The 144,179-nt window shown below is 33.3% G+C and overlaps 9 protein-coding genes, 1 long non-coding RNA gene and 1 pseudogene across 27 annotated transcripts; 6 read left to right on the top strand and 5 right to left on the bottom strand.

Moving 5' to 3' along the window:
• Positions 1–9,603: 9,603 nt before the first annotated feature.
• Positions 9,604–16,403, top strand: LOC112755565 (uncharacterized). Its single transcript, XM_025803736.3, has 10 exons — positions 9,604–9,906; positions 10,285–10,367; positions 10,466–10,543; positions 11,173–11,285; positions 11,392–11,457; positions 12,411–12,512; positions 12,628–13,204; positions 14,845–15,050; positions 15,179–15,342; positions 16,034–16,403. The coding sequence occupies exons 1-10, from the start codon at positions 9,767–9,769 to the stop codon at positions 16,167–16,169; spliced, it is 1,665 nt and encodes a 554-aa protein (XP_025659521.1). The 5' UTR covers positions 9,604–9,766; the 3' UTR covers positions 16,170–16,403.
• Positions 16,404–16,687: 284 nt separating this feature from the next.
• On the bottom strand, positions 16,688–17,526 carry LOC140173757 (protein SCARECROW-like). Its single transcript, XM_072198330.1, has 2 exons — positions 17,084–17,526; positions 16,688–17,033 (listed from the first exon to the last, which is right to left on the bottom strand). Exons 1-2 carry the CDS (start codon positions 17,524–17,526, stop codon positions 16,688–16,690), a joined length of 789 nt encoding a protein of 262 aa, XP_072054431.1.
• An 8,211-nt stretch (positions 17,527–25,737) lies between these two features.
• LOC112757764 (uncharacterized mitochondrial protein AtMg00310-like) lies at positions 25,738–26,334 on the top strand. Its single transcript, XM_025806322.1, has one exon. The coding sequence runs from the start codon at positions 25,738–25,740 to the stop codon at positions 26,332–26,334; it is 597 nt and encodes a 198-aa protein (XP_025662107.1).
• Positions 26,335–33,346: 7,012 nt separating this feature from the next.
• Positions 33,347–33,991, top strand: LOC112755566 (lachrymatory-factor synthase). Its single transcript, XM_025803737.2, has one exon. It carries the CDS (start codon positions 33,384–33,386, stop codon positions 33,870–33,872), a length of 489 nt encoding a protein of 162 aa, XP_025659522.1. The 5' UTR covers positions 33,347–33,383; the 3' UTR covers positions 33,873–33,991.
• A 3,299-nt stretch (positions 33,992–37,290) lies between these two features.
• Positions 37,291–44,983, bottom strand: LOC112755567 (uncharacterized). 2 transcript variants are annotated; one of them, XM_025803740.3, is made up of 15 exons: positions 44,799–44,983; positions 44,629–44,714; positions 44,452–44,492; positions 43,800–43,869; positions 43,539–43,687; positions 43,241–43,336; positions 42,538–42,608; positions 40,745–40,806; positions 40,580–40,643; positions 40,406–40,490; positions 39,984–40,110; positions 39,165–39,241; positions 38,985–39,042; positions 37,899–38,008; positions 37,291–37,575 (listed from the first exon to the last, which is right to left on the bottom strand). In XM_025803740.3, exons 2-15 carry the CDS (start codon positions 44,702–44,704, stop codon positions 37,396–37,398), a joined length of 1,266 nt encoding a protein of 421 aa, XP_025659525.1. In that variant the 5' UTR covers positions 44,705–44,714; positions 44,799–44,983; the 3' UTR covers positions 37,291–37,395. The 2 variants fall into 2 exon arrangements, with proteins under 2 accessions (XP_025659525.1, XP_025659523.1); XM_025803738.3 differs by having other exon boundaries at positions 37,355–37,575; positions 37,881–38,008; positions 44,799–44,982.
• A 7,066-nt stretch (positions 44,984–52,049) lies between these two features.
• Positions 52,050–58,916, bottom strand: LOC112755568 (uncharacterized). Of its 17 annotated transcripts, none has more exons than XM_072197581.1 (14): positions 58,760–58,916; positions 58,571–58,686; positions 57,244–57,313; positions 56,874–56,972; positions 55,522–55,729; positions 55,363–55,407; positions 54,649–54,705; positions 54,328–54,397; positions 53,989–54,030; positions 53,756–53,829; positions 53,140–53,210; positions 52,964–53,049; positions 52,716–52,825; positions 52,050–52,413 (listed from the first exon to the last, which is right to left on the bottom strand). In XM_072197581.1, the coding sequence occupies exons 5-14, from the start codon at positions 55,681–55,683 to the stop codon at positions 52,351–52,353; spliced, it is 780 nt and encodes a 259-aa protein (XP_072053682.1). In that variant the 5' UTR covers positions 55,684–55,729; positions 56,874–56,972; positions 57,244–57,313; positions 58,571–58,686; positions 58,760–58,916; the 3' UTR covers positions 52,050–52,350. The 17 variants fall into 17 exon arrangements, with proteins under 17 accessions (XP_072053682.1, XP_072053681.1, XP_072053689.1 ...); XM_072197580.1 differs by having other exon boundaries at positions 55,522–55,733; XM_072197588.1 differs by having other exon boundaries at positions 53,140–53,206; positions 53,752–53,829; positions 57,244–57,315.
• Positions 58,917–59,876: 960 nt separating this feature from the next.
• Positions 59,877–62,302, top strand: LOC112755570 (uncharacterized). Its single transcript, XR_003179039.3, has 2 exons — positions 59,877–60,013; positions 61,540–62,302. It is a non-coding gene; the product is annotated as an uncharacterized lncRNA (long non-coding RNA).
• Positions 62,303–88,413: 26,111 nt separating this feature from the next.
• On the top strand, positions 88,414–89,802 carry LOC112757765 (uncharacterized). The gene is made up of 2 exons (XM_025806323.1): positions 88,414–88,901; positions 89,022–89,802. The coding sequence occupies exons 1-2, from the start codon at positions 88,414–88,416 to the stop codon at positions 89,800–89,802; spliced, it is 1,269 nt and encodes a 422-aa protein (XP_025662108.1).
• Positions 89,803–109,219: 19,417 nt separating this feature from the next.
• LOC112755572 (ethylene-responsive transcription factor TINY) lies at positions 109,220–110,174 on the top strand. The gene has a single exon (XM_025803752.3). The coding sequence runs from the start codon at positions 109,373–109,375 to the stop codon at positions 110,018–110,020; it is 648 nt and encodes a 215-aa protein (XP_025659537.1). The 5' UTR covers positions 109,220–109,372; the 3' UTR covers positions 110,021–110,174.
• Positions 110,175–112,840: 2,666 nt separating this feature from the next.
• On the bottom strand, positions 112,841–113,872 carry LOC112755571 (allene oxide cyclase, chloroplastic-like; annotated as a pseudogene).
• Positions 113,873–120,417: 6,545 nt separating this feature from the next.
• LOC112754150 (GATA transcription factor 9-like) lies at positions 120,418–123,072 on the bottom strand. Its single transcript, XM_025801731.2, has 2 exons — positions 122,719–123,072; positions 120,418–121,200 (listed from the first exon to the last, which is right to left on the bottom strand). Exons 1-2 carry the CDS (start codon positions 123,070–123,072, stop codon positions 120,418–120,420), a joined length of 1,137 nt encoding a protein of 378 aa, XP_025657516.1.
• Between the last annotated feature and the right edge of the window lie 21,107 nt (positions 123,073–144,179).

The raw sequence follows: 144,179 nt of genomic DNA on the forward strand, positions 1-144,179 counted from the left end.
TTTTGCGATTTTTATTTTCTCTATTCTTCAAGGCTCCTAGGATATTATAATTCTTCTGCTATTATGTGTACTCGTTTTATTTTTGAGGTCGTAATACCATACCACCTCTGTTTTACGACTTAAGCGTAAAACTTAATGTGGTAGGGTATTACATTATGGTATCAGAGCAGTTCGTTCCTATAGAGCCTGAAAGACGGACTGATTCTACTTCTGTGCATTCTCTGTATATGTGTTTATGTGCTATTAGGATATCTGACTGATATATATGGCATAAACGTTTGTGAGCATGCATTTGGAACTTAAAGTATTAGACCTGCGATATTGAGACTGATCAACTTAATATCACTTGTTTGGTGTGTATAGGGACCAGATGTCAACTCGCGGACGCGATCGCGGGCGAGGTAGAGGTAGGACAGGCACCGTTACTCCTGCCCCTATAGGGACTGATCCAATAGACTTTATGGCTGCCCTGGGAAATATGGATGCAGCTATGCAGGCGACAGCCGAGGCACTGGGTAATCAAATAAACCAGGGTAATCATGGGAACAATAATGATGAGGACGGTCCTATGACACTTGCAACGTTTCTGAAAGTTTGCCCTCCAACTTTTAGGGGATCCTCAAATCCCACTGATGCAAATAATTGGATTCAGGCTATGGAACAGGCATTACAGGCCCAACAGGTTCCTGAGGAGCAATTGGTTGAATTTGAAACTTATCAGCTGCAAGGTGAGGCTCAGTATTGGTGGCAGAGAACACGACGTATCCTACAGCCTGATGGTGTTGCGATTCCTTTGGAGGTTTTCCGGGCAGAGTTCTATAAGAAATACTTTCCTAATTCAGCCAGAAATGCCAAGGAACTTGAATTAATGTAGTTAAAACAAGGATAGATGATTGTTGCTGAGTATACTAGTAAGTTTGAGGAGTTGTGTCGTTTTTCTCTTATCTGTCAAGGTGCGCCTGAAGATTTTGCTGAATGGAAGTGTATTAAATATGAAGGAGGTCTTCGGAGTGATATTCTGAGCTTTGTTGCCCCAATGGAGATCAGGGTGTTTTCTGAATTAGTGAATAAGAGTAGGGTGGCTGAAGATTGTGTGAGAAAGGCGGCAGTAGAGAAAGGGAGTTTGAGGGTGTCTTTTCAGAGGCCTTCAAGGAGGAGCTTTGCTCTGAGAGGTAAGAATTTCAAGCGTGGAGGTTTTGTTCCACAGCAGACTCAGGGCCAGGGTAATTACAGAAGGCCGAATACTAATGTTAATCAGGGAAGAAGGTTTGGGAAGCAGCCACAGCAGGATCTGAATTGTCAGAGGTGCGGAAGGTATCATCCTGGAGTTTCATGCAGAGTAGGACTTGGAGTATGCTATTCCTGTGGACAGCCCGGACATATGGCCACTAATTGCCCTGAGAAGAAGAAGTATGAGACTGGTAGGGTGCAGCAGCCAAGGAGAGTATACACCACTTCTACCATAGGTGCTGAGGGATCTGAGACACTGATTAGAGGTAATTATGAAATGGCTGGTAAAATCTTAAATGCTTTATTTGATTCAAGAGCAAGTCATTCATTTATTGCATTTGAAAAGGCCCATGAGTTAGGATTGAGAATGGTGGTTTTAGGTTATGATTTGAAAGTATATAATGCTACTCATGAAGCTATGGTGACTAGGATAGGATGTCCACAAGTTCCCTTTCGAGTACAACAGCGTGAATTTGTGCATGATTTGATTTGTTTGCCTATGACTGGTCTTGATCTCATTTTGGGATTGGATTGGTTATCCAAGAATCATGTTTTGCTTGATTGTACTGAGAAGTCAATACAGTTTATGCCGGAAGGGTCAGAAGCAACGGTTGTGGTGAATAGTTACTATTTGAATTCTATGATAGTAAACTGTTTAGGAACTGAATGTCATGGTATTATGTTATTAACTGCAGGAGTATCAGGTGATGATTAGAGTTTAGAGCAGATTCCGGTTGTATGTGAATTTCCAGATGTGTTTCCGGATGGTATTAATGAATTCTCACCTAACCGAGAGGTTGAATTTGCAATCGAGTTGGTACCTGGATCCGGTCCAATTTCAATTACTCCTTATAGGATGTCACCTTTAGAAATGGCTAAACTGAAGGCTCAGCTGGAAGATCTGTTAGGTAAGCATTTTATCCGACCAAGTGTTTCTCCTTGGGGAGCGCCAGTGTTACTGGTAAAGAAGAAGGATGGGAGTATGCGGCTGTGTATCAATTATCGGCAATTGAATAAGATCACTGTGAAGAATAAATATCCGTTGCCTAGAATCAATGATCTAATGGATCAGTTACAGGGTGCCGGTGTATTTTCTAAGATTGATTTGCGATCCGGGTATCATCAGATAAGTGTTAGAGACGAGGATATTCCGAAAATTGCTTTCAGAACCCGTTATGGTCATTATGAGTATACAGTGATGTCTTTCGGGTTAACTAATGCCCTGACAGTATTTATGGATTATATGAACAGGATTTTCCGACCGTATCTGGACAAGTTTGTTATTGTCTTCATTGATGACATTCTTGTTTATTCCAAGTCTGAAGAGGAACATGCTGAACACTTGAGAACTGTGTTGCAAATTCTGAGAGAAAGGAAGTTATATGCTAAGTTATCTAAATGTGAGTTCTGGAAGAGTGAAGTGAAGTTTCTCGGCCATGTGGTGAGTAAGCTGGGAATAGCTATGGATCCTGCTAAGGTGGAAGCAGTGATAAATTGGGAGCGACCAACTTCAGTGACAGAGATCAGAAGTTTCTTAGGTTTGGCAGGGTATTATCGCAGATTCATTAAGGGATTTTCACAGCTTGCCTTACCTTTAACTAAGTTGACTAGGAAGGATACGCCTTTTGTTTGGTCTCCAGAATGTGAAGAGAGCTTCCAAGCATTGAAGCACAGATTGACTACTACACCCGTGTTGGTATTACCTGAACCGAGTGAACCCTTTGAAGTGTACTGTGATGCATCTCTTAAGGGTTTGGGGTGCGTTCTGATGCAGCACCAAAATGTTGTAGCATACGCCTCACGGCAGTTAAGGCCGCATGAAATAAATTACCCGACACATGATTTGGAACTTGCTGCTGTTGTGTTTGCTTTAAAGATTTGGAGGCACTATCTCTATGGCATTAGGTTTCATGTTTTCTCAGATCATAAGAGTTTGAAGTATCTTTTTGAGCAGAAAGAGTTGAATATGCGTCAGAGGAGGTGGATGGAGCTTCTGAAAGATTATGATTTTGAATTGAATTATCATCTAGGAAAAGCGAACGTTGTGGCAGACGCTTTGAGTCGGAAGTCTTCATATGCAGCTTGGATGATGCTACAGGAGGAAGAGTTACTGAAGGCATTTCAAGGTTTGAATCTGGGAATTAGAGAAGAATTTAGAATTTTGTGTTTGAGTCAGTTGCAGATTTCAAGTGATTTTAAATCAGAACTTCTGAAGGCTCATCGAGACAGTGAAGCGTTACGTAAGGTATTACCAGCAGTTGAACAGGGAAAACAATGGAGAGTATCAGAAGGACAGGATGGTTTATGGAAGTTCAAGAACCAGATTATTGTGCCAGATATCGGAGACCTACGACAGAGTATTTTGAAGGAAGCTCATAAGAGTGGATTCTCAATTCACCCGGGGAGTACTAAAATGTATCAGGATCTGAAAATGATGTTCTGGTGGCCAGGTATAAAGAATGATGTGGCATTGTATGTATCAAAATGTTTAACGTGTCAGAAGGTTAAGGTTAAGCATCAGAGACCGTCAGGGACCCTTCAGCCTTTGGAAATTCCACAATGGAAATGGGAGAGTATCGCAATAGATTTTGTGATAGTTTGCCTAGAACCCGATCTGGTTGTGATGCTATTTGGGTGGTTGTGGATCGACTGACAAAATCAACTCACTTACTTCCTATCCGAATAAGTTGCACAATGGAAGAATTAGCTCGAATGTATATCAAAGAGATTGTCAGGTTGCATGGCGTGCCTTCTACCATTATATCTGATAGGGATCCTCGCTTTACATCAAGGTTCTGGGGAGATTTTCAGCGTGCATTTGGAACTCAGCTAAGTTTAAGTACTGCGTATCACCCTCAGACAGATGGTCAGTCAGAGAGAACTATTCAGACCTTGGAGGATATGCTAAGGGCTTGTGTTTTGGATCAGCTAGCGAGCTGGGATTTGTATGTGCCATTAATAGAATTCGCTTATAATAATAGCTATCATGCGAGCATCGGAATGGCTCCATATGAGGCTCTGTATGGAAGAAAATGTCAATCTCCGTTGTGTTGGTATGAAACTGGAGAGAGGAGTTTGTTAGGGCCTGAGATGATAGCTGAAATGACTGAGCAGATAAAGAAGATTCGTAGTCGAATGCTTATAGCCCAAAGCCGCCAAAAGAGCTATGCTGACCAGAGGCGAAAGCCTTTGGAACTCGAAGAAGGAGAACATGTCTTTCTGAAAGTTACACCAACCACTGGAGTGGGAAGAGCTATTAAGACTAAAAAATTGAATCCCCGTTATATTGGACTGTTTGAGATCCTGAAGAGGATTGGGCTAGTGGCTTATAGAATTGCCTTACCGCCATATCTTTCGAATTTGGACGACGTGTTTCATGTGTCACAGCTTCGGAAGTATACTCCTGATGCAAGTCATGTTCTAGAACCAGAACAATCCAAGTGAGAGAAGATTTAACACTTCTAGTAGTTCCAGTAAGAATTGATGATACTAGTATTAAACGATTACGCGGGAATGAAGTATCATTGGTAAAAGTAGCTTGGAGTCAAGCTGGTATCAAGAAACATACTTGGGAGCTTGAATCAGATATGCAAAAGGATTATCCACATCTCTTTTCAGGTAATTAGATTTGAATTTTGAGGGCAAAATTCTTTATTAGGTGGGTAGAATGTAAACCCCGATTAAATTAGTAAATAATTAGTCAATAAATTAATTTTTAATAAGGAGGATTATAAATATGAATATTATATCAAATTAGGATAGAGCTAATTGAAACAAGAATTTTGATATTAATTTCAAAGAATTCTGTCCAAGATTAGACCGAACGGACCGAACCAGTTAAATCGGGCCCAAACTGGGCCCATGGGCCCAACTGGTCCCACCTTTAAAAGAGCCGAAGCTCATTTTTTCCCCTAAAATGCAATAGAAGCTGCATCGAACAGCAAGGGGAAAGGAGGAACGAAAGCTTCCCCAACCCTCACGTTAATTTCAAACCCACGTATCTCCTCCGTCTGAGCTCCAATCGCCGCACCATTTGCGGCCACGCGTTCACCGCGTCGAGCTCTACGTTTCTATCAAAACAATTTCATAGGTAACTTGTTTAATCACTCTCAGCCTTCTCCTCCTCCAATTTTCGAATTTTAAGTGGGAATGTTGAATTTCTTTGATTTCTGATGTTTTAGGATCCAATTAGCTTGAGAAAAACGTTTACTCTTGCTTATGTGAAGCTTGGGTAAGGTTAGGATATGATAATTTTATTTTAATTTTATTGAATTTGAGCTTTGAGTATTAAATTGGATATATATGTGTTATGAATGTGTATTAGGTTGTGAATAAATGATTGGAGCTTGAAATTGTGAATATTGGAACTCGGAGGAAGCTGATTAGTTAAATTTTGAAGGGGCTGCCTTGGTTTTAAATAATTTGCTTTGGTCGTTACGTGGAAATCGGCCAAGGTATGGTTTAGGTTTCTTGCATTTAATATATAATGTTCTATGAAAATTTAGGCTAGATGACCATAGGATAAGTTGGATTGCATGTGTATATTTAATACTTAGTATCCTGTTGATGAACATGGTTGGTTTGGTGCTTGTTAATTAACTGGTGATTTAGTGAATTATTGAAATGAGGTATTTTGTGTTAAGAGCCTAGGATTTGTGAACTATGATTCTTGATTAAATTTTGGTTGTTGGATTTGAATACTATGTAAGTATAATTGTTGATCTGAGGTAGATTTGTTGTGGTGATTGTTATGATGATGAGGAAGGGTATGTTGAGTTGAAAAGAATGCAGGTTTGGACCCGAAAAGGGTGGCAAAGTCCGAGTTTTAGAGGAGATGCTACTGAAATTTTATAAAAGTTAGAGATTTTGTTTATATGATTATTTAAAAGAGATTTAGATTTAAAGGTTATATGGTTTGATTTTAAGTTATTAAGAAAATGAGTATGTTTTAAGTTTGAAGTTTGATTCTTAGAAAAGAATGAATTATATTTTGAATTGGAACTATTGATGGACGGAATGGGAGGTGTGATAATGAAGGATAAGGATTGAATATGTTTAATGTATGATGATGAATGAGATGCAATTGAGAATGATGTGGATATTGATGAATTATAATTGAATTATTTATATGGCTTATGAATTTGAATGATCTGAGATACGAGATTCCCTGAATTAAGTGTCGTGACTTGCTACCACGTGTACTAGGTTGAAAATTTGATACTCTGTTGACCCTATAACGTAAGTGTGACCGGGCACTATATAAATTCCCGAGAATGTTATCCCCATTGAGCAATATTGATTATTTGAGATAAAGCTATGCATAGACTCTTGGGGATGCACGTCGGAGGACAGTCTAAGTACAATTCAGACTTGTCGGGTTAGCTGGATAACCGACAGATGAGCCTCATCAGCCATAGGACAGGCATGCATCATATGCATATTACTTGAATTACTTGCTTGTGTTTTAATTGGGTGTGTCTAAATGTAATTGCCATGTTAAATGTGTATTTGTTACCTGCAGTATTTGTAACCTTCTTGTGCTTGCCTTTATCTGTTTAAATGTCTGTGAAATGCAAGATGGAGTTGGAGGTATGGAGGAATGACAGCATGAAATTTAGATGTAAAATTAAGCTAGTTAGGCATAGATACTCTTAGAAAACCACCTTTTATGGCTTTTGTTTAATACTTTAAGCTCTGTAATCTGAGTGTCGGCGTTCTAGGATTGCCTCTGGCATTCCCAGGACCTTATATCTTATATGTGTGGCACCTTTATCATACTGAGAACCTCCGGTTCTCATTCCATACTATGTTGTTATTTTTCAGATGCAGGTCAAGAGGCATCTCGTTAGGCGTCTGGACTCTTGAAGCGGAGTGGTTAGTGGGTTATTTTGTTATGCTATGATGTATATATATGTACTTAGCTTTCTCTCTACATAACTTACCCTTTTTGATCCTCCTAGAGGTGTATGGAGAGGCAGAATTTTGTTTATGTACATCTGGGTTTTGGATATGTATATATATATATATATATATATATATATGTGTGTGTGTGTGTGTGTGTGTGTGTGTGTGTGTGTGTGTGTGTGTGTGTGTGTGTGTGTGTGTGTGTGTGTGTGTGTGTGTGTGTGTGTGTGTGTGTGTATATATATGTGTGTGTGTGTGTGTGTGTGTGTGTGTGTGTGTGTGTGTGTGTGTATTCTCCAGCCAGCTTGTTATTTTGTACCTTTGGAACTCTATTCCTACTTCTGTTATCTTATATTTAATAGTTATGATTTTCTTAGCACGCAAGTTAACTCGTTCCTTGAGCGTTGCGCTTTTATTTTGCGATTTTTATTTCCTCTATTCTTCAAGGCTCCTAGCATATTATAATTCTTCTGTTATTATGTGTACTCATTTTATTTTAGAGGTCGTAATACCATACCACCTCTGTTTTACGACTTAAGCATAAAGCTTAATGTGGTAGGGTGTTACAGCTGTTGTCATCCATGCAAGGTTCGGCCGAGGGAGCTCCGGAGGTGGAGTAGCCGATTTCGACGTTTTCTTCTTCAATTTCTCATTCAAAAACCTTTCCTGAAGCTTCGATTATTGTGATTTTGTACGGAGGTAGGTTTTGTAACTTTTAATAATTAAATAAAGATAGTATAAACTTAAAAGGTTTAGAGATAAGTAACACCTAAGCTTTTAGTACGATAATGAGGTGTTAAAAGTTAAGGTGTTACAATGGTACTGCACAAAAAAATTGCGGCAGTAGGGTGTCATAGAGGCGGCGACAAAGGACAACACAGAGGTGTGGGCAGGGTTGGGAGGAAAGGCACGAGCGGTGATGCTAGAAACGTGAGGAGAGTCACTGGTGGTGTGACAAGAGAGAATAGGGAGGGCCAAACCGTGTCACCGGTGGTGTGACAAGGGAGAAGATGAAGAGTCAAATCGTGTTGTTGGTGGTGTGACGAGAGAGAAGACAAAGAGGTAAACTACGTGGAAGAAGCTGACTGAAGACAAGGGAAAAAAAACTGTGGTATGGTATTTCCGACGATAAAAGATGGTGACTTGGAAGCGGTGAAAATGAGAGAAGAAGGGAGAAGGAGGATGATGAGGAAAGGAGGGAAAGGATAAAGAGAAAAATATTGTTTATTTTAATTATTAAATGTATAAAAGATAAATTTGTCAAAAAGATGATTTTATTACTAAATGTGATGTTGGGGACTATTTTAAACAAACGAAAAAAAGGTTAAGAACGATTTTCATTTTGATCCTAAAGTTTAAGGACTAAAACAACACTTATCTCGCCCTTAAAACACAAGATAGATAAATCCAAATTAATTTATCATTTATATTTTTTGAAGGCAAAATCCTAATTTTTCTATTTATGGTTGTTTTTTTACTCTATCTTCTTAAATAACACTTATGATGAATGTGGTGATGTTTGAGAAGTTGAATGGGTGGACTAAATCTCTAAAGTAGTTTTTTATATTCACAACTTTTATTATTTTAGTCTCTCAAATTCAAAATTCATTATAATATTTTTTGAAATTCAGCTTTGGACACTATATTAATTTCTGGACCCTTTCTAGTACTAAGTCGGCAAACAAAATGTTGAACTAGTTCTGACTTACCACTCTATATACAAGATTAAACAGTGTCGTTTTGTTTTAGCGCTTAAACAAGGCAAAATAAGAAGACGAAGAAGAGTTTATATAATGTGCAAACCATTTTATCTCACCTCATTCTTCAAAAAGATCTCATTTTTGCCTTGTTTAAGCGACAAAATGAACAAACATCATTTAGCCTTCTGTCTAGTGTGACAAGTCTGAACTAACTCGGTATTTCGCTCGTTAACTCAATGTCGGAAAGGATCCAAGGACCAATGGGGATAAGTATAGTGAATTTTGAATTTAAGTGATTAAAATAATAAAAGTCGTAAATATTAGGAATCACTATGGGATTTAATCTGAATGAGTGATTAGTCGTTGATAATAAAAATTAGGATAAAATATATTTTTTTCTTTTGTCAAAAATTTTAAAAATATCTCTTAATTTTATTTTATTTTAATTTTGTTCTAAAAAATTTCGAATTATATTAGATATATCTCTGACAATTAAATTTTAAAAATTTTAAAATTATTTCAATAATAATGTATGAAAACTATGTGTGACTTAATTTGTCCAAAAAATTGTTTTTGTATAATTGTTATCGAATTAGTCATCAATTTTTTAAAAAATGAGCTTTTAAAAATATACTTGATTTAAATAAATTTTTTTTTTAAACAAAATAAAACTTAAAAATAATTTTAAAAATTTTAACAAATAGTATGTTTTACTGTAAAAATTAAAATCACAAGGCTATGCACACATGTAATAACTAAATAACATGCAATATTAGGTGGTGGTCAGTCATCAACTTAGAAAATGTTCTTTAAAATTACCGTAAGCATTTGCAAATAAAGAACACTAAGCGGCAACAATTAGTGTTGATCGTTTCTACGTTTCTTCCTATTTTCACCTTCATTTGCAATTCACACAAACCCTGAAGAACAAAATGGATGAAGAAGAGAGAAGAATCCTCCTCGACAGGGAAAGGTATCAGATCGAACAGATTCGCCAGCTCGATCTTGAGGAGTTGCAGATCGAGGAGGTTGATGATATTCTCGAATCTTCCGATGAAGACACTGACCCTACGTAATTGGCCTTATTCTTGTTTTTTCCTATGATTTTTCTCGATTCTATGGCGTTTAATTCGATTTAGCTATTTTTATTTGCGATTCTTGAGAGCTACAGCTGAAAATTCCATTTGGATGTGCTATATTAAACTGAAACAGAATGCTAAAATGCCTTATATACTTGGTTTCTTTCGTTTTTATTTGTTTTTGGTTCAATTGTTATTGAAATATGAAAAAGGAACATTTGGTGTTATAGGATTTGATGTAGTAGAGGCACAGTTAGCTGATTTTAATGCTTGGGAAATTGCAATTTGCACATGGATTCGGTATAATGGATCAAATTGAACTTTTTCTTAGTGTTACTGAGAGTCTATCGTTCATGCTGTGTGGTTTACAGTGGTCGCGGATTTGGCGGCGCAACCTTCGATGGCGAGTTCACTTACAATACCTGTGTAGTATCCTTACATTCATATTTGGGTGGTAGGTATTTGTCTATTGGACTTGGTTGTATGTATGTTCCCTTTTCTACTGTTACATGTTATTGTTTCATGTGAAGTGTGATAACTTGCATGTCACAGAGGTTGAAGACGCACGCCATAGGACAGCTTTCTATGATGGTGGTGCTGTATTGAACACTCCGCTTTTCTGTCTAGAAGGTATCTATGTCATCCTTCACAGATTTCAGTTTCATGGTCTTTTATCTTATAACATGGTTTTTTGTCAAAACTGACAGCTCTGTGGTTCTGCATTGTTGTCCTACTTTTATATACAACAAGTAGCTGAATATTCGTGTAAAATATTGATAAAATCTTGTTAAAAAGGCATAATGTCTTTGCAGTGTGCTTATGGATCATGTTTGAACATTTGAATCATCATTCGTTCTCTGAATATGAGTTACTGTCCTCTAAAACTATTCAATTTATAAATTAAAAAAGAGGTTTTGCTTTCACCATGGTAGTCCTTGTCAATCTTTTGCTTTTTCACTTGCCTTATTTTAAGGTTCTTTCTTTTGTTATATGTCTATTGGCGTCTGGATGGAATTTCAGGTGTCCTAACCTTTTCATTGTGCAGCACTGTCTTATGGTGCTTTTGCTCATTTTTATTTTGGGTCTCTATTCTACTAATGATGGTTGAATATATTCTTTCAAATGGTCAATTTATTGCTTCTGGAGTAAAATTGGTGCAAAGTTGTCATCTCGCTTGACTTATCATCTTGTCATCCTCATTTGCTTTGTGTAAATTCTTACTCACAGAAAGAACTGATGTTAATCCTAGCAATATTCAGGTGTTGTACTCTTTCCTGGGGCTTCCCTTCCCCTGAGAGTGACTGAAGCAAATCTTGTGGCTGCTATTGGGAGAGCTTTGCGTCAGGTTGATGTTCCTTACACTATTGGTGTGGTAGGTGAACTTATTACCATGTCTGCTCATTCTTTAGTCATGCTTTGGATTCTTTCAGCTGTTCTTGAAAACATGAATTACATATACTTGTGGGTGCCTCTTCCAGATTCGAGTTCACAGGGATACTGCAAATTATAGGATGAAAGCCGCAAGTGTTGGAACGACTGCAGAGGTATTTCCTGCCAACTATTGTGCTGTTTGTGACGTATTCCTACTGAGGAAACCTTCTTTAGTTGTTATTCTAGAGTTTCACATCACAATATGTCCTGATTTGTTAACCAATAATCAGTGGTTATCTTGTTCATGATGGATCAGTCTTTCTGGACTACGGTTAGAAGATATGCCAATGCTATTTCTTGCCCTCTATCCATGCTGGTTGATTGAAATCATATTTTGGGTGACAAATATCTGACCAAAGTCTTCATCAATATTGGTTGGTAACCTTTTGGATTGTGCCAGCTCCACTTTTGGCATGCATTAAAGCATTTCCTTGTCGTTGAGCAATCACAATAGCCATTAGCCTTTCTCAGCATCATACTGATTAACCAACCATAAGTATGATTATCTCCTTCAAAAGATAGGATCCCTTTTCTCTTCTGATGACCTCCCCCCCCCCCCCCCCTCTCTTCCTCTTGTCTTACTGCTCCCTCTTATGTTTCATATTTGGTGATATCTATCCAGGGCTCTAAGGATTGAAAACTCTGATACTTATAGATAGGAACCTCATAATGGAATAGGAAGAACGTAGAAAAAATGTTTGTATATGAATAATGATGGAACCTAATCAGATTAGAACAGCCTGTGTACTGAATATTTAGAAAAATGATTTTGTATGAGCAACATGAAGGCCTCAACACTTCCCAAACCTGTCATGTCACATCACATGCAACCCCCCCCTCTCTCTCTCTCTCTCTCTCTCTATCTCTCTCTCTCTCTCTCTCTCTCTCTCTCTCTCTCGGACAAATCAGTTTATACATGTGCATATTTATACTCTGTACAATATTGAATGCTGAAGGTTTAGTAAGATGAGAAGCACTGTATTGGTGATCCACGACTTAATAATTGCTAAGCTACACTTTTTACATGTGTGTTAGTTCTAACAACTTGTGAAACCCATCCCGATAGATTCGACAATATGGGCGCCTGGAGGATGGTTCATTGAATTTGGTCACCCGTGGACAGCAACGCTTTCATCTGAAAAGACATTGGATTGATGCAGAAGGAGTGGTGAGAATACTATCATGTTTACTTCCTTTTATCCGCATTGGTTGTTAAAGGTTCATGACTCTCTATCCATTTGTCTTTTTCCTTCCCTTCGTTTGGTTGGGGTGGTGGTTCTTAGCCTAATGGAGAGATACAGATTATTGAGGAAGACATGCCATCGAGAATGCCACGGGATGCTTTTGGGAAGTTAGCACCTTTGAGTAATATACCACATAGTTGTGTCGTCTCACGTCTTCTACCCTCAAAGTATTCTCACCTAGGAGTGTGTGGATCTAAAGTTGGGGTAAATGATTCAGAAACAAATTCAGAAGATAGCTTTGAGAGTGAGCTTTCGCCAATGGATAGGAGAATGCACCATTCAATCGTTGGCTCTGGCTATGACCATGACTTGATGGATGAATCAGCAAGCAGTGGTGATGATAAATTCTTGTATGAGTCTGATCAGGAAATTAGGTCTAACCAAAATGATTCTGACTCCTTGAGATTGTTGCTCTCTAACTATGGAAAAGATGCTGAAATTCAAGATTCAAGAATTGGGCATTGTTCTACTTCGGGAAAGCAGTCTTCCATAAGGGAACAGCTTAGGTGCCGTAAAACTATCGATGCCTGCTCATCACATAAAATGTCAAGAGCATTCTGGCCTCATTGGGTATATCGTATGTTTGACTCATATTGGCTTGCACAAAGAGCTTCAGGTAGTTTGGCTTTGCCTTCTCCAACTCTTTATCTGTCATTTCTTCAATGTTTATTTTTTGTAACATCGTTATAATATAAGTTGCTTAATTATGTTTTGCTTTTGTTACTACATACTGATCGGTCCTAATGATTCTAATTCAAACATGAATGTGTTAGAAATCTTAGAATCTCCAGGAACAGTCTTCTGGATTGGCAAGTGTATAATACTAACTAATGTATGCTTTTGTCCATTTACCATTTTAGCTCAGATTTTTCTATCCCAATGTGATTGAGATATCGAATTTGTCATTTATAAGTTAACAAGACTAATATGCTAGTGTAATATTTAGTCTAATAAGAGTGTAGAAAGGTAATCAAGCTGCAAAACTTGAAAGTAGTTTGGGTATTCAGTCTAATAGTACTGTGCAAAATGTATTTACAACAGTAGAGATGAATAAGAATGAGAAAGGTAAACAAACTGGAAACTTAAAATGTTAGGAGCCTTCATCGTCCCCAAGAATCTCCTGACTTCTGCTCAAGTGATTCAGCAAGAGTTCCCTCCCATATAGAGCTAACTGCAGAAGGCACTCCTTCTCGGTCCTAGTCAGCATAACCTACTTCCTTACCAAACTCACATGCCCCACTTGGATCCAGGTCACCCTTGATCGTGTGTTTGTGTCAGTGCAACTCTCTCTTTGTAGAGTAACCCTTAGTTTAATATTCTGGGCCTTGATGCTGGGGTTCCTACTTCTTTTTTTTTTTTTTTTTTTGACAGAAGAAAACATTTCATTCATAAACATAGCCAAGCGGCAGTTACAGATAGGAGAGATAACTTAGATCTAAATGTAAAGAACAAGATCAGATATGTTCTATGTTGAACTCTAAATGGAGAGTGGGCCCAATATTCAATAACGAGGGTTTCTTTAACATGCAAAAACAGAGACATATCTGAGTCTCTATAGTTTTTTCAGCTACACACAAAGTGCTGCAACAATCTGAAATATCCATTCTTCTTCTCCACTTAAATCTAAAATCTCTTATGGTCTGAAAGTAGTTCCATGAACACAAAGCCAACTTCACTATATTCTTCTCCCAGATCTGTATCAACATATTCAAACCAACCACAAAGGGGAAAAAACACCACAAAAGGGAGAGAAAACACCACAAAGGGATATTGAAAGGGAAACATCAGAAACAAAAACAAATAAACAAAAACCAACTAAAAGCTCAGTAAGTCAGAGGGGGAGTGGGGAGTGGGGAAAGAAACAGAGGAAACATATATATATATATATATATAGAGAGAGAGAGAGAGAGAGAGAGGGAGAGGGAGGGGGTGCGGAAAGGAGGGAAAGGGGAAGTGTGTTAAATGACTGAAAGATGAATATGCATTTTCTAAATGATGAAATAGTAGCTTTAAAAGGTATTTTTTACTTTAACCTTAGTGATTTGGGTATAACCATATGTGGTATCGGAAATTCTACATTCATTCTATAACATTTTATTATATTTCTTACTTAATTGATTCTTCTTTGTTGATTAATAATATGGTAAATTGGTATTGTATTAAAAAATGGATCTAACAAATTAATTTTGGTTCTTCTATGTTGGCTGTCAGTAATCACTTAGGATAAAATCTAATAATTGTAATTGTAATATGTAGATATGTGGAAGCAAATAGTTGGGGCGCCAAGCGTGGATGGTCTTGTCAAAACGCCTGATATTTTATCATTTTATATTGCCAGTAAAATACCTGTTTCTGAATCTACAAGACAGGAGCTTTTGGATATTGATGGCATTCCATACCGACTGCGCAGGGAAATTGAATTACTAGAGAGTATTGATCTTGTTCGGTGTAAGATCTGTCAGGTAATAATTATGTCTCGAAGATCCCTGATGTTTTCAATGCAGATAGATATAAACAGTTTGGGATTGTGTTATTCCTTTTAAGTGCACAGGACTAAAGTGAGGCTTGTTTCAACATTCTGAATTTGCAGGCTCTAATTGCAAAGCGAAGTGATATGTTAGTGATGTCTAATGAGGGTCCTCTTGGTGCGTATGTAAATTCAAATGGTTTTGTGCACGAGATAATGACTCTATCGAAGTCAAAAGGCTTAGCCCTCATGGGGCCACCAGTTACAGAATATAGTTGGTTTCCCGGGTAAGTTTCAGTGCAATTTCATTTCCTCCGATTCTTTGATTGCCATAAGCATATCAGTTTATTTATATATTGAAAATGATATTTGTATACCCAAAAGGGTGGTATACCGATATTCATTTAGACGTCAACTTAATCACCATTAGATTAACTTTGGACTAAGAAGTGTCTAGAGTGGACATCAAATTAGATGTACAAATAACTGCCATTTATAAATAGGGTGTTTTAAGAACCTATATTTTTTATTTTAGATTAATTTATTTTATTTTAACTAATCAAATCAAATGTGGTAACAATATGACTGCAATCACTAAGGCTAGATGCACAAAATAGATACAACAGGAGAACGGAAAAATAAAAACCTTGTGAAGCATCTTCTCCCACTCATCCCAAAAGGCCCCTAATTTACGTGGTCGACCCTCTTTCCCAGCCAAATTCCTCATCCATGCTCATTTTCCGCTGCCACATTAGCAATTTGTTATTTTCTGGCCACATTATGAAACTTGAGTTTGTTTGAAATGAGACGGATAAATTGAAACCAAGCTGCTATTCTTCTGGGTAGTTTTCAAATAACAAAGCTGGGGATGTAAATCAATATTATTCTTTGATTAAAGGCTCCATGATGTTGGAGTACATTCTATTGGAATGTTTGAAAAGAAGATAACATGTTGGTCAAATTTCTGCACTTTGGCAGGTATGCATGGACAATCGCAAACTGTGGTACATGTGAAATTCATATGGGGTGGCTTTTTACGGCCACCAACAGAAAACTGAAGCCCAGGTCATTTTGGGGGATACGTAGCTGTCAAGTTGCAGAAGAAATGCGCTAAACCTCCAATTCTGGTTTAGTGGCCAAGTAGTTGAGTTTGATCTTTATACATTCACAACTAACTCAATGGAAATTCATAGTAGGATGCTGAAAATTGTATCATTGTGTGTATGCCTTTCTTTTTTACATTCGTTGAATAAAAGAAAAAGGATCATGCATACACAGACAGGTCATTCATGATGCTGAGTTCTTTATGTAGTTAGAGTAGAATAAATTTCCATAATAGTTCATGAGATTTACGGGATTACCCAATTTGATCTTCGAGGTTTCGAGGTTCCAATTTTACCATGGTGGTCCCCAGATTGAGCTTCGGACACCATAGTGGTCTCTGAGTGTTTTTCTGGTGATGACTCGCCATTTCAGTGAAGACGTGGCTACAATGTGCCACGTTGGTTCCTCCGCCACCCCACACCCTACACCTCTGCCACCCTCTTCTCCTTCCCCTCCCACTACACGGCACTCTCATCCTCAACTCTCTCCATCCCTCTCCCCCTCTCTCCATCCTATCCCTCTCTCTCCTCACCAGAATATGGAAGAGCCCAGGCCACTGAGGCCTTGCATTATATCTAGATCTATGATGTGAACCCTTTTTTCTCTCTCAAACGCTTCTTGAATTGCTTGGTTGGCGGTGAAGTGGGAGAACTTGACGAAGGGGCTGATTCCGTTGAAGACTTGGAAAGCAGAAGCAACTTTCTGGCTGTGAGAAACGATTGGCAGCGTTGCGTAGATTCCGAGGCAAGAGCTTACCATTTCTGTGGCATTGCTCGTGGTGGTTGCCGGTGTTGTAACAAGATCTTCTTCAGGTTGCTGAGGTGGCTTTCCTTGCGGTGGCAGCGGCAGTGATGGTAAAGTATGGCCAATGAAACTGAATTGTTGTTAGAATCTAACGGTGTTGGCGGTACTACAGGCTAGTACTGATTCAAAGATGAATCTTGAAAATGCATAGTGCTGTAAGCATGCATGTTTGAAGTATTTGTTTGCTTCATAACCGAAGCTTTGTTTTGTGGAGGTGGTGGTGGTGGTGGTGCTGCAGCCCCAGCACCGGCGGAGGAGTCAGAAGTGAGGAGGCAGAGCCTGTACTCAAGAAGCATGGCCACGTTTGGGTTGCAAGGGTATATAATCTCCCTGACGTTGATGAGCTGAGGGATTGAGACACTATTAGAGCTGTGAGTTAGATCCTTCAATATTCCATCGATCCAATTAGAAGCGGCTGAAGTTTCATCCATGGAAGAAGAAGGTGAAGAAGTAACAGCCTCAACAATATTTGCAGTGTTGTTCCTTATACTTGTGGTGTTGTTTCTTTGGGTTTGTGAAGATGAAAAGAGTGGCAAACTGGGGAATCCGCAAATAACAAGCATGGTGAGATATATTAACCTTAGATTCTAGTGAGCATTCTTATCTACCAAAATTGTTTTGTAACGGAAGACAATGGAGAAGAAAAATGAGTCATCTATGTCCGAATACTGGGAACAACACTCAAGGTATAAATTCATCAAAGATATAGACAAGAACTTGAAGTACTTTCATAAGGTGGCAACAATTAAACACAGAAGAAAACTGATCTTGGAATTACAAGGAAGAAGAAAGCTAAAGAACGAGAATTAAGTACTGAGAAGATTTTTCAACAACTTGTATTCTTAGAGGGATATACCAAGAATCTGGTTTGGTGGTGACTTGGTAAAGAAGATCAAAGAGAGAAGGCAGAAGAAACTGAAGCTATTCCCTCGGATGAAGAAATTAGAATGGCAGTGTGGCCACGTGGATTGTCGAGAGTTTCATAAAGAAGACATAAACATTGGGCTTGGACTTCCGTCATACTGTGAAAGTTCTTTAGCGATAGCTTTAGATGGAATCGTCATAATGATTTTTCTCCTCACGGAGCTCTTCTTTTCTCAATAGAAGAGTCTTCTAAAGAATTTTGGGTTCTTCTCTAAAAAAGAGTTACTTTCAACCTTGTTTCAATAACCAAATCTATATTCTCACATAATTCTCGCTCAACTTGAACCTCCAAAATCACTGGAAACCTGAAATACACAACAACTTATTTTTAGCAACCTACAACATGAACAATATCGAAGAAAAAGTCATCAAACTCAACAAGCCAGGAGAACTGGAATATAAGAAAGGCTGCTTAAATGTGGTGGGCAAGTTAATAAGTGACAAGGAAATAAATTTTAAAACATGTAAAAATGCTTTGCTGGGAATGTGGGGAACCCTCAAGGTGTTGCAATTACAGACATTGGATGGAAGAAGATGTTATTCAACTTCCAAGACAGGAAAAAAGGGCTGCAGATTATTCAGAATTGTCCATGGAATGTCAAAGGAAATTTGGTCAATCTTAAATTATGTGTAAGAACCGCAATTAATCAAACCGGTTAATTATGTGGTTATATTGCCCAATTTTGATTCTAAAAAGTTAGAGTGAGAATTTGAGGTTTTAAACATCATTTTTGGACTCAGTGGGTCTTTTTGAGTCAGAAAATGTGTTTTCTGCGAAAAACCGTGAAAAGTCGCAAACCGACAGTTGAACTGGTTGAACCGGTTCAAGTCTGCCCGGTGCTGCGCGAGAAAAAGTAGAAACAGTCAAAAACCTTAGAAAAACAGTAGAAATGGAAAACCGGACGTTAATTTTAAAGATTTGGACCGAAGTTAGGCCAAACGAGCTAAAAACGCTAACGAATTGAATTGGGCCCAAATTGGGCCCAAGTCCAACATATATAAAGGTTCATTTAATGAACCCTAGCCTCATAAACACACACACTTCAGAAATTGAAAGAGGGAGAGAAGAAGAGGCTGAACCCTAATCACCTCATTCTTCTCAAGCTCATATCTTAAGTTCTAGAGCTCCGATTTGCGTCTCGTCAGCGGTTACGCGTTCCTTGTGAAGAGCTCTACAAAATTCATCCAAGAAACTCTAGAGGTAAGCTTAAAATTCTCCTAGTTCTTCTCTCCGAAATTTCGGGTACCTAGGATTTTTTGATTAAGTGAGTTTTTGTGATTTTTGATGTTTAGGTTCACTCTAATCCTTGCTTAGCTTTGAGTTTTTCCATCCAAATCTGTTGGAAAAGGTAAGAGGCTTTGATCTTTTGTGAACTTTTGATTTATGTTGAGTCCTAAGTTGATTTTGTAGTAATTTATATGTATATAGCTTGATTATTGTGACTTTGGGGCTTGTTGGTGCTTGCTGGAGCTATATTGGTGGTTGAATTTTGGTTGAAAGCTCATTTGGTTCATATTGGGGGATCGATCAAGGTATGATTTCGGTTTTCTCTATGTAGTATATAATATTCATGGACACTTAGGCTAGTGACCCATAAGATAGGATTGGATTTGAATGGTTGATGAGTGGTTGAATGATATTGTATGATGATGTTTGATGAAATGATGATTTTGAGTTTGATATTGATGATTAATAGTGTTATGATGAGGATAAATGATTTGGGAAGTTGAGGAGTGAATTATGTTGATAAGTGTGATATTGGTGTTGATTGATTGGTGATGTAGTTGAAAAATTGTTAGTGAAGTGTGATATATGAGATATATTGATATTGATGTTGTGGATAAAGAAAAGTGAAGGAAAAATGTGGTAAGTTTGGTGTAATATGATATAGGGGATTGATTTTGATGAAAAGTGGAGTTTGGAATGGTTTGGTTTGGTTTTGGTTGTGTTTTGCAAAGCAATTGTGAAAATTGTGATTTTGGGTAAAAGCGGAATTTTGGTGAACTTTGTCTGATCGTAACTTTTGCCTCGATTTCCAAAATTGGTTGAAATTTATTTAGAATTAAAGATCTTTGAAAACCCTTTAAATTGGTATAAAGTTTGGGAAATTTGGAATTTTGTAGAGGAAGTTATGATCATTCAAAGTTGGTGTTGAAAAATTGGAAATTTTGCAAAGGTACCGAATTATGAGTTTTTCTGGTATGTGCGCACTTACACTCTGCAAAAACTGTGACTTGTGCGTACGCACAGACCTGTGTGTTCGCACACGCAGAGGCAGGCAATCTGCCTGCAGCGTTGGCACAGCTTGTGCGCGCGCACACCAACGGAAAAATTGTAACCTGTGCGTACGCACAAACCTGTGCACACGCACACGTTGGGGAGGCCAGTCTATTGGGGGCGCTAGCACAGGTTGTGCGAGTGAACAAACTCTTTTATGTTTTGACACCTGTGCATACGCACACTTTTAAAAATTTCCTGGGCGTGCGCACGTACACCCCTGTGCGGACGCACACGCCCTGTTTCTCAAATTTTGCTTTGTTTTCAATTATTTCACCTTCCCGACGAAGTTGTAAGCTTTTATAACACCTTTTTAAGACTTTTGAACATATTTTTGGGTGCTCAAACATGGGAAATGATTTAAGGGTTTTAGACACTATTATTTGGAAAATGTTAGCAAATGGAGTACTAGGTTTTTGTTGTTTTGAGGAAGGCTTGATGATGCGTGATGAATGGGTGATGGATGAGATGCGAAATCAAGGAACTGAGATGTAAATGAACAGCGGTTGAAAAAAGTCAAGGACTCTGAATGAAGTGATGGATCCACTGTGTACTAAAAATATTTTTGAAAACCATTGTACTACTGTTTTATTCTGAGGTTATGAGACGCTATGCGCCTGGTAGGGACGGTGGTTAATCCCGCCTGTCGAGGTAGCGGCGGCAGCGTAAGGACAGTGGTTAATCCCACTTGCGCTTAGATGTGAGGACGGAGGCAAGAGGTCCCACCCACATCCCTTCGGATCATCAAAGCGTACAGGCGCAAAACCCTGGATAGTGATCCGAGCACTATATCTCGGGGGTTTCCACACCATGATTCCGAAGGGCAACATCTCCATGGGAATGTGTCGGGTTGGCAGTTGAACCGACAATGTGATATCACAGCCAGTAGGGCAAACATTCATCATATGCATTTTCTACCTGCTTGTATTCTTTGCCGACTTGACATTATTTTCCCTATCTGTTAAACATGTCTAATTGCTACTTGTATTAATTGTTGTATATGTCTCTACTTGTATTTTACTTGTATTGTATATACTTGTGCTTTACTAGGGTTGAGGAGGTTCAGAAGGCGGCGACGATGGGATCGCATGGCGGATCGGTTGGTGAAGGCTGGGGGACAGCGGTGATTGATTAGAGTAGAAATTTCCTAAGGTAGATTACCCTGTCATGGTGCTACGGCTTAAGTTGTATTGAGGAATTACATATTATGCTGTTTTGTTTTAGAATGCTTTAAGCTTGAATCTTGTGATGGATATGGAGTCTAAGATTGCCTTTGACGTCCCGGGGTCTTATATCCTACATCACTGGGAACTGTTACCATATTGAGAACCTCTGGTTCTCATACCATATTTCTGTTGTATTTTTCAGATGCAAGTCGCAACCCACCTCGGTGAGTTGTATAGTTGGTGACAGGAGCGGAGGATCTGGATATCTTTTGGAGTTCTTTGAGTTATTATATGTATATGTCTCTCATTTTTGTATTTTGTTTCGCCTAGAGGCTTGTATTTGAGAGAACAAAACTTGCATAAGCTGTTTTTACTATCTGGTTTCATATATGGTCTGTACATGGCTAGCCGGCTAAAACTCCGTGAGTCGTGGCTAGCGTCTTATGATATTATACTATTATACTATGATACTTTGTTATTCTATATCTGTTCTTATGCGTTAAGTCAGTAGCTTCGTTAGTACGTTTTGCGCTTTCGAAATCCTATTTTTGAGCTGTATTCTTCATCGGGCTTCTAGATATTATTAATTCCTTCTATATAATATATGTAAAATCTTAGAACTGTCGTAACCTTTGATTAACCTTTGCTTTATAACGTGAGGTAAGACCTAGGCTAGTTTGGGTGTTACATTATGGAGGGAGGGCGAATCAGTTTTTGATTTTGATCATGACTTCATGGAATTTTGGATTCAAGTACATGGAATTCCACATGACTTCATGGACAAAGAGACAGGTATCCTTATCGGCGAAATGTTAGGAGTCTGGCCGAAGCTGAAGATCCAAAAGTAGATGGCATCCTCAAGCGACCATATCTGAGAATCAGGATTAGCATCAATATCACCAAGGCGCTGCCTATAGGATTCTGGTTAGATAGAGAGAAGATGCCACCATTGTGGGTCTTTTTCAAGTATGAGAGGTTGCCGGACAGCTATTATTTCAACTGTGGTATACTAGGCATGAAAAAAAAAAACATGTAAGAATCCAACAGCCATGGCATGCTGGGATCCAACAAAGAAGAAATACTCATTGGGACTGGGAGTAAGTCAAGGACGACCAGGTCCAACCATGGGAGGAGGCATCTTAAAACAACAAGGTTGGAGAGAGAAAGGGGAGGAGCAAGCGCGTGAACATCTGAGCCCTAATAGAGATAGTGGTGAAGAACAAAGCTCTGAGGAGAGTAGGATTAGGATTGAGCGAGTACTACAGCAGAAAATTCGGGAGGAAAGTGTTTGGGAAAACCAAATAAGGAGAGAAGAAGAGATGACAGATGCAGAAGAGCAGTTAGAAGAAGTACCAAAAATTCCTAATTTTCAGGAAGAGAGGGATACACATTGTGACCTAGGAGCAGCCTATAAACTCAGCAGTCTCATTAAGGAGATAAGAGAGAGGAACAACGAATAGGCCAATAACAAAAAGGCCCAGAAGGGAGAAAGGAGGTATAAGGAGCAGAAATCAGGTGGAAACGGACAAACAAGGGATATTGGGCCTAACATAGGGGCATTACATCTCAAGCATGGAATATTGAAGAAAGTGGGCTTAATCATTATATAACTAAAGAAGGAGAAGTGAACAGTTATAAAATGGAAGATTGGAAGTTGGGCCCAAAAAAAAGAAAAAGAAACCATAGACCAAGAATTAAAAAGACTTATGTTAGCAAGAACGAGGGAGAAACAAGCGTGTGAAGTCGGAATAGAGGGGAAGGAAAATCAAGAACCATTGAAGGGTGGAACGGAGGAGAATGCTTTAAGGAAGCCATCCAAGGAAGCTCAGAATGAAGAAATGAATTTCGGGGTCAGCATGTCAAGCCTGGAGAGAACACTTATTATGTAGGGTTAGCAAGTGATGAAGATGAAGATAAAGGAACGGAAGCACAGACAGATTGGGAAACGCAATTAGCTAAGAAGTTTGAATTAAAGCTAAACTTGAAAAGGAAACGAGAAAACAAACAAGTTCCATTGCTAACATATAAGGAATGGAAGGAGGAGCAAGAGAACAGAGAACCCAAGAAATTAAAGAATAGCATCACCGCTCTGGACACAGGGGAGTATCAGTTAGTCGTGCATGTCTCTGGTCAGATTAAGGGGATACAAATGGCTGAGGAGGCGGGCCTTAACATGCCCCAACCTCAGCCATGAGTATCATTAGCTGGAATTATCGGGGAATAGCGGTTGCCCTGACAATTTCTGAATTGTATAATCTATGTAAAAAAGTTAAGCTGCTTATAGTATTTTTAATGGAAACTAGGACCAGTCAAGAAAAAATGAATAAGATAAGAAGAAGGCTAAATTTTGACAAGATATTTTGCGTAGAACCCCGGGACTTGTCCGGCGGACTATGATTATTATGGAAATCAAATACTAATATCGATGTTTATGAGTGGTGTGATAATTATATTAAAGCTAGCATTAACATTAATAATGTTTTGAAATGGCAGGGAGTATTTGTGTATGGTAACCCAGTTTTCCAAAAGCGAAGGAAACTATGGCAGGAGCTTACGGTAAGTAATATGAGCAGGGAAGAACCTTAGCTTATTTGGGGGACTTCAACGATATTCTAAGTCAAGACGAAAAGGTAGGCATTCATCCACAATCAAGAATTTATTTAGATACTTTTAGAAGGTTTGTAGATGATAATGGTTTAATGGATATTGACCTTAAAGGAAGTAAGTACCATGGTACAGCAATCCAAGAAACAACTTTATTACTAGGGAAAGACTAGATAGGGTGTTAGTGAATTGGAAATGGCTGCATATGTACCAGAATGTTATTCTAAAAACTGCTCCGATAATAAGTTCAGACCATTGTGCCTTAATTTTGGAAACACAACCGTGAGATCGGATAAAAAAAGAATTCATGTTTGAGGCTTTTTGGACAGAGCATGAAGAGTGCGAAGAGGTAATTAGGAGGAGTTGGCAGCAGGATGATGGAAACAGAAATTGTTGGAATCAATTTACTAGAAAGAAAAGCAGATGCAAGAGAGAGTTGATAGAGTGGAGCAAAAGAAAGTTTAAAAGAGCAGATAAAGAAATAGAAAAAAAGAAAAGTGAGCTACATCAAGTATAACAGGGCAATATGACGGATAGAGATCAAAGAAGAGAGAGAGAACTGAAGAACCAGATATCATATCTTTGGAAACAAGAAGAAAAGTATTGGGGACAAAGATCAAGGTTGAATGGTTAAAATGGGACGACAAAAACACAACCTTCTTTCATGCAACAACAATACAGAGAAGAATGAGGAATATAATTGACAAATTGAAAGATGAGGCAGGACATTGGATATAAGGAGAAGTAGACATAATGAGGTTAGCTAAGCTGTTTACTTCTGAAAGGGATAGGAACCTGAAATAGTGCATAAGAGATATACCAACAAGAGTCACTAGAGAGATGAATGATGAGCTAATGGCAATGATCAAAGACGAGGAAATTAAGGAGGCAGTCTTTAGTATGGAAAGCTTAAAAGCTCTGAGGCCAGATGGTTTAAACGGGCTATTCTTCCAATAGCATTGCGATATTCTGAGTAAAAAAGTGTGTGGTGTGGTGAGACAGATTTTTGAAGACGGTAACTTACCAGAGGACTTAGGAGAAACAACTGTTGTTTTGATTCTCAAAGTGAGTCAACCGGAAAGCCTGAATCACCTCAGACCCATTAGTTGCTGTAATTTCATATATAAGATTGTAACAAGGGTCTTGGTTGGAAGGTAAAGGAAAGTGCTAGATGTCATCATATCTCCAGTTCAGAGCGCTTTTATAAAATGAAGACTCATACAAGATAATATAGTAGTAGTACAGGAAGTGTTTCACAAATTAAATAGAAAAGGAATCATGCAAGCAATGACATAGCCATTAAATTGGATATGAATAAGGCATACGATAGATTGAAGTGGAATTTTCCGCAAAGGGTCATGGAAAAGTTCGATTTTAGTAAAGAATGGGTGAAGTTGATGATGAGCTGCGTGAAAAGTGCTACTTATAAATTTAAAATAAATGGAAGATTGTCAACCAAGATCTACCCTCAAAGAGGTTTCAGACAGGGAGATCCTCTATCGCCCTATCTCTTTATCTTAGCAGCAGAAAGTTTTTCTGTTCTCATGGAAAAGGCGTTGAGGGATAACCTTATTTCAAGAATAAGGTTAGCTCCAACTGCGCCGGTCATCACTCATCTATTATTCGCTGATGATTGTATTATTTTTGCAGGTGCGTAAGAAAAGGAAATTTATCAACTAATTCATATCATAAATAAATATACAGAGGTATCAGGACAAAGAATTAATACTGAGAAATCTATACTGATTTTTGGAAGTCAAGTATCTATCCAAAAGAGGGTAAATATTGAAGAGATCACCAGAATGGCGTCGTGGGAAGATCCTGGAAGATACCTAGGGTTACTGGCGAGATGGGGAAGATCAAAGAATAAGGCGCTGGAGTGGATACAAGAGAAGATTCTAGACAAAATGCAAGGATGGAAAGAGAAATTATTAAATCAAGTTGGAAAGGAGGTTTTGATAAAGGCAGTTATACAGGCGATTCCAGTCTATGCCATGAACATCATCAAATTCCCTAAATCTTTTTCCAAGAAAATCGAATCAGCAATTGCGAGATTTTGGTGGACAAACAACAGAAAGAAAAGAAGCATTTATTGGAAGAGTTGGACAAAAATGACCAAGAGCAAATCAAACGGAGGCTTGGAGTTTAAGGATTTAGAATGCCAAAACATAGCAGACTTGGCTAAGCAAGCTTGGAGACTTCTAAAGGAGGAGGATGCAATATGGGCTCGGATACTAAAGGTTATTTACTACCCTAATTGTAGCTTATGGGAAGCGGGAAAAGGAGGAAATGCATCATGGATATGGAAGAGTATATTGGAAGGAAGAGATTTCCTCAGAAGGAAGGGAAGATGGAGTGTAGGAAATGGAGCAGAGATCGATATTTGGGAAGATAATTAGGTGGTAGGAATAGACAAGTTGGGGAGAGGCGGAGAAAATCGATTTAGAAGAGTGAGCGAGTTGGTAAGAGAGGGCGAGGGCTGGGACTTAAACAAAAATTCATGACATATTCCATGGTAATGTGGATGAACTGATAACCAGAACGCCCATTAGTTTGATTAATAAAAAGGATCACTTTATTTGGCCGTATAGAAATGACAGACAGTACTCAGTCAGAACCGGATACCATGCTGCGAAGGAGGAGAAAGACTCAAAGGAAGAGACAAAACTCAGCAAAGCATCGACGATTAGAATTTGAGGGAGGTATGGGAGACTATTTAGAGATTACCAGTGCCAGGAAAGGTTAGAATATTTTTATGGAAAGCATTGCACAGAATTCTGTCAGTGAACACGAATTTATATCAGCACAAAATTGCAGCTATACCCATGTGTAGCATATGCCAAGAAGAGGATGAGACAATAGAACATGTACTACTTTTGTACCAGTTGACTAGAGCGGTGTGATTTGGATCTAGCATTCAAATTGTGCCTACGACCTATAATGTGAAATCTTTTGAAAAATAGATAATGAACACAATTGAAAAAATCAAGAGTGAGACAGGAAATGACCAGGAAAAATTTTGTGCAATTTGGGATGTGTTTGTTGGTGCATTTGGAAAGCGAGGAATCATCACATATTCCAACAAACAAAAATCAATCCAGAACAGGCAGTAATCTATTCTGAGCATCTTGCAGCAAAATACCATAATACAACAAAGGCACTCAATAGAGATAACAAACCTATGATAGGCCGGAATGGTGAGAGTTGGAGAATTACCTAGAGGCCTCCACCACACAATAGGGTGAAAGTGAACACAGACGCGACATTTCACAGGGGAACAGGCATGGCAGCATCAACAACGGTGGTCAGAGACTGGCAAGAAAAAATAATCACTGGGACAACATCAACATTTAGGACAACATCAACTTTAGCAGCAGAAGCTCAAGCATATACAGAAGCTCTCATTCTCATTAAAAATCTACAGATAAGGAATTGCATATTAAAACAGATTGCTTACCTCTGATTCAAGCGATTAAGGCAAGAGCGCCCTTAGCTGAAGCAGACGTAATTATCAGAGACATTCTCCAACTGCTGGAAAAGGCTCCGGATGTGGGAGCTACTTGGACTCCACGAGAAGGCAACAATTTAGCTCACCAACTGGCAGCGATGACAGCAGGCAATTAACTACAGAGGCATTGGGCAGTTAATCCACCAGTACAGCTCAGGAATATAATTAGAACAGAAGCAGAATTCGCAATTCTTCAGCATAATCAATACAATCGAAATCAAGATAATCAGGTTTCAGTTTCAACCAGCCTTCAAGGATGCCTAAGAGATGAGGGGTTACCTGGGAGGGTAGAAACGGGAACCTGTGACATGCACGAAGCTGAAGGGGAAGAGCGGTTTCAACCCATGACTTTGCAACGGCCTATTAATGATACCAGCAACGAACTTATTACTGGGCAGGAGGTTATGCGGCAGAGGAGCAGCAGCAGCCATATGATAACTGTGAGACCAGGAACCTCACGGTAGACCCAGGTGTACCACCAGGAGCGTCAGCGACGCAGGTCTTCGGCGCCGGGTGACTATGGCAGAACCTAAGTGGAAAAGCTGCGAATCTAGGCTGGTGACATCGCTGAGGAGGACCGACTATGAGATCACCTCCATGCATCAAGTCGTCGAGCTGCTGATGGAAGGTTCGATGACAACGCTAGAGCGCCGAGACATTCGCTTTGAGGAAGAAGAGAAGAGCTTCGATTAGGGTCGGGCATTAAGGGGTTGGGTTGCTGGGCGAATTCGGATTCTGGCCCAAAACCAAATCCAAAAAAAAAGATGGAATGTTAAATTTGGTCTTTGAAATTTTTATCATTAATTAAAATAATTTTTTATTTTCAAAATTAATTGAATTAATTTTTGAATTTACAAATTGTGAATAACTATTCGTCTTTAATTCAAATATTGTTAGAACTTTAACATGATCAAATAGTTGTTTCAAATTAATTAATTAAACTTATTTTAATATTTATACTAATATAAAACTAATTAACCAAAATGAGTCAAATTAAAAATAATTTTAAAGATATGTCTAGAAATTTTTTTTAAATTTTTTATATTTTGAAAATTTCAACAAAAAGTTAGATTAAATACATAAGATCTTTACTCTTTAAAAAAAGTTTAATTATTCTGTGAATCTTAAAGTTTTATCAAATTTTTAATTAAATTTTTATATATTTCTTTAATTAGATATTTATATTATTTTTTATTTTTTAATTATGTCTTTTTCGTATAAAAGATATTAAACTTAATAGAATATTTCTCTCAAAAAACATGTAGTTAAAGATCTAGTTAAGTTCTTAATTATGGATATTTTCAATTTATAGAGAAATATTTGGTTAAACATTTTTTACATTTAGAAGGACCTGATTATAAAATTAAAAATAGTCTAAAGACTTAATTAAAAAAAAAGTATAAAAACCTAATTAAAAATTTGATAAAATGATAAAGACTAATAGAGTAATTAAACCAAAAAAATATTAAATCTAGGTGTTCAAACTTTTTAAAATCAAGTTATAGCAAACTTCCTCTTCGAACGTACATATGTACGTGGTGCCACTACTACTGTATCTTTTTTGTCTTCCTCTTCTTTAAAGTTTTACTCTCTCATACCTATATTTATCCTTAAAGTTGCACTCTAGATCTGGAATCGTCCTTTAAGCAATTTAAGTTACCTAGGCGCCATCGAAAAGCTGATACGGACTCGTTTTTGACACGTTGGCAATGTAATAACTAACTGATGTGAAGAATATAATACCCTAACTTTTAGCATGTCATGATCGTACCAAAAGTGAGGCATTATTGACCTGTTTTCCGTATTTACCATTTAATACTGAGTCTTTAGTTCGATTTTGCGTTTCAATTTTTAGGAAAAAGCCGACAAATTTTGTTTCTATTATATCAAATCATATATCAAAGATCTCCAAGCAATACTAGTCACATAGTTATTAATAATAATAAATATCATACAAAAAAATTCAAATGAAACTCAGATACAACTCATATCCCTCTGTATAAAATAAAATCTTAATTAACAAAGGCGAGGGAATTCTAGGAAAGCGACTCAACGCATAAACTTAACTCAAATAAGACTAATAATCGCCCGCAGCTTCCAACTGAGTCTTCGAACCTATGTCACTGAAAGGGTGAAAGATTTTGGGGTGAGAACAAACCACACGTTCTCAGTAGGGAATGGGAATGCCGTAAGAGTAATGAAATAAAATGCAAATAATTAACTTTACTTAATAAAACTATATTTTTATCAAACCTTTTGAAAATACTTTTTACTATTACTTTATATAATTAATTACCTTCTTTAAATTTTTCGAACTTAAGACAAATCTCAATCGCAACCTCAGTTCTCAGTCACCTCAGTACACAAACTAATAGCACAGAAAATAGATCAACACACAAACAAATAGCAATAAGACAAACAACACAATCACAGAGAGACAAGATAAGCAAACACAATCAAATGCAAATGTGCAAACAATGATGATGCATGTCTAGTCCTATCGCATGTAATGAGCTCATTTGTCGGTTTCGACCCGCACCCGACGCAATCCGACTTGTAAGTCAGATAAGGCATTTCAGCGGCAGAACCTCTGCAAGTTTCTACTTCTTGCAGGCGCTGATTCTCCAGCTGAAGTATGTCGAACATGACCTCTGCAAGTACTTGCAGGTGCTGATTCTTCAGCTGAAGCATGTGCCACTTTCTCCTGAAAGCCATTCCATACATACGGGCATCCCCGCACAATCATTTACACATAAATCCCACGACTTAACATTCTCACATCGGCACCCTAACTAGTTACTTTTTGTCACCCTCTCGTGACCTTTTCATTTTATAATCACATGTGTCGTGTTCTCTTTCCTCTTTCCTTCTTTCTCTTAACAAACCGAACTCAAAAATAACTTGAAACAAAATCTATTCTAAAAAAAATTGAATGTAAAATCTTATATTTTTTTAATAAATCAAGCTGAAAATAAGACTTTCTGTAATAAATCAAAATCAAATAGTTTTCAATAATTAAAATGTTTTCTTTGAAGTTAAGTCACTTTCTATTTTAATAAAATTTAGACCTTTCAAATCTTATGTTATTAAGTCAAGCCAATAATGATTAATAAATCAAATTTCAATAATTTCTCAAAATAAGGTTATAAATCAGATTTTAAAAATAAAATCACTTTTCGAATATTTTTACAAAAATTGGACAGCATTTTCCTTTAAAATTGGACTTCACCACCCTTTTCGCGTCCCAACCGAACCATTCTCAACTTTTTTTCAACTGTTTCCAATAACTCAAACTAATTCCAATATTAGAAATTATTTTCAAATCTCAATTCAATGCCAACAAATCAAACCGAAATCAATCTCATCAGTTAATCACTCACAACAATGAAACCAATCATAATCACAGCCATAACCCAAACTCAGTTCATCAATTACTCATACAACAGGTTTTCAATAATCAATTCAACATATTCAAATTAATAAATAATCTCAACCAATTTCATCACATTCCATTATATTCACAATCACCAACAATTTCAATCTCATCAATTTTTATCAGTTAATTAAATGAGACATTTATGAATTATGTGTAATTATTCACTAAACTTTAATGGCATTCGTAAATTAAAAAATTAATTTTGAAATAAATCCCTTACTTTTGTACGAAATTTTAGAAAAACTTTTTGATCGAAATGCTGAAAAAGAAGACATCAGAAGTCGTTTGTGCCTCCTAAAACTTTAATTGGCCAAATTCAAAAAAAAAAAATTACGTCACTGTCAACTTCTATTAAACAAAAATAACATCAATATATAAAAAAAATACAAATATTTTTATCAAATTAGATTTTTTATTAGAATTACAAATTCCAAGAAATCGGAAGAAAAAGGTTCAAGGCTTCCATGGAATCTCTCTTCGCTCACTCACGGTCTCTCCCTCTCTTTTCTTTCGTAAATGGCTATGTGATGAAAAGAAAGAATAGATTAATGTTAAAGTTTTCAAAAGAAAAGGGCTAGGTGTCATGGAAAGGATATGTCATTGGTTTTATGTATACTTTCTCGAAAAAGTATAGGAAGCCAATGACCTAAGCGTACAATGTGTACAATGAAAGTTTAGAAAGTATTAAAAATATGATTATTAGTGTTACATTATTCTATTAGGTTACGCTTTTGGGATGAGTGGTTTCAAAACATGGCATTAGAGTTCCAGATCTAGAAAGTCTAGAGTTCGAATCTTAGTGAACCCAAAATTAGTTTTTCATAAACCAAAGATTTAGACTATTGTACACATTGTACGTTTAGGCCATTAACTCTCTAGCACTACTCTACTTTCTCTATATATACATGCATGGATAAGCCACGTTTGGCTTTTCTTGCTTTTTGTTTCCTTAATTAAAGTCTAGAGTTCGAATCTTAGTGAACCCAAAATTAGTTTTTCATAAACCAAAGATTTAGACTATTGTACACATTGTACGTTTAGGCCATTAACTCTCTAGCACTACTCTACTTTCTCTATATATACATGCATGGATAAGCCACGTTTGGCTTTTCTTGCTTTTTGTTTCCTTAATTAAACCGCCAAATGAATGTAACTAATAATAATAATAATAATAATAATATTTATAGAAATTAATTTAAACTTTAACTAACAAAATAGTTTTTAATAGATAATTTAAAATAATAAAATAAATTATAATTAAATTAAATTTAAATAATTATAAAATTATATTTAATTATTTTTATTTAAAAATAATTTTTTTAAATAAATTTTTAATATAATATAATAATTTATAAATAACTAATTATTTAATTTTTAAATATTCTAAATTTTACAGAAGAAAAAATTTGTTTAATGACAAATTAGTTTCAACAGGCCAAAACCAATTTTAAAAACTTTAATCTTCAAATTTCTTTCGAATTCTGCATCTTCATCCATTGATGGAAGAGGAGGTGGCAACAAACAAACAATAAATTGCTGCTTGTGCTGCTGCGGCGCATTCCAATCCAAACATTCTCAAAACATTCTCAAGACCAACTGCAAGTCTAAGTACGATTATTCTCTCTACCTATGATTCCGACCACGATGGTAATTGGTTCTCTGATATGAGTTTCTTTTATTCCTCTTTAGCTTAATTCATAATTTTCATATTTTTATTGAATTTTTATTGTTCATTATAAAAATGTTAATGTGCTATTAGTCATTGGTGGAAATTAAGTGCAGTTAACTTCACGTGAAGTTGATATCTCAGAGCCGTTAGATGATTTGACTAAATTTTTATCTAATGACTCTGAGATATCAACTTCACATGAAGTCGACTTCACCTGAGTTTTCACCTTAGTTATTATCTACCGAGCAAAGTCACATGAAAAAACTGTTAAGGAAGAATTTGCTGAACGTGCTCGCAGATACTAATGGAAAAAGATCTAAGTTGCTTGCAATTAAAGGTATATTTGAAAGATTTTTACCGATTAGTTTCAAGAGATAATAAAATAAAAATACTAAAAATTATTTTTTGTATATTTTGTTTAAATATAGTATATAAAATATTAATATTATGTCTAATATTATATTTAGATACATATGGATAAAATTAAAATATTATATAAAATAATTAAAATAATTTAATTTTAAATTTTTTGTATTAAATACAAATTAATTTAATAAAGAATAAGAATACTTAGGAGTACAAGAAATTACAAAAAAAATTGGTTTATAAACCAACAAAACAAAAATAATATTTGTAAAAAGTTCTAAAAAAAGTATGTAGAATAGAAAAAGAAACTCAAATTAAGAAAAATAAAAAGGGAGAATAATAAAAAAAATATTTTGGACAAAAAAGACAAGACTTATCTTTTGAGGATAAGACTTAAAGTTAAAGGATAAGATTTGTCTTCAAAGTGTGTATATTTGGATGTGGTTGCTTTTTATTTTGAGAAAAATCAATGGAAGTAGAGAGTGTTAAAAACTGGAAAGGAAAAACCTCAGCGAAACTAGAAAAAGCAAAAGCAGAAGAAGCGTGGGCAATAGTGAAGGACTTCTTCAACCTGCATAAATGGTATCCCACACTCCCCACGTGCTATGGTGTCCACGGAACTAACGGTGAGCCCGGCTGCATACGATACTGCGCGGGTTTCGGCATCCCATCATCAGACAGTTGTGGATCTGAGAGCGTGAGCTGGTCAAAGGAGAGGCTGGTGGCTGTTGATGATGCTGACCGGAGTATCAAGTACGAGATGGTAGAAAGCAACATCGGATTCAAGTCGTACGAGGCCACCGTGAGGGTCATTAAAGAAAGTGATGGTGGTTGTGTCATTCAATGGTGTTTTAGTGTCGAACCTGTTCAAGGTTGGGTGTTTCAGGATTTGCTCATCAAGTACCATGACGGCCTCAAGCTTATGGCTGCAAAAATCGACGCTGAGATTGCTAACTAGGTCATCCCTCAATCGTAGAATTGTTTTTTTTTTTTTCAAGAAATACCACTTTTTATATGATATTAGCCAAAATTCGATATAATACTTTGTTTTTATATTATTAAAATTTAGATTTAGAATTGATCCAGAGTTGGTTAATTAACTATTAAAAATGATAAATTTTAAAATAAATGTCTTTTTTTGGTTGCTTTTTACATTTTAAAATTCTAACCATTTAAATAACTTAGTTTAAAGAATTTTTTATTTAAATAAATTAAAAAAAAATTATTTATTAAAATAAATAATTTTAAAATTATTATAAAAATACGTCATTTATTCTTATTTTGATAACGAGATATAATAATTTTTAATATATTTTTTACGCGATAAGTATATTTTTTTAATTTTTATATATCTTGTTTACAATAACAAAATACATTAAAAATTATTTAAAAATTTATCGTGTAAATAAGATATATGTATTTGTAAATATAAAAATATATTTTTAAAAATAATAAAAATATTAATAATTTAAATTAAATAAAAAATAAAACATTTTAAACAATAGAAAAGATAGATGATTTTATATAATAGAAAAAATAAGTAATTTTAAAAATGGAACACTATTAAGTTGAAATAAGTAAAGAGGAATGCTAGGGGATCATTAATTTTGGTGTTTTGTAACTATTAATTAGCCATCAATAATATTTTTAATGATAAGAGATTATATCTAATGGTGAAAAATCACTCACTTTTATTTTGATGGTTAAGTGCTGGTCAGAAAACAAAAAAGTTGCTAGCCCTCATACTTTTCCATAAGTAAAAGTACTAGCACCGTTCAACTGTCTTGTTATCTTTTCTAACTATCCATTATTAACACTATTTTCTCTACTTCTATTCATTGTCCATTATTATATACTTTTAAATGTTTTATGTACTCTCTTTAGTATTAATTTTTGAATTTAAATTATATATTTAAAATTTTATTTATTATATGAGAATATGTAAAAAATTATTTATATTTTAAATTATATATATTAATATTCATGAGAGTACATAAAAGTTTTGTCAATTAAAAATTATATTTCAATTAAAAATTTAATAAACAAATTATATCTCAACTTAAAATTTGAAGTATTATTTAAATTAATTTAGTGTAAATTTTAATAAAAAATCGTTAGTGGATGGAAGTAGTAGAAGAAGCAATAATATTAGAGTATATACTTATTTTGGTCTTTAAAGAATTTTTGACTGGACATTTTAGTCGCCAACTAAAATTAATTACTCGATTGGTCTATAACAATTAATTCCGTCAGTCATTTAGGTTCTTTATTCCGTTAATTCTAACAGAGGACAAAATAGTCCCTGACAACTCTAACAGGGGACAAAATGGTTCGGAAATGACATTGTTCTCTCCCAATTTCCATTATATCTCGCATAACATTAGCAGTCTAACACTATAACTTCAAACTACACAATGCACACGCTATAAATTTAATGTTCACAAAAAAATCATCAACTTCATCTCAACCAATTCATACTCGGAAAACTAATGCCTATGTCTCTCAACTAGTTATCATCTTCGATAGATCCCATGAATCTAGACAGCATGTCTAATTTGTTAAGACCGTTGTCGTCGTTGTCATCTCCCTCCTCCTCTGCCCTATCATCTCCATGACCACATTGTTCACCACTCCAATCGCTTCCTTCAACTTCTTCTCTGAACCAATGTTCAGTAATCGCTTCAGTTTCCATGAGCGACAACGGCGACATTGCTCGTTGTACTGATAGCTTGGATGCGAGGTCGAAACTGTCTGCCAACTTGAACTCTGGAAAAGAATGAATGAAGCACTCTGTGTCTATTTTAAATGAGAATTTGCATATGATGTCGAAGGAGAATCTTCTCATGATGTCTTAATGTCCAACAATCTATATTACTTGCCAGAGAGTAAAGAAAGGCGTGCCCTTAGAATAGTTGTGGAATTTGTCTTGAGAATGTCGTGGACGTGTCGGGGTTGGAGGTGATGTTATGGAAGATGTGGAAGTGGATGTTTTTGGTGGGTGAAGTGCAGAGGAGGTGGATGTACCAATCACAAAGATTTAGGAAGTGTGTGGTCTATGACATGTTAAGGTAGGTACGACACGTGTGACAATTACACCATGGCTTAATCTTGGAGCTAAAGAGGAGGAAGGAAAAGATGGAAAAGAAGACTGTGAAGGTAAAGAAGGAGAGTATGAATGTTAGGGTTATGCGAGATATGATAAAAATTAGGGAAGAACAGTATCGTTTTCGAATAAAGGGGCCAGTGATCATTTTGTCCTTTGTTAGAATTGTCAGGGACTATTTTGTCCTCCGTTAGAATTAACGGAATAAAGGACCTAAGTGACTGACGAAATTAATTTTTAGGGACCAATCGAGTAATTAATTTTAGTTGGGGACTAAAGTGTCCAATATGAAATTTTTTGAGGACCAAAATGGCTATATACTCATAATATTAATAGTTGATAGTTAGAAAAAAGTAACCGTATTAATAGTAGGCAATTTAACGGTGTTATTTTTGACTTATGTAGATTCACTTATTCAACGGTCGAGAAAAATAAATGTGTTAATAATATTTCTTTTTTAAAATCGTGCATTTTCTCTATTATACAAAAGTAGATGATATATTTTTGTAATAAATTTTAAAATTATTTATTTAAGTAAATAAAATATTTATTTAAATAAAAAAAGTCAGTGATCTTTGTAATGAGTTTTTTTTTTTAATTAGAAATGATATTCAAACTCCCAACCTCTAAATAAATATAAAGAGGCTACATCATTTAAATTATAATTAGTTGGCATATGTTAAATGTTAAACCAATAAAACATTTTGTTTAAATCAATTATATGGATAGTTTGAAATGGAATTTTCGAACTATAAAAGAGATGTTTCTTATTTGGAACAACAGGGACAGAAATGACATATATTCTAAATTTTATTGTAGTATTATTGTTTTTTTTATTTTTAATTGCGATTTGTGATGGACCATGTGTTGAATTGAAATAAGACAAAATTATAAATTGTTTATTATGTATTGATTGTCCAATTATTCTGAAACTAATGCGAGTGAATTTCTCAATTTTTTTTGCAATTGTTTAATAAAATATAATTTTTTATTATTTAATATTTTTTTACATTATTTGTCTTAAAAAATATAAGACAAAAATTATATTTTATTAAATAATTGAGAAAAAAATTTAAAATGTCGATATCAGATTACCAAATATATGTGAAGAAGCAATGTGTATAAATATAGTTGATTTTGTATGTTTATAGAAGATATGAAAAATCAATATAAAAATAGGAGTATTTTTATCAAATATTAATAATAAACATTCTAAAGTTCTAAATCCAATAATTAGCCAATTTATTTTTTTAAATTTTTTCTCAATCATTACTTAATAGTTAATTGTTAGTTAATAAAATTAATCCCTTTTTCCCTATATAAAATGACACAGTTCATCAGGTTGAAATTATAGTTTTTTTTTTTTTGACACACTAATTTAATTTGTTGAAAAAGTTCTACGTAACGTAGGTACAGAAGTTCTTGGGTTACCATAGTTATTATTGGCAGATACACAACCCTGATTTGAGGCTTCTGCTGGAATTCTAAGTTTTGAAACATTTTCTATCAACACTCTGGGCATACTGCTGGAAATAGATAAATCATTATTCTTCTCTGTCTGCAAAAATTAAAAATCATCAAACTCATCAAATTAATAATTTCAGTTCACTACAAATTGATTCAAAATATCTTTTTAAAAAAGATAAAAAAATTAATCGAAATTAATTCTCTGTCTTGTGATAAATTAATTCTCTGGCTTAATAATTTCTACTGTATTGTAAGCTTAAGTTGTTATACAGAAATAATTCTATGTACAAGAAATAAATTTGTAGAAAAAAAAATGAGTATTCAATTCGTTTATATTTGAAAGAGGAATAGATGGAAGAAAACAGTGGATAAATTTGAAACATATAGGAGTTGTACATGTTTTTCGATGGGAACCTTGGCGTTAAATTTCTGAACATTAGATTTCTTGCTGTTTATGATAACATGAGGATGATCAGTATTAACCGATGGTTTTGCCACAATATCTTCAGTAACATCACTAACTCCTGAAAAAGAAACTTAAAACTATCACCATGTGTTTAGCACAGTACCATGAACCTTTGAAATATTAGGTAAATAAATTATTTTTGTAAATAAGTTTAATTATATTTTTTTCTTATGTGCTATCTCTTTTTTTAGTTAATTTTTATTGTACTAATAAATTACTAAATTAATTTATTTGATTAAACTTAATTAAAAAATAACTTAGTCACGTAACATCACTGAAATTTTAATTTGTATATTTTATATTTTCACACAAGTTTTTTTGGTAAAGATTAGTAGATTACGTTTTAAAAAGTTTTAACTATTAAATACATTTCTAAAGATTATTAACATTGGATATGTTAGATTTTAACTTCGATTTGTCTTCCAATTAATTATGTGATAGGCTGATAGCTATATACATGTGTTAAATCACGAATTAAACACGTCATGCACGTTAACAACAGACACGTATATAACCGTGACAACATTAATTAAAAGACTATTTAGGTAGCGTTTGTTTTGAGATATTGATATTTTTAAAAAAATGAGGACATAAGAGATTGAAATTTTTAGAAATAGAGACTGAAACTTTAATAACATTTTATACCTAAAATATCGTCATTTCAATTAATTAATTTCAATTTATCTTTTGTACAAATTAAATTAGAATTTTATTCTTATTTTAATTTTTATCTTTCACTTTACACCAAATAAAATACTAAAATTTATTTCTATTTCTGTTTCTTAATCTCTGTCTTTTAGTCTCTATCTCTTAACCAAAGCTACCAAAGGCTCAACATGTCCAATATTAATCATCTTTGATTAAGAATCGTTGATTATTAAAATTTGTAGGACGTTAATCCTTCACGAAAATTCTGGTGAACCTATTTGGGATATTAGTCTGAAAAGTTATAATCCACAGAATTCAAGCTAAGGTGAGAATTGGGATATTTTGATGATGTGAAAATTTGTGAATAATAACACTTGATTACATACCTTGTTGGTTGTCACCATCCTTTGGTTGTAGATTGCTACGAACAGCAATTATTGGAGGCTACAAATTGCCAGAAACAAACCATGATATATACAACACGTAACAAGCAATATTATTCATCTAAAGTTGCTATTAAAATAAAATAAATTAAATTAAAGTAGGCCAAGCTAAGCATAACTAACGTTTGATTCAATTAACGTCTTTGTCTGCCGCATTTGCTGATATTTTAGAATGGTCCAGTCAAATAAATCATCATATCCTGCCAGAAAACAAAATTTAAAGATTTTATTACAATGCTAAGTGCTAACAAAGAAAACTGTGATATTACAATATTACATGGATATATATATATATATTAACCGATAAACAATAAACTAACATTAAAAATAGAGAAAATGGCGGTTTGGGCTGAAGTACTTACAAGTTACTAGCAAGAAAGCTCTTTTTTTTTTTAATTTAAATGATGTCTCAATATAAACATAATATATAAAAGAACACAATGATATCAATTTTAAAAAATATTCAATTACTAATAAAATTTATTATTTTAAACTAATATTTTTAGTTATTAATTTAATTTTTTTAATCTATTAATATAATAATATATTTTAGTTTAATTTTTTAAATAATAATAATTAATTATTAATTAAAAATAATAAATTCTGTGATCATTGATATTTTTTATTTTTTTATTAATTAATTCATGTAAGCGTCCCATTTAATAGGATAAAAATTTGTTGTCATTATTTATATTTGAATTAAAAATTTCATAGGCTTTTCAAGGGAAAAAACGCTTTTAGTAGTGAACAAGCTAAAAAGTAGCTATAAAAATAAAAGAGGGGGGAGGGAAATAACATCTACCACACACAAAGCTATGAATTAAATTCAAATTAAATGAGAGTAATTAAAATAACTAATAAAATGCAAGGTAATAATTTTAACATTGATAAAAGAAAAAGCAATAATGAGCCACAGATATGATAAGCAACAAAATTAAATACCTTGAGCATTGAATAAATCACGAAACATGCGCTTCAAGAATCCATAATCTGGTCGTTGATCAAATGTCAAAGCATGGCAATACCGAAAGTATGATGCGAACTGCACAGGACATGACTTGCAAAGTATCTAATAACAAAATTTAAAAAAGAAAAATAATTTAAAAAATATCTCAATGATAGGTACTCCTTCAAACGCAAACTTTAGTCTAAGATATATAGTAAGCTTCAATAATATTATTAACATCATAACATGTTAGGGTGGAAGAAGTAAAAAAAAAAGTTTTTTTTTTAAACAAAGAAAGCTCAACACATTAGAGTAGAACAACAAAAAAATTATTAACTCGCATTTTTAACTTTATTAAACCTAAAAGTATATATATTAAAACGTTAAAGCAAAATAGAATGGGAAGAAATGCACCTACATCAATTGGAATTGATTTCTTCATTTCACAAATTTTGTCGTATTTTTGTTTATTTGTTGGAGCTTGTAGACCTTGCCAAGGAAGGCTAATAAAATGCAAATAAAAAATTGAAATAGTTAATTAAAATTACATTTAATTTTTTATGAAATCAATATGTTAATAAAAGATATATACCTTCCTCTTATAAAGTACATAAGAACATAACCAAGAGACTCCAAATCATCCCGGCGACTTTGTTCTGAAGAAACAAATTACTTAAATTGAAGTAAAAATCATATATGAATTAATTTATAGACAATAAATAAAGAAGATAAAATTGGTTTTGATATTTCTACTTACCAAATCCCGAATGAGTATTGCGACTAGCATAACGGGGAGTCCCTATTAAAAGTTTGTTTTCCCTTGATGATTTTTTTGTCATGTGTGGTAAAAGATAAAAGTATTATTAAGTAATAATTCTAACATGGAAAATGAATTTAAACAGGTAAAGTACAAAAAATACGGAGAATTAATCAACCAACAATTTCTTTGGAATATTATACTTCATTCCATTAAAAGCTCTAGAGTGTAAGCTAATAAAGAAACAAAAATACTTCTTTTATTTATTAATATTAAGAAAACTAACTTGGAGCCCAAATTAAGTACTTCTTATAAATTGATGGAAATTATAAGTTAAATTAAACGAAGTTTCTTATTTTTTTTATAAAAAATAAGAAGATTCGAATCCATAACTTCTTAGATGAATATAAAGAGATTATGTCATTTAAGTTAAGTTATAACTCATTGGGAACGAAATTTCTTATTTAAGATGGAGAAAGTGTCAAATTTGATTTGAGTAATTGGAAACTTTACAATACATACATATATGAATAGAGAACGCATAATAAAATAATGGGTTAAGTATGATTTTAGTCTCTAACATAGAGGTTAAAAATCGATTTCGTCCCCAATTTTTTTTTTTTTTTGCTATAAAATAGTTCTCAAAGTTTCGGTTTGTTTTAAAATCGTCGTTCGAACGAAAATACCCTTCTCCCTTCAGCCCAAAATCAACCACCACCACTACCACCAAAACAGAAGCCTACGCCCAACTAGAACCACCACCACCACTACCATTATCATCGTGGTCATCATCATCTTCATTAGAACTTTTTCCAAAATCAACCAAATCAACCATAAGGCCAAGCTAAACAAGAACCCACCACCACCACCACCATTATCATCATGGTCATCATCATCATCATCAGAAAATTCAAACAACATGCACTTTGAACAATAATCAACAAATTCAGCAACAACAATATTCCAAATTCAAATTTCAGCAACAACAATATTCCACAACAAATTTCACAAAAAATTCAAAAATTTCACAAAAAATCCAATTTACAGAAGAAAAAGAAGAAGAAGCTGGTGGTGGTGCGATGGTGCAGCGATATGGCGATCCCCCTTCTCTCCTCCCTCCTCCCTCCTCCCCCCTTTCTTGCGCCCCCTTTTTCTCTCTCTCCACCCCTCCTTCTGTTTCCCTTTCTTTCTTTTTTTATATTTATTTTATTTTATAATTTTTTAATGAGGAGATAATTTAGTAACAAAAAAAATAAAATTGATAAAAAGGATGATTTTAAAACAAACTAAAATTTTGGGATCATTTTGTGGCAAAAAAAAGTTGGAGACGAAATCGATTTTCGACCTCTACGTTAGGGACCAAAATCATACTTAATCCTAAAATAATATAGGGTTAATGATTCTGTGACCCTTATAGTTTTATTAAATTATTAATTAGATTTTTATATTATTTTTAATTTTATAATTAAGTTATTTGATATAAAAAATATTAAAAATAATAGAATATTATTTTCAAAATACATATTAAATTTTTAATTATAAATATTTTTAATTTACAAAGAAATATTCAATTAATTTTAATATTTTTTACACTAAAAATTATTTAATTATAAAATTAAAAATAATATAAAAATTTAATTAAAAAATTATAAAAATTTAATTACAAATTTAATAAAATTATAGAGTTGAACGGAATAACTAAACTTAAAATATACTATATATAAAATCCAATTCAAATTATGTATCTAATAAAGTAATAAAACTCAATAAAAAATAATAATAAAGAAGCATACCTACAAGGTATATGCTTATTTGTGATAGGGTCTCTGTATCTCTTTGCAAGTCCAAAATCAATCATATAAACCTGTATGCTTAACTAATCACTAATATGTATGCCATGGAAAGCATGACAAAAGTTACTCTTTTTACTTTAGGTGCAATTTTGAAGTATGTTGTTGGAGTAAATTTTTTTGGTTTAATTACTTTAATTTGTTAATTCCTATAATTTTATTAAATTTGTAATTAAATTTATATATATATATATATATATATATATTTTAATTGATTTTTTATATTATTTTTAATTTTATAATTAAGTCTTTTTTATGTCAAAAATATTAAAATGAATAGAATATTTTTTTCAAAAAATATGTGATACAAAATTTAATTAGGTTCTTAATTGTATATATCTTTAATTTATCAAAAAATATTCAATTAACTCTAATATTTTTTACACTAAAAAAAATCTAATTACAAAATTAAAAATAATATAGAGACTCACTTAAAAAAAACATAAAAATCTAATTAAAAATTTAATAAAATTACAAAATCAATAGAATAATTAAACTATTTTTTTAATATACATCCTACACAAACAGTATGAAGACACACAAAAAGAAAAAAGACGTGCGAAATCATATGGTCTGTGTAAAATATATATTTTTTTTTAAAAAAAAAAGCAAATTATTTTATCCCATAATTTATACAAAATTATACCTGTTTTGCTTTTCTGCCAAGACCCATAAGGAAGTTATCTGGCTTAATGTCTCTATGCAAAAAGCCCTTGGAATGCAAATACTCTATCCTTGTAAGCTGAATGAAAAATAAATTAAATTAAATTAGATCAATTGAATTGATTATTAGAAGCAGGAAATGTTTAGAGACAAAATTAAATTTCCACAATTATATATGCAAGAAAATTTATTTTCAATTAATTACGAGAAAAGGCTTCCTTTGTGGAAACCTTAAACCTCACTAAGACACTAACCAATATAAATGAATTTTAATTAATTACCATTTGATCAGCCAACATCAAAACGGTTTTTAATGAAAATTTCTTTCCACAATAGTAAAAAAGGTCTTCAAGACTTGGTCCTAAAAGGTCAAGAACTAGAACATTGTTGTCTTTATCAGTGCCACTCCATTTCACTCTTGGAATACCACCTAAATTAAAATATATACATACATATCATATAGAATAAAAAGGCAATAAAAAATTCATGGAAAATATTGTGATATCATAATAATTAATTAATATTTTTTATGGTTAACTCACTTCCTCCTTTTAGAAGATTATATAGCTCAGCTTCATAAAGTAGCTGTGGTTGTTTGGTTTTCCTATTCTCCTACAAAACAAGAAATAGCTAATAATAATAAAGACTAAAATAGAGATATTTTAAATTAAAAAAAAATCAGAACCAAACTATAAATTTTATACGGTTCAAAATAAAAAATAGATATTTTATAGGAACCAAAAGCTTATTTAAACTTATAACTTTCGTGTTATTCTAAAAAATTTTATGTGATGAAAAAAAAAAGAGAAAATGAAATATTATTAAAAAAATTACTTATTCATCCAACATTTGCAACTTACTCAAAATTTTTACAAGGATAACATTATTGAACCATATACCAAAAACTATATCCTAATTATATTAGGACTTTGCTTCTTTAATCATCATATAATAATATAATAACTCAGATTTTTTTTTTCCTAAAATTAGGAGTGAGACAAATTCGAGAGTCGAGACCTCTAGGTGAAGAATGAGAGATTATACTATTTGAATTATAACTCGTTGACACAATAACTCGAATTTGAAAACACAAAAGATAGTGAGTTTATATATATTCATGATCTTTGAACAATGAAATTTACTCGGTTATTTCCATTTTCATTGATGTAACATGGGAAGTAAAATAAGACTCACCATCTTAATTGCAACAGTTTCAGCATTCTCAATATGTGACCCTACATAAATACAATGAAACAATTAAACAAACAAACTATAATGTAAGCAAGTATATTGAAAAAACTAAATAAATTAAATAAATAAAACAAATGGCAATGAGAAAATAGAAAATAGAAAATGAACATAACAGAAGACCTATATGAATTTCACCAAATGAGCCACTTGCAATTTTCTGACCAATTTTGTACTTCCCTCCGATAACTCTCTCCATGAAAATATAACTAAAAAAAAGAAGAGGCATGCAATTGAAGAATTAAATATGTTAAAGAATGAAAGAAATAGACGATTTTTTCAACAAAACATACCCTGGCCAAGGCTCAAAAATTATCTCCAAAAGAATTAAAAATTGCTATGAAAACTAGCTTGAACAAGTTCTGCTCCTCAGTATATTTGTTATTGTCTTTATCTACATTTATTTAATTTGTACCTGCCTTTTTAATTTATGTAAGTTTAACGATTGAATGGAATCAATTTTAAATTATTTGATTGATGCTAATTGAAAATTTTGATTTTTTTTTTTGGTGACTAAAAAAACCTATTGTGAAAGAACACAGTTTGCAACATTTAAAAGCTGATAATGAACCTTTTATACGTTTCTGGCAGCCATTTCCTAAAAAAGAATGAATATATTGCTTATCTAAGGAGATATAATAATATTCAAATAATGTGACAAATGATCGGGAAATTTTTCCATCTATTTTGTCAATTTTATTTTATTTTCTGGCCCCCTGATATCATGTTCTACATTGATCTGTGTCCTTTTTTTTAATCACCTCTCATTTTTCATCATTAAGTACGAAATATCTAGTTGCTAAAAATATCATAACACTTGAATAAATAGATCATTCTATTGCAGATAATTAATAGCCAATATTTATATTACTATGAGCAATATTAGGAAGAGAATAACACAAAATTATCTTATTTAACTTAATATTTATAATTATATATATAACATCTATAATTATATATTTTAATAATAATTAAAAAATACAAAATAAAAAAATACATTAAAAAAAAGTTATAACTTTCTCTGGCTCCCAACTATGTCCTCAAACATTATACTTATTTTTTTCATCAATTGATCCATGCAAATATGCATTTGCTCTATGTATCTTACGAGCGGAAATAGATACTGATGGTAGTAAATTATTATCATAGCCACTGTTCCGAAGCTTACCTAGAACCGGACGGTGATTGGACTTGTTTGAGGCCCAAGCGCTGGAGGAGTGTGGTCTCCGACTTGATTTACGTCTGGGAGCCGCCTCCGAGTTGTGTGTTCCAAGAGATGGGAGGTGGTACCTGCAAAGACACTCCGATGCCTAAGTCAGCATGGGGTTAAGCAGGTTTAGAATGTATTGGAACTTAGAGATACCTGAGGGGTGTCAGGGTATTTATAGTGGTGATTCAATAACCACCGTTGGAGTAGTGCCACCTTTTTAGGTGGATAACTGTCCCTTTATCTAGGGATTGTTGGGATATGGCTTCTGGAAATGGGTTGAGAGATTTTAGGGGCAGTTACTTATTTGAATAAGTGTTATCTGCCAGCTATCTCTTGAGCCCGACTTCTTTGGAAAGAAGTCTGTGTTGAGTCCGACCTCTTCTAAAGAGGTCGGTGAATAACGAAGGCCAATCTTTGGATTGGGCCTTTTGGTGTATTTGGACCTGAGCCTTAGTGTTGGACCAGTGTATGAACAGTGCCCCTACTCGAGTTCAATCTCTTTTTCTTAAGAGTTGGATTCGAGTATTTAAACTCGGGCTTGTAGACTCTGTATAATTGGTTTTAGCACATCTTACTTAACCAAAGAATATTTCTTGTCCTAGTTTCGTACAACTCGTTCAATTCGAGTTGTTTTGAGGATACATGACTTGTTTTAATACAAATCACCTTTCTGAAACTTATTCTGATTTCTTACGACTTGTTTTGATACAAATCGTTTATTTCAAAACCCGTAATTATTTTTTAGTATAACCTCATCTAGCTCGTTCGATGCGAGTAGTTTTAAGGTCTTACGATTTGTTTCATTTCAAATCGTTTAATTAAAACGTGGCTATTTCTTGATCTAATTTCATACAACTCATTTAAATTCGAGCTGTTTTTTAGGACTTCACAACTTATTTCAAGTACAAATTGTTTATTTTGAGTCCTTTTAAACTATCAGATCATCTTTATAACCATCGGACTTTGTTGCTTTATCCATTATGCCCCTGCTTGAGGTCGAGTTTTATGAAGTCGGACTCAAGCAATCAAGCAGAAAGGATTTTCGAATGAAGCCTTTTTTTGTTGAACTCATTCATTCTGAGTTTTCTAGATGACTTGTTTTTTATACAAGTCACTTTTTTGAAGCACAACTCGTTATATATCAAGTTGTTTTGTGCAATTTATTTTAATACAAATTACTTAGATCATATGGTTATTTTTTACTCGATTTTGTTCAACTCATGGGCTTGAGTTGTTTTAAATCATCAAGTCGTATTATAACCATTGGACACCAATTTATACCTCGTCGCTTTATCCGAGCGACCATTGAAAAAGCCAGCTCGTGATTTTTGCGCTCTGTCGAGTATAAATTGGCGCCTTAGGTGAAGGGATTATATGCTTATTCTCTCCCCTTTCTAGTTTTTACAAGGTTGTCGTCCTTGTGTATGATACAACTTGTTTTATCCAAGTTGTTTTGGAGGATAGTTTTTATGTTTTGATTTTGTTCAAAAACGTTTACAATCCTTCCTTTTTAACTCGTTTCTATACGAGTCGTTTGGTTGAAATGATTCATTTTGATACAAATCACTTTTAAAGCTTTGCTTTTAGATAGACACGACTTGTGCTTAACACAATTTCGTTGAAAATATGGTTGACTGGCATAACTCGTTTAATCCAAGTTATCCTTATGTTGTTGTGAATGCTAGAACGAGTTTTCTTGGAACAACTTGTTTTTGTGAAAGTGTTCCATTTTATACGATTAGGTCGTTTATTTTTAGAACTTGTAGAGATGAAATTGTGGGCTTGAGATTTTGTACGATCCATTTGTTATCCGTGTGGATCGAGTTGTTAGATCGTATTTATGCCTCAAGGGGCATATTTAGTTAAGTTACTTTTGCGACTTGTTCTAAACACAACTTTTTCAACCCGTTTGGCCCGAGCTGTTTCGAGGTGTTTTCTTTCCAATTCGCATATGTAACTTCTTTCCACCAATTGGTTCCTCGTCGCTTCATCCAGGCGATTTCTATATGATCGGCCCGTGATTTTCGTGGTTTATCGAGCTTCAATTGGTGTGTGTTAATTGTAGAAAATCAATCTTCATAAGGAATTGTTTTATCTCCTTATGTTGGAGGTGTGTTGCGACCTGGGTAGTTTTTCACCCTCGAAGTTAGACACTTTGTAGTAGCCCTTTTCTAAGATTTCAGTAATCTTAGAAAAAACCTTTTTGATCTTTGTTTTGAAAAACCTTTTTCTTGACTGACTGTCCCTTTCTTTAAGTTAAGTTTTCCTTAACAACTCGGGACAGCCTTTTGCCTTAGTGCTTTCAATAGGTTTCTTGATCTCTTTTTGGTATTCCTTATACTCAATTTTTGATTTATTGAGCTCTTATGATTTAGGTTATTTCTGCGATGCGTTTCCTTTTTTCTCGGTTTTTCCGACTTGTAAGTCAGATAATTTCCGAGTTTATTACGATCGGCTTTTATAACCTCTTTACACCGACTTGTACCTCGTCATTTTATCCTGACGACTATCTAGGTCGGTTCATGGGATTTTCACGCTTTGTCGAGCTTAAGTCGGCGCGTTTCGTAGAAAGAAAGAAAAACGAGAAGGAATTTATAAGAGATAAAAGATCTTTATTTATTTGCGAAGGTACTTTTACTGCTACTAAGGGTTTTTCACTATCTATGATCCCTTAGTCTCTACTATGATGCCTCGTTAAAAACCCTTCTTCAGAAAAAATCCTTTAATTTTTGGGAAAAATCATGAAGTTGGAAAAAGAGTACATCAGGGAGTAGAGTTCGCTTTTAGCTATAGTACATTTTCATGTTACAAGCATGCCACGACCTTGGTAGCTCGGTGCTGTTTAAGTCGGTCACCTTGTAATAACCTTTTCCTAAGATCTCAGTAATCTTGTAGGGTCCTATCCTTTTTGTTGTCAGCTTTCATTCGCCCGAACTCAGTAGCCTGATATTTTTTCTTATCAAGATGAGGTCTTTTGCGGCGAATCTCGTAGCCATCCTTTGTCTCAAGAGCTCTTTCCTTATCTGAGTTTGCTCTCAGGTTTCTGGAAGGGGGTCACGTTCTTCTTTCGTGCTCTAGTATCATTGTAGAATGTTGTCTTTAGTTTTTAATAATTTTAGACTTAGCTTTCATGATAAGCCAGTGCTCCTATTCGAGGTCGAGCTTCATAAAGTCGGACTCGAGTATTCATTCATGCCATTCTTGAATCTTACTATTTGTTGCTATGTGACTTTTACAAGTTATTTTGGACTCTCTTTTTGGGAGGTCGGATAACTTGTTTTATACTTGTTGTGTCAACTTAGTAAGGTCGGATACTTATCTCTTGGCTTGAGGAGGCATTCTTATAAATCGCCATCCTTTCTCAATTTGTTTTAAACAAATTGTTGTAACGTCGAGTTTACATCCTCTTCGTGTTGATGTTTGATTATGATCACGTTGTCCTTAAGTTATTTGTGCAATTCGTTTTAGGCTTTGCCCCTTGCCAGTTTGATTTAGTACAAGTGGCTTAATGAGGTCGGACCACGATTTGCATTTATAACTTCTTACGCCACTTTGGATCTCATCACTTCAAGTCAGAAAAAGTGTGCATTAAGGAGTAAGGTGCGCTTTCTAGCTGTAGTATCCCTTTTGTTGTAAACATGGCACAATCTAGGTAGATTGTTTTCGAGTAAGTTGAGTATGTTGTAGTAGTTCTTTTTCAAGTCTTAAGTGACTTTGTTGGATCTTTTTGGTCCGATGTCATTTTGGATCAAGACGAGGTTGTCAGTTGAGAAATTTCTTCGTATGACCTTCTCATGGCCATTTATGCTTGGGATCTGGTTCTCGAAGTTGTACCTCAAGAAAGAAGTCGGACTTTTCTTTGTAAGCTCTTAAAGGAAGTCGGATTTTTATTTGTAGACTTGAATCCTCAGAGGAGGTCAAATTATCTTCATAAGCTTGGATCTTTAGAAGAGGTCGGATTTTTCTTTCTAAGCTTGGAAAGAGGTCGGACTTTCTTTCTAAGCTTGGAGGTTTTCGACCTCATTGTAGACTCTGATCTTTAAAAGAAGTCGGAATCTCTTTCTGATATTCTTCGAGGTTTTTGACCTTATTGTAGAGTTGATCGTGAAAGAGGTCGGATTTTTTACAGACTCCAAAACGAGGTCGGACTTTTTTCGTGGGATCTAAAAGAGGTCGGATTTTCTTTGTGAGCTCCCAGCTCATCCGACCTTGTTGTAAAGTCTAACCTTTAAAAGAGGTCAGACTTTTCTTCATGAGCTATCTAAAAGAGGTCGAATTTTCTTTGGTGAGCTCCCAACTCATCCGACCTTATTGTAAAGTCTGACCTTTAAAAGAGGTCGGACTTTTATTCGTGAGCTCTCTAAAAGAGGTCGGATTTTCTTTGTGAGCTCCCGGCTCATCCGACCTTTGAAGAAAAGTCTGACTATCATTCCCTCCAATGAAGACTGGGCCTTTGTCACCCCGACTTTCTTTTTTCTTTGGATCGGATTCCAGTTTTCTTCCTGGAAGACATCCATCTTTATTGGTGTGCAAACAACATCAAATTCTACCACAGGAATATTTCTTTCCATATTCATTGGCAGTGATGTAATTTGTGAGCAACCAACGAAAGATGTACCATGAGAATTCTTTGTGTTATTCACTGTTGTAATTGACAGGTGAATCCACTGAAGAAAAAACTGGATTCATCACTCCGTTGTCGGATTGGGTTGCGTTCAAATTGGCTGATGCTGTGTATTTGGAACATGCAACTGTTCCATTTCATGAGTGGGTATCATGGATTTTTCCGAGATTGTGAGTTGGCACAGATGTCATTGTCCATCCTATTTCACGAAGAGGTTGGGATTAGTCACGTTCCCTTTTCCTCTTTTTTTTTTCACGTAACTTCTTTTGCCAATTGAATTTTCTGAATTGAAAATTCTTTTATTCAATTGGCTTTTGAGTTCATTTTTTTTCAAGTAACTTCTTTTGCCAATCGAATTTTCTGAATTGAAAATTCTTTTATTCAATTGGCTTTCGAGTTCGTCTTTTTTTTTCACGTAACTTCTTTTGCCAATTGAATTTTCTGAATTGAAAATTCTTTTATTCAATTGGCTTTCGAGTTCATCTTGGTTTGCTTTCTACAATGGCCTTGGGACGGTGCTTTCTTCTATTTTAATTCAATTTAACTGTAGAAGTAGAATCATCATCCCTATTTGATATCCTCTGCCCATTGTGAAAAATTTTTACGGGATTTCTGGTATCCATAGAAACTGTATTCCAGCTTCTTTTTAACATGCTTGCATCTTATTCATGTCGAGTGGTTGTCTGACTATGTTATTGATCATCCGCCATTATCAAGAGTTGAGCTCCAGGTCTCCGGCAACGGCGCCAATGTTCCGGAGCTTACCTAGAACCAGACGGTGGTTGGACTTGTTTGAGGCCCAAGCGCTGGAGGAGTGTGGTCTTCGACTTGGTTTACGTCTGGGAGCCGCCTCCGAGTTGTGTGTTCCAAGAGATGGGTGGTGGTACCTGCAAAGACACTCCGATGCCTAAGTCAGCATGGGGTTAAGCAGGTTTAGAATGTATTGGAACTTAGAGATACCTGAGGGGTGTCAGGGTATTTATAGTGGTGATCCAATAACCACCGTTGGAGTAGTGCCACCTTTTTAGGTGGATAACTGTCCCTTTATCTAGGGATTGTTGGGATATGGCTTCTGGAAGTGGGTTGAGAGATTTTAGGGGCAGTTACTTATTTGAATAAGTGTTATCTGCCAGCTATCTCTTGAGCCCAACTTCTTTGGAAAGAAGTCTGTGTTAAGTCTGACCTCTTCTAAAGAGGTCGGTGAATAACGAAGGCCAATCTTTGGATTGGGCCTTTTGGTGTATTTGGACCTGAGCCTTAGTGTTGGGCCAGTGTATAAACAGCCACTAATCCTCCCATATCTCCTTTTGGGTTATAAACATATTAAGGTTTATGTAATGGAAAAAAGAGAATCGATAGATTCTTATAAACATATTTGTTAGTATTCAATTAAACATACTAGATATCATGTATGTTATTTAGAATTCAATTAACATTGAAGTGATAGAAGGACAAACATGATAATATGTAATTTTTAAAGGATTAATTTGATTAATTTTAGAAATAAATTCAAAAAAAAAAACTCATCTTTTAGAAACTAATTTAACCATTAACCCAACAAATATCAATAGGAGACAAAACAGAGCACATAGCAACCAATGGCAAGATAGTAATAGTCGTTATTAATTTGTGTCGCATTGGATTTGAAATGCTTGAGTAGCAAGTGATATCAGACAATTCTATAAAAAAGCCAATTTTAACATTCTAAAATCAACAAATCCCAATGACTGGGATATTTGGATTTGAACCTTAATTAAAAAGTCAAATTACAAAGCCTAAAAAATTGGCATTCAATGTAGCCTTAGGTTGTGTTTGGTTAGTGTCCTAATACAAAATATATAAATATCTTATAACGCAAATATCTTCTATTGCATTGAGGCGAAGACAGATAGATCTGTGATACTAGAATTCACTGTCTCAATGTGCATCTCAAAAAGATACTAATGTCTTAAAATTTTAGTTGTCTATCTCAACCTTCCCTTCATTCCAAACGCAGCCTTAGTGCAGTTGCCTATTTACCATTTACATAATCGAGAAGGTGCCGATCAAGCTCGAAATGCCGAGAAAGAAAGCCCTGTATATGATAACCCATATGGTATGATCAAATTCTTTAGTAATGATAATCAATGATCACAGGGCATTAGGAACTACCAAAATGACTCTCATTCTACCCAAAATCAAAGGATGAATATTCAAATACTCACTCACCAAGTGATATGACATAATGAAATTAAGGAAAACAGTTTTAAAGTAAAAGGATAGATGGATCAGTTGACCTTTATCTTACAATTACATTATGTTCTAGTGATTATTCAAAATAGCAATTCAAGTCTCACAAAATCTGAGTATAAGTGTGTGTGAGAGAGAGAAATATACCTTAGTAATTGTAGGGTTAAAGAATGTTGCTTCAAAATCCAACTCTGGAAAGCGTGCAACTTCAGCAGCATTCTCAAATAAGATATACGTCGGTAGCTGGCCCATGAATCCTGACAATCAGAAGACTTCATAAAATGCCATATTTCTGATAAAATAACTGAAGATCGATCCGATAACAGTAAGCAGAACGCAATTTGATGTTTAAATTGAGAGAGAAAAAATAGATGTCATATATCAATATTATTTACCACCAAGAGATATTCCAAATTTTTCAGCAGCATTTGGAAAGAGTCCGAGATCAACTATCCCAAATGATAAATTTTTGTTTGAATATCTGTCAGAGAGAGTGTGAAGGCATAAAAACAGCTCATATCAGGCCAGTCTACACAGTGTCGATTTAAGTCAAAAGGCAATAGAAGCATACGTAATTGAGAGCTCAGGAAAATGCCGACTTGAGCGAATGCAAGAAGATGAATATGAAGCACAAAATTCTACCTGCCAGTTCATGGAAGTAAGAAATGGATAATTTTTGGGACAATGAAAGAGATTCTAAAATATAAGAATGGCATGGAAACATTCCTAACAGTTCTGATGTAATCCTTTCAAGTTTCAACAACAGTGGGTGGTGTTTCATGCATTAAGAATTTAAACATAAACAACTAGTAAATGACAAGGTACAAAAACATAATTCCTTTTCACTCACATAATTTATTTAACACCACAACAATGTGATAAAGAGGAGAATTTTTTTCTTAATGGTATTAGATTGTATAATCATAGTTCTTTTTCCCCAACAAGCTTCCTAAGTTTGTTCAAGATTGCCATCAATGTCATCTATACCAAGAACAAAGTTAGCACATGTTTGGAAGTAAATTGTTAAGAGAGAATTTTTTTTGCTTTATGTACATATGGTTATCATTCCCAAACAAGCTTTATTTGTATACATGAGGTTATCATCAATGTGCATATAACTAACCCGTCACAGATCTTTAACAGTTAAGAGTTTCATAAAGAATTTTCATTCAATTGGCGGTACTTACTAGCCATAATCTTGATGTGCTCCCCTCTGTCAACAGGCCTTCTAACTGCAACGGTGTTAGCTTGGTAGAGGCACCTGGATGAATCGATTATAGAGAAACAGAATAACATTAGCCACTACATTAAACGAGAACGATTTCTTGTATATATTTGATACTTTCATCTACTATGAAGTTTGTAAAATAATGAAAGCTAAAACATATAAGGAAAATCACCCAACCCCTTTTAACAGTACCTAGTCCTTCAGATGGAGGTTGCTGTGTTAGCATATGTATCACTGCAATACAACATGGTAGTGTGAATCACAAAATCGATAATTAACTTTCAATAATCATCCAACGAACTACTTGGACTTATAATCAATTTTAAACAGATGAAAACTGTATTATTGGTTAATATATTTGAAGGGAAAGTATATAAGTTGTTGCATTCTACAAAAAGAAAAGGGAAAATAAGCAGCTGCCATACTTGAGCTTACTTGAATTCCAGGAAGAAATGTGGAGTGAACAAAATTTCAATTACAAGGCCAGAAGTATATACTTAAAAAGCTCAGCGTAACACGAAAACTACCCACCTAGAAATACAAGAATATACCAAAGAGCTATGCGGCGATCCAGTGTAAAGGCAAGGGCAAAAAGACAAATCTGGAAAATGAAAATGATAGAAGCTGAGAAGTAGAAAAGATGAAGCCACAGATATTGTGCAGCAAACAATATGCATGGTCTACAGTACAATAAGCACCTTAATTGCTGACAAATATTATATCATGACCTATCTAAAAGTCAAATAGATCCTCCACCCCCTAAAAATAATAAAATAAAATAAATGGGAAGTGAAATGATTGGATCAAAGAAGAAAGGTAAAAAGCTTTTGCAAATGCATCAATCCTCATCACCTTGGCAAGAAAAAGAATATCAGCTATAAATGCTTCCCATGTTTCTTCTCTCACTGCCTGCAACGGGATAAAGAGATATACTTGAATATACACAAGTCAAATGTCATACCAGTGGTATGTGAGACACCAGTTGATGTACCATATTCGTTCAAATAAAAAAATTACATTGCCCCTCAGAAACAAAGCCAATTTAGAGAGTTACTTAAAAAGGTAATAGAAAGTGAGATCGTGATCTGTAAATAGCAGCATTAAGTTTTTTACTTTCCTATAAAAACAGGGAATTTTTCACTTATGGCATTCTCAAGGGTTAGAACAGCTGGTACTCTTAGTACCAACAAATCACATACTTGTTTGATGAGCCTTTTAATGGTTTGCATTTTGCGCATAAATTTAGATGTTAATGGAGTCATTTACACCTTTTCAAACTATTTGGTACAATTGCACAAGACAGTTGATGTTTAGATCCTGCAATTCACAATCTGATGTTTTTCTGCGAAGAATTCATACGAAAGCAATTTGTTTCCTTCAATAATTGTTTCATTTGGATCATTCTAGTTCTTTCATCTTGTAAACTTAGGTAGCTCTGGATATTGATGTTGAATGAATCATTGCATTCAATTTATGTTCGAGTAATATGACAAATTGACAATATACTTTCGATGCAATAATTTTGAAAATAGATAACAAATTCTATCTGATTTCAGTAGCAGGTACCTTCAAGGCAACCAGCACGGCAAACACTAACACTGTTAATATTTCCTGCAAGTAAATGTGAGAGATGCAAGAATTAAGCAATTTGTAAAGAACCAAACGAGAGAGAGAGAGAGAAACAGAGAGAGAGAGAGAGAGAGAGAGAGAGAGAGAGAGAGATACGCGACGAAGAAGACTTAGGGTGAGCTGAGGTGTTAACACTTGAACAGCAGAGCTACGAACAACCAAATAGGAGAAGAAACATAAGAAATGAAACAGGTAGTACGGTTCTGAAGCCATCTTATTCAGCCACTGTTCCATATTACCACTGCTTTCCTTTCCCATCTAAGCTTGAGTACGGATCAACCTTACTATGTTCCTTTTTGTACTTCTGACTACGCAATGCATTGAAATATTAGAAAAAAGAACCCCCCCCCCCCCAACAAAAAAAAAAACAAAAAAACAAAACAAAACTCTTAGAGCAAAGTGATTATGCAACTTTGGTTGAAACCAACAATTCGAAAGAGTATTCATCAAACACATGAAGCATTATTTCTGCAAAGGAGGAATCATATTCTTTCTACTTATGTTAATATAATGGGGGGTGGGGGATATTGTTACGAGCAAAGTCTACTCAGTATATAAAATGAGATTTTGTTGTCACTGCATACTATTAAAAGTAGAGGCGGTAGATCCATTAGCCATTCAAGTTGTGAATTGTGATTATGGACTGTGCTAAAAAAAGCACATCAAGTTGATGGTTCACGGGTCACAACTATAAATAGCTCCTGCACAACTATAGTCTATAAAAAGCTCAATCCACTTACCAATTAGAAATCATAATATGTTTGACTACCCGAAACTCCTATATGAATTAGCACAACAACATAACATAACTAGATCGAGGTATATTAGCCTTGGAAATAACCAATCAGGGATAAACAATGTAGTTCTTGCCAAGACAGTATAAATAGATCAACCGAGGTAACCAATCAAGGTTCACTAATTACAAAACTGAACTCTTTAGCTCAAGACAGTACCAATGATTTGCCGGGAGATACAAAATGAACACAGGAAGCACACACATTTCCCCATTACAAAGTTCATCCATTTCTTATAATGCCCCCCAAATCAAATACACTGTCAAAAGTTATCCTCTTAAACAAACCAAAATATTCATTTATGACAACATCTATATAAAAAAAGAGGAACTTTAGCATGAAAATTGAATTAGTTAGTTAACACAGAAACCATCTTTGTTTGGCCAAATAACATGAACACCTTGAAAGAAGAACTCCCCAAGATACCGAAGATCAGAACACGGACATTAAAGAAAGAAAAATAGATTTGTATCAGCTTATGTGAATACAGTCATTTCTCTGCATCCCATATATCAACCTTTAAAAAATAATAATAAAATAAACAAAAAAACCCAAGATTTTACATCGAAACTACAGAAAACAATGAACGAACAAAAAGAAAGAGACATTTCATTTCAATTTTTTTAAATAATAATTGAAAAAAAAAAGCATTACCCTAGTAAAAACCTGCAAAAAACTTTCCCAAGATTCCTGTACTACATTTCTTGAATCTACAGCTTCACTAAAATATGCTGTTGCTTTTCATCTATTAAACTGCAACGAGATTTAATCATAGGAGTATATGAAAAGCTTCAGAACTAATTAATATCAAAGTCATTATTAGAACATCGTTGAAACTATCAACCATGGCGATTCAATAGCAATGAAACACAGAATTCAAACATCGATGCAGAAAACAAAATGAGAAAAGTGGAGAAAGGAGTTCATGCGCAACCAAATCACTCAAGAGTTCCAAACCTAGCATCAGATAAATGTAATTGCATCAATAAAATCAAATCAGGAAAGAAGCGTTAATGAAGCTAACCAGAATCTGGTGATTAAACAGTTGAGGAGTTTGGTTCCCTCTTTTTACCCGTGATTTGATTTCTCTTTGTCTCTAAAATTAAAATCAATCATGAGTCATGAACCGAGCATAAGCCACAAATTTGAACTCATTTTAATTTTCTTTTCTATAAAATAACATGTTGAGAGATTAAATTATCTAAAAATGTAAATAATAAAAAATTAATTTAATTATTTATTTTAATAAAAAAATTGATTTGTAAAAGTTTTAGATAGCGTTTGGTAGCAAGACAGAGACTGATAGACTGTGACAGAGAGATAGAAATTAAAATAAGTCTCAGTATTGTGTTTGGTGTATAAAGTGTATAGAATTGAATTATGTCTCAGTATCTTGTTTGGTTCGAATTAAAACTAGAGACTGACATGTTTAAATCTACAAAATTACCCTTAACCTTACAATGTAAATATAATAGAAGGAGAAAAAGTGTGACAAAAAAAATATTCTATTTATAAGTTGAATTTGTTTGTGTATGATTTCTATGATGCTTTTTTGGGTGTTGTCATGGATAAGAGGGGAAGAATGATTTACTAACATGAACACATAATCTAAAGTAATATAATGACTTAGTTAATTAGGACAAATTTGACAAAAGTTTGTTTCTCATTCTCAGAGAGACACATATAGCTAGGCATTATAACCATGCTATATCAATATTATTTAATCCTTTGTGAGAGAGAGAGAGAGAGTGAGTGATAGACCAATATGGTTTATAACAAGAGCAAGAAGATAAAATTAATGCCGTTAAATCTTAATAAAGATTGGAACAAACCATCATATAAATTTTCAAAAGGATCATGCATGTATCTAGCTATGTAACTTCTTATATGATGACTTTCAATCATGATCATCCATGTGTATATAGAATTATTCAGACCATAAATCTCTTACTCCTGTTAACTATAAACTACAATTAACTCCCATGTAACAGATGGCATTAATAATTCCCAAAAACAGATGGCAAATCCCTGAATATAGGACAAAGTCACAAAGACAAAGGATTTCTTCAACATCAGTGCTACTACTTCACACCATTAAGAAAATAACGAACCAAGCAAAATAGTAACTTGTCTCTTTTCAAACTTTAATTTCTCCAAATCAAAGCACCCAAACAAAACAAAAGCTTAAGAGGTTCTGAGTACAAATACACCTTTCAAAGATACAAATTTGATTTAAGCATTATACAACAGTAATTGAACATCAGGAGAAGGGAAAAGTCCTATTGCTAGGTCACGACCAAATCCACAGATTAGGGCACGACCAAAAAAAATGAACAGAATCAGTAAAGTACCAGCAACAGGGGAGAAAACAGGGGAGAGGCGAGTTGGTGGTTGACGTCGACAGCAACAGGTAGAGGCGGCAGCTTGGTTCTTCGATTGTTGTAACGGGAGGGAGGCAGCAGCAGTCCTGTGAAGGAGAAAACGAGGAGATGAGAACATGGGGGCTACGAAGATGAACTTGAAAACGACCCCTCACTTACTTAGCGATGGCTACGCCAGCGGCGGTGGCTGTTCTTCGACTGGTGATAGAGAGGCTGCATGCAGTGATGTCCTTGAAGAAGAATGAGAAGATAAAGGAGTCAACAGGGTTAAAGCCCTTATTTACATTTGGGTAATGTTGAAAATTGAAATTATTGTAGGAAAAGTCTAGGAGGAGCAAATTTATTGAATTAAAATGGCGGTAATTTATGTATAAATGTTTTTGTCTTTAAAATTTTTAGTTTTTAGTGTTTTTATTTTTTAGAGATGTTAAAATATTAAAATTTTAAAATTAAAAATAAAAATTTAAATATTAATTTTTAATTCAACAAACATAATATTAATTTTTTGTCTTTCAATTTCAATTTAAATCTCTACAAATAAATTTTATCCTAAAAATTTATTTGTCGATTTTTTTTGGTTAAGAATTAATTTCTCTAATATAAAGTTATTAGAAAAAATTTTAAAAGTTACTCATAAACTAAGAATAATATTAAAAATATAATAACACAAAATTATTTTATTTAAATTAATATCTATAATTTTATATATATAACAAGTTATAATTAATATTTATTATTATATTTAAAATTATTTATTTATTTTAATAATAATTAAAAATAAAAAATAAAAAAATGAATGTTAACCATCATTGGCCAATATAAATAAAATTTAATTTTAATAATAAATATATATTAAAATTAAATTTTTATTATATTAATTAATAATTGTTAACATTGATTTTCTTATTTTATATTTTTTAATTATTATTAAAATAAATAAATAATTTTAAATATAATAATAAATATTAATTATGACTTGTTATATATATATATATATATATATATATATAAAATTATAGATGTTAATTTAAATAAAATAATTTTATGTTATTATATTTTTAATATTATTCTTAGTTTATGAGTAACTTTTTAAATTTTTTCTAATAATTTTATATTAGATAAATTAATTCTTAACAAAAAAATTGACAAATAAATCTCTATCCTCTAAAAATTTTACAAATTAGTTTTTTTTTATTAAAATAAATAATTAAATTAATTTTTTATTATTTACATTTTTAGATAATTTAATCTCTCAGCATGTTATATAGAAAAAAACAATTAAATGAGTTCAAATTTGTGGCATATGCTCGGTTCATGACTCGATTGATTTTAATTTTAGAGACATAAAGAGAAATCAAATCACGGGTAAAAAGAGGGAACCAAACTCCTCAACTGTTTAATCACCAGATTCTGGTTAGCTTCATTAACGCTTCTTTCCTGATTTGATTTTATTGATGCAATTACATTTATCTGATGCTAGGTTTGGAACTCTTGAGTGATTTGGTTGCGCATGAACTCCTTTCTCCACTTTTCTCATTTTGTTTTCTGCATCGATGTTTGAATTCTGTGTTTCATTGCTATTGAATCGCCATGGTTGATAGTTTCAACGATGTTCTAATAATGACTTTGATATTAATTAGTTCTGAAGCTTTTCATATACTCCTATGATTAAATCTCGTTGCAGTTTAATAGATGAAAAGCAACAGCATATTTTAGTGAAGCTGTAGATTCAAGAAATGTAGTACAGGAATCTTGGGAAAGTTTTTTGCAGGTTTTTACTAGGGTAATGCTTTTTTTTTTCAATTATTATTTAAAAAAATTGAAATGAAATGTCTCTTTCTTTTTGTTCGTTCATTGTTTTCTGTAGTTTCGATGTAAAATCTTGGGTTTTTTTGTTTATTTTATTATTATTTTTTAAAGGTTGATATATGGGATGCAGAGAAATGACTGTATTCACATAAGCTGATACAAATCTATTTTTCTTTCTTTAATGTCCGTGTTCTGATCTTCGGTATCTTGGGGAGTTCTTCTTTCAAGGTGTTCATGTTATTTGGCCAAACAAAGATGGTTTCTGTGTTAACTAACTAATTCAATTTTCATGCTAAAGTTCCTCTTTTTTTATATAGATGTTGTCATAAATGAATATTTTGGTTTGTTTAAGAGGATAACTTTTGACAGTGTATTTGATTTGGGGGGCATTATAAGAAATGGATGAACTTTGTATATGAACTTTGTAATGGGGAAATGTGTGTGCTTCCCGTGTTCATTTTGCATCGCCCGACAAATCATTGGTAGTTTGGTACTGTCTTGAGCTAAAGAGTTCAGTTTTGTAATTAGTGAACTTTGATTGGTTACCTCGTTGATCTATTTATACCGTCTCGGCAAGAACTATATTGTTTATCCCTGATTGGTTATTTCCAAGGCTAATATACCTCGATCTAGTTATGTTATGTTGTGCTAGTTCATATAGGAGTTTCAGGTAGTCAAACATATTATGATTTCTAATTGGGAAGTGGATTGAGCTTTTTATAGACTATAGTTGTGCAGGAGCTATTTATAGTTGTGACCGGTGAACCATCAACTTGATGCTTTTTTAGCACAGTCCAGAATCACAATTCACAACTTGAATGGCTAATGGATCTACCGCCTCTAGTTTTAATAGTATGCAGTGACAACAAAATCTCATTTTATATACTGAGTAGACTTTGCTCGTAACAATATCCCCCACCCGACATTATATTAACATAAGTAGAAAGAATATGATTCCTCCTTGGCAGAAATAATGCTTCATGTGTTTGATGAATACTCTTTCGAATTGTTGGTTTCAACCAAAGTTGCATAATCACTCTGCTCTAGGAGTTTTGTTTTATTTATTTATTTATTTTTTGGGAAAAGGGGGGGGGGTTTCTTTTTTCCTAATATTTCATTACATTGCGTAGTAAGAAGGACAATAAGACACATAGTAAGGTTGATCCATCTCAAGCTTAGATGGGAAGGGAAAGCAATGGTAATATAGAACAGAGGTTGAATCAGATGGCTTCAGAAGAAGAAGGACAAGCCGAAGAAGAAGCACAACAAGCTCCTCCACCACCTCTCGTGTGCCTCAAGGGCATTATTTTCCGCCACAAGAGTATTGGCAACAATTGACTGCGTCCCTTGAGCAAATAAGGGTGAACCAAAATAGCCATGATGTCCTTTTCCGTCAGATAATGGTGAACCAAGATAACCTTCTCCGTGAGATAAGGGTGAACCAAGATAACCATAGTGTCCTTCTCCGTCAGATTGTGAATGTGCAAGAAAGAATGCACCTCGAGCTTCTCCAATTGAGACAGGAGATAGGGAGGCTGCAAGGACCACAAGGAGCACAACCGGATAACGGGGATGGCCACCACGATCATTGAGGTGGTTGAGTTCTTTTCATGCTTGCCTTCTACTTTTCTTCCTTTATGATTATGATTATGTTTCTGTTTTCAGTTTATTTCGGTTTATTTGCATGAGTCCTATTTTTCTATGTTTTTTTAGTTTTTAGTTTAATGTTTCTATGTTTTTTTAGTTTTTAGTTTAATGTTTTTATTTTAATGATGTCTCATGTCATGTCTTCAAGCAGTATTAAAAAAAAAAGAATAGAAAAGTGGTGTTATCATATTAGAAATTGAATTTATTTTACAATTGTCTTGTTATATTACATGTGGTGGTATATAATTGTGACTGAGTGCATAGAGAGAATGATGTATGAATGATTTTGGAGAAGAGGGATGTTGATTCTTGATGAACACCAACTTAGAGAAGTGATATGAAACTTTTAAAAATAGATAAAAGATTGACTCTTGAATCAAAAAAATTAAAAACAAATAAGAATAAATTACTATATGTATCTATGAAATATACAAGCGTGGACAAATATATCAAGGGTCGCTCTACGGTAAAGATGCAACTTCATACAGATATACAGATGTACGTTTTCTTTATGTATGATGCTGACACGTGTTGTTTAGGATGGAACATGTTATGAGGAGGTTGCTGGCGCTCATTGGAGGCTTATTGAGCCGAGCTGTGGCGTGAAATTCAACGGGATATGATTGTGCTGGGACCCCTTCCCCTCCCTTCTCCATGGTTTATTCATTAATTTTTGAGAGCATGTGTTTCAAAGTGCCACATCCTCATTAACGTTGGAGTTTAAAGAAATTTTCTAATAATTGAAATTTAATACCTATAATTAATTAAGTTATATGATTTTTGTCAAAATTAGGTCAATCAAACTAATTTGATCGAATAATAGTGAATCAAAGTTTGAATTCGTCCAAATTAATATTATTTTTTATAAAAAATGACTACAATACACTTATTAAATAAAATGACTAAAATACTATTTTTATATATATTAACTTCGAAAATGCTAAATTCTATCCCTTTTCTACTCTATCCTTATAGGGTTACAATTTAAAATTGTCCATATACATAGGGATATTTTAGTTATATTTTATAATAGATATATTGTAGTAATTTTTCATAAAAAATATTAATTTATATCAATTTAAAATTTAAATTATTAATTTTTTGGATAAACTAATTTGTCCTATCTAATGTTAATAAAAATTAAAAATTAAAAATTGTTTTCATTATAATACAATTAAAAACCGGAAGTAATTAACCGAACCGACCCGCTGTCGTTTTTTCTTGGTTCATTTTCCATAACGCAGCAATCCAACCGGTTGCCATCACTTTAAGACCGTACGGGCCGGTGCAGTTATTTTGCGATGCAACACTATGACAAACCGACCGGACGACACCCATACAACTAATATCTTTCTTCTTTAACGAGCAAACCTCAAATTTAGTTATACTGACCAATAACCCCCAAATTCATTACTTTTGGAGTGTTCTCCTAAACGATTCAGTTCAACCAACCTCTACCGATTCCAAGAAGTTTTTACATGATTCGACCGAGTTTGACCAGTGCTAACCGACTTTGACCGATTCTGTTCCATTAGTTGTTTCAAGATTGCACCAGACCAGTTGCGAATCCCGTCCACCAGTTTTTGCAGTGAAACAGCCCGGTCTACTGACCGGTTTATCGGATCACAGCTTAAGATTAACGGACTTCGAAATACGAATTTCAATTTACAGATTCAGATTCCAGATTCACATGTCATCCTACACGGTTCAGGAATCACGATGCAGCATACAGAGTCACGGTGTTCTTTCACCAAACGGGATAAACAAATCAACTGCGATTTACAATTTTGGGTACGGTGTTAACGGAATTTGGTTCTCGATTTCCCATAACATAGTTCCCTGTCATCACGGTTAGGAGTTTCTGGGTTCGACATTCGGGGTTCAGCTTCTGGCATTTGTCTCTCGGTGTACTGTCCCAGAAAGAAATAAGGAAATCAACTAACTTTTCACGGTTCGGGATCCCTCTCCTAGGAATTTGTTTATATCATTTCGTCTCTTACCGATATACGAATTCCTCTTTGTATATTAGGGATCCGGGTCCTGTTCTTTGGGTTTACCCTGTTTGGGGTTCAGCACTCATGGTCCATGTTTCTGGGCTCAAGTTTAGGGTTCAACGTTTACGCTATCCTGATTGCGGTTTAAATTACAGTTTAATATGACAATTTCTATTTACCACAACGAATTATCAACTCGTTTACGTTAATCATGAGTCTCATGTTCATTTCGTCTCGTCTTTAATTCTTCCACATTCTCATAACTTCCACCATTCCATAACTTCCACTTAAAATACAATCAAGACCGACTGTTTACTTATTTTACATTCTACACGTCAACAATTCTATTTTTACATCGGAGGCGTAGCCACATCCACACTAACCAAGCTCACTTTTCCTTTTGCCTTCGTTTAATTAATGTTAATTCTTAGAAGGAAATAGGGGTGGCAAGCGGGGAAGCCCGCCCCGCCAGAAGCCCGCCCTTTGGCGGGCTGCCCCGCTCCGCCCCGCCTAACTGCGGGCTAAACCCGCCAAAGCTCCTCTTTTTTTTTTTACTATTAACTACTAAGTAATATATATAATTTCACAACCATATTAATAAATTTATAATTTCTAATGGCATAAAAAATTATATTTTTAATATTCACAAACATTAAAGTCTTTGTAATTATAAATATCTAATAAATATAACTATAAACCAAATTTTCATTCAAAATATAAGTATAAATATTCTCTCCAAAGCAAAATAAATATAATCCAAAACATAATTATAAATATTGTCTCCAAAATAACATAAACATAATTCAAAACACTCAATTTTTATCTTCACACTCTTGTAAGTTAGGTTCGGAGAAGTTAGGTTTTGGCAAAAAAATTACAAAAATACCCCCTCACTAATAAAAACCATAGCCCCGCGGGGAAGCCCGCCCCGCCCCGCCAAAACCCGCCAAAACCCGCGGTTTAAGCGGTGCGGGTTAGGCGGGCTTTTGCTATTTGGCGGTCCCGATTTTCCAGCCCAGTCAGCCTTTTTTCGCGGGTTACGCGGGCCAACCCGGCGGGTTTAGACCCGTTTACCACCCCTAGAAAGAAACATTTAAGTCATTGTAACACTGCACATTGGACTAAAGGTTTCGTATTCAGTAATTATACCACAAACCAATGACAGATATTGAGAAATTGAGACTGCAGAACAGAAAGTAATACATGAAATTATTAAAATAATTTATGTTCCTAGACCCTAAATCCTAAAACCCTAATCCTACCTACGATTACCTACACACTAGTTCCTAAAATATAAATCCTACACTCAAGATCCTAAACTCTAAAGTATATTACCTTCAAAAAAGTTTTTCAAAATAACTTTTTGGCAACATAATCTGTGTCATAAGTCTATTATTAATTAACAGTGTCAAACCACATATTAAATCTTGCTTAAATCACATGTATTATATTAAATTAATAATCTTTTTTTCATCTTGTATATATATATTGTTCCATTTGAGTCATAAGCCCTTCAGTTATATGTTCTTCATACAACATCATTTGATCACTTTTTTGTTGTCCGGACCCACTCATTGCAAATCCATATGAAGCTTGTCCAAACAAAAAATTTGAAACCAAACGGAACCATCCCATGACCCACCTCAGTAAGCTCGGCTCCGTGGTGGGCACATCCCTTTCTCCACTCAATTCCACGCTGCACCCACAGCCATGGCTCATGGACACGTGTTGCCTCTGTATTGTTCCAATCCAAAATCTGTAAATCTTTACACACTCAAGGTCTGTATATTATAATTGCCCATATATCAATCAAATAAGAAAACGATCATTGTATCCAAGATTCCTATACTACATTTCTTGAATCTACAACTTCACTAAAATATGCTGTTGCTTTTCATCTATTAAACTGCAACGAGATTTAATCATAGGAGTATATGAAAAGCTTCAGAACTAATTAATATCAAAGTCGTTATTAGAACATCGTTGAAACTAGAGTGACTCAATTTGGTTTCTGAATTTATACACGAGTCTCAATTTAGTTCTTGAGGTTTCAATTGCCTTTATTTAGTTCCCAAAGTTTATAAATGTGTTTCATATTAGTCCTTGGGACGATTTTTAGTATAAAAATGTTAATGGAGCGCTGTTATAGACTATCAAATGTCACGTTAAAACTTGTAAAATGATACCATTTGGTTGACATTTAAATAGTTCAAAAACGACATCGTATTACTTATTTTGTTAGGTAAAATTTTAATAAATACTATTTATGATGTTGTTTTTGGATTATTTGAGTGCCAAAATTAAAACGATATCATTTTACAAAGTTTAGTGTGGCATTCGGTTGTTCACGACAGTATTCCGTTAACGTTTGTACTTTGAAAATTGTTTCAAGGACTAACATGAGTTATGTTCACAAAGTTTAAGGACTAAATAAAGGCAATTGAAACTTTAGGAACTAAATTGAGACTTACATGTAAGTTTAGGAGTCAAATTGAATATTCTCTCTTGAAACTGTCAACCATGGCAATTCAATAGAAATTAAATATAGAATTTAAACATCGATGTAGAAAACAAAATGAGAAAAGAATTCATGCGCAACCGAATCACTCAAGAGTTCCAAACCTAGCATCAGATAAATGTAATTGCATTAATAAAATCAAATAAGGAAATAAAATCAAATCAGGAAAGAAGCGTTAATGAAGCTAACCAGAATCTGGTTATTGAACAGTTGAGGAGTTTGTTCCCTCTTTTTACCGGTGATTTGATTTCTCCTTATATCTCTAAAATTAAAATCAATTGAGTCATGAACCGAGCTTAAGTCACAAATTTGAACTCATTTAAAAAAAATTTCTATAAAATAACATGTTGAGATTAAATTATCTAAAATTGTAAATAATAAAAAATTAATTTAATTATTTATTTTACTACAAAAACTAATTTGTAAAATTTTTAGAGGATAGAAATTTATTTGTCAAATTTTTTTTTTAGTTAAGAATTAATTTATCTAATATAAAGTTATTAGAAAAAATTTAAAAAGTTACTCGTAAACTAAGAATAATATTAAAAAGATAATAACATAAAATTATTTATTTAAATTAATATCTATAATTTTACACATCTAACCGTTATAATTAATGTTTATTATATTTAAAATTATTTATTTATTTTAATAATAATTAAAAAATATAAAATAAGAAAATAAATATTAGCGGTTATTGGCCAATATAATAAAAATTTAATTTTGATACACCATAAAGTAATTTTACACGTGCGTTCAATTATGTATGCTACATCGGTAAAAATAACTACTTTTCATATTAACTGCGTAAATGATAATAAAAAATAAGTATGTAATTGCACGATTGTATAAAATAATTTACATTGTTAGTGCATTAAAATTAAACTGATATAATAAATACAACAATATTTCTAAAATATTCAATCTTGTTTGATAATGAAGAACAAAACATTGTTTTTTTTGTGTGTCTACGAAGAACAAAAGCATAAACATTACTCGTCTATCAAAATGTCAATTTTACTCTTACACCGCACAATCACCATGGTAACATCATTAATCACCACACTATTCCACCACCATTTACCAGTCACCACTATTGATCACCACAAACACCATTCAAGTCCACTACTTTATTGTATGAAATATTTGAAATTGAGTATGTCAATTGTCAAATTGAAGAATTGAACAAATTTTATCTTGCTTCTCGATCATGATTTAATAAAAAAAAAAACTTTTTGAATTCAAATTTAACGCAATCAAATATCGAAACACACATGTATCATTAGCAACTTACTTAATACCTTAGTGTGTGTATATATATAATTTTATCCACGGCGAATCACTTAGTGGAATCATTATTACATTGAAGAAAATGTGAGCTTAATTATCTCTACATCTATAGTAATAGTCTCACTACTTTAGGGTAGGGTCTTCATCTTTTATTCTAAGGAAAAATGTATTCGTAGAAAATTAATAGCATGTTAAAAGTTGTGACATGCTAGAGCAATATTAGTAAGAGTATTGACATTAACAAATAATTTATTCCGACATTTGTTTAAACAGACAAGTGAACTGACTACTGGACCAATTCAAGTTGGTTATATATATATTTATTTATTTATTATAACTTTTTTACCTCACTCCACAGGCCACCAAACTGCACCACAATTCAACCCAAAGCCTACAAACAAAGAACAAAAGAAAAAATCCCAATACCTAACGCAACCCCAGTAACCCAAACCATATGCAGTTACTATTAGTCTTATGAAGGAAAAAGTGCACTAACAGTTTGAGCATTTAATTCTTTTAGCCCAAAAGTGATGCTTTGACCAAAAACAATCAATTGGGATAGCTAGTAAAGGCTGGCAGAGTGCTATTAAACGAGCTAGGCTCTATGTTATTGGTCCGAAAACACTTTCATATAGGGTTGGCCTACCTCGTTTAACTCAGGGGCTTAAAAGTTCGATAGCCTTAATTTCTACACACGTTAGCAATTATATTAGATTAGGTTGCCAAAGTGGTAGTTAACCATATACGTCAACATTCTGTTAACCGTGTTAACTAAGTTGGTGACCATACAAATACAACTAACTTGATTTGAGATTATATAATTTAAGGATTAAATTGAAGTAAAAATTTATTAGTAGTTATTTTTATATAAAATTAATAATTAAAAATTATTAGATAATTTTATATATTTAATTAAATTATTATCTAACAATTTTAACTATCAACTTCATATATATGAAAATAATTTTACGTGAGTATTCATTTTAAAATATTTTTTTTAAAAGCTCAAAGACTAAATTGATAATTTTTTTTAGTTAATATTCAAATTGGTCATAAAGTTATATTTGTATTTTAATTTGGTCTTCAAAATGTTATTTTACTTAATTTGGCCTCTAACTTAACATCTGTAATTTAGATTAGTCTCTAATTTTATTTTTATCATAAAAAAGTTAGTCATTTATATTCTGGGACTAAGATTAAAACTGAATATTGTGTTTAGTGACTAGAGTTTAGAAGTAAAATTTCAATCTCATATTAGTACTTTCAAAATATGGAGATATAAAAAACTGAAATTTTTAGAAATAGAGACTAAAATTTTAATAATATTTTATTTTAAAAATATTTTCATTTAACTTTTTAAATTTTAAAGCTATCTTTTGTCTTCATATTTATCTTATCTTAAACTAAATATAATACTAAGACAAAATATAATCTTGTATATTTTATATCCTCAATTTTTAAATTTCTATCTCTCAATTTTAATATTCGTTTCAAATGTAACCTTAATAATTTAACGTACTAAGATAGACTAGTGACTACCAGCCTGTCACACTAAACTTTCTAATGATTATTTGATATAGCAATCGAAGATTATCTTAATTTATTCTTTAAAAAAGTCACCCTTAAATAAAACTAGGATAGGATTAGAATTTTAAAAACTTGACAAACAAAAAACAATTAAAATAAAAATTATTTCAATTACCACATCAAATAATCATTCTAAAATGACATTCTCTCAACAATCTGTTAACATTGGCAAAAATAAGGTAAATAACCAATATAAATCTCAAACAGTAAATTAAAATATCAAATTGAATAAGTAAAAAATTTAAAGACCAAATTAAGTGGCAAGTGACCAATATTAACTCTTTTCTTTCCTAACGTCATATCGCACTTGGCACATATAGCAATCAAGCCATGCATGCTGAAGGAATAGGAATAGCAATAGTAGAGACACATGAAGATGGGTAAGTGTTGAATAGTTGAAGTAGTACTATATTTTCTGTTTTTCTATATTCTGCTCTTAAAACAGAACAAGAACCACAATAGCGTTGCTATCAAGTACGGTTGACCTTAAGGACTGGAAAGTGCTCCACATTTTTCTATCACAACGTGTTTATTTGGAAGAATAACATATTCCTAATCGAATCAAACATACATATGCGTGCAGCAATTACATTATTTCGGTGAGGATTTGAAAGGAACTTGCATTCTGTCCTATTCAGAGAGTGACAAAGCACCAGAACAGAATAGAATGGTACAAGTTTCTGAATGCACCTTTCAAGCCTCGACACCAATTAATCATATGATTTCGACATTTTAACCTATAAAAATACCCACATTTTTTTATCTGCTATCATAAAAAAATAATTAATAAGAGTAATTAAATATATTCTTGCATCCACTATGCTTGATTGTATGAACAATTCAACATGAACAAAAACATTGGCATATATAGATCACCACTTTAATATTTTAAATTAAAATAGACCAAGTTTCAATCATAACTCGCAGCTGATAGAATGTAAAATATATCAGGTGTAATTGGGTCGGATTTGAGAGTGAAAAAGAAAAGTAACCGAACTAATGGGTTTGGATTAAAGTTTACTAATCCCATATTGAACCATATTTAACGTCGAATTGCACTGGGTTTTATCCAATTACAAGATTGTTATTCCAATCATATTAAATGGAAGCAAGTTGATTGAGTCAAAATGGATCGGATGATAGGTATTCACATAAAAATATTTGTACGTAAAAAATAATAGTTAAAATATGAATAGATATTATATTTAATTGTTAAATTAAATATGTTAAATTATTTAACGATTTTTATTATAATATTCACATTAATTCATGAAGATATCTTTCTTATATAAATGAATAATTTTAAAAAATAAGTATCAATTTTTTTTTATATTTTTTATTATATTGTTGTCAAGTTAATAAATTTCTAATTAAATTCATATATAATCTAATAATGTAAAAAATTATATCTAAAATTTTTTATCATTTTAATCTTTTAAATAAAGATATCTAAATAATGTTTCATTCCTTAACTAAAAAATAAATTAATTTAAAAATATTTTAAAATATTATAATCCAATATGTATATCCAACATTATATCATTTAAAAAAAAGTTTTATTTGATGCATTGGAATTTGAAACAGAACTTTTAGTTTTTTAAATGGAAAAGAGAGGGGCGACTGTGTTATGAGATAGACTATGTTTACATTTCTGATTCGGATCTCTGGATCTTGGACCTTTGGTCATCTGGACAGTAGAACTTTGAGTATATCTATTCTCCTCTGAATTAGTCTCAGCAGAACAACATTAACTCTTACAATCTGAATGTTCAAGTTGGTTCAAAGGTTGGTTGGTGTTGGACTTATAAGGGATAAGAATGAGTTGGAGTCAGGGAAAAAAAACTTAAGATGTAACACCCTACCATACAGAGTCTTATGCTTAAGTCATAATTCAGAGATGGCAAGGTATTACGACCTCTAAAATAAAAATTTAGTACGAATAGTATTGTGAAAAATGATTATAACTAGGAGCCTTTTTAAGAAAAAGTGGTAAAACAAAAATCGTAACTCGAAAAGCGCAACACTCCGATCGATAACGTAACGGACAAGGATAAACCAACGCGAGATTATATATATACAAAAGAGTGTCAAAAACGGGAATATCAAAACTCAAAATCCGGTTGCGAAGATAACCGGTCCGAGCATAGCAATATATATACATATAATAAAATAAGGAAACCCCAAGGAAACCCAAAAGGATACAAAGACAGAGAACCTATTCTCCAAAATCTCCTATAAAAGGAGTCGTCACAGTTTGTATTATTCAATAGAGATAAAGTATCTAAGAGAAATCATAAAATCAAAACAGAGTCCCGAGAATAAAGGATCTTCGCTAATCCAGAAGTCTCCAGCATGCTTCAGCGAGAAGCCTCACGTCCTGCATATGAAAACCACAAAATTCGCATGGGTGAGAACCAGAGGTTCCCAGCATGGTAACAACTTCCACATATATAAAATATAATAATAGAAGAAAGTCGAAGGCAATCCTAGAACTTCTTCCAGATAAAATCAAAGCTTATAAACAGGCTAAACCATAAGGGCATCTGACTAAAGATCCTTTAGTCTAACTAATACTTCCCTTTTCAATTCCTTCAGACCTCCCAACCACCAGCATAAGCATAATATAGCAAACACAGTTATATCAGACAAGAGATATATAAATAGGAACAAATAATGCATTTAGACAGATAGCAAGAAATATACAGTCAAATAGGCAATCTCAAACAATTCACATAGTATATATATGATGAATGCCTGTCCCTAATGGCTGATGATATCATCTGTCGGTTATAGAGCCAACCCGACAAGTCCTGGTAGCTAACCATTGGACTGTCCCTCTGTCGTGTCTCCCCAACTCAAGTTATACTCAATATAAACTTGATCATAATCATGATCCATATCCATCACCCTCACTGGTGAATATTTATGGGGGTGAGCTCATCCGGGGCTTTCACAGTGCCTGGCCACCCTGACGACATAGGGTCAAAAGAGCTTCGAGTCTCAACCTGGAGCACGTGGTGGCTAGCCACTGCTTTCTCTTAGGGAAACTCTCATCTCCGATAGTGGAAGTGCAACATTCACAACTCATTCAACAGCATATATGCATTTATACTTAGCCATAATCATGGTCCCGCCGTAACACGGCAATAATCCAGCCATCCAGCTCATGGTTAAATCCATAACCAGCCAATACATTAACAATTACGGCCCTTCGGCCCATGGCATAACAAGCACTTCCACCGCCATCCTCCGCCTCTCACATAATCATCTTTGATCCTCATTGATCATTAATTTTTTCCCTTGCTTCACTCGCAAGTTACCATATTCACTAGCTCATTTCCTCATTGCTTGGCATATCATAATGATTTAAGACACAAGTGGTGAGATTAGAGGCTTAGAAGTGTGAAATTTGGCTTTTAAAACTCAAAAATCAACTTTGGGATGAAACAGGGCCACGCGTATGCGCACTCCACGCGCACGCGTGGATGGCCACAAAGCTCATCGGCGCGCAAGCGTCATATACATGGACGCGTGGGTTGAAAATTGGCCAAACGACGCATACGCATCAGCCACGCGCACGCGCGGGTACATTTGTGCCCCAGGCACAAAACTGGCACAACTTTGGCACAACTCTCGGGAAAATGACTGGGCATTGGGTGCATCGCATCGACGCACACGCGTGGATGGTTCCTTTTCAAAAAACGGCGCGTACGCGCCAAGTGCGTCTACGCGCGGAGGGTCATTCTGCTAAAATTTTTCTAAGTTAAAAGCTACAAAATTTACAGATTCAACCCCCAATCTTCCGATGGACATAACTTTCTCATTTTAAATCGTTTTCTGCCCGTTCTTCCAACGGCATGAACATCCCGGATCCAATAATGAGAATCCGTAGTCCAAGTTATGTCCCGTCAAAGTATGTCCAAAAACCATGTTTTCATACAAAACCACAAAGTGCCATTTTCAAAACAAGCCATTTTCAACTCTTTTCAAAATCAACCAAAACATGCCAATTTCAACCATTTTTGAAATCAATTAAAATGTACCAAAATTAACATCAAGCCTCCTCAACTCACACGTCAACACTTCACCACAATTAACAAGGCATCACCCCACTAATCTAACACTTCTCAATCAAATGGCTAAGAGACAACACATAAACATGTCATACATACTTTCTCATCCCAATCTCCAATAATACCATTTCCAATTAACCATCATTACACATACTCAATATCATACTCACCATTAATATGGTGTCACCCACAATTCAACCTCAATTACTCATCAAGCATATATCACAACATGCATAATTCTCATACACCATACCATCAAGGCATCAATAATCATCATCACATATATGACTACATCATATATCTCAACCATTCAACAACATCAACAATTCAATTCCTATCTTAGGGCCTCTAGCCTAAGTATTTCCTACCACATTACATATTAGATACGAGAAACCGAGACCATACCTTAGCCGATTTCCCCAAGCTCAACCGGAGCACTTATAAACCACTTGTCCACAAGCCCTCTAGGTCTCAACACCTCCAAGCACAGATTTTTACCACCAAACATATCTTTTCAAACTTTTCAAGGTCTCAATCAAGCCCCAATATTCACATACACACAACCTAAGCCACATCATCATACCCATACACAACATCTCAATACCCAAACATCATAGAACAACAAATTACACTAGGGTTGAGAATCTTACCACACCCAAGGTCCAAGGAGGCAAGATTAATCTTCTCCTTCAAGAGAGTTGGGTCCTATAACATCAAAGAGCCCAAAATCTCAACATTTTTGCTCTTGAAACTCGAAAAAAAGACTGGAAATTCGAAGATCAGAATGTGTCTTACCTCAATATTGATTGTATGGGTTTTGTAGAGCTCTTCGCGATGAACGCGTGGCCGTAAATGGTGCGGCAATCGGAGCTCTAGATCAAAAGTTATGGTGGTTTGAAGATCAACTAAGGGAGAGAACTTGAGAGAGTGTTCTTCCCTTACTCTCCACCATTTCAGCGTGTTTGAGTGTGTTGTGAGGAGAGAGAGTGCTGAAATGAGTATTTTAGGGTTTAGTTATGTTGGGCCAAGGGCCCACTTTGGATTCGGTTGGCCCAATTTGGCCCGTTCGATCCAATCTTGGTCCGATTTCTATAAAATTGATATCGAAATTCTTGTCTCAATCTCCTCTATCATATTAAGCCATAAAAATCACATTTTTGACTTTCTAGAATAAATTCTCATTTATGAGTTAATTAGCCATTAATTAACCGGGTCTTACATAAGAAGCTAACATAGTTTAGTGAAGTTAGTATGTATATATATAGAATGTGTGTATCTCATTCAACAGTGAAGAATAATAAGAAATATTTTTATTGTCCTCTATTTCTACTCTCAATTTTTTTTCTGTCAAGAAATTCTCTTTCTCTCTGGCTCCTTGTTATTCTTGATCTTATCATAGCTTCTTGCTGCATTCTTTATGGTATCAAGAGCCACCATTTCATCATTAGATCCATAATGAAAATCACGTTATCAGATTCAACAAAGAAGATATTTTCACCCATTGCTAAAAAATTCAACGAAGACAATTATTCAATTTGGAGATACCTTGCAATTCTTACCATTGAAAGTTTGGGACTTGAAACCCACCTTGATCCATCAAAGGCTCTAGAACAATTCATATCAGATGCCACCAAGAAAATAGTCATTGAATCAGAAGAATTCAAAAATTGGCGCCAGCGTTATAGAACCCTCACAACTTGGTTGGTAGCTTTGATGACAAACCTCTTCAAGAACAAAACCATTCATCTATCCAAATTTTCTGAAGTTTGGAATCAAATAAATGAATACTTCCAGGCTGCCTCCTCTGCATGCGTCCAAAGCCTCAAGAGTCAATTACGATCCTGCAAGAAGACTGGTCCAACAACTGAGTACCTTGCTAAAAAATTCACAAAATTGTGGATTCCTTGTTTGCTGTGGGATACGAGGTACCAAAAGATGATCACCTTCAAGTTATCATCGATGGTCTTTTCGAAGATTATGCTGTATACATCTCATCCGTCACAGCAAAGAGGGGATCTTTCCGAGTGGTTGAGACTGAAGCATTTCTCATTTCACATGAAGAGATGCTCGAGCACTTCAAAAAACCAGACACTGGTATGCCAATTGCTCATTATGTTAAAAAATTCTCCATCGAGCTTTGATTACAACCGTGCCACCACCAATCGACGCGGTCATGGAGGCAGAAATGGCCGTGGTGGTGGACGTTTTGGCTACAATAACAACAATTAAAGAGTGCAGTATCAACTATGTAGAAGATTAGGGCATGTGGTGTGGAATTGCTACCACAGATTCGACCATCCGTTCAATTCCAATTCTGGAAACCTTTCTACGACACCTCAAATTTCATACATCAATGTGCACCCACCAACGCCCTCCGCAAATTTCCATCAACCAACAGCCTTTTTTACTGCCCCATCCTCATCATTGTGTGATGCATCCTGGCTTGCGGATTCTGGTGCCAACCACCATCTCACACCAGACCCTTCAAATCTTCTTTCTTCCTCTGCGAGCAACACAGATGCAAATTAAGTATTTGTTAATGGTACAGGTATTGCCATCAAGAATTCTGTCTCCTCTATTCTTTATGATAAATATGCTAATATCTCTTTTTGTTTAAAGAATTTGCTTTATGTCCCTCAAATTACCCAGAATTTGTTGAGTGTGTCCAGGTTTGTAGCTGAAAATGGTTTTTTTTTTTATTTTGGCCTAATTTTCGTGTTATCTGTGATCAGGCTACCAGAGACTCTCTCCTACACGGCATAGCTAGAAATGGGGTAGGGGTGTGCATGGTCTGGCCCGACTCGAAGACCCGGCCCGGTCCCGAACTCTTTAGGGACTAATTTGGTGTGATTTCACCGGGTTTAGGGCCGGGTAAGGGTCTCAAAAATAGACCCAGTATTATTTCGGGTCGGGTCCGGGGCATAGCTCAGGTCACCCGAATTCGGCCCGGTGGCCCGTTCATTATACACAATTAATATTTTGTGTTATTAGTGATGGATGATGGCTATTCTTATGTGGAATTTAAGTATTGTAAACCTTAAGATTTTGTGTTATTAGTCATTATATATAAGACTATAAGTTAATATTTTATGTTTAAAATGCATAAGACTTTAGTCTAATGCATAATATTGTGTTATTTGTATTGATTTAAATATTTGGTGTTATTAGACAATATTAGTATTAATTATGGTTATGCTTTAATTTTAGAGAAGAGTTGGTTCTTGTTATATTTTTCTAAGTAAATTTTACCATTTCAAATAATGGTTGGAGTCTTGAAAATTTGGATATTTTCACATGCTAGGTTACAAGAAGGTATCAAGATAATGTAATGTTAACGGCCCGGTTTTCACCCAGTTTTTATCCGATATAATCATGTCCCGAAAGTGTATAGGTTTCATCGGGTCTAGGACTGGGTTTGGGTCTAACAAATAGGCCCGGTATATATTTCGAGTCGGGTCTAGGTCACATCAAATCCGGTTTCACCCGGCCCATGCACAACCCTAAAATGGGGTTTACTCCTTTGACACTCTCAGAGTTCCTAAGCCTAATACTCAGAACATTGTTTTAGGCTGTAATTCTAATCTTCATCATGGTGTTATTTCTGGTTTAGACAATTTTAATTCAGCTCTTTGTAATTTTATTGTCACCGACAATTCTGATTTTATTGCTTTCAATACTCAATGTAACGAGAATAGTAATACTATTCTATGGCACAAAAGACTTAGCCATTGTGCCATGAAAATTGTGCTTACCATCATGAATAAATGCTCCGTTCTTATTACAAATTTTTCATCTTCTTTACAATATAAGTGTGAAATTTGTCCTCTGGAAAAGATGCATAAATTGCACTTTGATTAAACTGAAACTGAGTATAGTGCACTATTTCAGTGTGTTTTTGCTGATCCCTGGGGACCATCCCCTGTAGCTTCTCGAAATGGTTATAAATATTATGCCTGTTTTGTAGATGATTTTTCAAAATTCACTATTAGTTTTTTTTTACAGAATAAATCTCAAACTTTATTAGTCTTTCAAAATTACAAGAAACTGAGGAAAAAATAAAGAGGTCACAGCATTAAGTCCTTACAAACAAACAAGGGAGATGAGTTTCTTTCTAAAAGTTTTGCTAGTTTTCTTGTTACAGAGGGTATCCAACATAGAATGTCATGTCCGTACTCCGTACACATATCACCAACAAGGTAGTGTCGAAAGGAAGTATAGGTATATTATAGAAATGAGACTTTACCTATTAGCTATAACATCTCTTCCTATGAAATTTTGGGAAAATGCGTTTATTACATCTGTTTACATCATTAATAGGTTACCCACTAGTGTGTTGCAAAATAAAAGTCCTTATGAAACTCTATTTCACCATACACCATATTTCACTTTCTTTAAAGTATTTGGATGTGCATGCTTTCCTTTCTTAAGACTATATAAGAATGTTAAATTTGACCATAAATTTGAGATTTGTCTTTTTCTTGGCTATGATCCTGATCATAAAGGTTATAAGTGCATGACAAAGAATTGTAAAGTTTACCTTGTAAGGCATGTTAGCTTTACTGAAACACTATTTCCATATCATTCTATGTTTTCTAATTCTGCAACCAAGTCTACTGTAGATACACAGGATCATATTCTTGAATCCACTAAGTTTGAAATACAAATACCCTCATCCTCACCTTCTTCTACAGAAAATCCTCTTCTTCTAGTATCCTCTGTACTATCGGAACCACCAAACACCTCCAATGATTCCCCTATTCACATCAGACCTTCAATTTCACAAACATCAGATCCCCCACCTTTGCCTCAACCTCATTCACATATCCCTGTTAGTGGCTTAGAAAGAAGTTTACCCTCTATTACACCTACAAACACCCATTCCATGATGACAAGGGCCAAATCTGGAATACACAAGCTGAAAGCCTTCAATACACAAGTGATTGATCTTGTTTATAGTATACCAACTACAGTCAAGCAGGCTCTTAACTGCCCTCATTGGAAGAGAGTAATGGACGCAAAAATTTAGACTCTACAAAGCTGTAATACCTGGACGCTTACAGAACCACCAGCTAATGCAACAGTAATAGGAAGAAAATGGGTTTTTGCAATCAAGAAAAATCAAAATGGAGATATTCTTAGGTATAAAGCTAGGCTGGTTGGCAAGGGTTTTCATCAAAAGAAGGTGTGGACTATGAACAGATCTATTCACCAGTAATTCGACCAACCACAGTAAGAGTTGTGTTAACTATTGCAGTTTCTTTGGGATGGCCATTAAGGCAATTTAACTTTGATAATGCCTTCTTAAATGGCACACTCGAAGAGAATGTCTACATGGTTCAGCCTCAAGGATATGTGCATCATAACAATTCATTAGTTTGCAAGCTAAATAAAGCTATATGTGGCTTGAAGCAAACACCTAGAGCTTGGTTCAAGACATTGGCAGATACTCTCTACAAGTTTGATTTTAAGAATACTAAATCAAATGTGCCATTATTTGTTAGACATAATACTTCTAATGTGACTTATTTTTTAGTGTATGTAGATGACATCATAGTCACAGGGAATAATTCACAAGAAATTAAAACTTTAATATCTCAATTACATGAAAAAATTTCTTTAAAAGATCTTGGCAGATTCAACTATTTTTTAGGTCTTGAAGCTACTTATCTTCCCCATGTAGATCTTCTGATATCTCAAATGAAGTATGCTAAGGAACTGTTACTCAAGGCTAGAATGAATAATTCAAAGCCTTTGCCAACGCCAATGTCGACAAATTCGAAGCTCTACTCCTCTTATTCAGAACCATTTGAAAATCCAACAAAATACTTAACAATGACCAGACCAGATATTACTTTTGCAGTGATCTGGGTGTCTCAGTTTGCTCATAATCCAACCCTTAAACATTGGAAAAGTGTGAAGAGAATACTTCGTTATGTGCATGGTACAGTAGAACATAGAATTGTATTTACCAAATCTATTGATTTCAGAATTTTCGCATTTGCAGACTCTGATTGGGGAGGCAATTTAGAGGATCGAAAGTTCATCACTGGATTTTATGTTTACCTGGGCAATAACCTGATATCATAGAAGAATAGCAAGCAGACAAAAGTCAGTAGAAGTAGTACAGAGGCCGAATACCGAGCTATGTGTGCAATACAAACTGAAATCATCTTAGCCCAACAACTCTTGGGTGAATTACATATACCACAGCCTACACCACCTACCATCTATTGTGATAATTAGAGTGCTTGTCTTCTAGCTACTAATCCCATACTGCACAGTAAATGCAAGCACCTAGAGTTAGATCTTCACTTTCTCAGAGATCTAGTCAATCAGAAATCTCTTTTTGTAGCACATATTTCATCCCTTGATCAAGTTGCTGATTATCTGACAAAGCCTCTATCCCAACACTTATTTGATAGATTCAAGCACAAACTGAGGGTATTCTCATGTCCATACCTCAGTTTGAGGAGGGATATAAGGGATAAGAGTGAGTTGGAGTTAGGGAAAAAAAACTTAAGAAGCTAACATAGTTTAGTGAAGTTAGTATGTATATATATAGAATGCGTGTATCTCATTCAACAATGAAGAATAATAAGAAATATTTTTATTGTCCTCTATTTTTACTCTCAACTTTTTCTCTGTCAAGAAACCCTCTCTCTCTCTCTCTCTCTCTGGCTCCTTGTTATTCTTGATGTTATCATAGCTTCTTGCTGCATTCTTTAGGACTGGTGCGGTTTCAAAAGTTTATGACGCTCGTAGTGGTTATTTGTGACTCGGTAAGAAGATGTTTATTTAGGAGGATAGACGGAATTGGCTTTGGCTTTAGCGTCAATATGTTCTGGAAAAGTACAAATTCTTGGCTTGGCTATGTCTTCAGAAGGCTCTTCCTGCTACTACATTTCATTTTAGGAGCGGCATTTTGCACACGGGTAGCTGTCCACGATGTTTTTCAGGTCAGGAATCGATTTTACATTGCGTTCGGGATTGTCCAAAAGCCTAGCTAATTTGGCAAACTTTGGAGATTTCTGGTCAACCACTGAATTTGATGAGTTGGTTTTTATATAATAGTAAGCAATGCCCCTTTAGATTCTTTTCTAGTCTCTGGTGGATTTGGTGCTCGAGGAATAACGAGATCTTTCATTCCCACAGGCCTTGGACCACGGACAAGGTGACTGGTATGGCTTTGTCCTTAGAAAAGGAGCACCAAAATTTTTTTAAGTTGCAACGAATGTCTATCCCCTCCATTATTAGTGGCTCTTGGATTATCCCTCGGTGGGTACCTTTAAGATTAATCGTGATACTAGCTATCCTGGCAATGGTGCTTGGGTTGGTTTTGCCTGTGTTAGCAGAGATTGGAAGAAAAAGTAGCAATGAGGCTATTTGGAAACAATTGAGAGTCATAGTATTCTGCAAAAAAAGTTGTTTACTATTTGGAGAGGCTTTTTTTAGCCTGAAACTCGGAGCAAAGAGATATTATTTGTGAGACAGACTATGTGAATGCCTTTATCATTGTCAATAATTTACAGGATTGTTTTGGTTTTATTGATCCTTTGGTGTTGAAAATCCGAGATATCATGTCTTGGAAATGGCGTGCTGATCTCCGATTGATCTTGAAAGATGCAACCACAGTAGCAGACATCATGACAAAGACTGCAATGAGGACTCTTTCTCTCCAAATGGAACTTCCGTTGCCTTGGAAGGAATTTGATAGTAATATTTAACAAGACTACGTTTCTTAAGTAGTTTCTTATTTTTTTTTATTGTTGTTTGTTTTCTTTTCTGTCAAAAAAAAAAACATTATATCATTTAGTGTTTATAAATTTAAAATTATATTAGATAGACATATAATATTACATTTGTTTGTATAAACCTATTTAATAACTCTTTACTATTCAATACCACACACAAACAAAAAGTTAATCCAAAAAACTAATATTATATGTCTATATAATAAATTCTTACGTTTATTTTTTTAAAATACACAATAGTGAAATACTTAATTGAATAGTATTACATTTCGTTTTCATTTTTTTCTAATTACTAATTATAATAACATTTAATATTTCATTTAAAATTTTATAAATACTATTTGAATGATATAACTAAAATAAAATAAAAACAAAAAAGACAAATTGTAACTATAGAAAAAAAGAGTATATCTAGCTTGTAGAGTTATCTATTTAAGAATGGCCATTTTAGAGAAAGAAAATAATATTATAATAATATTAAAAAAACAAAAAAAATCAACTATAACTTATCTTATTTAATATTTATTAATTATTATAATAATTAATAAATTAAATATAATAAATTATAATTATTTTTTACTAATTTTTTTTATTATCAAATATTTTTTGATAATATTAAATGGGAAGAATGTGGCAATAGCCATGGTGTAAAAGTAGCGCCTCTCCAGTCTCCCCCCTCCCCCCTCAAAGAAATCCAAATATCTATGTTTGTTAAAACAAATAGAAGTTGTTTTTAATATATAAGTACATGTTGTAATAATAGTATTTGGTAAAATTATTTTAAAATTTTAAAATAATTATAATAAATATAAATATAACAAAAAAGTTTTTTTTTTAATTTTTGTCTATTTTAATATATAATGTTCTATTAAGTTTCATAATTTTAAAAAATATAAGATACATTTAAAAAATATTTCTATGGAAAAAACCTTTAGCTTTTATTTAAATGTTCATCTATTTACATTCGAATGTAAATACATGAACATTTGATTTATCGATCAGAAGTAGATGTTAATTAATCATATGCTTATCTTTTGAAAAGTACAAAACACATACATCTCCAATGACTACTAACATGTTTTGTTAGCAGAGATACAAAAATATTCGATAATAAAAAAATTAGTTAAAAATAGTTAGAATTTATTTTATTTAATATTTATTAAAAAATATTAAAATTAATAATAAATATTAAATAAAATAAAAAAATTTAGTTATCTTATCGATAGAGATATATCCCTTATTTTATTGATAATGTTTTTCATAGAAGACATCTAATTATTTTTTACTATTTAATAATATAGAGCTATTTAGATAGAGACGTTAAAAATATTTTTTTAAAGATATTTTTTAGTAATTAAAATTTAATACATATATAATCATTTAAATTATATTATTTTTGTCAAAATCAGGTTAAACAAATTAATTTGATCGAAAAAATGTGAATCAAATCTCAAATTGGTCTTAATTAATATTATTTTTATAAAAAATAATTAACCACAATATCCCTATTATAGAAAATAACTAAAATATTTTTATTATATATATATATTAATTTTAAAAATCTTAAATTTTAACTCTTTACTTTTCTGCTGTCGTAGGGTTAGAATTTAAAATTTTTAAAATTAATATATATATATATATATATAATAAGCGTATTTTAGTTATTTTTTATAATAAGGATATTATAGTTATTTTTTATTAAAAATATTAAATTAGATCAATTCAATATTTAATTTATTAGTTTTTTATCTAAACTAATTTGTCTAGTCTAATTTTAATAAAAATAATACAGTTTAATTAATTATATGTATTAAATTTTAATTATTAAAAAATATCTTTAAATTAAAGACATTTTTAACATCTTATATCTAAATGACTCTTTAATAATAAGCATAAGAGTTCGGTATCCCTCTCAACTTTGCTTATTAATGACTAACATGCGTGCCTTGTTAACACGGACTCATTAATGTCTTGTAACAAAGATTAGTTTTCAATAACTTCAATTCATTTATTATTTATCTTTTCTACTCTTGAATTTTAAAATTTTTTTATCAATATATAGCAAAATACGATATAGAAAAATAATAAAACATATCATAATAAAATAATCAAACACTTTACAATATTATAAATAAATTATTTTATTAATATCAAATATGTATTTTTATATTGTAGCTAATATATATATATATATATATATATATATATATATGTATGTATGTATATAACATGTTGCTTAAATTTAATAATGTCTAATAAAACACATATATTATTATTGCTTTACAAATAATAGTACTCTCACTTTCTTAATCCCAAAATCTAGAAAGTTGGTTAGTTACTACTATTGCATAGGCCTTTTTGCCAATAATTTATTTTTTTTAGATTAATTATCAAAATATTACTTTTTTTTAATTAATAATTCATATACCATCTTTTTATTACAGAAATAGCTGAATTGTTTTTCTGGTTGTTTATAGTGATATAAGAAAAGTGACAGTAGAGCAATTAATTTAAAACAAATAATATTTTAGTAATAAATTTCGGGAAAAAAAATTACAAGACATTAATTTCGTATAACTGAAAAAAAAAACTCCTAATCAATCTCAATAACAACAATAAAAGGTAACGGAAATTCACGTATGTATGAGGCTCATGCAGATGTCACCTGAATTGCATGTGAATAGAACATGAGATGACATCAAAATCAGAAAGACAGTGAAACCATATCATGCATGAGATATATATATATTTATTAATGAATCATTAATTGGGTGAATAAGACATCAGAGGCCCCACCGAAGACTACACATGCATGTAATAATAAATAATTAAGGTGGTAGAAATTAAGGTGCCACATCTTCCGTGTATGGGCAATGCATGTGACAACTATCGCTATCTAACGGTGAAATCGAAATTAGATCCTCTTATTTTCTTTTTTTTTTATTTGAGAGTATAAGATGTAATTTTTTACCATATATTTTATAAGTAAAAAAAATTAGTAAAAATTATATTTTATACCTATAATTAAAAAAATTAAAAACAAATCTATTTCCATAAAACATGCATGCCTCTCTTCATCCACAAATAATTAAGAGTGAAATTTAAGTTTTAAAACCAATTTAAAATTAAATTACTTATAATTAAGGATCTTTATAGTATATATTGAAGATATAATAATTAATATTATTTTTCTATCAAATAATCTTTCTTTTCTCAATTTCTCTAAGCTCTGTCTTTTTTCTTCTTTTTACTTCCTTTTCTGTTGATTCTTTTATTCAATTGAGTAAATTATCGTTTTTGTCTTCAACGTTTGGGGTAAATTCTAAAGTTATCCTTAACGTTTCAATCATCCTATTTAAGTTCCTAACGTTTTAAAATTGGTTCAATGTTATCCTGCTGTTAGGGATCCGTTAACAGAATTGACGGTGGGATAAAATTTAGACGATTTTAAAACGTTAGGGACTTAAATAGGACAAAACGTTGGAGACAAAAACGATACATAAAAATAAATTTTAATTTTATTTTATTTTTCAATAATATCAATTTTTTACTGTACATAGTATTCAATTATTTTTTATTACATCTAAGTAAATTACACTTAATTACATTACTTTTATTTTAAATAAATTTATTTTTTTATAATTTTAAAGAATTTTGATACATTAGAGAGACAAAAGATATAATTTATAATTTATTGTATATATATTATTTTTTTCTTTTCTGTAAGTTTATATACTAGTCATTCTACAAATATTTCATGATAACTAAAAATCTTTAAGAGTAAAATTATAAAAAAATTAATTTATTTAGAGTGAAAGTAATATGATTAAGTGTAATTTATTTAGATGTGATTAAAAAATAATTGAATACTATGTATAGTAAAAAAATTGATATTATTAAAAGATAAAATTAAAATTTATTTCTATGTATCGTTTTGTCTCCGATGTTTTCGTCCTACTTAAGTCTCTAACGTTTCAAAATCGTCTCAATTTTGTCTTGCCGTCAATTTTGTTAACGGATCCCTAACGGCAAAACAACATTGAGTCAATTTTGAAACGTTAGGAACTTAAATAGAACGATTAAAACATTATGAACAACTTTAGAACTTATCCCAAACGTTGGAAACAAAAACGATATTTTATTAGAAAGGTTTATGGCATTAAGAACTTAAGACAAAAGATTCATGATTTCTTCTAATAAAAGATTCTAACAACTCATTTGTCAATAATATACTCTTTATAAATATCCAACCCACTATTCTTGCAAATTTCTTTTAACAAAGATCTTTCAATTTAATTGGTGATAAACTTGGAGAAAATAATCACCAAGATATGACAACAAGTAATCTTACAACAAAAAATTAGAAACTTGCACCGTTAAAAAGTCGTCGAATGTCATCGAATTTATTAGTGAATTTATCAAAAAAATAATTTATTGATAATCTATTTACTGTTGGATTTAGCGGCAGAATAAATTAAATTCGATAGTATAAATTTCGTCGGGTAATAATGTACTTAAATAAATAAAATGAGAGAATTCTTTATTTGATTGCAATATTTGAAAACTCTTTACGTGAGTCTCTTGTTTTGTTTACTGTGTAAATCGTGAGAGCTAACTACGGTTTTAATATGTTCATAAACCGTGGGAGCCTTATGCATAAAAAAGTATAAATACATAATCTGTGGATAGTCATCACGGATAGTATTTGTGTCAAACCAAAATTGTTGCACCTTGGTGGTTGAGAGAGTTTGAGGGAGAGGTTTGAAGGTTTGAAGGTTTTGGTGACATTTGGGTTAGGGGTGTGCATGGCCTGGTCCGGTTCGAAGACCCGGCCCGGCCTGGCCCTGAACACTTTAGAGATTAATTTGGTGTGATTTCACCGGGTCTAGGGTCGGATAAATGTCTCAAAAATAGACCGGTCATTATTTCAGGTCGGATCCGGGTCATGGCTCGGGTCACTTGAAATCGGTCCGGTGGCCCAGTCATCATACACAATTAATATTTTGTGTTATTAGTGATGGATGATAGCTATTCTTATGTGGAATTTAAGTATTGTAAACCTTAATATTTTGTGTTATTAGTTATTATAAGACTATAAGTTAATGTTTTATGTTTAAAATGCATAAGATTTTAGACTAATTAATGCATAATATTGTGTTATTTGTATTGATTTAAATATTTGGTGATATTAGACAATATTAGTATTAATTATGGTTATATTTTAATGTTAGAGAAGAATTGGTTCTTGTTTTATTTTTCTAAGTGAATTTTACCATGTCAAATAATGGTTGGAGTAACTCTGCCTATGTTACACTTGCGGTACATAGCCGGTCCCAAGCCCGGATAAAGGAGGAGGGTTGTGTTAGGTCTTCGGCAACCAACATAAAAATATAGCCGAACCCCCATGACCCATGACAAATAATGGTTGGAGTATTGAAAATTTGGATATTTTCACATGCTAGCTTATAAGAATGTATCAAGATGATGTAATGTTAACGGCCCGATTTTCACTCAGTTTTTACTCGGTATAATCGTGGCCTGAAAGTGTATAGGTTTCATCGGGTCTAGGATCGGGTTCGGGTCTAATAAATAGACCCGGTATATATTTTGGGCCGGGTCTGTGTCACATCAAACTCGGTTTTCACCCGGCCCATGCACACCCCTAATTTGGGTGGTGGAGCCATGGAGGACGAAGCTCGCATGTACCGGCTATATTAAATTATTAATTTTAGTTACACTTGAAAATGAATAATACTTTAAAAATAACTAAATAAAAATCTTTTGTGAATCACTTCGTCTTCTTTCTTATTCCATTCTCTTCTTTCAGTTATTTATCTACTTTTATTAATTTTTTTTATCTCTTTGCATCTTTTTTCATTTATTAAATTAATTATGTATCACTTTATTTTTTTCTCTAAAAAATTGCAAGAAAAAATGACTCATAATTAACCATAGCAAAAATTCCTCCATTTTTATGATAATTATAAGAATAGTGGTTATAACTTTTTTAACAATTTGTGATAATATGAAAGATGTTTATTTATAGTGGATTAAGGCACACTCAAAGAAAGATTGAGAATAAAGAGAGTATATATTTTTTTGCATTCATATGGTTTACATATAATAATTAAAAATGAAGCAATTTTTAAGAAAAAAAATATACTTTAGAAGGGATGAAGAAGAAAAAAAATAGTCTTAACTTATATGGTTTTGTTACGGCCTGGCCCAAATCACCAGTGGTTCGGACCGACCCGAGTACCACCCAACCCAGACGGATAGGGACGAGATACTCGATCGCCGACCCGGACACGTGTCCCTGACAGCTGCATTACAGCTGTGGAAAAGAGGCATCAAGGAAGGTGGGCCTGTCCTTGATGGTCCCACCTCTGACATGGTATATATGGTGAAGGTCCTGCCCTTACCCCCACGGTACATCACACACTATCTTACCCTCTTTTTCGCCTGCACATTCGACTGACTTAAGCGTCGGAGTGTCATTGCAGGTGACACCCCCTCCTCGTCGAGAGCTCGGAACATCGGCTTCCCCGTCTCGCCTTCGCGACCCATTTCCAGACCAAGCCCCAGCTATCCACGCGAGGACTACTCCGAACCGTTCGGTACCCGACTTACCGAACATTGGGGCCGTCTGTGAAAACTGTTGAATGGAGATCGTGCCAGGTCCAGGGGGCCACGGCCGCGCAGCGGTCCCTGAGGGGGTGGCCTCCGTTGCCTCCTCCGCGAGCGGTTGAGATCCCCTCCACGATGAACCAAGCCGCAGTCAAGAGCACAAGAAAGGCGCCCCTTCGGAGGAACTGGTAGCGACAGTGCCAGGATAATGCAGGAGCTGCGCTACAGGGTGCAGAACCTGGAACGCCAACTAGCAGATCAGGAGCATCGTCAGCAGACCTCCGACCCCGACTACTCTCAGTCTCCCGAGAGTCAGGGAAGAACTTCCCACCGAAGTAGTCGCTCCCGACATACTTCTGTCCCGAGATCGGAATCAGGGAGTAGCTGGGAGAACGTTGAACACCCTAGGAGGCGAAACGACACAATCATTTACGCTCGGGGCAAACGGACGGGCGTCATGAGATGAGAACGCGAAAATGGAGAAGAGAGGTCTAGGGGAACACGGTGACCCGTCATCATGGGCACTACCCCATTCCATCGTTCTATCCCCGAGGTCCGATTGCCAAAGCACTTTGACAAACTGACGGACATGAAGTATGACGGGACACAAGATCCGCAGGAGCACCTCACGGCCTTTGAGGCCCGAATGAACCTCGAGGGAGTGGGAGATGAAGTAAGGTGCCACACATTCCCGGTCACCCTGGCAGGCCCTGCGATACGGTGGTTCAATAGCCTCCCGCAGGGCTCCGTGGCCGGTTTCTCAGATATCAGCCGCAACATCTTAGCACAATTCACCACCAGAATCGCGAAGGCCAAGCACCCGATCAATCTGCTCGGCGTCACTCAGAAAGCTGACGAGATGACCAGAAAATACCTAGATCGCTTCAATGATGAATGCTTGGAAATCAAGGGGTTAACAGATTCGGTGGCAAGTCTATGCCTGACGAATGGACTTCTTAACGAGAACTTCAGAAAGCATCTCACCACTAAGCCAGTCTGGACGATGTAAGAGATCCAAACGGTAGCTCACGAATACATTAATGATAAGGAAGTCAACCGAGTTGTGGCTGCCAACAAGCGGCAGCCCTCCTACACTCAGCTCAGGTAACATGGCAATGGGAAAAGACAGAACGAGCATGCCAGAGACGGCGGCCCAAGCAGGACACCTAGACCGTTTCCTCGTGTGGGGAAGTTCACCAACTACACTCCCCTCACTCTCTCCATCATAGAAGTCTACCAACAGATAGCTGAGAAGGGAATCTTGTCGAAGCCCCGTCCACTGAAGGACCGGACTGGCGGTAACAAGAGCCTTTACTGCGATTACCATAAAGGCTACGGACATAAAACGCAGGACTGTTTCGACCTAAAAGATGCGCTTGAACAAGTAATTAGAGATGGGAAACTAGCTGAATTCTCCCACCTCATCAGGGAACCGAGGAGACGAGGTCATGACCAAGATGGGGAAGACAAGTCCCGAATGGTGAAACGGCGGCAAAAGCCAAGGGACAAGGACTACGGTCTTACCATAGTAAACGTAGTGACCGTGCGGAACACAGCCCCAAGATCAAGATCAGCACACAAAAAAGACACCAAAGTCCTGGCAATCTCCTCCTCACCCTCACAAAGCTCTAAAAGGGCCCCGTCCATTTCTTTCAGACCAGAAGATCAATGGTTCGACGAGATCCTGAAAAGTCCCCCCATCGTCATTACGGCCCGGGTGGAAACCGGCCTCGTCAAACGGATTCTTATAGATACAGGGGCATACTCGAACATTATGTTTTGCAACGTCTTCGACGCGTTAGGGCTACAAGACGCCGACCTGATGACTCACCAGCACAGTGTCGTAGGGCTAGGCGATCACTACATCAAGCTAGATGGGATAATCTCCCTGCCGGTTTCACTGTGAGGAGAATAGGGACGGAGATCGGTTATGGCCGAGTTCGTAGTTCTGCGAGACTCTACGGCCTACAACATCATCTTAGGAAGGAAGACCATCAACGAGGTCGGCGCAGTGATCAGCACAAAACTACTAGTGATGAAGTTTGTCATGGACAACGGATCTGTAGGTTCCATAAAAGGAGAGTTGGAAACGACGGTCGCTTGCGACAATGCCAGTCTCTCCCTGAGAAGAAAGTCCAAAGAAGCATCGGGAGTGTTCCTCGCCGACCTGGATGCCCGGGTTGACGACAACCCTAGGCCCGAACCAGAGGGGGACCTGGAGAAGTTCAGGGTTGGGGACACAGAGGAAAAGTTCACGTTCATAAATAGAAACATCCCGCATGAATTGAAAGAGCCTTTGGTAGAGATGATCAGGGCCAACGACGACCTGTTCGCCTGGATGCGAGCCGACATGCCAAGCATAGACCCTCATCTTATGTCACACCACCTGGCCGTCAAGCCTGAAGCCTGACCAGTGGCTTAGAGGAGAAGGAAAATGTCACAAGAAAGAGTAGAGGAGGTGGCCAGGCAAACGGCCAACCTCCTAGAAGCAGGTTTTATCCGAGAGCTAGAATACTCGACTTGGCTGTCAAATGTAGTCCTAGTAAAAAAGCACAACGGGAGATGGAGAATGTGCGTGAATTACTCTTATCTTAACAAAGCGTGTCCCAATGACAGCTACCCCCTTCCCAATATTGATGCGCTCATCGATGCGGCGGCAAGATACCAGTATCTTAGCTTTATGGATGCCTATTCCGGCTACAATCAGATACCGATGCATCGGCCTGACGAGGACAAAACAGCATTTATAACACCAAAAGGAATCTACTATTACAAGGTGATGCCTTTTGTCTTGAAAAACGCGAGAGCCACATACCAGAGATTGATGAATAAGATATTTAGCGATCTCATAGGCAAGACGGTGGAGGTCTATGTAGATGACATTCTTGCAAAGACCACCTAACCAGATGACCTCCTGGGAGACCTGAGGAATGTATTCGCGTCCCTCTGACAAAATGGCATGAGGCTCAACCCGCTCAAATGCGCCTTTACCATGGAGGCTGGGAAATTCTTGGGATTTATGATCACCCAAAGAGGGGTAGAAGCCAACCCCAAAAAATGTCAAGCAATACTACAAATGAAGAGTCCAGGCTGCATCAAAGACGTCCAAAGACTAACAGGACGGCTCACCGTGCTGTCTCGCTTCCTCGGAGCATCGGCGGCAAAAGCCCTACCCTTTTTCAATCTGATGAAAAAAGGAATCGCGTTCGAGTGGACCCCTGCATGCAAGGAGGCGTTCAAACACTTCAAGAAAATCCTAGCAGCACCCCCCGTACTTGGAAAGCCCAAAGTCGGGGAACCACTTTACCTATACTTGGCCATAGCAGAGGGGGCACTCGCAGCAGTCTTAGTGCGGAAGAAAGGAAAGACTCAACAACCAATTTACTTCGTGAGTAGGGCGCTACAGGGAGCAAAAGCGAGGTACAGCAAATTGGAAAGACTGGCGCTGGCGTTCTTGACCTCTTCCCGCAGACTAAAGCAATACTTCCAAGGCCACCAGATCGTCGTGAGAACGGACCAAGGAATCCGTCAGGTTCTCCAAAAACCCGATTTAGCAGGAAGAATGATGACTTTGTCCATTGAACTCTCTCAGTACGACCTACGGTATGAGCCCTGGCATGCAATCAAGGCACAAGCGATGGCCGACTTCTTGGTAGAAGTAACAGGGGACTCCACCGAGGAAACGGGCACACGGTGGAGGCTCCACATAGACGGAGCCTCCAACCAAAAGTCCGGGGGAGCCGGAGTTATCTTGGAAAGCCCTACCGGAGTCGTATACGAGCAATCGATCAAATTTGAGTTTCCGGTATCAAACAACCAAGCAGAATACAAGGTCCTCCTAGGAGGCCTGACCCTGGCCCGTGAAGTCAGGGCGACAAAGCTCGAGGTGTGCAGCGACTCGCAGGTCGTCACCTCACAAGTAAATGGGAGCTACCAAGCCAGAGACTCGCTGTTGCAAAAGTACCTGAAAAAAGTCAGAGAATTAAGTAACCAGTTCGAAGAGGTCGCGATCCAGCACGTACCAAGGGAACGTAACACACGAGTGGATCTCCTATCCAAGTTAGTAAGCACAAAACCGAGAGTAGGCAACCGATTTCTCATCCAAGGCATGTTAAAGGAACCAGCAGTTACCCTCCATCTGACAAAGACAAACCCCTCCTGGTTAGATCCAATCATCGAGTTCATCGAAAGCGGCAGACTCCCTGACGACGAGAAAGCAGCTAAAGCGTTGAGAAGGGAGGCAGCCAAGTACACAAGCATACAGGGACAACTGTTCAAAAAGGGACTCAGCCAGCCCTTGTTGAAGTGCCTACATCCCGAGCAAACCGATTACATACTCAGGGAGGTCCATGAGGGTGCTACGTCCACCATATCGGGGGCAAAGCCCTAGCAAGGAAGCTCATCTGAGCTAGATACTACTGGTCATCAATGATGAAAGACTCCAAGGAGTTTGTGAAAAATTGCACCAAGTGTCAAGAGAACGACAACTTTCACAGAGCACCAGCTTTTGAGCTAAGCCTACTCACGACATCCCGACCTTTCGCCCAGTGGGGAGTCGACATCCTCGGTCCTTTTCCGGTGGGCCCAGGACAAGTTAAATACCTCATAGTCGCCATCGACTACTACACCAAGTGGATAGAGGCCGAAGCACTAGCCAGCATATCCTCAACCAATTGTAGGAAGTTCATGTGGAGGCAGGTGATAACTCGATTCGGCATTCCAGAAGTCGTTATCTCGAACAACGGGACGCAATTCATCAACAAGAAGTTCGCAGAATTTCTCAATGGCCTTGATATAAAGCAGAAGTTCTCTTCAGTAGAGCACCCCGAAATAAATGGACAGGTCGAATCCGCAAATAAGATGATCTTACAAGCCTCAAAAAGCGACTGGGCGACAAGAAAGGTGCATGGGCCGACGAGCTCGCTTTAATCCTTTGGTCCTACCGTACAACCGAGCAGTCCACCACTGGAGAAACCCCTTTTCGCCTGACATACGGAGTAGACGCAATGATACCCGTGGAGATCGGTGAACCAAGCCCGTGACTACTTCTGAAAGGGGTAGAAGAAGCAGTGGAGAAAGACCTGATAGATGAGGCAAGAGAGATGGCGCATTTGACAGAAGTAGCGCTGAAGCAAAGAATAGCCCTGCGTTATAACGCCAAAGAGCTCAAGAGGGAGTTCAAAAAAGACGACCTAGTCTTGCGACGCAACGACATAGGGCTTACGACTCAAGGGGAAGGAAAGCTCGCGGTGAATTGGGAAGGACCCCACAGGGTCAAAGAGGTGCTAGGCAAAGGCGCATACAAGTTGGAAAAACTTGACGGTAGGGAGATACCGAGAACTTGGAATATAGGTAACTTAAGAAGGTTTTATTCCTAGCTCGAGCACGCCGACTTGGCGGCTCGGCGAGTTTAGTCATTTGCTATTATTTAAACACTTACCATGACTATATCTGTTTAAATGCCGATTAATGTTTACTTAACAAATCTATTCTTCTATTTCCGTGCATTCACTGTTATGCACCTTACGACAACACGTCCCTCATAACGAACAATAAGCGGGACAACAACACGGCACCCCGGGATTGATCACCCCAGGAGCCATCCAAGTTAGAAAGCCATAACGGCCCCAATAATAATAAAGGCACAACGCGGCCTCACCAAAGATACCAATATAACGGTAAAACGAATAAACGAGCAACGAACAAACGGAAGCAACATACTAGATAAACGGAAAATATATCCACAAACCGATCAAACGGCCAATAAGTATGATAGTTTCAAAAGTACTACAACAAACCCACAAAATATTCAAGGTATAAGAGATCACTTCCTCGACATGTCGACAACCTTACCGTCCTTAATCGTCTTGAAAACACCAATTGTCGATGTGTCGAAATTCGGAGCAACAATCTTTATCTGAGCCTTGAGAGCCTCTTCGGTCATGAAAATCGCACTCTTTCCCTACTCTCTAACCTCCTTATGCTTCTTCTTGAATTCCTCATACTCGTTTCGAGCAGTCTTAGCCGCCACAACAGCCGTATCCCATTCCTTCTCCAAGGCGACTACTCGACCTTGCGCTGCACTCAGCTGGCTCTCCAGAGTCATCTCCCGCTTAGTCAAACGAGACACAGAGGCATCAGCAACCTTCAACTTCTCCCCAGCAGTCGCGGCCTTCTCCTCGGCAGTCTTGAGCTTCTCCTTCACCTCGGACAGCTGCCCTTGGAGTGTTTTAACTTGAACTTTGAATTTATTGTTGGCTGTGACGGCGGACTCGAGTTTCTGACGCAGCGTCGCCATACCCGACAACTCAAACTCAGCCTTACAGGCTATGGCCGCACCGCGAAGGAGAGTGTGATACATCCATCGTGCTTGCCCCGACAGGTCGGTACCATGGAAATGTTCCTCCGTGTCCGGAAGCAATTGGGAGTCTATAAATGTCCCGGCATCGAAGTTTCTTTCCATTACGGTAAGGATCCCCTCGGGACTAGAGTGCGACCTTTGCCTCTTTGGTGTCGGAATGACCCTTAACTCCTCATCCTCAGCCTGTTGAGCGGAAGACAAGTGCCCGGTGCCAGCCACTTCTTCGAGAACAGAGGAATCACGCGTTGCACTGACAAGCTTATCTGACATGACGACGTCAGGAGGTGTGGGCGCCGCTTGCACCCCCTCGTTCCCGGGAGGCACCACTGTTTGCTTTGAGGCCTTCTCCCCAACATCTTCCTCCAAGAAAGTCTTGTACAAGTTCTCAAGACCGGTCACTTCGGCAGACATCCCACTGCAAACAAGAAATGAACAAGTTAGTCAGTAATTAGCACACTAAGACAAAACAAGCAACCATGCAAAAAAATAATAGTGACGTAATCGACTCACAAATATAATCCCGGACGACCTCTCGACTACCCATGAAAAGGTGGGGATTCACATGGTTTCTCCCGAAAATAGCCCACAATACGTCGGCTATTTTTCGATCTACAGCCGACATCCCCTTGTAAGTAACTTTGATAAAAGTATTGGACCCCACCCCAAAACTCCAATACGTCAGGATGAGGCGTTCTCCCTCCAACGATAACCAAAAAGGATGATGACCCTTAACTGGTCGAACCTTAAAATACTTGTCCTTGAACCCATGGTAAGAGTCCTCGAACAAGCCGAATATCCTCCGCCCCTGGGCAGTTCAGAAAGACATAAGCCCCTTCCTCGCCTTCCCTTCCTTGGAAGGGTTCGTAAGGTTAAAGAAGAAAAGGAAGACGTCAACGGACACCGGCAGCTCCAAATACTCGCATACCATCTCGAAACAGCGGATTGACGCCCAACTGTTCGGATGCAGCTGTGACAGCGCCATGGAAATTCGACTAAGAAGCCCCATTTGAAAGGCAGAAAAAGGGATGCGAACCCCCACCTGGGTGAATATGACTTTGTAGAACCAAATCCAGTCAGCAACTCGGGGAGCATAGAAGTTGAGCTCGTATAACCGCTCATAAGGAGCAGGAACGTAGACGTCATAATTGGCCTCCTCGTCAGTACCCCCACATAGGTACTTGGCCTGACGGAACTCGGTGAGCTCATTCTCACCCATCTGGTTTGGGGAATCCCTGAGGTCGGAAACCACCCAAGCGTACGGGTTATAACCCACGTCAGAGGTAGAAGCCCGGGCGACAACACGAGGCATACCTACAGTGAGGGCACCACTCGATTAGTCTATGAGGTCGGGAGCTCGAAAAAACCCAAAAACTACACTTCACCTATCCTACAACTCAAACTAAGCATGCCTGAAGTCAAAACCAAACAAAGCCTATTCCAGAATGGTAACCCCCCTAACGCACCTACTTGACATTAAAAAGGTATCTATCTTACAAAAACCAAGCAACAAGCAGCAAGCAAATACAGCAAACATGCAAGAAAGCATTGAAGCATGAGAGAGAAGGAATCGATGATTACCTGGATTGATTGCAAAAACTTGGAAAAGAAAGGGACGCACAAGAATGCCGGAATAAGTCTTTGAATAATAGGGAATGCAGAAGGAGGAGATTAGAGAAGCAAGAGTGGGAAAGGAAAACCAATGTAAAACTGTTTAAAACTACCGTAAAGGGAGCGCGAAAGGCCTAGGGGAAAAATGGTCTTTGCATACAGGATTTTCCAACCCATTATGAGCATTTAATGCTCTACACGAGGAACGAGGCGACGAACGGTCACCTAAAAAACAAACAGACCCGCGCGCAAGAGGCATGTCCCCCTCACGGGTGGCCAACCTGTCGACAACACACGGAATCAGAAATAACGCGCTACCAATCTCCTTCACGACCATTGCTAGCGCGTTGGGGGCACTGTTACGGCCTGGCCCAAACCACCAGCGGTTCGGACCGACCCGAGTACCACCCGACCCAGACGGATAGGGACGAGATACTTGATCACCTACCCGGACACGTGTCCCTGACAGCTGCATTACAGCTGTGGAAAGGAGGCATCAAGGAAGGTGGGCCTGCCCTTAATGGGCCCACCTCTGACATGGTATATATGGGAAAGGTGCTGCCCTTCCCCCTACGGTACGTCACACACTATCTTACCCTCTTTTTTGCTTGCACATTCGACTAACTTAAGCGTCGGAGTGTCATTGCAGGTGACACCCCCTCCTCGTCGAGAGCTCGGAACATTGGCTTCCCCGTCTCGCCCTCGCGACCCATTTCCAGACCAAGCCCCAGCTATCCACGCGAGGACTACTCCGAACCGTCTGGTACCCGACTTACCGAACAAGTTTAATACTCACTACGTACTCTGTGATATACTGTACTATACTCTAACTTGCAATTCGGTCTCAACTTTTAACAAACATAAATAGAGAATTCATTATATGCATATATGCATTTTTTTAAAAATGATATTATAAAATAATAAATTAAATTTTTTATTTATAATATTATTTAATTGATATTATTCTTTTTACTATTTCAACTCTTAAAATTTACAATTATTTTTTACTCTTTTTATTCTTTGGTAATTATTTATTGACTATCCTGATGTTTATACTTATTTTCATATAATATTTTATGTACATGTTGACTCACAAAATATTTTTGAATTTTTTTAGTTATTTTTAAAGTATTATTCATTTTTTAAGTGTAACTACAATTAATAATTTAATATAACCGGTACATGCGAGCTTCGTCGTCCATGGCTCCACCACCCAAATGTCACCAAAATCTTCAAACCTCTCCCTCAAACTCTCTCAACCACCAAGGTGCAACAATTTTGGTTTGGCACAAATGCTATCCGTGATGACTATCCACGGATTATGTATTTATACTTCTCTATGCATAAACCGTGCTAGGCATGGGGGGTTATGTTTAGAGATTTTTTTTTTCAAAAAACGTGGTGACCAAGTACGGTTTATGGCTACCTATTTTTCTTGTCATTTAATTTCTTACCAAAATAAAAAAATCAAACCCCTTGTTCTTCATAGCCAATAATTGAGCAATTCATTGCAATTCCTTGTGAGACGACCCGGAGTTTAAATACTTCGGTTAATTCTTATTTGGGGTTTGTACTTGTGACAAAACCAAATTTAATTTGATGCGAGAGTTGTTTGTTGGTTTGGAGTTATACTTACAACGAAGTTCTTATTTCTACAAGAGAAAATCTAGACCGATAACAATTCTCGCTATCAATCCCGCTCGCATCCCTTCGGATCATCAGAGCGTACAGGCGCAAAACCCTGGATAGTGATCCGAGCACTATATCTCGGGGGTTCCCACACCATGATTCCAAAGGGCGACGTCTTCATGGAGATGTGTCAGATTGGCAATTGAACCGACAATGTGATATCACAGACAGTAGGGCAGACATTCATTATTTGCATTTATGTGACATTGTTTGGGTGTGCATATTGTAATTGGTTTGTCTATTTGAATATTTATGCTAATTGCTAACTGTTGTATTTGTTGTAATTGCTATTGATTGTGTTTGAACTACATTATTTATGATTGTGATTGATTGGTTGATTTGTGATGAATTGGTTGTTGATTGAGTTGTTTGGGCCGGGGGCCGTATTGGATTGGATGGGTTTGAGGCCGTGATTGGTATATTGAGCCCTAGTTTTGTATAAAGTATCTGACCGGTTCAGCATAGACTTAATGAACCTATGTTTGGAACGGGATGGTCATTTATACCGCATAGGTAACTGCTTTCATGGTTGTGGTCTAGAAAAGTATGAAAAATCAAACTCTTACAACATAGACTTCGTAGAAGCTATGTTTGGGACATGTTGGTCATTCATACTATCTAGGAAAAATCTTTCAAATTTTACAAGAAAGTAAAAAGGTTTTGTTTTAAATCATTTGAGAAATTTACCAAGTCTTCAAAAAAGGAATTTTCTGGATTTCGGATGTATACCCAAGGTTTTTTGAAAGACTCATTAGACGAGCAATGATCACTGTACTCTAAAAATAGTTTTTATTTTACGTATCTTGTTATAGCAATTTCTGTAATCCTATAGTGAGTACAAGTGAGGACGACGTTCTCACTCTCCTACAGGTTATCCCTTTTCAGGATATGGATGACGAAGCTTCAGGAGAGTTATATTCCTTTTTCTGTTTATTCAGTATCTTTGTATTATCTTAGTTATTATTTTTCCTCGCATTTATCTTTATTAAATTTGTAAGAGGGATAGGTAATTTATGAGATGTATGTTTGTAAACTATATATATATATATATATATATATATATATATATATATATGTCTTATGGTATTGTATCTGGTTTGTATGCACATGTATGTTTATGTTTTCAACGAAAAAGTGTTTAGAAAGGGTTTTGCAGTTTTAAATTTTAAACAGACTCATATTTTAGTATTAGATATTAGAAGAGTCATCGTAATACTCGAGCTATTAGAGTGGCGCAGCCGGAAGCGTGACACTTTGATAGTTAGGGTATTACAGCAGCAACGGTGGCTGGAAGACCTTGGCGACGTAGATCTGAGACGAATAAACGATGAGATGTGGATCTGAGGCAGATCGGATGGAAATGAAGTCCAAGGAGTCATTCGCGGAGGAGATGTGTTGACGAAAAAAGCGCTTTCTCTCGATCTCAGAGGTGAAAGAGGAGACTTTGCTCGATTCCAGAAGCCTTTGGCACTGCAACGGCGATACCGATGGCGATGAGCTTAGAGTTTCGGCGATGAACTCTCTCTGCTATCTCTGTTTCACGCAATCTCTCCTCCCGTATGTTAATTGGCTCATTGTTATGAAAAAAATGTTTTACTGAGAATACTAGTAGCCATAATACTATGGCCACTAAAAGTTTTTAACTAAAAGTATTTTTTATATATTTTTTAGTGGCAATAATAATAATTGCCATTATAATATATAGTATTAGTGGTAAATATATAATTGCCATAAAAACACAATTTAAATAAAATAAATAGCAGTCATTAAACTATTGCCGCTAAAAGTTAGTCGCCAAAACTAATATTTCTTGTAATGTGCCGGAGGTAGTTGCAGGGAACAGAGAAGAGAAAGGAGAATGGAAGAGAGAAAAGAGTGTTCTCGAAAGTGAGGAGAGAGGACCGCCCATTTTGAATTAGATCAAGTTTACCGTCGGATTTGTCCGCCGGTAATACATTGTGTATGACCAAAACGCAGCGTTCTATTAGTTGAGCTTTACCAGTGGATAAATCCGACGGTAATGCTTGCGTGAATTTTCTTTTTTCCTTCAAATATTATCGGCGAATTTACCGTCGAAAAATCTAATCTGACGAATTTATTGCCATATCTGTCAATAAATTCGCCGCCAACATCCGACGCTAATTTTGATAGTAAATCTAATGATATTCACCATTTTTCTTATAGTTTTGAAGACCACTTGTATTCTGATCGTATTCCATCTCAATTTGACACTCCTAAAAATCAAACAGTTGAGATTGAGACTCAATAGTACCAGAATTGGGCACAGGACAATCTGGTTTCTTAACTTTTTGCTTCAATCAATTTAATCTTTAAATATAAGATGGTGGGATGCAATTACAGCTACGAAATTTAAGAAAAAATTGAAGATTACTTTTCAAAATCAGCAAAGTACAAAATCAAACAATTGAAAGCACAATTAAAGATCATAAAAAAAATGGTCTTACAGCTACAGATTATATTTCCAATATCAAAGTCATAGTAGATTCTTTAGCTACATTAGGTAATCCTCTTATTCAAGATGAACACATTGATGCAATTTTAGAAGGTCTTAAAAGAACTATCAAATAATATTAACCACGGTCACTTCAAAGTTTGTGCGTATAGTCTATCTGAAGTTAAAATTATAATACTTACTTGTAATAATATGGTATTAAAATTCTATATTCAAAAGATCTAGAGTTTAATTATTCGTAAATTCTAAAAATAAAAGAGAAAAAAACATAAGACAAATAAAAGAAAAAAAATACTTATGTAAAAAATAAAAAAAATCTAAATAAAAAAGGCTCTTATTTTAAAAAAATATTAAAAATATAACTATAAATATTATTTTCTCTTATTAATTTAAATTTTTAAAATAAATAATTTTATGATAAATTTTTCAACTACTTTGTCACACACCCCCGTAAAAATTTGGGATATCACTGGAAAGAAAAAATAAATATTATATTATTTTTTAAGTATACATTTATTTGAATAAAAATAAAATTTTAAAAGTTGATACTTATTTAAGAATAATGGAATATTGATATCAAAGGTAATATGTTTGTATTATATTGTAAAACACATTTATTTTTTAATTTAATTTTAATATTTTAATCTTTATAATTAAGTATGATTTCACATGGCATGTTATATATGTAGGGTAGCCTTAGATGAGTACCACAAACCAAAAGGTATTTTAGAACACTGATTAGTAAGATTTAAACTTAAATTTAGATATTTTAACTTTTATTTTTTTATTGAATCATTCAATTTGAGAATAAAATACTCAGTCCAAACTTACTAATTAACTAATTGATCAACTCAAATTGATTTTTTAACCTTTCTCTATATTTTATTATAAAGTACAGAAATATTATTTTATGATAGAAAATAATTAATTATTTGACCAACTCAAATTGATTTCTTAACCTTTTTTATATTTTATCATAAAGTATAAAAATATTATTTTATGATAGGAAATATTTAAAGTTTTGGCCGGAATTTAAATCTCACTTTGTATATATATATTAATCTATTGATTAGCAACAAATTTTTAAATAAAACTTAAATTTATGAAAAATTAATTTTTTAACCTCGTAGACTAAAAATGAAAAATACTATCAAAAGCCAAATAAAAAATTGTTATGACCAATATTTTTTATTAATATTAACTAATATTTTGAGTCATATTTTATTTTTATACTATTAGAATTTAAAATTAAAATTTAATATAAAAATATATTAACCAAATATTAATAAAAATAATAAATTTTATTCATCATATAATATCGCTTTAAAATATATTCACAAATCAATGAAAACAGAAGCCAATGTGAATTTTGGTTTTTTAATTGGTCAAACTTTATTCAAATATTAACCAAAAGACTACTATCCCAAATCATATTATTTTCTACGATAAAATAAACTCTATTTCATTTAAAAATTCACCATATTTCATTCTTAATTCAAAACTACAACCCTGGAGCATTTGTAAACGAAACATGATGAATTTGCAATAATAATAATAATAATAATAATAATAATAATAATAATAATTTTCGTCATTGGGCCTTAAGAATTTTTCTTCTGGCCTTCGATGGCATTCACCTAAAGAGCTACTCACTCAAATAATACAAAGTTTTTTGTTATAAATATATTATATACTTTTTTATTAGTTTAATTTTTTAAAAAAATATTAAAGTGACATTATGATATGATATCAAAATTTTTATAATAAAAAAGTCTAGAATTTAATTATTATTAAATTTTTACAAAAAAAAAGGAACAAAATAAATAGAAAAAAAGATATTTATACAAAATTTAAATAAATTCAAAAAATATTGTCAGAAAAATTATTAAAAATAAAATATTTTATTTTATCAACTTAAATTAAAAAAAAAAAAGGTATCATGATGACCATCCTAATAATATTCCTAATTCATTCACCAACCGATGATGTTAAATGGAATGGCCATATATAGGGCCTTTGACAAGATCCATTCCTTTTACATGGCCCACATGTCTCAGCATTAATAGTGCTTAATCGTTTTCTTATCTAAAACTCTTGTTCAATCTGTCAATTCCAAGAGTTGCACTACTTTTGTACACTGATTAGATGGATCCTATGAGTCTTACTAATACAAACGGTGCCACATCCCATTTCAAGAAGCTTTACTTTTCACTTTAAACATAACAAAGTTTTAAGAATTTTGATTCAATTATATATATGTATATATAATCAGTTATCAAACAATTAAATTATTTATAATAATATATATTAAAATACAAAATATATGAAACAACACAAATTAGAATTAATTACAATTTTAGTTTTTAAAGTATAAGTAAAAAAAAAATTATTTTTAACCTTTTTTTTTATACAAAATCATCCGTAGCATTTAATTTGATTTTAAAATTGTCTTTACTTTAGAGATTAAAATTATACAGAAGTAGCGACAGAAGTGAAAACAGAGATAGATTGTGGACAACTTTTTCTTCTTCTATCTTTTTTTTTCTTTTTCTTTTTTCCCTTTCACAGGAGCAGAAACACTCTCTTTCTCTTATTTTTTTCTTTTTTTATTTTATAATTTTTTTGTTATGGATAATTTGGTCCAAAATTTTAATATTTAAGTAAAAAGAACGATTTTAAAATTTGATTTTAAATCTTAGGGACGATTTTATATGAAAAAAAGATTATACACGAAAATTTTTTTTGTCTATACCTTAAGAACCAAAATCATACCTAACCCATACAAATTATATATGATTTTATGACTAATTTTTTATATACATGTATTATTTTTATTTTAAATTAATTGTTTCACCCATCAAATATTTTTTTTCTTCCAAATGGCAATAAAAAATTAATCCCTATGTTATTGAAGAAGAGATTGTAAGGGAGAATAAGATAAGAAAAGAAAACATATAGCGTAAATTGGGAAATTCATTTTATGGGTCGAAATAGGTATCAATCAAGAGACAACAGCTCGTTTGATACGTGCAATTTGAACCTCTTCTCAAAAGTAGTAGCCATATATATGTACCCTAAAGGCTACAAACTAATGAATGAATATAAATGTACATAAAGAACAACCACCATAAGGACAAAAATTAATTTTCCTAGTTATTTACTTCAAAGCACTGCCTTTTTTTCGAAACTTACTTGAATCATAATAAATAATTGGCACTTGTAAATTATTATGCAAGGGCTTGTAATGTAATGTGTCAAATCTTGACATATAATAGTGAAAGCATGGGGCCTTTGGAAAATTCGATATAGCAATGTCACTTTGATGTGTGTGGCAGTGTCGGATTAGTCCATTATTAGACTTGAGTAATGTTATAAGAAAAAAAATTATTATTTTAGATTAATATTTTATCAATAAAAATATTTGTTATACGTAATATCTAAAAAATATAGACTTATTTAAATCTTAAAACTTAAATTTGAAATCTTAATAGTATAAAAATAGAATAATGCTACATAAACAATAAAATTTATCCTTTTAAATCAATATTTGTCTAATAAATATATTTTTGTGCGTAATATCTAAAAAATATGGTGTTGGTTAAATCTTAAATTCTAAATTTTAAATTTTAAATCTTAAATTCTAATAGTATAAAAATAAGGTGTTGGTCTAAAATGTTAAATAATATTACTAAAAAATATATTTTTTTTAACATTTCTCAAAAAAATAGTCTTAGCAAAAAATGTTAGTTAATTATAATAAAAGGTGTTAACTAATCTTAACATTTCTTATTAGAGTTAAATGCATGGCTAATATAATCAGGGGTAGAACTTTGTATATGAATAGGGGGCAATAGCCTATGCCAACTAATATTTTTTACACATAGGTTTCATTTAATTTTAAAAATAAGATAAAATAAGACATTGAAAACAAGATACAAAAGATAAAAATATAAAAAGTAACGTTTTTATATTTTGTTTGGTAATAAATTAAAATAAATTATAAAAATTTAATTTAATTTCATTTTTTTATATAAAAAATTGAAAAATAATAAAAAATAAATTATATTTCTTATCTCTGTATCTCAAATGACACAAAATATATTAGTTTAATATTTTTAAACAATTTTTTTTATTTTTATCTTATTTATTAAATATAATTTTATATTTCTATAATCTTATTTCAATGTCTTATGCCTATAAACAAAGACGATCATAAAATTCTTAATTTAGTTTGGTTCCTTAATTTTTTTTTGCCTCTTTTAAATTACAATTTTAATGTTGGTCTCCTTAAACAGAATTTTTAGTTCCGTCCTCTGCTGATAATATATAATTCACACGTGGCAAGAACAGCATAATTCATTAATTTGGACAAGGTAACACGAGCGCAGATTTGGTATGATCAGTTTTGTTGTATATTGGTTTTGTTAAAGTGTCTTCATTAACTTTTGAATATCATAGATATTTAATTTGTGGGGAAAAAAATTGTAAGATTCAAGCGTGTGGAATAAAGGAGTTTAAGTATTGTAAACAAATCGAAATTTAAAGGTTATAAAATGAGTATTATATGTATTATGATGGTAAAACAAAATAAATGTGTATATAGTTGCTGATAATGTTAGATATTTTATAAAATTAGTAATTTGCGTACTTTTAATTATTAACAATAAATTTTTTTATTTAATTTAAAGTTTTTAATTTTTGAATCACAGAGTCAAATAGAATTAAAGTATATTTTTTGTTGTTTTATGATCAAAATTAAAAACCTAAATTTTATAAAATTGATGATAAACAGTTATATTTTTTTTATTATAAAATAAATTAACTGTCAATATAATTAATAAATAATTACAAATCTACTCAAACTAATTTTTATATTAACAATTTAGGCCACAATTAGAATAAAAACTTTAACAGATGAATGTTAGGTATTAAGGGTAAATATATATAAAAGAGGAATAATTGGGTGTTAGGTATTTCGCTTTTGTGCTTGAGTTTGGATCTCCATACAATCTTATGATTTATGAGGAGAGAAATGATAGGAGGTAACACTTTTATATTAGCTAATACTTTGAATTAATACGTTATCATTATACTATTAGATTTAGAATTTAATAAAAAATATTTTTATTTATTAAATAATAAATTTTGAAATTAATATTCAAATTGCTCTTGAAGTTCACATCTAAATTTAATTCTCAAAATTTTAATTTATTCAATTTGATCTAATTTGATATTCGTAATTCACAAAATCATTAACAACATATTAAAATAGATTGACAACTGTTACATTAGACTCCTTAATAATTATTTAACATAGCATTTAAAACATTTTATTTCAATTTATTCTCTAAAAAGTCTTTAAAATTTTTAAGTAAACTTAGGAGTAGAGTTTTAAATAAATTGCCGTAAAAAGTAAATTGAGATAAGAAAAAGTTTTAACTGTCACTTCAAATAATTATTAAGAAATCTAATGGGTAGTCGTTGGTCTATTTCAACATATAATTAACGGTTCTGTAACAAAAATAAAGATAAAGACTAACGTAAATTACGAATACTAAATTAAAAAATTAAATTGAGTAAATCAAAATTTTAAAAATTAAATTAAGACACAAATATAACTTCAGAGATCAATATAAATATTATTTCTAAATTTTGTTAGTAGTATAATATTATTCTTATAATAATGCGTGCTGAGCTGAGTTTACATATGGTTGTATATATTCTAAAAATATTATGAGAAAGATTCGTAGATATTAAGAATTTCAAAAGGTCAGTAACAATACTGCATTTCAAATAATTTTTTTTATGGGTATGGTAAGTTTTAGGATATGATTCTGACAAACAAAAGAATAATGGAAAAAAAATACAAAAATTTAAATATCTTTAAAAAAGTGATGACATTATATATATATATATATAGTTGTTTTTCCTCGATTAGAATAAGATTTTTTTTAATAAGATAAAACTTGTATAAGGTTCAGTTTATTTTGTTAATTTCGGTTGGTTTTATTTGTCCATTTGTTGATTGTCATAGCTTTTCTTTTTCTCTAGTCTTACGTCTATAAAATTATTATTCCTTAGCTTAAAGTTTTCTCATAATATCTACTGCATTATTATTCATTTTAAATTAAATTTGATGAGCATCCATCAACAATCAAGAAATATAAAAAACAGAAATCAATACAAGTTAAAAGTGCCAAATATACTTTGGACGATTGTCCTTGAATAATTTAACCAATAATGTAGCTCGAAGACTAGTATTTTAAAGTTCTAAAAATGAAGAGGAAACAAACATATAAAGAGATCATTGCCCCTATTAGGAGTGGCAAATAATATATATTTGGAATTACAAAAGGGAAGATATCAAAGAGGGTCCAAATACCTAAATCATTGCTGGCTCTTATAATCTAGGTTTTAAAAGCACTCACATGCATGCCTTAGTTGGTCTTGTCATATATTATTAATTACTAAAGAGCAGTCTTTTTTCTTTTATAAAATATTATGGATATTCTTCGTTAGAGATCATTTTATTCAAATATTTGAGATTTTAAATTACAGGGGTATATATGACTTTTCAAGTACTAATTTTCTCATATTAAGATTTGATCTCAAAATCAATAGTAAAAAAATGTATCAACCACTTCAAATCTATTGTTTAATATATTTGGCAATTCTCGTAATTAACAAAAGATATAAACAAACTCGATATTCGTTAAAGATTTGATTGGTTTAAAAATGTTCGATAAAAATACTTAATTATTCATTTTTTTATATAATTTTGTCAAACTAACTGAATTTTTTAAGAAGAATAAATTTTATATTTTTTATAATTAAAATTGTTAGCATTTCAAATCTTCCATAATAAAAGTAATAATTTACTCTTCAAAATAGATAATAACATAGGACGGAGAATATCATGAAAAGAAATTACTCTACATGTTTATTGAACTTCAAATTGCCGACCCCACTTAGTGGGACAAGACTTTGTTGTTGTTGTTTATTGAACTTCAAATTGTATGCATATTAGGAGAGTCTTTATTTTTTTTTTACTAAAGATAAAAAAGTTCGAATATACAATTTTTTAGGTGAATATAAGAGAATGAATATAAAATATATGTCATTTGAACTATAACTCATTTCGTATTAAAAGAGTCTTTATTATTAATACATATTCTTTATTTTATATTTAATTTAACTGAAAGCATGCATTGAATATGAAGTATAATGTTTCGTACATATTGCTTAAAATTATGAGTATGATAGTCTAAGTATCTTTACAAGTATGAGGTAATTTTCCCTTTTGGAGTAACTAACTTTTAATATATATTTCATTAAGATGATTAATTTAGCAGTTAATTTTTTGTGTACACACATAATATAATTAATATAAAAAGTTGAAAGAAGTATTATATATATATAAAGATTTAATAACTTTTGAATAGGGGTAAAAATAATCGAATCCGGTTGAATTTTGGTTTAAACGAGCCTCACTCAATTTATATTGCATTATAAATATATGACCAAATTTAGGTATATTATTTTTTATGGGCTTTTTTCAAGTTCGAGTTCGACCTATTTAAAAGTCCGATAATAAACTTACAATAAACCTATTTTGTGAATTATGATTCAAAATAATAAACTTTGAAAAATCTAAATTGACATTAGATACATTCTAGATTTTATAATTTATAATTATAAATCACAATTTATTTATATATCAATCGTTAGTCATATATCATAACTATACTTACGATCTAACTATAAATACAAACTCTTTCTTAAGAAAAAAGGATTAGAATATTAACTATTTTTGACTATTGAATTTTTTAGTTTTATTTTAGATTTATTACGAGTGAATAATTAATAGTCCAAATAAAAAATATTTCCAAAAAATAAATTTAAAAGCCAGTTCAACGAATTTTATAGATTTTTTTTAAAGTCTATAATCTAAAAAAAATCTATAATCTAATTTTGTTTAACTAATAATTTGATAAAAATTTTAAATTTAACCTATTTAATAAAATAAATCGAACCTAACTTAAAACGAGCTGAATCATAAATTTGATGGGATATTCTGGTCCACTTCCACCCCCTACCACCGAAGGTGGAGGTTCTTCAATCAATTTATTATTACGAGGGATGCATGGGTGTTATATATAGCGAGTTATTGAGGACCGCATTCCCAAAAGAAATGAAGTATTTCTGATCAATTTAAGTAATTGGTTAAGAGTCAAGTATGGATGGACGCATTCGAAGTTAGAACAGAATTATTGAATGACGATAGCACATGGATGATGATGGGTAGATGCAGAGAGATTGTTAGTTAGTTCAATCTTAGTCACCTTTCAGTTCGAACTTGGAAACTCAATTAAAACCTTCAAATCAAATTATTCTACATCACAAAACCTTTTGGCAACCTTGTACAAATATCAAAACAAAAATTAGTCGCAATTATCAAATTTGAAGTATAAATGACAATACCCTTAATAATACAAGAAAAAAAAAAGTACATAAATGATATATTAAATTACAACGGAGAGAATGCAAATTGGGATTTTAATACCTTAGCCTAATGTTTGACAGAGATACCGGAAAAAAAGACAAAAAAATATAAAAAAATATAAGTAGACAATGAAAATATTAAACAATGTGAATAATGAATATATCGGATGTTAAATTTATTAGGTGTGCGGATGGTAATTCTAATATTAAAATTTATGTGGGTAATTTAGGGTGTAGTGTGTTTTTATTTTATTGGGCCAATTTTAGAGTTTATTATTTACATTGTTCACAAAAGCCATTATCTACCTAACAAAATGCGTGAGAAATTCTTTTATATTTTATTTCTTAAATTCAAAGTTTTTAAATAAAAATAAAATATCTCCTATATTAATAAATTTTCGATTAGGACCGCTTCAAAAATATTTTTATCAATTAAAATGCCTCTATAAATATTTATGCTCTTACTTAATCTTAATATTTATATTTGTATATTAATGAATATATAACCACCACTATATTTTTGTTCTATTATTCATATTTTTATCATAAATACAAATATGGAATGATTCCATATTTCTATGCGGGTGCTTAATAATTCATTTCCTTGCTAGCTAGGTCCCTGTATATATATGTGAATCTTTATAGTATTGTGTATATATATATATATATGACGATGTCATGGGCATTGCGAAGCACAAAGCTCATCAACTATATCCACATATTCATCATCATAATACACTCGCACGTACACACTACTTAGCTAGTTCTCTGAATTAATTTCCCTAACCTTAATTTCTTCCCAATCCATTAAGAATAAAAAAGCACCTTCCAATTAAACACAATATGAATGCTTCCATTTCGGAGCTTGAAAGCACCTCAAACTCGTTATCATTTTCTTTCTCAGCATCACCGCCGCCGCTACTGCCGCCGCCACCACTAAAACAATCGTCTTCAACGAAATTAAAGGGCAAAACGTACTCAAACAACAAGCACCCGGTGTACCGAGGGGTACGGATGCGGAACTGGGGGAAATGGGTGTCGGAAATCCGGGAGCCGCGCAAGAAATCGCGCATATGGCTGGGCACATTTCCGACACCGGAGATGGCGGCCAGGGCTCACGACGTGGCCGCACTAAGCATCAAAGGAAATTCCGCCATTCTCAATTTTCCTGACCTTGAAAACTGCCTTCCTCGCCCGGCATCCTTGGCGCCTCGCGACGTCCAGGCTGCCGCGGCGAAGGCAGCTCACATGGACAAGTTTGAGTTATTAATACCTTCTTCGTCCCCGTCCTCGTCCTCGTTGACTTTCGAGCTGACGGAGATTATTGAGCTTCCGAGGCTCGAAACCGGGGACGAGTACCGGAAGGAGTTTGTGTTTGTGGACTCCGAGGATGCATGGATGTATCAGCCACCTCCAATGCCGTGGTTGCTGTACGGACAAGAAGAAGAAGAAGATGGTACTTCTTTCCGGAGTTTTCTTTCGGATTACTAAGGCTCTGTTTGGATTCACGTAAGATTCATGAGTGAAATGGATCTGAAACCAGGGGAATTAATATGAACTCTGTTATCTGGATATGACGAGTTCACATCTCAAAAACAAAAACTCAGATTTTATAGAATAATGTGATGGGATTAATCCATTATTAATCTTAGTTCCATTATTTTATTACAATTTGGATTTTATTTGTGAAGAACATGGAAAGAAAGGAAGGATTTTATAGATAAAGCAAATTTATATACATTTATTGTTAAAGAAATTCTAGAAGATTAATTTTTTTTGTCAACAATTGATTTAAATATCAATATTTTAATCTTTTATCTATTTTTGCAATATTCATGTAGAAATAAATATCATATAATTTGTACTTATATTAAATATTAATATAAACTCTGCACACAGATTAATAGAACATGCACGTATGAATCATGATATTTTATATTTTTTACATCTTTTTAATAATATTAGAAAAAAATCAAAATTTATCTTATTTAATTTTTATTAATTATTTTATTAATTGTCAATTAATATTTTTAATGAATCTGGGAGTCAATAAAATATTTGTATAATGTGTACAATTGGTTATTTATTTGGCTCAATATGAGTTAAAAAATAAACATCTAAAATAAAATACTACTCATTTCTCAAACACAATACACCCATATTTCTAGAATAATCATCTGGTTATCAAGGATAATAAACATTTGATATCCTACTAAATCGAACATTCTTAAATTTCTATTATATATATTGTACAAATACTTCATTGACTTCTTATACTTCCTCTTTTAATAAAGCTATTTACGTTTAAACTCTTAACAAATGTTGTTAAAATAGTTACTAACAAAACTCTTTAGAATTTTAACAATTCAAACAAATCGATAACATTTTTTGGGACGCCACTTCATTATTCTTTTGCAACCTTAAGAGTAATTTTGGTTTAATTGACGGTAGTTTTCTCGTCATCATTTATTTGTTTATTGGTGTTTGCTACGGTACGATGATAAATTCATACGTACCGATATAATAAAAACGTGGATAAATAATAAAACGCCACGTGGATTATATTATCTCCGTAAGCAGTTATTTTTTTAAAGAAAATATATATCATATCAATACTTTTACTAAAATATCCTTATAATTTAGTAAAAATAAAAATATATTTCTATTTAATTTTATAAAAAGACCTAAATATCCTTTTTATATTAGACAAAAACTATTCATTCAAATTAATCAAAATTTTAAATTTAACTGACTTTAAATTTAAAACAACATCTAATTGATTATTCATGTACAATCAATCATGTTTATACTCTTCCATAAACCCTAATTTCATATGTTCATTCATACAAAAAAAAGAACACATCTAAAGAACAAAAAATATTCAAAAGAACGGTTCTAGTGTTCTTCATCTTTTCTGGGTTTTCTTACATCTCTCTCAAAGAATGTCTCTCTCTCAATTGTCAGACTGAAACTCTCGCTGTCGCCTACTCGCGTGCGGGCAACCAGTTTTCCTTCTTGTTTTGTTTTCCATAATGTACACTTGATCAGAACTGCACTTGGATTGTCTGTTTGATGTACAACATTATGGCAACATCTCTTTTAGCTTCGTGTCTTCTATTCCTGTATTGTTCTTTTTTCATCAAACTGCAATTCAAACACTCCTGCTTAGTGTTGCCACCTTTGAATTTTGCTACTAATTAAATGTAAAGTTACAACCTCGGGGTCAGGGAGGGACATCTATGAGAAATTAAGCTTTTTTCTTAAAATTTCTTTTAACCAATATCTTCAACATGTTTGAGTAAATAGACCATGATCATTGAGAAATTCTGGAAGAATTTGGATTGGAATTAGGAATGGGGTTGTCCAATCCACCTGACCAAAAAAACACACCCCTATCTGTCTGGTAATAATTAAATCAGCATTGAGAATTATTTAAAGACATAATGAGTCAAGTTATGATTATTTATCTTTTAAAACACACCTACCATTTAATTCTGCATTTTTTTTCAATTCTATTGTTGGGTTGGTGACAAAATAAAGTAGATCATGCACTTATGACAAAGTATTATATATCTTTCCCTTATAGATTGGAGCATGTTGTGATGAGAATTGAGAATCAATGGCAACAATAAGCTCAAGAGTTATACGTCAGATCAGAACACAGGGGAACAAAAAAGCTTACCATAAAGCAGCCTATTATTGTTGTTGGTGTTACTACTCCTCAGTCTTCACTAGTGTCATTGATTCACTTCTATTATTGTTGTTGGTGTTACTACTCCTCAGTCTTCACTAGTGTCATTGATTCACTTCATCAAGTGTTGGTTTTTTACTGTTGTGAATGGTCTCAGATCAGATGCAGTGTTTCATTGGTACAACCATTTTGTTTGATCTACCCTATAAAAGAAAACATTACAGATTGTACCAATCCTGTGTATTGGAATCATGTGCTACTCTGCCTAAAATTTTTTTACCAAATTTTAAAATATTCTACTATTCATGTTAGTTGACATATTTTACATCTATATATCTCGGAAGAAGGGTGCTTTTTTTTTATGGAGAGAAAATACTCTTGCTTTACTCAACAATAGGGTAAAATTTCAGATAAAAGAATACATTTTTTAGTGAATGAATTTTATCTTAAACATGTTACTCTAGCATAAGAGCAGTTGAGCACAATGCAGCTTATGGTGCATGATGATAATAATGCAAATTGCAAAATAAACAAAAGATAAACTCAACAGTGTCACATAACAATTATCAACATCAAATGGAAGAACTTTCGATATAAAATTTCCTCAACAAAATATTAACTAAAAACAAAAGCAATTCTGATAAATTTCTTATTAAAAAGAGTTCCAAATGATCAAGCTTTTCATACATAACAACCATCCACCAACTACATCATAGCCGCCCCACTTATTATTCATAACTATCGCCAGCCACAACATAAAAAAAATAAGAATAAGAGCCTAAAGTTTATCAGTCAGTAAAACGAGAAACTGTAGCATGTGGCTCAAGATTCTTAGCAGCATCAGAGGCCTGAACAGTTAGGCTCAATAGTTTCAACAATAAGCTCCTTTGGCAAATTCTTAATACCCTTAAGATAGAAATTAAAGTGTACAAAGATCTTAAAAGGGTACACAATTTGATGAAGCTTGACTTGGCCTGAAACACCTTCAAAGATTCCAGAACCACCTGTGACAGCAAGGTATGTGTCTTCATAGGTCAAGTATGGACCCTGAACAGCAATGTGTCCATAGTCACCAAAGTAGAAACTGTATATTGCTTCATCACCTTTCTCTGCATTGTTTTGGATCAAAATGCAGATACCTGCTGTTATGCCTATGCGCTTTTGAAGGTCTCCAGTGTACAACTGCATAATAATATAATTGAAAAGATTATAATATGAATAATCATATGATGATGTTTGATCACTAACATAATTCAATCATAAAAAATAAATTACCTTGTTGGTGAAGGGTACAAGATCACCAAGGAAATTCACAGTTTTCTGGTTCAATCTACGCGGTGTTTCGAGGATCCGGAACCTTCTTTTCTGCAGAAGTGTGGGAAAGACTAATAGTCTATTACATGCTCACAAGTTTCGAAAGAACTTTTAAGGTGATCAAATGTTCTCCGGTTATTACCTGTCCACAAGCGGCTCTGCTATGCGTGAAGACCGACGGAGAGGGAGCGCGGCTCCGAGGAAGGGAGAGGATGAAGATAGCCTGCTGCTGTTCGGGTAGGAGTTTAGGGGTGAGATTGTTTTTTATTAGAAGGATGGTATACAATGATGATGAAAAATTTTTAAGATATGTTCTTCGTTTTGTCATGAGAAGGATAAGAAAGATTAGATTAGGGTTGATGAGAAATAAAATAATTTTTTAATGTATATGAATAATGAAATGTATTTTAGTTTTAATTTTTAAATTGATTCAGATTTAAAATTATAAAACTAAAGCTAATTGAATTTTGATTAAATTAAAGGAATTTGAGTAATTTTTGTCTAATATAAAAAAGGATATTTAAGTCTTTTTATAAAATTAAATAAAAAATATTTTTTATTTTTATTAAAGAATAAGGATGATTTAGTAAAAGCATTTATATGATTTATATTTAAAACCAAAAAAATTAATTATTGACGTGGAAAACATAATCCACATGTAGTGTTTTAATTTGTCCACAATTTTATCGTATTGGTACGTATAAATTTTGGATCGTACCGTAGCAAACACCTTGTTTATTTTGAGGAGATGCAACTATGCAAGGCAATTTGGGTCCCCTGATAAGAATTTGTTTCGTGCAAGCCCGAAAGGCTCTCATGGGCCTCGTATGGGCGCAGCCTCATAACGGTTCATCAAGGGTCCATGATTGCAAAATACCCAAAAAAAAAAACAAAAAAGAGACCATGATTGCAATAGATAAGAAAACCAAAGATTAACTTAGGTTCATCGAATAACCAGTTTAGTTATTCGTTTAAACAATAATTGAGAATTTTAATAATGTTTTGTCTATATAATAAGTTAAATTTATTGGCCAATAATAAATTTAAATTTAAAATTTAGATCTTAGATAAATTACTCATTGACTTACTAAATTAAAGGATACCATAAAAAATAAAATAAAATCAAATCTCTTAAGATGCATAATATATATGAATCGAAAATGAATTTGCATAGCTAAATAATCGTACAAACTCACATATATTTATTTTGACATAAAATTATTAGTTAAAAATTATTAAATAATTTAATATAATTAAATATATTAAATTATTTAATAATTTTTAATTTTTAATTTTATATAAAAATAACTACATATAAATATTTATCCTAAAAAATATTGCATTTCCTCGTTATTATTATATAGGATCGTAGAATTAAATATCCAGCTCTATCATTGTACAAATACAAAAAGATGGGTTCTAAGGACTTGGGAGCGGATTTTCTAAGTAAAAAAATGAGATAGTATCAATTATTTAATTTAATTTTTTATTATTTTTTTTCATATTTAATTTTAATCATATTTATAAAATTAATAATAAAAATTTATATTTTATTCTGTTAAAAAAAATTGAAAAGTGAGACCCTAAGTTTATGACAAATCTCGATAAGCTTTTATTTACTATTTGAATATTTACTGGTTTAAGTTTCAAAAAGCTTGTACGTGGACATCTGTCACTATCTCAGGCATACACGTTAGAGATTCAGTCTGGTCCTTATTTCTCAAATAAATATTGTGTTTAGTAATTCTTTTCAAATAGAAATAAATATCAATAATATTCTACAACTAAATTAATTATTCAACTAAATTAAATTAAATTGGTATAATTTAATTGACATTTACACATTATTAAACACGACATTATATTATATGTAACTGTCTTTTAACAGTTTTTTTTATAGACCGTTTTTTTTTTATTTTTTTGTATTCTTTTTTTCTTCACTCTCAATGCTACTTCTTTTTCTTCTCCTCCTCTTCATTTTTTTTTCATCTTTTTTTTTTTATTATTGTTGTTGTTACCATCACTACCACCTCACCACTTCTATTCTCCTCTTCCTTCTCTTTCATTTCTCATTTGAATTTCTTCAATTCCTCCTCCTCCATCATCATTATTGTCATCATCGTTATCGTTATCGTTATTGTCATCATCGTCGTCTTCTTCGTATATATATTGCAATTTAAAATAAATTCAGACCAGAATGCACTGAAATTAAATATAAAATGTATCGAAACTAAATTTAAAATACACCAAAAATACTAAATAATAACTCCTCCTCCTCCTCCTCCTCCTCCTCCTCCTCCTCCTCCTCCTCCTCCTCCTCCTCCTCCTCCTCCTCCTCCTCCTCATCATCATCATCATCATCATCATCATCATCATCATCATCTTCTTATTTAAATTTCTTTGATCTCCTCCTTTTTTTTTCTCTTCCTCCTCCTCTTCCTCCATCTTCCTCCATCATCATTATTATCATCATTACTATCGTTATTGTTATTATCGTTGTCTTCTTTTTATATGTATAACAGTTTAAATACAGCATGCACCGAAATTTCTTAATAATGACGACACACAAACAAACTCAATTTAAAATAAGTTAAAACTAGAATGCACTGAAATTAAATTCAAAATATACCAAAATTCAAATTTAAAATGCACCGAACTCAAAATAACTTCTCCTCCTTTTTATTCTTCATCATTATCATCATCTTCTTTTTCTTCTTTTCTTGTTCATCATTTTTTTTTTGGTTTTATCTTCTCATTATTCTTCTGATTTTAATCTCTTAAAAAGAATAAAAATAAAAAAATCAAATAAAGAAAAAAAGAAATGCATAATGTTACAAAATATTAGGAAGAGGAGGAGAAAAAGAAAAAAAACCCGCAACAACAACATCAATAAAAGAACGACGATAAAAAAAAACACGAGAAAAAGAAAAAAATAACGTAAAAAAAGAAAGAGAAAAAATGCGAAAAAAAAGAAAAAAAAAAGAGAAAAAAAATACAGAAACATTCATGTAGTTGAAACATGTATTGATATTCTCATTGATAAAATTAATTTTTATTAAATTTAAATTAATTTAATTAGATTTAGTTGCCAAAAAAGAATTTAAATATATAACATGAGTCATAAATATCAACAAGTATGCAAATAAACATGCAGCTGTGATAGAATAAACTCGTGGGATTATAAATAGAGAATAGTGATAGGAATAATACTTGGTGAATAATATATTAAGTTTTTTACATTTTATCAATTTATATCACTAAATTTTTAAAGTTGTTCTTGAGATTTAACTTATGTATTAAATTAACTTTTGAAATTTAATTATACTATTAATTTTTTTAAGATTAATCTCTGAATATTATAATAATCTTAGACTTCTTTTCAACAATAACTCAACAAATAAAGTAATGAGTTAACGCTAATATCAACAAACTAATTGATATGATATGATAAATTGATAATTAACTATTATGACGCATTGTGGTTTCTTTTCTTTTTATAATCCTAAACCCACTTATAAAAATAGACATGTTGGTTAAAATAAGTTTATTAGCTAAATAAAAAAATGTTTGCCACCTAGATTTTTTCAAAACATATATCTCAGAATGATATAATAATAGAAGGATATATAGACAAAAAGAAAAATCAGATACGCAAATTTATTAGTATTTTCTAACTAGGGCAAATCAAAGCAACACAAATAAAATCTCTCTATATATACTCATTTTCATACATGCACTTTGTTGATGCTTCTGATGTAAGAATAATTCCATATTTAACAATTTCTAGATTAACTAATTAAAAGAGACATATCTCAATTCGTCATTGTGACATTGTCTATACTAACTCAAAGATCGAATGAACTATCATATTCCACCACAAAAAAGTATATTCACTGGGTTTGAACCATAAAATTTCATCTTGTTTCTTAGTCCATAGGTTTTTGTACAAGGTTAGAATTCATGCTACTCTACCACCACTGTTGAGAAGACTTTGATCGAAGGATCCCATACTTGGATGTAACAACCACCATTGCTTATGAATCAATCAAAACCTATACGAATCAGTGGAATTTATTCTATTGATAGGAAGGAGAGGCACTAAGTTTGGATATCACAGACTTTAAATCCATATATAAATCCTCAACTAATTTAATGTCTTATTTTTGAAAGTCAATATAAGGTTTTAGGATGTTCCTAGCTCAGATGAAATTGGGTTTGTCTTGATTTAGATTCGGCTCTAAATATACATCGGGTCAATTTTTTATATCCTAACCCGATTCTAAACCCGATGAAACTTAAATATTTTCGGGCCACAATTATACCGGGTCCAAACCGAGCGAAAATTGGGTCTTTAAAGCTTTAATAATAATTTATAAAGAAACTTATTTATGATGCATTTACTTATAAAGAAGAAATTTGTTATCGAAAAGTTGATATCCATATTTGAACTTGAATTTGTCCATAAATTCTAATTTTGATGCTTCTTTGATCTATTTTCTAATTTAACAAGTGTGATTAAAAATAAAACAATAAACTTATAATTAATATAACATAATATTGAAATAAATTTAAAACATATATATCTTTTTTAGTTCCTTTAAGGTGCATATGGATCGGGCGAAGACAGGTTAGCCTTGACCCGGACCCGACTCGAAATAATGACCGAATTTATGTTTTAGACTCTTACCTGACACTAGATCCGGTGAAATCACGCCAAATTAGCCTCTAAAGTGTTTAGAACCGAACCGAATTTTCAGACCGAGTCAGACCATACACACCCCTATTAGATTAAAAGTCAAATTATATATGAAATTAATTTGCTTAATTGTGTCACAAATTAATCTAAAACAAACTAGCCAAACAACAAACTTTAAGCCTACATATACTCAAGAGAATATTTTCTCATCTGAAACAAAGGCAAACCCTGAGGCCAAATACAAAAGAAACTTGCCGATCTTTAGAACAAAAAAAAAAATAATAATAAAGAAAAAAATAAGTCTAGTCCAAAAGCATGCATTAGATCCAACTGTTGATCCAAACCTATTTACTTATTTGATGACTAAGTAATGGAACTTCATTTTTATTTTCATCTGAACCAACATTTTTTTTTTGTCTCTTTTCTCTCTTTTTTCTCAGCCACATGAAAGTTCAGAATAAAGCAAAAAAGAAACAAACAGATTAAGACTCAAATCAAAAGTAAAAAAAAAAATGGGTTACCAAATTTAAGTAAGAAAGAAAAGAAAGTCAAATAAGCTAAGATTAAAAGTAAAGATCACATCTAAAAGCTTATCAAAAGAAATCTTTTTTATGTTTATGTTTTATCGAAAATTGTTAAAAAAATTCTCCTTTTGCATATACAGAGTAGAAAATCTGATTCAAATAAAGGTTATAGAGCTTTACAACAGATAAATGGACAAAAAACAAATTTGGAGCCAACGTTTTGATACACGGTTTAAATTTGTGAAGCAAAATAAAAAAGGATGTAAGAGAAGATGGAAGGTATAGATGCATATACTGTTAAATCACTGCTGCTACTCTATTTCTCTTCTGCGCCGCTGCTGATATTGGAGAAGAAGAATTCAAACAAAGTTGCTGAAGACTAGTTTCAAGTTTTAGAAGCTTTACTCTTCTATTAAAGGGATAAATGGCCAAGGATTAGAGTAAGAAGTGAAAGCACAAAATTTAGGTTTTCATAGCTTACAGAGCTATACCTTCTTCTCTTTCATGGTTCTCAATTGAATATTCTCTTTTTTCTCAGTTTAATCTTTCTTTGTTTCAATAGAAAAAGGCATTACAGTAAGAAATATAAAAAAAAGTCATTTAGTAAAAAAAAAAACAGAGAGAGTTAGACTTGGAAAAAAGGCAAATAATATTTATTTCAGAAATACTTTGTATGTATTTTGTTTTGTTATCATGATCTAGAGGGGATTCTTTTGTTAAGTTGGGTTAGCACTTAGTGGTTGTAAATCTAGAACGAGGTCCTAGTCAAATCTGACTTGGGTAGAAGCTGAGTTTGTCTTATGTAAGATTGGGTTGAATTCTAGGAAAATTGGTAAATGTAATCTTAATTAAAGATAGTGAAATTTCATCATAATTATTATGGAGACTGAATATAAGCTACATTATATAAGGTAGCTGAATCAGGATATATCACTGTGTTACTTCACTCACTATGTTCTGATTCTGATTTTCTTTTCTAAGAGACAAAATAAAATTATCTCTTACTTTTCATAATCAGAAACACTTGATAGCATGTATCCCTTCTCACAATTCTATTTTATCTCCTCTATTGACAAGAGATAAATTAAAAGTATCTTTTACTTTTACTTTTCAATTTGAAGTGATTCAACAAATACTACAAAATTTATCCCATTTGAAGAAGAAGTAAACAAAATTAAAAGAAGTCTAGATTCAACCTTCTTTTTCTAAGTTATTGATATTTATCATTACATAATAATAAAAATCAAATTAAAATTAAAAAATATTATAAATGACTCATTTTTTATGTAAGAATAAAAAATTCTTCATGTAATCATTTTAAAAGAAAGTGATGAATTTTAAGTGAATACATAAAAAAAAGTCACACAAACATTATTTCTGATAAGAAAACCGCAATGATAATACCAAAAAAAAATTGCTTCGGTGAAATTTTGATAATTGGAGTTTGCCAAATACGGCCTAAACAATAACAACTTGAACAAACCTTAGGGTCATAATTAAACTAGTCTATGTGAACTCAAATTTCAAGTGGGGAAGAAAACTTATCCCTAACAAAATTGAAAGGAAAAAAAATGAGTGACATTCTCTCCTCACATACGTTACTCCGATCCACTACAAATTAAATTACCTGAGCCTCCATTATGGTTCTACCCTACCAAATCACCTAAATCAACTGCCTGAAATCGGGCCCAACATGTTGGTGGATTAAGTAATCATCAGCGTTCGTGGGTACATCAAACATCATGTTCTGGTGATGATGATGATGTTGTATGAACTGTTGTTGGTGTTGATGATGGTGTTGTTGTGCTCTCATCATCTCCTTTTGTCTTCGCAACTCCAAAACCTTTCGATGTGAGTTAGAGTGCTTAGTTAACACAAACGTGGGGCTTGCCGCGGGCCTGTACTCCGGCACAAGCCGGCCTGACTTGTACCTCACACCACAAGCATTGCACAACGTTTTAGGGCCCATGGGCCCAGTCCGCCACTGCGGTGTCTTGTCCGTAGCACAATGCAAGCACTTGCGACCATCACCAGAACCGTAGTCCCCACCTTCCTTTTTTCTTCCTGTCGTCTTCGCAGGCTTTTTTCCAGTGACCGGAATAGTGAAGGACACTGGAGTTGGAGTAGAAATAGGGACCATGACGTCAGGTTCTGATGATGATGACGTTGTGGGAGTTGGAGTTGGAGAGAGTACAAGGAGGCGTGAAGTCCAATTGCATGGAGGCACACGAGACCGCTTGCTACGGGCCTTGGCTGGCACTGACACTTCTGAGTTGAATATTGGGCTTTTTCTATTGGGTTCTGGGCGGAACTTGCGGGCCTCCGATGTAGCATCATCGTTTGGTCTCTTCATCCCTGAGATGAGTTGCATCTTTTGTAGATCCTCACTGGAGAAGGATTCCTCCACAAAATTGGAAAGCCATTCCAACTCTGCCAAATCGTCATACTGCTTTTAAATTTTAAAACCATAAACACATTGTATTAGTTTGGTATTGTTTTAATAATAATTCTTCACAATTATACACAAAAAAGTAAGAGAGATGTCTATGATTAGGATTACAGATAAATTTTACATACACCTCTCTTTGTATTGTATAGTTCTCTATTTTGGTTGAAAACACAATGATATAGATCATACTACTAATGCTTATGTTATTTAATGTGTATTTATTTTCCTAATTTTTAAATTAGTTTATAATGAAATAAAATTTGATACTTTTAATTTGTCTAATTAATTTTTTTAAAAAATAAATATTAAAAAATATTTCTTTAATAATAATATTTTTTATTTTATCTACTAAATATTATAATTATAAATTAATAAAAAGTGACCATTTGTACTACGTTGGACATCATATGTATAATTAAACTTTATAAATAATTTAATCACACCCACATATAAACTTTATAACTAAAATATAAATAAAGGTAAAAAAATATAAGGATTTTTTTGTTTGCGTTCATAAAAATTTGATTATTTTGTTGCCATTAATTATTCTACTAAAAAAATATAAAACATGTAAAAATATATATATACAGATGCACAAAGTTTGATATTTTGTGTTTATAGAATATCTTTACAAAGGAGATAGAGATACTTGGAAAAAATATTACGTTTAATAATTAGATTTAATAATTAATAAAATTTTTGTAATAAAAATATAAGAGATACTTAGATTGAGAAGAAGAAAAAAATGTAATATATAAGCTAAGATAAAATTTAAAAGATGAAAATTCAAACACGAATGTTCTTTATTTAATAAAAACTAAAACTAAAAAGTTTAACTTCAACACATGTACAAAAGAAATAAAAAAAACATAGTTAACAATCCTCTGCAAAGTTTAACTCACTATATTTAGTAGTACTTTTTTCAGACAAATAATAAAAGAAATCAAATAATAAAAGAAATCAAATTTTATAACTTTCACAATGTTAAAACATGCATGCACTTTCTCAGAATGATCTATGATATCAACAATAACAAAAAACAGACATGATCATAAATATGTTACAAGAAAAATTATTCAATGTTGAATAGAGAAAATGATAATTTTGTTTTATTTCATTCATTTTGTGAGTACATTAAGAATCTATATGCCACTTTTAGTTTTAAAATTTAAAATTTTAAAACTAAAAAATGTAACATTAGGTATTTATTTATTAATTTGAAACATCTTTATACATGAAATAGAGTAAAATCTCTTATTTACTTTTAAAAGAATACCTAAAGAATTCTCATTACAATACCATCAATTTCAAAAAAAAAACATTCATGAAACACTAAAGTTTATATATATAACCTTTTATACCATAATTCAATTGAATTTATTTCATAAGTATGAAAATTTTTCATTTTACCTAACATTAAATATATATTTTGTCTATATAAAACATCTTTTACATAAGAAGAGAATTATATTTATATAATATATGACTAAGATATATTTAAAATATATAATATACCGCAACACAAAGTTCACCAGAGAAATGACCATCCACAAGACTCCGACTACCGATGTCCGCAACCATACCAGGGTCGCAACCAGAAAAAGAGAAGGAGGAGGAATTGCAGCTTTCAACCACGGTAGTATTAGAAGAATCGGCTGAAACGGAGTTTCCTGGGACAGAGTCCAAGGTGGCAACAACACCGTTATTGTTGGCAATGATACCGTCATCGTTTGAAAAGTCAAGGAGATCTTCCACGATGAAATTGTCTCCTGTACTTACAGCAGTGTTGTTATTGTTATTGTGGTTCTCGCCATCGTCAGAGGTGAATTGAGAGCAGAAGTTGTTCTGAAAAAAACTTGGTGTTTCCATTTTTTGTTTTGAATGTTTTAATTTGTATCTCTATATATATGTATCTGTATGTGTGTGTGTTTGGATTGGGAAAGTAATTAATAATGTTCTGGATTAGTTAGAAGGGGAAATAAGGAAAATGGTTATGAGTGAGAGAGTGTAGCGTGTTTGAGGCACGAAGTGTGAGAAGTTGTGGCTTTGAGTGGAAGGCTGGAGAGAGAGAAGGAGAAGTGTGTTTATTTGCGCTTGAAGGGGACAAGAGAACACCTAAATTAGAGGAGTTTCTCTTGTATTTAATTATATTTTTATTTTTTATTTTTCTCTTTCTTTATTATAATGGGAAAGAAAAACATGTTCCTATTATTGAGGGAATGAACTGAAAAAATATTTTATGTACGCTCAATTTTAGTTACTGATAAATCATTCACACTAAATATGTAAACTAAATTATTTGTGTTTTATTTTATATTAGAATTGTGATATCATATAAGTTCTAATTTTAGTGGTAAATATTTTAAAAGAGTTATAATTTCAATATATGTAACATCAATAGTTTAAACTGAAATTATTTGTTGTGCTTTCAAATGGTAATATAATAGGTGATGATGAATTTTGATTTTGGAAAGTAATATTATAAAATTAAATTAACAAGAAATAATTCTCATTTCTCACGAGCATCAATTTAAAGTATAGAAATACGATGTTACGGTTATTACAATTTTTTGTTAGAAAATCTCACAAGAATCAGTTTAAAGTACTAAATACTCATAAGTCTTACATCTTGAATTTTGATTTAGACATTCATGGCATCATCAGTTCGTGTTATATCTATGTTAAGAGACCAACCAAAAAAATATTTGTGTTAAGTGGGATTTAATATGTTGCAACTGTTTCAAGCCAAATGTGCTTTAATTATTTGAATAAACAAATCCATCACTAAGAATAGAGTATTCATTAGTTTGAGTTAGCATATGAATTCATGGACTTAATTCTAAATCAAAAAAGTATATGTTGGTTCGAGATTATGGGTTAGTTTATTTTAAAAAATATCAAATCTATGACATATAGATTGATATGTAGATTTAGGTGAATTCTAACGTGCAGAAAAAATATTTTTTCTATATTTATAGAAAGATACATGTCCACATTAAAAGAGGGTAAGAAACTATTCACGCAAAATTAGACAACATATTTTATAAAATTGAGTCTCACTAATCTATAGGTTTGCAGTTTAGTTAGTCTTATAATAAAATATTCTATATGCTAAGTAGATGTTGATCCATATTAATTATCATATTAATTATTTAATTGTATTTATCAATTTATTTATACATTTTTTTCTTAGTAGGTGTAGATATTTATTATATCTTTTCTAAGTCATAAAAAAAATATTTTGAAAAAGCCATTAAAAAAATACAAAAATAATACGACAAGTTCAACGTACATTCACATGCATATTAGTTATTGAATAGTCTGTTAATTTTTATTAGGTCAAAATCACTTAAATATTTTCAACATTCAACATAAATATATCTTAAATTCAACAAAAATATGACGCTTATACCTATTCGGTTATTCCTTTCATAAAATTAAAAATTAAAAGTAACAAATGCCTCCTAAGCAAGGAATAAATTAGGGGTAACCGCGGATCGGATCGGATTGGATATGACCAAAATTTTGATCCGATCTGCACTAAAATCATCGGATCGGATTGGATCCAATATCCGCAATTTTTAAGGTTGGATCCAATCCGATCCAATCCGCATATTTGCGGATCGGATCGGGTATCGGATATATCCGCAAAACACAAAAATATTTTTAAAAGTTTATTTTTATTAAAAAAAATCAATAAAATTCATTTTTTCTATTCTTTTAAATATGTTTACTCTTAAAATAATATTAAACATACTTTTTTTAAATAATAAATTAAAATAATACAACATATATAATAATTATTAGTTGAAATAAAATAGAAAAAGAATATTTATTTATTTATTTTTTATTTTTACGGATATGCGGATACCAACACAAAATCCGCAATCCAATCCGATTAGTGTGCGGATCCGATCCGATCCGATCCAAAAGCCTTGCGGATCGGATCCATATCCACAATTTTCGGATCGGATTCGGATAAATACCGCGGATATGCGGATCGGATCCAATCCATGAACACCCCTAGAGTAAAATAGGAACTTATCAGAATCATACTTTCATGTACTTATAGATAAATTTAAATCATCAAACATCAAAATTTAAACTATGATTTTTTAAATATGAATGTCATGGGAATGTAATTTTTTTTGTACATGACAAAATAAAAGTATGCATTTTCTGTCATAATCTTGCAAACAGTGACGGACCTATAAAATTTTAAGAGTGAAGACAAAACCGCAGCAGAAAATGTTATTCGAATAGTAGCAAATCAAGGCATGCAATGAACAGGAGTCATGATAAAGGGTCCCAGTCTCAGAAGAGATGCGGCATTAAGAGCTATTCGTAGAAGTGGCATACTCTTAGATTTTATACGGGATGTAACCCCTATGCCACATAATGGGTGTAGGTCCCCTAAAAAACTACGTGTGTAATATAAAATAAAAGATAAATATAGAAAACATAGAATAAATTTCAAGACAAGAGAAATAAACAATTCAAGGATTTGAAAATGGTTCGAGAGAAAATTATATATATATCTTAAAATAAATTTTGTTAAACTTTGTTAATTATATTAAAAATATAATAGAGATATAAAATTTAAAAAGAGTTAGTGAACACTTTCATTTTTAAAATACTATTTATTATATATAATTTATAAAAAAATATTTTTTATTTCTAAAATTTAAACTTAAAATATTTTTTATTATTTAAAATACTATTTATTATATATGATTTATAAAAAAATATTTTTTATTTCTAAAATTTAAACTTAAAACATGTCTGTTCTTCACTAACTCTTTTTAAATTTTATATCTTTATTATATTTTTAATATAATTAATAATGTTCAACAAAATTTATTTTAATATATATATTTTTACCTTTACTCTTAAAATTTTTTGAGTCCATCACTATATTTGCAGGACTATGTCAGAAAATACATACTTTTATTTTATTATGTACAAAAAAAATAAAAAAAATTTACATTCCCATGACATTAATATTTAAAAAAACATAATTTAAATGCATTAAGTTATTTAAATTTTAATGTTTGATGATTTAAGTTTATCTACAAGTACATGAAAACATGACTGTGATAAGTTCCTATTTTATTCCTTACTTAGGAGGTATTTGTTACTTTTAATTTTTAATTTTAATTTTTAATTTTGTGAAAGAAATAGCCAAATAGGTATAAACTTCATATTTTTGTTGAATTTAAGATATATTTATGTTGAGTGTTAAAAATATTTAAGTGATTTTGACCTAATAAAAATTAACAAGAACTATTCAATAACTAATATATATGTGAATGTGTATTTTTTTAATGGCTTTTTTAAAATATTTCTCTTTTTTTTATGACTTAAAAAAAATATAATAAATATTTACACCTATTAAGAAAAAAATGCATAAATAAATTGATAAATACAATTGAATAATTAATATGATAATTAATATGGATCAGCATCTACTTAACACATAAAATATTTTATTGTAGGACTAATCAAACTATAAATTTATAGATTAGTGGAACCCAACTTTATATATAGAACATGTTGTCTAGTTTTACGTACATAGTTCCTTATCCTCTTCTAGTGTTAACATGTATCTTTTTATAGGTGTAAAAAGAATCTTTTTTTTACATAATAGAACTCACCGTAAATTTAATATTTTTAATCCATATAATTCATCCAACCTATGATATATTGATTAATTACTTATTAGAATATAAAAATTAACATTGATAATATAAAGTATCTAAGTACTAAGCATCAAGAATAATTTATTATATTCAAAGGCAATCAATTTAAAACTCTTCCAAAATTTACATCGGTAAGATTTATAGTTAAATTTATGTCAAAATATTTACTGAAAATGAAAAAAATTCCACTTGTCAGTCAACGTATAATAAAAGCAGTGATTATTTCTTGCAATATAAATTTAAAAGCCTATCCTTTACCCAATATTTTTCTTTTTAATTATATCGTCTAATATAATTGTATAGCACTATAACATGTAAATCCTACTAAAATTGGTAAATTATTAATTAATAAATTAAATTTTAATTAAAAAAAACATAAATACAAAACTAATATTAAAATAGGATAAAGCTCGTCGAAACGAGAATTTTGATAACAATTTCGATAATTTAGCCTAAAATCAGACCGAAAGAATCGAATCGGTTGAATCGGAACTCAAACCGGACCCGTGGGTTCAACCGGACCCATAACATAAATCAAGCAGCAGCTTCATCTTCTCCATTTCACCATAGCAACGAAACAAACAGCAAGGGAGAGAGGAGAAGAAACCTAACCCTCACCTTTCCTTCTCACTACCATAACTCCTCCGTCTGGGTTCCGATCGCCGCACCGTTCGGGGCCACGCGATCAGCGCGTTGAGCTCTATCTTTCTATCCGAACAATTCCACTGATAAATCTCCTATTAAGTTCAGAATCTCTATCCTTCTTTCTTTGGTAAACTTGGAAACCTATGTGAATCTTGTCCAATTTCTATGTTCTAGGTTCAAGTTAGCTTCCGGAACTTGTGGGCTCAACCTATTGAGCATATGGGTATGATAAGAACACCCTAACCCTAGCTCAATCTTGTAATTGTGATAGAAAACTGATTTGGAACATATATATATGTACTAGGTGTAGGTTAAGTGGGTGTTATGCATTGAAATTGATTTGGGATTACTTGGAGGTTTGTTGGTGACCAAGGCTTACTTTGGGGCTGTTTGATTGAGCTTGGAGGGGCTGTAATTTTGTGTTGAGAGGCTGCCTTAGGTGAATTAAGTGATTGGCTAAGGTATGGTTTAAGTTTCGCACGTTTAATATTTACGGTGTTGCGAAAACTTAGGTTAGAAGAACTATAGAATAAGTTGAATTTGTTAATGGCATTTAATGAGTAGCTTTGTGTTGTTGTTGGTATAAATGTTGATGAACATAAATTGGGATGGTGATGTTATTAATTTCATATTGTTGGGCTTGCTTATAATAGGTTGTGTTTGATATAGATTGATGATTACGGTTGGTGTTGTTATTGAAAAATTGTTATATGAGTTGGTGGTTTAATGTATGTGTGAGGGTTGATGATGGCACTAATGGATTGGTAATATGTTAATAGAATATTGTGTGTGAAAAGTTGATAGTGCATAAATGGAATGATAATTGTGAAGGGTTGTTCTTATATTTACATATGAATTATGCTGAATGCAAATTAAGATTATGGCTCTTTGGATTGGTTTAAAATAGCTTGAAATGGTTGTTGATGAGGTAGAAATGGATATGTTAGCAAATGTATGTTTTATAGATAAGGAATTGTGAATATGGTGAAAATGAGGTTTTGAAACTGTTTTAGTAAAAATAATTTTGGGTGAATTTTGGAGGTCCATAATTTACTCCACAAATTCTGGTTTGAGTTGTAATTTGTTGCAAATAAAAGATGGTTTAAAGAGCTTTTGATTGATATCCACTTTGTGGAAAATGAAATTTTGTAGAGAAAGTTATGGACGTTACAAATTTGGTGTATAAAGCTAGGTTGCAGGGTGGCAAAGTTGGTTGCAGAATGCTGAAGCATTCTGCTCATTTTTAAGAAAACGCCTACTCACACGTACGCGTGGCGTAGAATTTTGGCGACGCTTGCGTGAGAAACATGCGTACGCGTGTGTACATATTCACGTGTACGCATGACTCACGCGTACGCATGGCCTACGCGTACGCGTGGATGTTGCCTGCTGCAAAAATCAGTTTTGACTGTTTTAAACCAATTTTCCACTTCTAAACCTCCATTTTCTTCCCTTTAAGGCTTAAGGTGTGGTTCTAGTGTAGAACCTATGCACAATTACTCAAGAGGGGGGGTGAATTGAGTATTGCAACAACAATGAATCTTTTTGCGAAAGTTAAAGACAATATACAAAAGTGTTATTGTACTAGTATTTTTCCAAGAGCTTAACTCAATTGCTAAGCATTTATAAGGAGCTTTTACTTTCCAATAGACACCAACTCAAATAAATTGATCAAGCTTTTCACCAATCAGACTTAAGCTACTCCTTAAGTACTTACGAAGCTACTTTTCGATCACAATTTATTTGCTCAAAGGTAAAAGACAATAATATTGAAGAGATGAGTTTGGAGAGATGCAAATGCTATTTAGAGTGGTTCGGCACAATCCTTGTCCTACGTCCACTTTCTTTCTCAATCGCAATTGAGAAGTTCCACTATTGCCAAGCTTCAAGGTGCTCGCGCAAAACCTTTTACAATCCGAGTCCTTAGTTTCTAACACCTCACGGTATATGATCACCACTCGTATACTAACCTACTCCACTTAGAGATACCTTCTCTTAAGATTTGCCTTGAGTACTTAGTATACCTCTTTGGTATCCTCACCGACTATAGTGTTTATAACTCTTGACTCAACCTTGGAGATCACACTCCAATTTACAAAGTGTACAAGAAAACAATTCTCAAAGAATTGTTGAGATGAAATGAGTACTCTCTAGAACAGTGTATGATTACAAGTTTAGCACTATTGAACCAATTGATATTGCTCTCTCAAATTGTGTATTATAACACCTTAAAAAATGTGTAGAATGAAAGAATATGAACAAGATAGTTTGCAAATACTCAAGTATATGAAATAAGGCTTCAATCCATCTATGTATAGACTCCCCAAACCTTAGAAACGTTGGGGAGTTAGTGGGATGGAGCCTTTTTGTCAAAACTAGCCGTTTTTTATGTTTTTGAATCATTTGCATCGATGAATAACACTTTACATCAATGCAAATGTGTCTTTGAAGCTGAAATTTGAATTTTCAGCTAGGTTGCATCGATGCAAACATCTTTGCATCGATGCAACAAGTCGTTGCATGCTTTGCATCGATGCAAACCTTAAAGAATGGCTTAAAATCACTTCAAAATACTTAGGATTGATCTCAAACTTGTTGGAGTCAATTCCTATGCTTTTGTACCTTTGAAAACAAGTTTTAAACCATTTGGCTAGCATCGAATTGCAAGATGTGCATCAAAACATTTTGTGAGTGTGTGTTGAGAGATTTAGCAATTGGTTCTTAACAAGAAGTTACCTAAGTCCTAAGACACTATACTTGTCTTCAAATGTTGTGGACTTGAGTTTCTTGTTGTTGTTGTGTTGCTTTCAACTCTTCATTCCTCAACGTTGAATGTTGGTTGATCTTTCAACATGCTTGTTCATTCAAGTTGTTTGTTGGTTTGTCTTTCATGTCGTTTGTTGGTTTGTCATTCATCAAAACATACGAATACAAACTTCGCATACAAGCAACATGATTTACAATTTCCCCCTTTTTGATAATGACAAACCAATTTTGAGGATATGCATTTATAAATGATTTTGAAAGCAACAATAATGCACTTTGTTTTATAGAAAGCTTTGGAGAAGACTTCACAAAAAAATTTTTGCAGGAGTTCCCCCTAAATATGTGCATTTGTTCCCTTAAAGGGCGTTTATCAAAGAAAACGATTTAGATATCAAAGTTTTTGCTTAGCGGAAGTCTTTTTGAAATCATTGTTTCGCAAACTTATTTCTTCTTTTCAAATCCTCAAACTTCTTCTTTTTCAAAAGTTCAAAACTTCAAATATCCTCAAACTTCTCTTCCCCCTTTTGACATTATCAAAAAGAAAGGAGTTTGAAATGTGTCATAGAAGCATGCATAAAACAATGAATTTTTTTAAGTTCATTCTCTATTAATCTCAAGGATGAGATATTCCCCCTTTCAAAAAGAATTTGATTTCCTCTTTTTATATATAACAAGCATGCATAATTCCCCCTAAAGAAGTGAAATATATCAAAGCATGCACATTAACTTAAAATAGGGGTAGCCTATTTTGAGTTATTCACCAAATAAGCATACAAGCATTAATCATTAAACAAAATTATGAAGGAAATATCAAAGTATTTAAACCATAATAGAAATCCTTAGCTTACTAGGAGTTAGTTTAACAATTCATATAATCAAATAAACATAAAGCAATAAAAAGTGACTTGATGAAGAGGAGACAATCAATCTTGGTCTTCATTATCATCATTATCCTCTTCATACGGTAGGTGGATGCCGAAATGCTCATATAAGTCATCAATACGACGATCCAAGCGACCCGTGCGATGATCTACACGAGACACACGACGATTAAGTGCTTCAAGTTGCCTACCATGCTCTACTTCAATCCTTTGGATGTTTTGGTTGATGGATTATAATTCTCTCATTACATCAACCAAGGAGGGTGGTTCTTGAGCTTGAGGTGCTTGTGGAGGAGCTTGCTCTTGAGGACCTTGTTCATCAACATTTCTTCTTCCCATTTTGTTGAGAAGATGAGTGTTGATACAAGATTGAGGTGGTACTTCCTTGGCAATCTCATTTGATACATCAATACCAACATAATCAAAGACTTTAGACCATAGGCAAAGGAATCCTAATCCACCATTCCTATCCTTCATCTTGAGCCTAATCATATGTTGTACTATAAAGTATGGCCAATTAATCTTAATCCCATTCATCATAGCCCACATGACAATCAAATCTTCATCATTTACATTCGCATGCCCGGATATTCTAGGTTGCAATACATAGGTGACTAGATATAACAAAGTTCTATGTTCCGCACTCATTGAATTGCAACTAATTTTGGAGTGAGCTCCTTGTACAAGGTTGAACAAATGCATGGCATTGTCCTTTGAATAACCCCATTCATCAATTGGGGTTTTACCACCTTGAAAAAAGTCACCTTGATTTGGCAACTCCCAAATGGTGGCTAACTCATCACCATCTAGCCTATAATCCTTTCTTCCTATCTTGAAGAATAATGTGAAATTTGATTCATCTTCCTCATCAATCTCAATCATGAGTGTACTATAGGCTATGGCAACTAAATCCGGATAATATTTACTCTTAATTTGAACAAAATCCATGAGGCCTTGATGAACTAGAATACCCTTAAGAGTATCAAACTTATGACTGACAAGAAGGGTCGGATCCAAATACCTCGGAGGAATTTCCTTTCTTCCGGCGAGCCTTGCCTCATAGAATTGAAGATCTTCATTAGAAGCAAAGTACCTTGCCAAAGGATGATCATTTGGAGGTGGAACCACACTTGAAGAGCCTTTTGACTTCTTGATGGTTCTCTTGATTCTAGGCATTGTGGATGATTTTGTTTTATGGGTTTTGTAGAGGAGAATGTGGGGACTTCAAATATGTAATTTGTTTGTAGTGGGTATCAAAGTTTTGAAGCTATATGTGAGCTTGTTTTGGAGGTTATGGAGGTTTGAATGTGGGGATATGAGTTGTGAGGTTGAAGATGATGAAAAAGTGGGGTTTTGTTGCTCAAAAATGCCAAATTCACGTGTTTTTGTGCAATTTGGTCGTGTTTGCATCGATGCAATAGGCTTTGCATCGATGCACATAGCACGTTGTGTGCTTTGCATCGATGCAAAGCTTGGTTGCATCGATGCAACGTGCATCATTTTGCCCAAAATCACCAAATTTGTATCCTTTGGTGGTTCTTTCTTCAATCCTTTGAGTTCCATCATGTATATACTCACTTAAACCATTATAAACTTCAATTTGTTGATCCTCCATTGTTTATAATCTTCAAATTCTTCAATCTACCTCAAGATTAATCACTCATTCATCAACTCATAAACCTACAAAACAATGGCTAATTGGATATCTCCAATGCTTAAGTTAGTAAGAGATACAAAAATAGCAATATAAATACAATGAATTCAAACAAATCATATTAGATTAGAATCCAAGATACCAAGTTCATTTCGGATGTTAAAAAAACTTTCTTTACATAAAGGTTTAGTGAAGATGTCCGCTAGTTGTTTACTAGTTTCGACAAATTCAATAACCACATCACCCTTTTGAACATGGTCTCTTATGAAGTGATGTCTAATCTCAATATGCTTGGTTCTTGAATGTTGAACCAGATTCTTGGTTAAATTTATTGCACTAGTATTATCACATTTGATAGGAATGTGATCAAGCATGAGTCCATAGTCCATAAGTTGTTGTTTCATCCATAAAATTTGGGCGCAACAACTACCGGCGGCTACATACTCGGCTTCGGCGGTAGACAAGGCTACACTTACTTGTTTCTTACTATGCCATGAAACAAGAGAGTTTCCTAGCAAGTGACAAGTGCCGCTAGTGCTTTTCCTATCCAATTTGCAACCGGCAAAATCGGAATCGGAATAACCAATCAAATCACAAGTGGATCCTTTCGGATACCACAATCCAACATTTAATGTTCCTATGAGATACTTCATAATCCTTTTCACCGCACTTAAGTGAGATTCCTTAGGATTAGCTTGGTATCTCGCACACATGCATACACTAAACATGATATCTGGCCTACTTGCCGTTAGATAAAGTAATGATCCTATCATGCCTCTATACTTCTTTACATCTATGCTTTTACCTTGTTCATCTTTGTCAAGGTAGCAAGTAGTGCTCATTGGTGTGTCCATTGCCTTAGCATTGTCCATTCCAAATCTTTTGAGCAATTCCTTGCAATATTTGGTTTGGCTAACGAAAGTTCCTTCTTTTCCTTGTTTGATTTGAAGACCAAGGAAGAAGTTGAGTTCGCCCATCATGGACATTTCAAATTCACTTTGCATGAGGTTTGAGAAAAACTTGCAAAGTGATTCGTTAGTTGAACCAAATATTATGTCATCGACGTAAACTTGTACCAAAAGGATATTTTTGTTTTCAATCAAGATAAATAAAGTTGTATCAACCTTCCCTCTTCTAAAACCCTTTTCTATTAAAAACTTGCTCAAACGTTCATACCAAGCTCTTGGAGCTTGTTTAAGACCATAAAGAGCTTTCTTGAGTTTAAAAACATGATTAGGATTTTCATAATCCTCAAAACCGGGAGGTTGTTCAACATATACTTCTTCTTGAATGAAACCATTAAGAAAGGCACTCTTAACATCCATTTGATAAAGTTTGAAGTTATAAGAGGATGCAAAAGCAAGTAACATCCTAATTGCTTCTAATCTAGCTACGGGAGCATAAGTTTCGTCATAATCAATGCCTTCCTCTTGATTATAACCTTTAGCTACTAATCTAGCTTTGTTTCTAACAATTGTACCATTTTCATCGAGTTTATTTCTAAAAACCCATTTTGTTCCTACAATTGTTTGATTACTTGATTTAGGCACCAATTCCCAAACGTCATTTCGTTTGAATTGGTTAAGCTCCTCTTGCATTGCCATAGCCCAATGTTCATCATCAATTGCGGACTCAATGGTAGATGGTTCAATTTGAGAAACAAAAGCACTATATGCAAATAAATTTCTAAAAGTGGATCGAGTTGTTACCCCTTTCGAAACATCACCAATGACGTTGTCTAGAGGATGATCCTTTGAAGTACGCCAATCCTTTTGAAGTGCATTTATTTGTGCTTGTGATGGTTCAATTTCTTCAACTTGAACACTACCTTTTTTGAGCTTGTAGAGGCTTCATTTAAATCTTTTTCTTTGTCTTCACCATTCAAATTTAGTGAATCAAAGTTTTCTACATTTTCATCAAAATCTTTTCTAGCACAACAACGGTTAGTTTCATCAAAAGCGACATGAATACTTTCTTCCATAGTCATGATGCGTTTATTATATACTCTAAAAGCTTTGCTAGTTAAAGAGTAGCCTAAGAAGATTCCTTCATCAACCTTAGCATCAAATTTGCCTAAGTTATCTTTTCCATTATTTAGAATAAAGCATTTACAACCAAAGACGTGAAGGTGGGAAATATTTGGCTTTCTTCCTTTGTACAATTCGTACGGTGTTTTCTTAAGAATAGGTCGAATGATAATCCTATTCATAACATAACACGCGGTACTAACCGCATCCGCCCAAAAGTACTTAGGAATATTAGCCTCATTGAGTATAGTTCTCGCCATTTCTTTTAAATGACGATTTTTCCTTTCAACCACACCATTTTGTTGTGGTGTTCTAGGAGAGGAAAAATTATGCTCAATGCCATTTTCTTCACAAAAAGTTTCAAAAAGATTGTTTTCAAATTCTCCACCATGATCACTTCTAATAGATGATATATGCAAATTCTTTTCATTTTGAATAACTTTGGCTAATCTTTTGAATGCTCGAAATGCATCACTCTTGTTTGCTAGGAACAAGGTCCATGTAAATCGAGAGTAATCATCAACAATAACTAAAGCATAGTAATTGCCACCAAAGCTCATAGTCCTAGAAGGACCAAATAAATCCATGTGCAAAAGTTGTAATGGCCTTGTTGTTGAAACAATGTTTTTGGATTTAAAAGAGGCCTTTACTTGTTTTCCCTTTTGACATGCATCGCAAAGGACGTCTTTTTCAAAACGTAGCTTTGGTAAGCCAATTACTAACTCTTTAGAGACCAACTTGCTAAGATGGTCCATGTTAGCATGAGCTACTTTACGATGCCATAACCAAGTTTCATCATTTTTACTAACAAGGCATTTCACATCATTTGAGGAAACTTCATTTAGATTAATCATGTATACATTGTCAACACGGTGCCCAATTAGCACAATTTCATTAGTGTCTTGCCTTTTTATCAAACAACATTTTGAATCAAAGGTGACTAAGTTTCCTTTGTCACAAAGTTGGCTAACACTAATGAGATTATGTTTGAGACCTTTGACAAGTATAACATTATCTATGGAGGTAGAAGAATTTTTACCAACTTTTCCAACGCCGATTACTTTGCCGGTGTTGTTGTCTCCATAGATCACGTTTCCTCCGTTTGTAGGCTCTATTGCGGTGAACTTTGATTCATCGCCGGTCATGTGTTTGGAGCATCCACTATCAACATACCAATTTGTATCCTTAGCTCCAACACGTACCTACAAAACAATTAAAATTGGGATTTAGGTACCCAAGTGAATTTGGGTCCTTGATGGTTAGTATGAGCATAATGCCCATAAGGTGCCAATCTCGTATCTTGACTACGAAAGTTTATATGTTTAATTCTAGTAAAGCATACGGGTGCTATATGACCTACTTTATTACAATAATGACATATGACATTTGGATTATGCATCCTATGCATGTTTCTAAATGGTTGCCTAGGTTGTTTCCTAAATGCAACATCTTTTGATCTATATGCATTGTGATTATAATTTCTAAATGAAGCATGTTGAGGAGGATGTTTAAAGGCTTCATTCTTTTTAGGCATGCTTGCCTTTTGGGCTTGCAGTTGCCTAATAGGAGTTTTAGCATTTTTAAATTTTCCTTTTTCAAAACCTAAACCTTCCTTATTATGAACATGCTTTTGGTTTTTCAACATTTTATCTAAGTTCTTTGAAGATTCATTGAACTTAGCTAAAGTGTTCTTAAGATTTGTAATTTCATTTTCATGCATTTTGCAAGATTTGTATGGATCACTACTTGTGCTACACTTATCTTTTCCAAGATTGATATTATCGTTTTTCAACATCTCATTTTGTTTTAAAAGATCCATATTCTTTTTCTTTAGGAGAGAATAATCTTGGGTAAGTTTTGTGTACACCTCAAGTAAGGCATCATATTCATCTTGTAAATTAAAAGAAGTGGAGTTGTCATCACTAACCTTTTCTTTGCTTGCCATTAAGCAAAGATTTGCAACCTCGCCGTCATCGGAGTCGGATTCATCCTCGTTCTCCCATGATATGTATGCTTTCTCCTTCTTCTTAAATTTCTTGTTTTTGTCCTCCTTTTGAAGTTTTGGACAATTGGGTTTGATGTGTCCAACTTCTCCACACTCATAGCATTTTGGTACCTTTGTTTTGCTCTTGAAGTTTTTCTTCATTGCAAACTTATTGAATCTTTTCAATAAGAGTGCAAATTCTTCATCTCCTTCTTCTTCATTATCATCACTCTCTTCTTGTAGTGATGTTGTTTTAAGGGCGAGACTTTTCTTCTTGCTTTCTTCACCTTTTTGTCTATTTAGCATAGTCATTTCATAGGTGAGAAGATTACCTCGTAGTTGATCAAATGTAAGTTGATCATAGAGCCTTCCTTCCACAATGGCGTTCACTTTGGAGTTCCATTTTGGTGTAAGGCTTGTAAGCACCTTGGTCACAATTTGTTTATCATTGTATTTTGTGCCAAGCATGCTTAGATTGTTGAAGATCTTGGAGAGTCTTTCAAGAGCTTCTTCAATGCTTTCTTCATCTTTCATTTTAAAATTTTCCCATTCATGAACCAACATAAATACCTTTGATTCTTTAACGTGGTCGGTTCCTTCGTAAGTGATTTGGAGTTTATCCCAAATCTCTTTAGCGGTTTCACATGTAGAGATCTTCATATAATCATGCTCGTTAAGTGCACAATGAATGAAGTTGATGGCTTTATCATTCATTGCCACTTTCTTCCAATCATCGTCACTATATTCATCTTCTCCTTTCGGTACTTGCTTTGAGATGGAGACTTCTCCTTCTTTAGCGCTTGTTGTCTTTGTTGGAATGTGATTTCCATTCTCAATCACTTTCCAAATTCTCACATCTTGAGAACGGATCCAAATTCTCATCTTATTTTTCCAATAAGAGTAATTTGTTCCGCTAAAAAGAGGAGGTCTAGCGGTTGAGTTACCTTCGCTAGTGTTGTTGTTGTTAAAGCTTGTGCTTGCCATGATCTTTTCCCTTAAACGGTTAAGTCTTTCAAAGGGTTAAGCTCTGATACCACTTGTAGAACCTATGCACAATTACTCAAGAGGGGGGGTGAATTGAGTATTGTAACAACAATGAATCTTTTTGTGAAAGTTAAAGACAATATACAAAAGTGTTATTGTACTAGTATTTTTCCAAGAGCTTAACTCAATTGCTAAGCATTTATAAGGAGCTTTTACTTTCCAATAGACACCAACTCAAATAAATTGATCAAGCTTTTCACCAATCGGACTTAAGCTACTCCTTAAGTACTTACGAAGCTACTTTTCGATCACAATTTATTTGCTCAAAGGTAAAAGACAATAATATTGAAGAGATGAGTTTGGAGAGATGCAAACGCTATTTAGAGTGGTTCGGCACAATCCTTGTCCTACGTCCACTTTCTTTCTCAATCGCAATTGAGAAGTTCCACTATTGCCAAGCTTCAAGGTGCTCGCGCAAAACCTTTTACAATCCGAGTCCTTAGTTTCTAACACCTCACGGTATATGATCACCACTCGTATACTAACCTACTCCACTTAGAGATACCTTCTCTTAAGATTTTCCTTGAGTACTTAGTATACCTCTTTGGTATCCTCACCGACTATAGTGTTTATAACTCTTGACTCAACCTTGGAGATCACACTCCAATTTACAAAGTGTACAAGAAAACAATTCTCAAAGAATTGTTGAGATGAAATGAGTACTCTCTAGAACAGTGTATGATTACAAGTTTAGCACTATTGAACCAATTGATATTGCTCTCTCAAATTGTGTATTATAACACCTTAAAAAATGTGTAGAATGAAAGAATATGAACAAGATAGTTTGCAAATACTCAAGTATATGAAATAAGGCTTCAATCCATCTATTTATAGACTCCCCAAACCTTAGAAACGTTGGGGAGTTAGTGGGATGGAGCCTTTTTGTCAAAACTAGCCGTTTTTTATGTTTTTGAATCATTTGCATCGATGAATAACACTTTGCATCGATGCAAATGTGTCTTTGAAGCTGAAATTTGAATTTTCAGCTAGGTTGCATCGATGCAAACATCTTTGCATCGATGCAACAAGTCGTTGCATGCTTTGCATCGATGCAAGATGAGTGTGCATCGATGCAAACCTTAAAGAATGGCTTAAAATCACTTCAAAATACTTAGGATTGATCTCAAACTTGTTGGAGTCAATTCCTATGCTTTTGTACCTTTGAAAACAAGTTTTAAACCATTTGGCTAGCATCGAATTGCAAGATGTGCATCAAAACATTTTGTGAGTGTGTGTTGAGAGATTTAGCAATTGGTTCTTAACAAGAAGTTACCTAAGTCCTAAGACACTATACTTGTCTTCAAATGTTGTGGACTTGAGTTTCTTGTTGTTGTTGTGTTGCTTTCAACTCTTCATTCCTCAACGTTGAATGTTGGTTGATCTTTCAACATGCTTGTTCATTCAAGTTGTTTGTTGGTTTGTCTTTCATGTCGTTTGTTGGTTTGTCATTCATCAAAACCTACGAATACAAACTTCACATACAAGCAACATGATTTACATCTAGGTCTAGTAAATAAAAGAAGCTAGGAAAACAAGATAACTTGAAGGTGAAAAAAGTTGTAAATAGTGTCTTTTATGAAGAAAATAAGGATGTTAATGAAGTTTAATGTGATACTTGGTGATGTATTGATGATGAATGCCATGACTTATGAATAAAGATATCTGAGATACGATTTTTCCTGGGTAAGAACCGTGGCTCGCCACCACGTGTTCCAGGTTGAATCTCGATACGCTGTTGACCCTACGTCGTAAGGGTGACCGGGCACGTATAAATTTCCAGGTATGGATAGCCCCATTGAGTGATTATATGATGATTGAATGTGAACTCTATACATAGACTCTTGGGGATGCACGGCGGGGAACAGTCTAAGGTTTTCAGACTTGTCGGGTTGGCTGTATAACCGACAGATGGGCCCCATCAGCCATAGGACAGGCATGCATCATATGCATTTGTTTGTTTTGATTGCTATGCATTTCCTGGGTATGCATAATTGATATATATATCACCTGCTATCTGTTATACTTGCTATTTGTATTATCTGCTCATTACTTGTGCGTGAACTTGTTTGGTTACTTATTTCTGTTGCATTATGAATGATGGAGGAAATGGAGAAATGGTTTGGTGTAGATTAGGATTGAAATTGAGTAAGTTAGGTAGATTTAGAATACCTACCCCTGTTTATAGCTTCTGTTTAGTAATTAAGTTGGGTAATTGTATAACGAAGTTCTAGAATTGCCTATGGCATTCTCAGGACCTTATTTATTATGTGCGTGGCATTTTTACCATGCTGAGAACCTCCGGTTCTCATTTCATATTGTATTGTTATTTTTTAGATGCAGGTCAAGAGGCTTCTCGCTAGGCGTCTGGATCTTGGAAAGCGAAGTAGTCCTTGGGTGTATTTTGGTTTCTGGTTGTATATATGTATATATATGTTTAGCTTACTCTCCAAGTAACTTATGTATGCTGCTCCTCTTAGAGGTTGAGGGAGAGATAGGAGTTATTTTGATATTTTGCTGTATTTTGGGATATTTTGAGGATACTTATGTATGTTTATATGTATATATATATTCTCCGGCCAGCCTTAGCTTCGCAGGTTGAGTCAGAGGCTAGTTATGCTGCTTTCTTGGTTGTCCTTTATTCTTTTGTTTGTCTTTATCATGTTTCTATTAGGTTTCTTAGCACGCAAGTAATCCTTTCCGTCGAGCATTGTGCTTTTAATTTTTCCTGATTTTTGCTTACTGCTTTGTTTCAAGGCTTCTAGTATATTACCCTCTTCTCTATTATATAATTATTATGCTGTTTAGAGGTCCGTAACACCACACTACCTCTATTCTACGACTTAAGCGTAAAACTCTGTATAGTAGGGTGTTACACAAATAATATAATTGTATTTTAATATTCTTGATAGATATAACTATTTATATAATTTTTTTATGTGTTTAAACTTTTGTAAAAAATAAATTTATAATATGGTATCAGGATTTCTATAACCAAAAATACTACAATTTAACTATTGTTAACGCTAACAAAATATTTTAATATAAGACAAATAACAAAAGAGAAATAAAATCTATAACAAAAGTTTAAGAAAATCTAGAACAATTCATGAAATTTCAAAAAAAATTATTGCGTGAGAAAGCGTGTTAGATATAAAATCATTCATATAAAAAATATAAAAAAATATCTTGTATATACAAATAATCATCGATCAAATTAAATTAATTATATATTTATATATAAATATATGTAATATTTAATTCATTTGCAATGTAAATTTTATATTCTAATATATATTATTTTTTATAAATAACTAATATTTAGTATATAAATATCATCATTGTTTAAAATATTTTAAAACATTTTTATCATTAATGGAAGTGTTGGATATTTTTATACGTGCATCTAAAATCGGGACGATTTTAATTTTACCTCTAAAAAATTTTCTTTTCCACATCCTCCTTATCAGTAATTTATTCTTTTTATCTATTATTATTATTAGGGTTATGTTACGTATACACTAAAATCAGCCACTAGTATAAAATACATGTTGGAATACAAATTCACATTGAAAATAAATTAAACTACACATGTATTTATAAACAAATACATGGGTAGCTGATTTTAGTTTCTAATTTTGATATAAAAATAACATTATTATTATTATTATCGTTATCTGCCATTATTGACAGTCAAGCACAATTTCGACTGAAAATCGAGGCCTTTTGTATTTTGATGAAAGTTATTATATGTTGTCACAGTTTTGTGTGATAAAGCCTTTCACTTTAAAAGTCCCTTTGCAACTATATATTTAACGCAAATCTGACCCATCAAATTGGAGAGTACGATTTATTTGTTTCTGATATCACAACGACGCAAAACACCTTCCTCCCTAGCAACACTACATTACATCACTCTCATCTCCATTTCAAAATTAAAAAGTGGGAGTCATATCTTTATGAATTAAAAAAGTCGTCAAATCATTTAATTCTTTCATGCTGAACTTTAAATGCTCACGCGCTTATCCAATTTTACGATAACACGCAAAAGATCAAATTAAATTTACTCCTTTAACTATTAAATTATAATAATTATATATATATACAAAAAATTAATTATTATTTATATATAAATATATGTAGTGTTTAATTTATTATTATTATTGTTGTTGTTGTTGTTGTTGTTGTTGTTGTTGTTATCTTCTGCCATTATTGATAGTCAAACACAATTTCGGTACAGGATAGGACCTTTTACATTTAATTTAATGAAAGTTATTACATGTTATCATGGTTTCATGTCATAAAGCCTTTGACTTTGAAGGCCCTTTGTATCTATATATTTAATGAAATCTGACCCATCAAATCATACGGTCTGATTTATTTGTTCCTGACATCACAACGACGCAAAATACCCTCCTCTCCAATAACGCTACACTACACCATTCTCATCTCATTTCAAAATTAAAAAGTGGATGTTATATCTATATGAATTAAAAAGGTCGTCAAACTCTTTAATTTTTTGATACCAAACTTTAAGTGCTCATGCTTTTATCCAATTTTACAATAACACGCAAAAGACCAAATTAAATTTACTCATTTAATTATTATATTATATTATATATATATACAAAAATTAATTATTATTTATATATAAATATATGTATTGTTTAATTTATAATTTTAATTTATCTATATATAAATAGTTGATTTGATATTTTTTATGTACAAATAATATAATTGTATTTTAATTTTTTTTAGATATAACTATTTATATAATTTTTTATGAGTTTAAATTTTTATAAAAAATAATTTTATAATATGGTATCAAGATTTCTATAACTAAAATGTCTACAATTTAACTATTGTTAACCCTAATATAAAATATTTTAATATAAGACAAATAAAAAAAGAGAAATAAAATCTATACAAAAGTCCACGAAGATCTAAGAATAATTCACGCTATATCAAAAAAAAAGTTATTGCGTGAGAAGTCGTGTTAGATATAAAATCATTTATGTATCTCTTCTTATTAACTTAAACTTAAACTTTTGAAAAAAGTTGTTTCGTAACAATTTTAACTAGATTAAATTACGCAGTTGGTCTCTACATTTTTACTAAAATTGTAAATTGATACTTACAATTTAAAAGTTTGTAATTGGATCCCTAAAGATAATTAAAATTTGCAATTTAGTCTCCGTCGTTCAAAAAATATTTGATTTAACAGAATATTTTCAACATACTCTCTATTTTAATAGAATATTTTCAGTATATTTTGAGAATATTATGTTAAATCAACACTTTTTGATCAGCAGGGACTAAATTATAAATTTTAATTCTCTTTAAGGACCCAATTACAAACTTTTAAAGTGTAAGAACCAATTTGCAATTTTACTGAAAATGTAGGGACCAACTGTGTAATTTAACCTTTTAACTATAAAAGATATCATGTATATACAAATAATCAACTACCAAATTGAATTAATTATATATATTTATGTATAAATATACGTGATATTTAATTCATTTGCAATATAAATTTTATATTCTAATATATATTATTTTATATAAATAACTTATATTTGGTATATAAATATCATGATTGTTTAACTATACATACTATATATCCTATATGATTTTCTCTCGTAAACTACCAATATGGCAATATTTACCTTCTTCTTCTTCTATGTCACTGCAAGTACTACCGCTTATTATCCTCTCTAATCTCAATAGTCAACATAGTCAACTTTATCCTTTTTTTTCGTCTTCTCTCTTTCTTTTTCTGACAAAAAAAAAAAGAAATTATGTTTGAATGTTTTTAAAGTCGATGCACTATATATGCACTAAAAATATATTTTCTACCTCAATAACATTTATTAACTAAAGAAAGGAATATATTTATAATAATTTCACAAATCACATTGTTAATAATATTAACTATCATTGAATCTATAACATTGTCAATATTATTTTTACAAATTAAATGAATTAATGATAATAATTTACATAATTAGAATGATTGAGATAATTAACAATGTGAAGTTCAGGACGATTAACCTCTTTTATTTTAGGTTTTCTAGTCACTATTAATTTTATTTTTGGCTTGCTGCTAGATGAACACTTAGCTTGAATTGAAGAAGATGAATTTGAAGAACAGAAGAGAAGAGAGTATGTGGGGTTTCTGGTTGTTTGAGTGGAGAGTATATGCAAAAGGGATGGGAGAGAAAGAGAGAGAGAGAGATATTATAGGTAGAGTTTGGGAGCTGCATGCGCGACACGTGG

The sequence above is a fragment of the Arachis hypogaea genome, chromosome 6 (genome assembly GCF_003086295.3).
Source record: "Arachis hypogaea cultivar Tifrunner chromosome 6, arahy.Tifrunner.gnm2.J5K5, whole genome shotgun sequence".
In the NCBI taxonomy this organism is placed as follows: domain Eukaryota; kingdom Viridiplantae; phylum Streptophyta; class Magnoliopsida; order Fabales; family Fabaceae; genus Arachis; species Arachis hypogaea.

Coding starts and splice junctions, on each gene's coding strand:
- LOC140173757 (XM_072198330.1), bottom strand. CDS start 17,526: ATGCTTGTTATTTGCGGATTCCCCAGTTTGCCACTCTTTTCATCTTCA. Junction 17,034..17,083: donor CAAGATTCATCTTTGAATCA/GTACTAGCCTGT, acceptor ACAACAATTCAG/TTTCATTGGCCATACTTTAC.
- LOC112755567 (XM_025803738.3), bottom strand. CDS start 44,704: ATGGAGAGAGTTATCGGAGGGAAGTACAAAATTGGTCAGAAAATTGCA. Junction 43,337..43,538: donor TGATGTTGGCTGATCAAATG/GTAATTAATTAA, acceptor TTTTTCATTCAG/CTTACAAGGATAGAGTATTT. Junction 38,009..38,984: donor GGATGGTGACAACCAACAAG/GTATGTAATCAA, acceptor TTTCTTTTTCAG/GAGTTAGTGATGTTACTGAA.
- LOC112755568 (XM_072197584.1), bottom strand. CDS start 55,683: ATGGGAAAGGAAAGCAGTGGTAATATGGAACAGTGGCTGAATAAGATG. Junction 54,031..54,327: donor GTATATTCTTGTATTTCTAG/GTGGGTAGTTTT, acceptor GTTGTATTGCAG/TGATACATATGCTAACACAG. Junction 52,414..52,715: donor TTAACCCTACAATTACTAAG/GTATATTTCTCT, acceptor TATCATATACAG/GGCTTTCTTTCTCGGCATTT.
- LOC112755566 (XM_025803737.2), top strand. CDS start 33,384: ATGGAAGTAGAGAGTGTTAAAAACTGGAAAGGAAAAACCTCAGCGAAA.
- LOC112755572 (XM_025803752.3), top strand. CDS start 109,373: ATGAATGCTTCCATTTCGGAGCTTGAAAGCACCTCAAACTCGTTATCA.
- LOC112757764 (XM_025806322.1), top strand. CDS start 25,738: ATGGCGTCGTGGGAAGATCCTGGAAGATACCTAGGGTTACTGGCGAGA.
- LOC112754150 (XM_025801731.2), bottom strand. CDS start 123,072: ATGGAAACACCAAGTTTTTTTCAGAACAACTTCTGCTCTCAATTCACC. Junction 121,201..122,718: donor CTGGTGAACTTTGTGTTGCG/GTATATTATATA, acceptor ATTTAAAAGCAG/TATGACGATTTGGCAGAGTT.
- LOC112755565 (XM_025803736.3), top strand. CDS start 9,767: ATGGATGAAGAAGAGAGAAGAATCCTCCTCGACAGGGAAAGGTATCAG. Junction 13,205..14,844: donor GCTTGCACAAAGAGCTTCAG/GTAGTTTGGCTT, acceptor TGTAATATGTAG/ATATGTGGAAGCAAATAGTT. Junction 15,343..16,033: donor GAATATAGTTGGTTTCCCGG/GTAAGTTTCAGT, acceptor GCACTTTGGCAG/GTATGCATGGACAATCGCAA.
- LOC112757765 (XM_025806323.1), top strand. CDS start 88,414: ATGGGCACTACCCCATTCCATCGTTCTATCCCCGAGGTCCGATTGCCA. Junction 88,902..89,021: donor ACTAAGCCAGTCTGGACGAT/GTAAGAGATCCA, acceptor CAATGGGAAAAG/ACAGAACGAGCATGCCAGAG.